At 44.3% G+C, this 144,179-nt stretch overlaps 2 protein-coding genes across 2 annotated transcripts in view; both read right to left on the reverse strand.

Moving 5' to 3' along the window:
- Positions 1-19,801: 19,801 nt before the first annotated feature.
- Positions 19,802-103,850, reverse strand: ASS1 (argininosuccinate synthase 1). The gene is made up of 15 exons (XM_027869614.1): positions 103,727-103,850; positions 92,832-92,941; positions 86,822-86,890; positions 85,999-86,187; positions 75,229-75,285; positions 72,651-72,725; positions 64,036-64,106; positions 63,601-63,631; positions 55,801-55,891; positions 51,649-51,733; positions 49,410-49,474; positions 36,252-36,383; positions 29,419-29,575; positions 22,432-22,497; positions 19,802-20,089 (listed from the first exon to the last, which is right to left on the reverse strand). Exons 1-15 carry the CDS (start codon positions 103,797-103,799, stop codon positions 20,044-20,046), a joined length of 1,317 nt encoding a protein of 438 aa, XP_027725415.1. The 5' UTR covers positions 103,800-103,850; the 3' UTR covers positions 19,802-20,043.
- An 8,284-nt stretch (positions 103,851-112,134) lies between these two features.
- The window catches only part of HMCN2 (hemicentin 2), a 177,385-nt gene continuing 145,340 nt past the window's right edge, over positions 112,135-144,179 (reverse strand). Inside the window, exons 83-99 of the mRNA XM_027869654.1 lie at positions 141,591-141,804; positions 141,203-141,337; positions 140,201-140,391; positions 138,324-138,405; positions 137,186-137,455; positions 135,264-135,413; positions 128,941-129,078; positions 128,656-128,777; positions 127,352-127,589; positions 125,666-125,728; positions 124,839-124,961; positions 122,601-122,735; positions 121,827-121,955; positions 118,870-119,190; positions 115,796-115,915; positions 114,658-114,784; positions 112,135-113,567 (exon numbers count right to left, since the gene is read on the reverse strand). Of these exons, the coding sequence (XP_027725455.1) occupies positions 113,204-113,567; positions 114,658-114,784; positions 115,796-115,915; positions 118,870-119,190; positions 121,827-121,955; positions 122,601-122,735; positions 124,839-124,961; positions 125,666-125,728; positions 127,352-127,589; positions 128,656-128,777; positions 128,941-129,078; positions 135,264-135,413; positions 137,186-137,455; positions 138,324-138,405; positions 140,201-140,391; positions 141,203-141,337; positions 141,591-141,804 (2,922 nt within the window). The 3' untranslated portion in view covers positions 112,135-113,203. The remainder of the gene's footprint in view (positions 113,568-114,657; positions 114,785-115,795; positions 115,916-118,869; positions 119,191-121,826; positions 121,956-122,600; positions 122,736-124,838; positions 124,962-125,665; positions 125,729-127,351; positions 127,590-128,655; positions 128,778-128,940; positions 129,079-135,263; positions 135,414-137,185; positions 137,456-138,323; positions 138,406-140,200; positions 140,392-141,202; positions 141,338-141,590; positions 141,805-144,179) is intronic.

Below are 144,179 nucleotides of genomic sequence, written 5' to 3' on the forward strand. Positions count from 1 at the left end.
CAAGGAGGAAAAAGCTAGGCAAAGACTGGTGAATACTTGGGGAAGTAGATTTACTATTTTTTCACCAGCAAGCATTTTTAAAAATTAAAAGCAAATCAGTATTTTTGTTTATTATTTATTGTTACCCTCATTGCCTATACATTCTTTTATTTTAATTATTGATATCTTTTGTTTTTATGTTGCCTTTACTTTTGAAGATATCTCTCCCCCTCCCCCTCCCCAGAAAGCTATTCTTTGTTAAAAAAAAAAAGAAAAGAAAAGAATAAGAAAGAGGAAAAAACAGTTCAACAAAATCAACACAGCATTGAATCTGACAATATATTCATTATTCCCTACCCACAGTCTCCCAGTGCTGCAGAGAAGGTAGGGAGGTACATTTTTTCACCTCTTCTCCAGATCCAAACCTAGTTATGACAGTTACTCAGTATTTCCTTTTTTTTAAACACTTTTTCCATTTATGGGAGAAGTAGATCTCAAGTGATTCAGAAAAAGGATGTGTAGAACCAATGGTCTAATTCCCTGAAGGGGATATTGACCCAAGAGCAATGGGAAATTCTTGAGAATGATATCTGAAAGTCACAAATGTAAGTGATTCTAGTGATGAGGATAACCAGAGACTCATTTGACTGCATAGGGAATTTAACACTCACCAACCCCCTCGAATTTTTAAAAGATATATATCAATAGAAGATGGAAGCAAGGGTAAGTAAATGAGTATGAATACAAAAGAATAGTATAGTCTTACAAGAAAAGTGATAGGAGCACTAAAGTTAAAGCCCAGAAAAAGCTGAGGTCAGTGAGGAATGCTGGGCAGCTAGATAGCATAATAGATAGAGCACTGAGCTTAGAATCAGAAAGACTCATCATCATGAGTTCAAATCCAGCCTCACATACTTACTAGCTGTGCAACCCTGAGCAAGTCTCTTAATCCTCTTTGCCTCAGTTTCATCATCTGTAAAATGGGCTAGAGAAAGAAATGGCAAACGACTTCAGTATCTTTGCCAAGAAAACCCCCAAATGGGTCATGAAAAGTTGCACATGACTGAAAAACAACTGAACAACAGTGGGGAATGCTAAGAGCAACAAAAAGTCATTTGTTTTTTAAAGCTTGGTTGAGGGTAAGGAGGATCAATGAAGAGACAGGACTTCTTTCAGTGAATGGAATGGCAATAATTGGCAATGTAGAAACAACTTTTTATTTGTTTTCTATACCAAGAAGAATGACTTTCATATTGGGTTAGGACAAAAAAAAAGGTAACAAGTTGAAACTAAAGATAAAAGAAGAGAGCTTTCAATGAGTTCATCATCAGACTCTGGTACTGACAGATTGGCAGATATAATCACTAAATCAGTGATGATAATATTTGGAAGACTGTGCAGAAAAGAAGAGGTAACATAGGACCAGAGGACGAGAAATGACTTGTTATTTTTTTAAAGGAGAGGGAAGGGGAAGAATGGAATCTGAAAACTATCAACCAGTGAACTTTACTCCTAATCTGGGCAAAATTCAGAGATACTCCCTTAAAGGGATGGTTTGAGAGAATTTAGAAAGGGAGTAGTGATAACTAAAAGATACCTCATGGTTCCATTAAGAATAGATTATTAATCTCTCTTCCTTTTTTTGACAGGGTTAGCACAATGGCAGATCAAATGAATGCTGCATACTTACAAAGTATATAGTTTCTTGTGCTAACTTCATGGACAAGATGGAGAGAAGAGGCTAGATAACAGTACAGTTAAGTAGATTGGAAACTGAAAGACTCAAAGAATAATTATTAGTGGGTCAATATAAATTCAGAAGGAGGTTTTGAGTGTAGCATTCCAGGGATCTGTTCTTTGACCTGTGCTGTTCAACACTTTTATTAGTGACCTGGATGAAGCTTAGAAAACACACTTGTCAAATATGCTGATGACATGGATCTGGGAGGATTAATGTATTAGATGACAGAATAAGCATCCAAAAAGACCTCAGCAGACTAGAATGATGAACCAGATAGAATAAGATGCACTTTCATAACATGAAGGTATACCCTTTAGTGGGAAAACTAAACTTTACAAAGTGAAGGATGGGGAAGAACAGCTGGACCATGTTTATAGGGATAATATCTATGGGTTTTATTGAATTAGAAATTTAGTTTGAGTCAATGGTGTGACATGACAGCCCCCAAAAAGTGACAGTATCTTATGCTTCATTAAAAGAATCATAGTATCCTGAAGAGGCATGGTAGTCCGACTGTACTCTGCCCTGAGGGAGCATGTATGAAATAATATGTTGAGCTCTGGGTGACACATTTAGGGAAGGACATGGACATGCTGGAGAGAATCTAGAAGGCGATGATTGGGATGGTGAAAGGACTGAAGAATATGCTACAAGAGGTTAAAAAACTGGGGATATTTAGACTGGGAAAGAGAAGACTCATGTGGGAATAGCTGTAATCAAGTATTTGAAGGACTTTTAGGTGACAGAACAATTAGACTTGCTATCTTTGGCTCCAAAGGACAAATAAGGAGCAACAGGTGGACATTGCCAAGAGGCAGATATAGGTTTAAAGCAAGAGGAAACTTCTGAACCATTAGAGTTCAGACTGTCTTCAGATGTAATGGGTTCTTCACTGCATCACAGGCTAGATGACCATTGGTTAGGTGGGTTAGGGGAGAGTCTAATTCAGGTCCATATTGGGCTAAGTGACCTCTAAGATTCCTTCCAGCTCTGAGATTGTATGAAATGTCTGTTGAATGAATGATTACTGTAAACAGTGTGGCTTGCACAGAAAATAGCAGGAAATAATTTCCCATGAGTCTCCACTGTCTTCAGAACACTCAGGGTCACCACCCTCTGATACTGCAGTGTGCTTTGGCTCGAGTGACCGCTTCTAACAGCAGCTTCTGTGCCTCAGCTGGGGCATCTCACAGAGGGAGGTAGTGAGAGGCTGAGCCTGGAAGGGTGACAGCTATGGCCCATGTCCAAACAAGCCAAATTGAATAGGCTATAAATAGACACAGCATGTGCTAGTTTGGGGAGGGAAGGTCAGGGAAGGGTAGAGGGGGAATCCTGCTGTTTTCTCTTAAGCCTGTCTTTCAGAGGTTCCTGGGAGGCACAGGACAAGGCCAAGGTTGGGCTTTCCAGGGTAAGCTGTACAACTCCCCCCAAATCCTGGTCTACTACGGAAAGCTTCCAAAGACATTCCTTCAATTTCTTTTTCTTCTGCTATTGCTAAAGCTAACATTTCCAGTACCATATTGAACAACAGTGGTGATAATGGACATCCTTGTTTCACCCCCGATCTTACTGGAAATGCTTCCAGCTTATCCCCATTACATATGATGCTTGCTGAAGGTTTTAGGTAGATGCTACTTATTATTTTAAGGAGACTCCTCTTGTTCCTATGCTTTCTAGTGTTTTTTAATGAGAATGGGTGTCCAAAGGCATTCCTTATGCTTTTTCCCACCACCTCTATGAAAGCGCCCAAACCCATACTTTCAATCTCAGGCAAAAGGTCAGTTACCCTCTGGGGCTACCCAGTGTTAAGCAGCTTTTGTAAGAACTATTCTCTATATACTAGGACAAGCTCAATTATGTATCACTAGCATAAAGTTCTTTATACTCTTCAAAGCTCTTTTGATTAGTCATTGAGAGGCAGCTATGGTATAAGGGACAGAGCTCTAGACCTGGAGTCAGGAAGACCTGAGTTCCAATACCACTTCACATCATATGTACTAGTTGTGTGACCCTGGGCAAGCCACTTAACCTTACTGGCCCTCAGTTTCCTAATGTGTAAAATGAAGGGATTAGACTAACTGATCTTTCCTTTCTAGTGCTAAATCTATAATCACAATATCTTATGATCAAAAGATCTACCTGTGTGATTTTGGGGAAGTCACTTGAATTCCTCATCTGAAAAATGAGGGAATTGGATATGACTTCTGAGTTCCTTCAGAAGAATTCTCTGATCCTTCAATTCCCACAACAAAGCAGAGTTAGAACCAGTCTTATTGCCCCATTTTCACCTATGAGCAAACTGAGTCCCCAGAGGCTAAGTGACTTGCCCGGGGTCACACAATGAGTCAACAGAACCAGAACGAACCAGTTTCTCCTTTTATTATGGTATACTGCCTTCCTCACTACTCTTACAAATCTGTATTATTCACTTAACTTTCAGTGACCTCATCTGAAAATTGAGGTAATAATACTTGAACTACCTGTCTTGCAGAGTTATTTAAGGGGAACACTTTGCAAATTGCAAAGGGCTAGATAAATATGAGTCATTGTTAATGTCAGCATTTCAAGGCTCCATGATTTTGTCAATTTAGTTACTCAGCCACAGACATACCTGAAACCTCTCAAGGACTCAGTAGTCTTTGAGAATTGCCAAGGCCAAAAAAAAATCTGCACTTGGCTAAGCTGGCAATCAGACAACCAATGTACAGCTGATCAGAAAGCCTGTGCTGTTATTGCTAACAGTAATAGAAAGACAGGGTGGCAGAGAGTATAGCAAGTAGGCCTTGGAGTCAGTGAGACCTGGGTCCAAACCCCACCTCTGACATGTGAAGTCTGTGGGATTCTAGGCAAGTCACTTAACCTTTAAGTGCCCCAGGCAACTCTCTAAGATGCTAAGTTGCTGAATTATTGCTGATCTCTCTTAGTAGAGAGAATTTCCTTATCGGAAATTCTCTACACCAATGAAATCAAAAGTCCAGGCCTAAATTATCTCTCCACCCCAACCAAGGAAGAACGTCTGCTGTGGTTACTGGAATTAGGGAGAATGAGCAAAGAAAGACCTAGCTTCTCTAACCCCATCTCCAGTTCAAGGCATTATCTGCAGCAACTGAGGCTAGAGGACAATTCAAGGTGAGCACCAGAGGAGAACAGCTGTCTCATCTAAGGAATACTTAGCAAAAAGCCACTTAACAGTGGTGGGTGGCAACCCTTTGCTGGTGAGCAAGAAGATACTGATGCATTGTCCAGCATGTGCTGGACAGAGGGACAGGCTAGTGGGTGAATCTGCAAGCTAGTGCATTGTGGAATTTGGTAGCAAGGCAAGATTAAAGTAATAGTTGTGACTTTAGAGGTTCAACAAACAACTCATCAGTAGAACCTGGGATCGCCATCGAGGACCCCAGGTCATGGGGGAGGGAGGACTTGAGAACAACAGCCAGAAGCAGGATGAGGGCCAATTCAGGGTTACAGTCAGGTCAGATACAGGGCTTGGGTCTAAGACCAAAGTCAAAAGGGAAAGAGCCAGGGAAGGCAAGGCAATATGGTTGAGTGGGAAGAGCACTGGATTGGAAGTCGCTGGGCCAGGGTCCTAATAAAAGCTCTGCTATTAACTGTGTGACCTTAAGTAAGTGGCTTCATCTCTGTTGGCTACTCTGTCAAAAGACAGGTTTGAGCAAGGTGATTGCTAAGGTTCCTCTCCTTTCTAAATTTCTATGATTCTATTTACCTAAACCAGGCTTCCAATCTAGGGAGAAAGACAGAGAGGGGCAGTGCAGTGTCTGACACATAGTGGGTGCTTAAAGTATGTTTACTGGGTTGAATAGGAAATCTAGGTAGCAATAGGATGGTCTGTACAGTGCCACCATAGACAAGCCAAGGTTGAACTCACAAAGATATACTGGGCTTCTGCCTAATTTTCAGAAGAGTCTTGAACAATGGCTCAGTGTCTCTTGATGAGCAAGGAGGAGCCAGAGAGCTACAACTAGATGTCTGACCTTAGCTATGAGCAGAGTAAGCCCAACACCTAGACATTCATTTCACTTCTGAGGGCTAGCTGGTGGGCACATAACTTATTCTGTAAAGATTTCTTGAGCTTCTTCTACTGTTTTCAGTAAATAGGAGGTGGGGGAAGATTTAAAGGGGAAGAAACAGTACAGGTCTTTAAGACCTGACAGTCTAATTGAAAAGACATGACATCCTTCATAGAATTGTGGCATCATGGGATATCAGACCTGGAAGTGGCCTTGGATCTCAACTAGCCCAAGCCCTTATTTTACCCATCGGGAAATAGATGAGGGTCAGAAATGGTCTTGCCTGTGTCATGCAGAAAAAGTTAAAAAACAATATAAAACGTGTCCCAAGTCAGCACATGATTCTACCTCTATAATATCCTGTCGCCTCTCTTTCTGAAATATGTATTCTATCTGTCTTCTGCTCTCCATTCTCATTGCTACCGCCCTCTACAATCTCAGAATCACAGGTTTTCAGAGCTAGAAGAAGCCTCAGGGATGTGTCCATTTCTTCTGGTAGTGTGCCTGACCTCTCTTTCCAATTCCTATTTGCTCTCACCTTGAAGATGTCCAATGAGGAAGGAATGGTAGCCCATCCCACTTTGGGACAGTTCTAGTTATTAGAAAGTTTTTGGTTTTGTTTTTCCTGACATCAAGCATTGATTTGCTTCTTTGTAACTTTTGTCCTCTGGGGCCAAGTAGAACTCACCTTATTCCTCTTCCAGGTGACAACCCTTCCCATGACTCGTTCAGTCTCTTCAGACTTCAGAGGTTCCCAAAGTGGGTGATACTGCCCCCTGGGGGGCACTAGAACAATCTGGGGGGGTGGTATTAGTCTTGGGTGCAATTGGAGAGCATTAAATAAAAAAAAGGGGTTGGTGGAAGAATAAGGAAAGAAGAGAAGAGAAGAAAATTTTGAAAAACCATTTGTACATGTTTCATCTGTTGTATAAGAGAGTTAAAGTTGTAGTGATCACATTATTTTCCAAATAAACACACAAAATGCAAGTTATAACTGATTAGTGCTCAAGTCCACTAGCAGGTCTTAACAAGCAAGTGTTGGCAGGTGAGCATGTCTCATACTGTCAGGAAGTCCAGCAGACATAGGCAGGAAAATGTGTGTGTAATGACTTGTTTATAATATGATACTATACAATTACATGACACAATATTGCATCATTGAAATTTCAATGTAAGAAAACCCCATAAATTTGTAATAAATTATTAAATTTAAGCTGCATCATTTAAAAAAATTTATATATTTTCTTGAAATGACATAGATTTTTTTAAAAAACCATTAAAGGGTTAAAGAAAGTAGATTTCCAGGGGGACATTGAGGACTTTTTTTTGAAAGGGGACAGGAGGCCAAATAAACTTGGAAATCTCCGATCTAGTTCGTATTGTCTCTCTCTCATATCATATCCTCTCTCTCTGACTCTTGCGATGGCCTCCTATCTGTTCTCCTGGATGCTGGTCTATCTTACCTTAGCAGAATGTAAGCTCTTTGTGGTCATGTCAGGTGAAATGTAAGGTCTTTGTACTTTGTTTTTATCTTGGTCTCTCCAGCTCCTTCCACAATACCTGGCACATAGTAGGCACTTAACAAATGCTTGTTGAATTGGTCTTATCTCTCTGTTAGCTATCCTTTTCACAGCGGTCAAAAGAGCCTTCCTATTATAACACTCTTAACACTATTGTCCTGTAAATAAAGTACTAATTCCTTAGCCTGGAATTTATGAACTTTCACAATCTAGCTTCAACCTACTTTTACAGCTTTATTTCACATTTCTCCTTTTCGCACATTCCGTGTTCCAGTCAAATTGGTTTACTTGCCTCTCATCAATCTGATTCTGTATTCTCCTACCTCTGTGCATTTGCCTTGGGTATTCTCCATTTATGGAGCACATCCCCTCATCTCTACCTGTTAAATTAGTCTTCCTTGAAGGACTTTTCCTTCCTCTTTCATGAAGTCTTCCCTAATATTCCAGATAAAAGTGATCTCCGATTTCTTAGATCAGTTCATTTGAATCTGAATTGTTCTTATCACTTTTTCCTTTCTATCACACTTATTTGTGGACATGTTGTCTTCCCTTTATTTGATTGTAAGTTCATTGAGGGCAGGATCTGTGGGAGGTTTTTTCATTGTGGTACCCTTAGTATTGAACACAGGATTCAATGAGCATAAATGTTTGTTGAATTGAACTGAATTGAGTATCCTAAGTGCCAAATGATAATTCAAGAGAAGCATGGATCAGGGTAGGGGTTGTAAGAATGGAGCAGAGAAAAAGGATGTGAAGACATTGAGAAGGTAAAAGGGAGAATTGTGAAATCAGGATATCAGAGCTGGAAGGATCCTTAGATATCAACTAATTCAACCCCTCATTTTATACTTTGGGGAGAAACAGATGAGGGCCAGAAAAGGACTTGGTGACTATTTTGGGTATGAGAAGACCAGGAAGGAGGAATCCTAGATGTTTCAGATATTTTAAACTTTCTTCCTTTCCCTGTGAGAACTTATCTCTGGAGCACCTTAATTAATCTGAATCTCAGTGATACCACACATTAGGAAGCAAGGCTCTACTTTCTAACCAGAATAATGGGGACTTTGGCTTTTAACCTCAGTAATAGTGTCATTTATCCTTCTTGCTGTCCTAGGCCTGAATGCATTTAGCCAAGGATTCACTTTTCCCTGTACTGATTTTTTTTTAATAGGCTCAGCCCAATTTCTCAGATGTTGGGGGTCTTTGATCCATCACATAGCTAGATCCACCCTGGTCCATGTGGGAAGAAATCTTAGGAGTGGTTGTGGAGGGCATCCCACAATGATGATTCTTTCGAATATGCCTTCCCCCATTCTCTTCACCCATGTCATTTCCCCTGGCAATTGGAGATTGGAGAAAGGGGAGCCAGGAAGGGCTCTGATTACAGGAGGTCCCTAACCTTACCTGCCTCTTTTTCCCTATCAGGGAGGGGGCCTGTGGGTGGGGTGAGTTACACAAAGCACTAGGTCACTGACCACTGCTATTGAGTGACCAGATGTGGGGAGGGGGGAGCCCGGCTCCTGTGTAGATCTCTTGTCTTCCTGTCTGGGGTAGAGCTCTGACCGTCTCTTTCCTCCAGGGCATCCTTTTGTCCCCATCTTCTATATCGGCTGTTCTGTGACTCCAACTCAGAGAAATAAGGCCAGGCTGTTCCCCTGCTCCCACAACCCCCCTCCCCCCAGCCTCCTCTCTTCCCAACAATATGTCCCAGGGATAGATATAATGCATCCTTTCAAGCCTCCGCAGGCTGGGCTTTGGGAACCTCCTGGGAAGAAGGCAGAAGGATCCCTGTGAAATGTTCAAACAAAGCCACCTTGTTACAGGGCGCTCAGAGAAAATGATACCCAGCTAGTTGGCAAGGCATTTCTACCAAAGGAGCCTCAGCAAGCAAGAAGGAGTCTGATCTCTGTAACACAGGGGGGCCAAGAATGGACTGGGGGAGGGGGCTAAAGCCTGGGAATAGGGAGAGAGGTTTATTTGGGGGTTCAAGATTACCGAGGCAGTAGGGCCAAAAGGTGATGCTGAGTTTCTTAGGAGTGATAGCTATTTCTTTGCCTGGCTCTATTCAACTAATTAATCAGTCAACAAGTATTCATTAGGAATGTACTTGGTGCTGTCGAGATATAAAAGCAAAATCTCTCTGTCCTTGAGGATCTTACAGTCTTAGGCAAGACCTAAGAATAAGAAGCATCTTGACAAAGATGACAAAAGATAGGAATAGTAATGTTGGAGTCACTGTGAGAAGACAAGCACATTACTAATGTACTGTTGGTGGAGCTGGGAAATTGGTCCAGCTGTTCTGGAAAAGAATTTGGAATTATGTGAGAAAAGTCACTAAACTGTTCCTACCCTTTGACCCAATGACCCACTACTGGGCCTATACCCCAATGAGGTCAAAGAAAGAAAGAAAGAAAGTCACTATCTATACAAAAATATTAATAGTAGCACTTTTTGTGATAGCCAAAAAAAAACCCACCAAAAAAAACCCAATCAGAAACAAAGTGAGTGCCAGTCGACTAGGGGATGGCTAAATAAATTGTGGCTTATGAATGTCTTATTACACCATACTAAATTATACATAGAAACCCTTCAGAGAAATATGGGAAGATTTATATGAATTGATGCAAAATGAAGTAAGTAGAATCTGGAGCTCAATATATGTGATGACTACAATAATATGAAATAAAATAAGACTAAAAAGCAATACAACTCTGATTAATAGTAATGACCAATCCTGCTCCTGAAAAACATAATAAAATAACCTCATTCACCTTAGTGGAGAGACAAGGAACTAAGGATAGAAAGTACTGCATATACTTTCAGACACAGTTGCTGGGCAAGTTAACTGACTATTTATTTTGGTTGTAAGGGAGGATTCAGTAAAAGGGGACATTGAAAATGAATGTGTTAAAAGACAGAAGGCATCAATACAACTTTTTAAAAAAGGAGCAACTAGAAAATAATAGACAGTATGTAATTAAGTGTGAGATTGAGAGTTTCAGACTCTAAGTACTCTAGAATTCAGGGAAGGGAAGTCACACTGGGGTAGGGTAATCAGAGGAGACTTCTTGTTTGTTTTTTTTATAATATTTTATTTTTCCTAATTACATATAAAGACAAATATTAACATTCATTTAAAAATTTTGAGTTTTAAATTCTCTCCCTCCATTCCTCTCCTCTCCCCTCCCCAAGACAGCAAGCAATTTGATATAGGTTATAAATGTGCAATCAAGCAAAACTTATTTCCATATTAGTCGTGTTGTGAAAGAAAACACAGACCAAAAAAAAAAAAACCATGAAAAAAATAAAGTGAAAAACAGTATGCTTTGATCTACATTCAGACTCCATTAGTTCTTTCTCTGAAAGTGGATAGCATTTTTCATCATAAGTCCTTTGGAATTGTCTTAGATCTTTGTATTGCTAAAAATAGCTAAGTCACTCACAGTGGATCATCGTACAATGTTCCTGTTACTGTGTACAATGTTCTCCTCATTCTGCTCACTTCATTTCGCATCAGTTCATGTAAGTCTTTCCAAGTTTTTCTGAAAATATAAGGGAGACTTCTTATAGCAAGTGAGACATATTGGTCCTTGAAGGATGGAAATGATTTGGATTGGGGAAGTGGAGGTGGGCTCATTCCCTAGTCTTATTGCATTTAACATTTTTATCAATGATATGGATGAAGATAAAAAGTATATTTATTACCTAATGACAGGAAGGTAGGAGGGATAAGTTAATATATTGGGTGACAGATGGACACAAAAAGATCTAGTCAAACTGGAAAGACAAACAAAAAAGATAAAATCAAACAATGGTAAATGCAAAATACTACACCTGGGTTAAAAAAAATCCACCACACAAGTATGTAGCATACTGCAAGATCAATGTAAACCAATGTGTGATGTGGTACTTGATGGCATTTTATGATGACTTAATAGAAATATAAAGGAGGAGATAAGCCCTTCTGCTCTGGGCTGACCAGAAGTCATGAAGTATGTTCACTACTGGGAGGGAAGTGATGGTCCAGTTGTACTCTGCCATAGACAGACCCCATCTGAAATGTTGTGTTTGGTTCTAGATGTCATATTTTGGAAGGGACATTAATAAGTTGGAAATTGTCTAAAGGAGGGAAACCAGAAAGGTAGAGGGTCTTGAGATTGTCTTGTGAAAATGGTTTAAATGACTTAGATGCAACTGATCTGTCTTTAGGTATTTGCGGGGCTGTTGTATGGAGAAGAGAACAGACTTGTCCTACTTGACCTCTTGAGGATAGGACTAGAAAAAATGAGTGGAAGTTACAGACAGGAAATTTTGGTTTCATGTGAGGAAAAACTTCTTAACTAATAATAACAATTAGCATTTATATAGCACTTACTGTGTGCCAGATACCGCACTAAGTATTTCACAAATATTATCTCATTTGATCTTCACAATGACCCAGGGAGGTAGGTGCTATTATTATCCCTCTTTCATAAATGAGGAAACTGAGGCAAACAGAGGCTATGACTTGTGCAAGGCCACACAGCTAGTATGTGTCTGAAGCTAGATTTGAACTCTGGTCTTCCTGACTCCAGGCCTAGAGTTCTAACCATTGTACCACCTAGCTACCACATAACTCTCTGGGAGTGGAATGGACCTCCTTGGAGGTAGTGGGCTCCCCCTCACAGCAGATCTTCAAGAATTAGTAGGACTTGAACTACTGGCTATATTGTAGAGGAGATTCTTGTCTGTGTAGGGTCGTTTGAGGTCCCTTCTTCTCCCTTTGGGATTATGTGATTTATGTGGCTTGCTTGATATTGCTTATATGTATAAGCAATTCAGAGAAATATGGGAAGACTTACATGAACTGATGCAAAGCTGGAGCACAATACATGTAATGACTACAATAACATAAAATAAAACAAGACTAAACAGCAATTAAACTCTGATTAATTATAATGATCAAGCTCGCTTCTGGAAAACAAATAATGAAATGCACTTTACTTTTCTTAGTATAGAGATGGAACAATGTGGGTATGGATTTGAGATTATGTGACTTATGTGGTTTCAAACAGAACTAAGACCAACTGGTAGAAGATATATAGAGGGGAATTTCACCTCAACGTAAAGAACTTTCTAGTAACCTAAATTGCCCAATAGTAACGTAGCCACCTTGAGAGGTAGTGAGCTCTTTGTCACTGGAAGGGTCCAAGCAGAAACTGGATGATCAATTATTCTGGAGAGAGTTTTTATTATATAACTTCAAAGGTTGCTTCTGAGTATGGGATTCTATGATTCTGTGTATTACCCAAATAGTCAATGTTCATACCTGCCTGCCGCCTCTCATCTATAGTGTCTCCAAGCTGATGAGTCTTCCCAAATCTCCAGAGTGCCATGTTGCCTTCTCATCTATCATAACAAGTGAAGAACTCAGTTTTCAGGCCTGCTTCTCATCAGAGAAAGAGGAACTGTATTATAGCTCTTTGTATCTACAGGTACCTCACACCTTTGAAGCTGCATCAGTCCTGGGGGGCATTCAGAGGTGGAGGAGAGGCTGAACTTGTAGCCAGTGACATCTCTCTTCATGAATGGGGACCTGGCACAGCAGGGAAGATCCTTAGGGACCTGCGCCCGTGAAGGTAAATGTCATTAGAAGCCAGAGATTGTCTATGTGTGTGTTATAAATAAATAATAAGCCGGGGGGCGGTGAGAGATAAACAGCCATGGGGTTAAATCCACAGAGCTATCAATCCATCAAGAGTTTGGGGTGATATCATAAACCACAGGTCGGCATTCAAGTCACCTTGTGCCCCAGGATAGAAATTTCGCCTGTTACACAGTTTCATCATCGTGAGTTGTTTATTGGGCAGGGTCTCTCTTCCTTGTCCCCTGCTCACTTTAATATGAAGGCTAAATATTATCATTGTTGTTGTTGTTCAGTTATTCTCAGTCGTGACCAACTCTTAATGATTTGGGGTTTTCTTTGGCAAAGATACTGGAGTGGTTTTCCATTTCCTTCTGTAGCTCATTTTCCAGACGAGAAAACTGAGGGCAACAAGGTTGAGTGACTTGCCCGGGGTCACACAGCTAGTAAATGTCTGGGGCCAGATTTGAATTCAAGAAGATGAGTCTTTCTGACTCCAGGCCCCACATTCTATCTACTGTACCACCTAGCTTCCTGAAATATTATCATTAATTACCAATAATAAGTATCTCCCAGATGTGGCTCATGTCTCATACCACAAAATAATAGGTCCCTAAAACATAGAATTTTAGGACATGGACAACAGAATGCCAGGACTGGAAGGGCTCTTAGAACCTAGAGGCCAGAGCTGAAAGAGACCTTAGAAAATAGCACATTGGAAAGGGTAGGGATTTTGGAGGTCCATCCTACCCATTTTACATAGGAACAAACAGGTCCAGGAAAGTAAAGTGACTTGCTCAGGGTCATACACTTATTCATTGATAGAGGCAAGACTAGGGCTTAGATTGTCTGACTTTCAGTCCACTGTCTTTCATTACTCCCAATTATGTCGTCTCCAAATCACCCGTCCCCGCTCCCTGGGACACTGGGCCGATACTAATTGCTCTCTAAGGGAATGGTTTCTTTCCATCCCAGCTCTGGTCTTGCCAGGGTGTGTTAGGCCCTTGCTGGGGACAGGACTTGGAAAATGAAGTCTGCCTTGGCTGGTGTGAAATGGAGCTACTGTGGCTTTAAAAAGCATCTCAGCAGTCCCCTGCCTGGCCAAGCAGAGCTGCCAGGGCGAGCCCGAAGGAGGACACCTGCAGAGCTCCTGTACAGCTGGGGAAGATTAGCCTTTTCCACTAGAGAGCACCCATTACCATGTTCCAATATGCTATCACTTCCGCTAGGAGAGCCCACAGATGAGATATCGATTGAGGTGACCCCAGGTGAGCCCTTCCCCCTTGCCTGAGATGTGTGCAGATCAGCCTGGCCGCCAGCTCTCCTGCCCCAGGCCAAAGCCAACAGGATGAGAGCTGGCTCTTGCCCATGCTGGCCCTCTACTCCCCTCCCCCAACATGGGCCCTCCAGACTGCCTTAGGCAAGAGCTGCTGTGCTCCAGTGCTACCCAAAGTCCCTGACCAGAAAAGAGGGGACATCAAAGATGACTAGTGTCTCTAGTGCCTTCCTACTGGTCAAGCCTGAATGGGCGGTCAGTATCCTGGGTGCCTGCAGATGGGCAAACATGCTTTTTGAGTGCACTACTCATCCCACCTCCTGCCCCAATCAGGGAGAATCAATCATCTCTCAATCAATCCACATCCTGCTTCCTCCTTCAAAACCTTGCTGAGGTGCCCCCACTTTTCCCTACAACCTTACCTAAAAGACGTCCCCATTCATTCCCTCGCATGTTAGCATATGTGTTTTAATGTGGCTATCCTATCTCCCTTTTGAACTCTGGAGTTCTCAGAAGGCAGAGATTTTGAGTTCTACTTTATCTGTATCCTTTGCAGATCCCACAGTAATTTCTTGGTGCACAGTGTTGGCCTATAGAAATCATTATATTACTCATCCTTCCAGGCCCAAGTCAATTCCTGCTTCCTCTGTGAAGTTTTTCTTAACCACACAAGTCCTCAGTGATCCTATCACACTTTCTTTCCATAAAACTCACTGGACATTTAGCATGTGTAGTCTCATTGTAAGTTAGCTTAATACGTGTCTTGTCTCCTCCAACTAGACTGGGAGCTCCTTGAAGGTAGGGATATCTTTTATCTTCTCACAGTGCCTAGGGTGGACAATAAATGTTGATGAATTCAGGACACCTGGCCTAAGTCAACTACATCTTTAGGGATTAAAAGAACTAGTGGATCTGATTTCTGAGCTACTGTTAATGATATCTGAAATATTTAGGAAGACTGAGAAAGGTCCTGCAGGACCAGAGAAAGGGAAATATTGTTTATCATTCCCTCTTCCAAGGCTTTGGGCACCTTTTCTGCAACTTAGAGTCTTAGAGAGTTGTCTAGAGCACTGAGATTGTAAGGAACTTCCCAGGGTCACACAGCCATGAGATGTTAGAGGCATGACTTGAACCCTAGTCTCCCTGGCTTCAAGGTCAACTTTCTATCCACTACCATAGTGCCGTCTAAGATGAAATACGTGAGGGATAAATGTGAAATCTTACCCTTGGGTTCATAAGTTCCACTTTACAAGTACAATATGAGGAGGCATAATTGAAAAGCATTTTAAAATACCTGGAAGTTTTAGCGGACTTTAAGCTCAAAATGAATTGAGTGCTATATGGTGGCCACAGAAGTTAATACCACTGTGGGCTGCAATTAAAAGAAGCATTGTTTCCAGGATTAAGGAGGGAATTGTTTCAACCCTTGGTCAGACTATGTCTGAAGCATTGGGCTCAGTTCTGGGCACCAGGGTTTAGGAAGGACATTGCTAAACTGGAGAGTATCCAGAAGAGGGCAACCAAGGTGGTGAAGGGCTTCAAGTCTATAGCATATGAATGGTTGAAGGAACTGGAGATGCTTAGCTTGAGAAGAGAAGCATGAGGGACGGAAATGGGAACCTGATAGCTGTCTTCAAGTATTTGATAGGTTGCCATGTAGAAGAGGGATTACATCTGTTCTGTTTGTCCTGAAAGGAACCAAAGACAATGGTGAAAAGATGCTAATTTAAGCTTGCTGGAAGTAGAAACTTTCTCACCATGAAATGTATCCAGAAGTGAAATAGGATGCCTGGGAAAGATATCACTTCCCACACATTGGAAGTCTCCAAGTGAGGCCTGGATGATCACCTGTTGGGTAATCCTACTTAATATTAACAGCTGGCATTTACGTAGCACTTTGTAAAGCACTTTACAAATATTATCTCATTTGATCCTCACAACAACCCTGGGAGGTAGTTGCTGTTATTACTCCCATTTTACAAATAAGGAAACTGCGTCAGACAGTTTAAATGACTTGCCCAAGGCCACACAGCTAGTAAGTGTCTGAGGCTGGATTTGAACTCATCTTCCTGAGTCTAGATCCAATGTTCCCTCTGCTGTGTGACCTACCTAACTATTTTTTTTGGAGGGGGTAAAGGTTTGACTAACTGATTACTGAGGTTTCTTCTAACTCTGAAATACTGTGCTTCACTGACTGCTTGGGTCTTCATTTTGACTTCTCTGATTTGGCCCCAGTTCATAAGGAGATGCAGTGTCGGGGAGATGAGGTTGGTTTTCAGGACAACATCCTGATGACACAATCAGAGCGTCTCTGAGTTGGAAAGCATCTTGGCAGTCATCTAGTCCACCCAACTTCCAAACAGGAATCCTCAGTACAACATTCCAATAAACAGTCATTCAGCCTCTGCTCCCACTAATGGAAAATCCACAATTTTCTGAGGCAGCCCAACCCACTTTTGGATGGCTCTAATTGTTAGGAAGTTGTTTTTTACCCTGCCATCCTGACAAAATCTACTTCTCCATAACTTCCACAGATAGCTTCTACTTCTGCTCTTTGGGACCGTCTCCCTTTCAATGGCTATCTCCCCCTGCATCCTCCCCCAGCCACATGATGTCAACTACCTTGGGCCTCTCTTTGAGAGCATTCCCCTACAGGAAGCCTGATCTACTTGGAAAGACTCATTTCTCATCCAGAAGGAAAGACCTCCAGACCTTTCTCCTATGAGCTGCCCTGGGAAGTTCTGGGTACTATGTTCACTTCTGGAGGTCTCCCTTTAAAAGTGACTTTCATGGACTAGGGGGCTGGAGAGGGTCCCCAAGATGATGCCATGGGTGGCATTAGTTGAAGGATCTAGGGATGTTTTGTTTGGATAAAAGACTGAGGGAGACATATGATAGGGAGTATACTTGTTCTAGGTGGCTGCTAAGGTCAGAGTTAGTATCATTGGGGTCAAGTTACAGGGAGGCAGATTTCAGCTTCATATTAAAAAAAAAAGCCCAACTAGAGTCATAATGCAAATAGAAAAGGTTGCAGTGTTTGGTAGTGAGCTCCTTAACAGGGATACCTCAGGCAGGGGTTCTTAATCTTGTGTCACAGACCCCTCCAGCAATCTGGTTAAGCCCATGGACCCCTTCTTAGAATAATACATAAAATAAATGCATAAAATGGTTAAATGCATAAAATAAAGCACATAGAATCACAAAGAAAATCAGTTATAACAAAATAGTTTCCTAAAATTAGAAAAAAACCCAAATTCATGTACCCCAAATTAAGAATCCTTGCCAGAGATTAGAATAGATGATCTCAAAGGTCCCTTTCAGTTCCAAGATTCTTTCATTTTGTATTTGAAATTTATCCAGCCTGTGTCCTACCCCAGTTAATGAACAATTTTATATGCTTCATATCTATTTCTAGGGTCCCAGAATTTCTTGCCTCTGAAAATATAGCTCCTGGAAAGTCCCAAGAATTTTCCTAACCCTCTGCCTGGAAGTAATACAATCCAGGACCCCACTACCCAGGTTCCCTACTCTGATCTTAATGCAATTGCCTTCTTCTTGGTTCCCAAAAAGTGACAGATTGAAGAAATCTGGTCTGATAGGTCTCCTCCATAGCTCAGGAGATAGGCCTCCAGATTCCTGTTGTGGAAAACAGGCTAGGGGCAAAAACAATGTTATATCTTTGAGTCAGATGGCAGTAGAGCCCAGACTAGAACCCAGGAGTCCAGGCACCCAGTTTCTTGCCACAAATCCTAGATCATACTCCTGTATCCCAGGAGGGGAGAAATAACATGTCATTTTCACAGCTGTAAAGTTAGAGCCTCCTTATTCTCCTACTTTGAAAGGAAATTGGATTCATTGGCAGCTTTTGATTCCTGCCTAAGTAATATGTGTGTACTTGAAGTATAGAGAGGATTGAATAGGAGACCCCAAACATAAGCTAATTAAAGTGCTTTGAAGATCAGAAGTGATTCGCAAGCCCCTGGTGCATTCCCCTATAACCTGTAATAATACAATGTACTCATAGGCCCTAGTTTTCATATTCTAGACATGACAGCCACTTCATGAGGCCACATGCTAATTCCTAAGAATGGTGGCCTCTGTCCCACAAATACAGCAGCATAGAAGAGGCTGCAGACGTTAGGGCAAACCAGCAAGGCCAGGACCCAGCATGGTCATAAACCAGGCATCCTTCCCCTAGCAAATGCAACAGAATTAGTTCCCACTCCTTTTGTGCTCCGGGGGGGACAGATTTATGCAAGACATTTAATTGATCAATCAACTACTCATTGAATATAGTAGTTAAACTATACCTAGGTTCTAGGGAAGATGACAATTGAGCACAAATGACATTCTTTTTTTTCACAAATGACATTCTTTTCATGCTAATAATATTTATATTATTTATATAATATATAATATTGTATTATATATAAAAATATAGTATAAAGTACTCTAAATACATTATCTCATCTGAGCTTTACAATCACCTTGTCCTGTAGGTGTTACTGTCTCCATTGTACAGATGAGGAAACTGAGGCTCAGAGATTGAGTTGCCCAGGGTCACCATAGCAATCATCTGAGGAGGGATTTGAACTCAGATCTTCATAGCCCTAAGTTTAGCCCTCTCTCCACTCCACCACACTGTCTCAAAGAATTAGATGACCTAGAAATCATCCAGAAGTCATCCAACCCAAACCTAAGCAGGAATCCCCAAGTGTCTTTGAACAGCTCCAAGGATATGGCTCCCACTGCAACCCAAGGTGATTCATTTCTTTTTGGGATACATTTTTCTTATCTCAAGGGGAAATCTACAGTGTTTTAGTTCCCATCCATTGTTGTTATTATTCATGGTTGCTTTCAGCCTGGTATAGTGAAAAATGTGTTGGTTTGGGAGTCTGAAGAGCTGGGGTCGAATGATAACTGTCACTGATTTCCTGTTTAACCTTGGGTAATCACATTCACTCTCTAGGCCTCAATTTCTTCATGTGTTAACTTGAAAGGTTTAATTAGATGATTGTGCTAAGAGTCCTTTTGGCTCAAAATTCTATTTTCCTTGGGCAGGAAGGCACCTTATAATCCTATGAAGTGAAAATAAAGGGCTATTTTCTGATTACCACAGTGAATAATAAACTTCAGGAGTCCCTATCACAAGACGTATCCTAGGCAAGAATTAGAAATGAATCCCTCAAGAGATGGGTAATATTTCTGCTCCTAGTTCACAGGATTTCTGTGGGGATCTAATAAGATCACACATGTCTAGTGCTTTGTGAACCTTAAAGCACTATATAAATGTTATTCTTATTTCTGAAGAGGACAGACACATGTCTACTAAGAGAAACTAGGACTGACCTAACCTTTGCTTCTGATGGCCAGTAGGACAGCCCTCTCTACTTGCCTAGAGAGCTGGTTCTTCAAGGCCTCAGTTGGCAGCAGAATCCTGGGTTGATGGGACCCCAAGTCAAAGTCATGAAAGCCAAGCCAGTATTATCTGTCAGGCTGGGGAGAGTCCATGTGAAATTTTGAACTCTTTCTCTCCCATTGATAGAAGGCACCTTCTTTGGCAAAAGGGTGGCCTTCAGAAGTAAGAAAAGCTTGATTGGCTAATTACGAACATACAAACACTATTCCAGGAAATAAAGAAACTCTATCCATGGTAGTCTTTTATTATTATTATGGTTGTATTTTTTACTCTATCCTCCCCCACCCCTCCTTGTAGACCACTTCTGTCTGCTACAGGAACATGACACAAAGCCTGGCTGAGCTACAGCCCAGGACAGTGAGCAATAATCACAAAATGCCAGGACATTCAGTGGCATTACTTGGGGAAATCAGCAGCGACTCTGAGAGCTGCTTCACATTAATGATGGCTGTTTAGTCTATTTGGCGGTGACCTTGCTCTGCAGACGATGGTATTCCTTTAGCCTGTAAACCAGATTAAAAACAAAAAGAGGTAAATTGACAGTAATAACACATATTCAGTTCAATTAATTCAGGTGGAGCTGGGGGCAGCTGTTTGTTAAGATGTAGGTGAAGTTGTCTTTTTTTTCCCCCCTCCTCCTGTGCCCTCCCTCCTCCCTCCCCCTCGATAATGTAATTAATTTATCTTTGGGAGAAAACAGTTCATGTTATTGTTCAGTACAAAGCAGTTAACTGGCAATGGAAAATGAAGAGGCCATTATGAAAATGTCTTGCTCGATGCAATTTAAAAGGGCTTATCAGGCCCTTATAAAAACACACAATTAAGGGGACAGTGAGGGGGAGGTTGGGAGGGAAGAATGCTCCCAGGGTCAGCATGGCAATTCTAGGCTCAATATAGCTCCTGGTTCAAACGGACCAAAGGAACTCTAACTGTCTGTGGTCAGTCCGGGAAAGGATGAGCAAAACAAGGCAGAGGGATGTGTGGAGAGCGAATACAATATAATAATACATTGTTTATGGGCACGGACTGGGTGGGGAGCATTGTGGTTCTTCTTCCCCACTTCAGAATCTGTGAGAAGATATGCAGGCATCTTTTCCTACCTTAGAAACAGCCCCGACCCAACTGTCCCTTCTGCTTTAAGTTCTCTCTTCATATTGTGAAGGGGGTGGTGGATGGGAGGTTGAGGGAGTGGTACAGCAAAAAGGGTTCTGTCCTGGAAGTCAGGAGACTCAGGCCCATTGTAAGAGGACTAGTCCTAGAGTGTGAAGATCTGGGTTCAAATCCCACCTCTGATAACCTGCTAGCTGTGTGACCTTCACCAAGTTGTTTATTCTTCTTGGGTGCCTCAGTTTCCTCATCTGCAAATCAAGATGGCATCTGAGGTCCCAATCCAGAAATTGAGGATTCTAGAATTCTATGATCCTGAGATACATAGCCAAGTTTGGAGATTCTCATCATCAGTTTGGCCATGAAAGGCTGAATTTTTCAGCCACAAACTCATAGAGGTTGTGATGGGTATTAGTGGAGAGAGTCACCGCTTAGGGGAAAAAAATCATAGTTCTCTGACCTATGGATAGCTTCTAGACATGATCATAAAAGTTGGATCAGACCCTGTGATTTCACTGATCTAGGGCAGAAGTGTTAAAGCTCAAGGCCCAGGTGAAGCCTGAATCTGATTAAAATGTAATTGGGAAATGTTTAACAAGACAAAGAAAAATGCAATACAACATAAATAATGTTTATTTGTGGTTTTCTAAGTCAACATGTGGCCTGCATGGGTCCATTTCTATTTGATTTTGTCACTATTGGCCTAGAGAACTGCCAATGAGGAAGCTCCATTTACCAATGCAGACTGGCACAAGCTTCTAGTCTTAAAGTTGCCTGGGATATTGAGAAGTGATATGCTCAGACACGCAGCCAATAAGTGTCAAAAGGTAGGAGGACCCGAACCCAGGACTTCCTGACTCTAGAACCAGCTCTCATTTGGTTGTCTTGTAGTGGGACAACTTTCTGTAGGCCTATCTGCTTTCCCAACCACACTATCAGCTCCCCTTGGGCAGGAAGCAGGCCCCCTCTTCCTCTCTGTCACCCACACGGCCTCACACAGAGCAGCAAGACCATCAATGCTCACTGATTGATCACCTTCAGATGCTTCTCCATGACGCTGCTCCTCAGAGCTACCGAGCGCAGGGGAAAAGTGGTGTAAAATAAACATATTCAATGGTCTTCTTCATCTCTCTCCTGCCCACCTTGGGGAAAAGTGTTCATAGGCCCCAAGGAGCTGAGTCATGTTAAAACCAACAGCCCATTTTTGTTGTTCAGTGGTTTCAATCGTATCTGACTCTTTGTGACCCCACTGGGGGTTTTCTTGGCAAAGATACTGGGGTGGTTTGCCATTTCCTTCTCCAGTTCATTTTACAGATGAGGAGACTGAGGCAGAGTTAAGTGAGTTGCCCAGGGTCACACAGCCAATAAGTATCTGAGGCGGATTTGAACTCAGGAAGATGAGTCTTCCTGACTTCAGGCCTGGTACTCTGTCCACTATGCCACCTAGTTGCCCCATATCTCTCTACAACTTCCTACTCCCTCCAACCCCCAAGTGCTGAAGACACTGATGAATTCATAGAAGGTGCTCAGTGAATCTCTGCTGTTGAGAGATGGATGGAAGGGAAGACTCTTCTAAGGACTGATCTTGAGTGAGGGCAGAGGCCCATTTTCCCTCCTGATTTTGTAGGGATTGGTGATCAGAGCCTAATGGTCTGGGCTACGGAGAGATGTGGACCAGCCCCCCAGGAGGCCCCAAGCTCTGCTCCCTCCTGGGCTGGGACTGGCCTAAACTACTCACCTGAGGGAGTTGATGTTGATGAAGCCAGTGGCATCGGCTGGCTCATAGTCTCCCTGCACATTCATGCTACAAGAGAAAAGAAGAGAGGAGTGGTGGGGGGGATCAGAACATTAAACATCCACATCACCCCCCAGGCTCAGCCCCAGACTGTGCAGTCCAGGATCCTATCTCTGATGGAAGTTTTGTTGTAGTTCAGTCTTTTTTCAGTTGTGTCTGACTCTTTGTGACCCCATTGGGAGTTTTCTTGGCAGAGATATTGGAGTGGTTTGCCATTTCCTTCTCCAGCTCATTTTACAGATGAGGAAATTGTGACAAACAGGGTTAAGTGACTTGTTCAGGGTCACACAGATAGTAAGTATCTGATGGAGGTAGTTGATGATAACACAATCATTTTCCATTTTGTCAGACTCACTGGTCAGACATGTGTCCCAACAAGCAATCAATCAAAAATATTTATTAAACAGTTATTATGTGCTATCTCTTAGGAATTCAAAGGAAAAAAAAAACCCAGTCCCTGCTCTGGTGAGCCAGATAACATATACATAAATATTAACAGCTGACATTTATACAGTGCCTTAAGGTTTGCAAAGCACCTTATACTTTTCTCATCTAATTCTCACAACAACCCTAGGAGGTGCTATTATTATCCCTATTGTACAGATGAGGAAACTGAGGCTAGAACAGGTTAAGTGACTTGACCAGGGATGCCAACTAGTAAGTATCTGAGGTAGAATTTGAACTCATGTTTTCTTGACTCCAAGTCTACTACTCTATCCACGATGGCATTTAACTGTCTAGATCACATCCAAGGTACAAACAAATAACAACAATAATAGCTAGAATTTATATGATGTTTTAACATTTATAAAGCACTTTGTATATATTATTTTTTGGGGGGGGCAAGGCAATGGGGTTAAGTGACTTGCCCAGAGTCACACAGCTAGCAAGTGTTATGTGTCTGAGGCCGGATTTGAACTCAGGTCCTCCTGACTCCAGGGCCGGGGCTCTATCCACTGTGCCACCTAGCTGCCCCCTTTGTATATATTATTTCATTTTATCTCCACAACCCTGTGAGGTGGGTACTCTTATTACACCCATTTTACAGACAAGGAAACTGAGTCCAGGAACTGTCTGAGGCTAGATTTGAACTCAGGTCTTACTGACTCCAGGTCCCATGTTCTGTCTACCATGCCACCTAGCTGACCACAATCAGAAAGTACAATCTTCCCTCACGACTAGCTCTAGAAGTTGCTATCATCCAGGGAAGTAGTTAAACTTGCTTGAAACTATTTTCACTGACATTGTACAGACTCTGTCTCTGGAGGCAATAGTTTTCATAAATTGAATCCCAATTATATAAAGGGAACGATGTGGTATAATTAGAAGAAGCCCTAGAAGTCAGGATTCCCAGGTTTTGTCACTAATTTGCCGTATGACCTTGGGGAAATGAGATAATATATACATAAGCATTCTGAAAACTACAAAGTGCTCTACAAATTTAAGGATTAATTATTGAATACGATGGCCTTGGTCCTTTGTTTGTCCTAAAACTCTCTCTTCAAATTTCAAGTGTGTGTATGTGTGTATATGTGTGTGTCCATGTGCTTGTGCGTGTGCATGTGCGCGCGCGCGTGTGTGTGTGTGTGTGTGTGTGTGTATGTGTTTTGGGGGCTGGGGAAAAGCAAATAATTCTCTTTTATGGGATTAGGTGAACAATGTGCCCTCACTTGCTCCATTTTTCATGATTTTGTTATTTCTGTCTTTCCAGGAAGAAAGCGGACTAAGGTTGTTTTTATACAATCATCCCTCATTTTCACCTCTTTGATTCATAGATGTCCTTTGGAAGGAAAGAAACAAGCATTTATTAAGTACCTACAATGGGCCAGGTACTGGGCTAAGCGCTTTACAAATATTATCTCATTTGATCCTCACAGGAAATCTGAGAGGCAGGTGCTATTATCCCCATTTTACAGCTGAGGAAATTGAGGCAAACAGAGGTTAAGTGACTTGCTATTAAGTGTCTGAGGCCACATTTGAACTTAGGTCTTGTAGGCTCAGTGCTCTATCCACTGTGCCACCAGCTACCTCCTAGGTGCTTTGTTGGCCTTCCTCCAAGTTGGAGGCATTCCAGATGTGTAAGAAGCCTGTGTCTCAAGGCTAGAGGGCCCTTTACAGTGCCTTGCACATAGTAAGTACTTAATAAATGCTTTATTTTTATCTAGGGGGAGTAGTGGAAGGCGCCTAACTCCTTTTCTTCTCTTGTGTTTACTTACATATACCTACCCTTCATCCCTCTTAGACTGTAAGCTTCTTGAAGGCAAGGGGATTATGTTGTCATGTTAGTCCATACTTTGCATATTCTTTTTTAGAACAGACCTATCATTCCAGAGATGTAGGGAGCTCCTTCCTCTCTCAATGCAGATTGATCCCTTTTCCTGTAACTTACAGTCTTAAAAGGGCAGCTAGGTAGAGCAAGTCACTTAACCCCATTTGCCTCCACAAACAAAACAAAAGAAAAAAAAGAACATACAGTCTTGAAAAAAAAGAACATACAGTCTTAAAAAAAAAAGAGTTATCAATTCTTTCTTTGGAAAGACAGAGTCAAGAGAAGGAAAGAAAATGAGCAGCCACATTCCTCACACCTCCCAATTATTTCCCTTCCCCTTTGCCCTGTCCTCCTTCCCTCCCATCTCCCACCATAGTTACTATCTCTAGAAGCCTCTTTCCCAGGCTCTCAGGCTGTGCTGTTTACTTGACTTATGGTGAAGTAATTATATAGGGTGGTTTTTGTTTATTTGGTCTCTGAATCAATCTGGACCTCTCTGCTTCCCCTCAACTTTCATTCTGCTTCCTGGGCCACTCCAAACCCCAGCTACAGACCTCTCGCCTGCTTTGCCCTTTGGCCTCACTTTCATATCTAATATGGTTTGGGGACACAGCATCTTCCCCATTCTCTATAAAACCATTTTCTAGTCCAGCCACTCCTTAACTACTCCCTTCCTTCCTCTCTCCTCATTCCACCATCATTCTGTGCCTCCCCTTTCCTCACCTCCACCCGTTAAATGCCAATAGATAGGTCTCTATGGAGCAATCTCCCCATCTGGAGGAAAATGGTTTCCTCAGTTATAAAAAAACAGCTCCGTCTATGTGGCTTGCGCAGGCTCATATAATGGCAGTCTCAGATTTGAACCCAAGCCCTGTCTCCGAAGCCACTGTTCTTGCCTCTATGTGATGTCTGCTTCAGGGTCTCTGGAGGTCCTTTGTAACTTTTGTGACCATGACTGGATGTGCGTGTGTGTATGTATGTATTAGGGACTAGGGAAAAGCAAATAATTCTCCTTTCTGGGATTAGATATTGAAACTATCACTGGAACATCACTGTGACCATCACTTACATTGCTCTCTGACCTCTTAATAGTAATGATAAATGTCATTAGTCTCATAAATCTTCTTTGATTATGCTTCTGCCTTTGGCACCAATATATCTTCTTCGTCCACTTATGGATTGTAGGCTACAGGACACAGAGCTGACTTCTGGTACCTATGCTCTAAAGCTCAGTGGGAACCAAGTGAAGGTTTAAGAAGAAGCTAGGACTTAAGATGACTTGTATGAAGTGATGTGAAACAGAGCAAGAAGAGTCGAGAGAAGGATTTGCACAACCACCAAAACAGTAAAAAGGAAAACAATATTGAGAGACTTCAGAACTGCAATCAACACACTGACCTGAGGTGGTGGACTATGGGTGCAGAATGAGGCATACATTTTTAAACATAACATCTTGATTTGCTTTGCTTTGCTTTGCTTGACTGCACTCATTTGTTTCAAGAGAGGATTCCCTTTGTGGTGGTGATAAGGAGGGAGTCACTGACAGGTGGCTTGGGGCAGTGGTTTAAAGAAGGTTGACTCTCTTTGGTTGTTGTTGCCCATTTATTTAGTATCTATATGAATCTAATAAAAGGCTTTGCTTACTCATTAAAAAAGAGAAGAGACTTTGTCCCATATTCCTTTGCATTCCCCGTGGCAGCCAGCACAAAAGAGGCACTCAACACATCATAGGATTTAGAGCTGCAAAGACCCTTGGAGATCACACAACTCAAAACCCTCACTTTAAAGACCAGGAAACTGAGGCCCAGAGCAGTAATGTGACTTGTCCAAAGTCACACAGGGGCTAAGAAGCAAAGCCGGAATTTGAAAGTCTGGCCCTCTGATGCCCAATCCAGTGCATCCATCCAATCAGTTGCCAACTCTTGCCCTTTCTCCCTCCACATCTCTTGTTTCCTCTCCCTTCTCTCTAAAAACACAGACACCACTTTAGAGAGGCTCTCATAACCTCTTGGCTAGATGACTGTGACTGCTTCCTCTCTGGTCCTCCTGCCCCTAGGCTCTCCCCACTCCAGTTCATTCTCCATGCTGCAGCCCAGGTAATGTTCCTTAAGCTCAGATCTGACCACGTGGCTCCCCTACTCAGCTTCCTAGTGCCTCCAGGATAAAAACAGAAACTTCTCCATTTATCTTTTAAAGCTCTCCACAACCTGAGTCCAACTGACTTTACTAGCCTAACTGGGCATCACAGCTGGGTCCTGATTAGTGCAAATAATGAAATCCTCTGAAGTCGTCACATGTGTTTGAATTTCACTATTAGAAGTTGTAATTATGTAAAATATAGTCATTGGCTCCAGTCCAGTGGAAATATGTGGTATGAATTTGAATGATGAGACCACTTCAGGGAATTCACTATTTCCACTAATAGAGACTTAGCTGTACTCCCCTATCTTTGTCCTGTATGACCCAGTCAAACTGACTTTCTCTCTCTACTTATCAGGTGTTACATACATACATACATACCTGTTTTCTCTCTCATTAGAATGTAAGCTTCTTGCAAGTAGGGATTGTTTCATTCTTCATAGTTTTATCTATAGCACCTAATACAATGTCTGGCATGTAGGAAGTGCTTAATAAATGTTTACTGTTTGACTAATTGACTCTCCACTACTCCAAGCTTCTATCTGTTGGGAGAATAAATGAATGGCCTTTCCTCCATCACTTTCTCAGACCTATTATTTGGAATAGGGAATATTCGATATTCGACATTCCCACCTTGCCCGAGCATGGTGGCTTTAACCTGCTCTTTGGCCTTAAACACTGACTCTCTAGCACTGACCGCCCTATTTCAGGGCGTACCACAGACCAGAGCCTAGACAGAGGCAGGCCTTCAGTTCCCCTCCTCTCCCCATAATTCCTCACATGTATATCCTCAGAACATTTTTTGCCTCTTGGCATTCTCCTTCTTTCTCTCTCTTATAAGTTAATACCAGACAATTTAATAAAACCAGACCCCAAACAGGCCCCTCCTTGATCACCGCTGCCAGGCCCTCCCCCCCAAAGACTGGCTAAATCCAGGTAAATGAGTCACCTAACATGGCCAAAGAGTTCTAACAGCTCATTTCTCAGGAACTGAAAACCTCTTTGAAAAATTGGGGCGGAGGAGGGGGGGAAGAGTGAGGGAGAGAAAGAGTTTACAATGATTTTTTTTTTTACCTCCCCTGACGGTCTACAGAAAACCTCTGCGCTTTTATTTTTGCTCACTCGAGTGGTTCTGACCTGCTCTATAATTACGTTACTTTCTACCCACTGTGCTGCGGCATTTCGAGCCTCCACTACCTCTGGCGGCTTCCTCGCTGGTCCCTGTGACGCTGTCACTCAACGGCTTTCAAATCAGCGATGTAGAAATCAGAAAGAAAAGGAAAATGGTCGGAGACACAGTGAGAATAAATGCTCCTGCTTTTCTCTCTTTTTTTTTCCCTCCCTTCCCTTTTTACCTTATTCATTTAATCTCCCTGAGTGAGAATGCGAGGCATAATGAAGGGTTGGACAGATTATTAGAAGCTGTTGATTTAGAGGGGGAGGGAAGAAAAAGCCAGAAAGAGAAAGAGAGAAGATAATTTGACATTTACCCTCACTGATCTAAACTGATTCAGTTATATTTATGGCTTATAAAGTGTTTAGAAAGATTGGGGGGGGGGAACCCAACACAGCAAAGAAAAGGGAAAGAAAAAAAATATTGACTGCAAAACAAAACTCGTGCTTTAATTCCCAACTCGCCTTTGAGGAGGCAATAGCTCTGAGTTAAACCAGGGCTCCAGCCGTAGCCCAAACCTGACTTAGCCAGCAGGAATGGGCTGTGTATAAGTCCTTAGGCAAGCCTGGAGGGGGATCTTGGAGCTTCAAGATGCAGAGAAGAGACGAGTGTGGGGTTAAAATTTTCTTCCATATTTATATGTTTGCATATGTACAGCATAAAAGGTTCAACATGGGATGGCTTCCTTTGCCTCTTATCAATCCCAAGCAAAGAAGCTTGAAGATTGTTGTTTAACAGATGGGGATGTCTATTATATCTGGGGGCTCCAACCTTAGCCCTCTCCTCCAAGGTCAGACCTCTGGGTCAGTCCCCAGGAATGGGTGAGATTGGGGGCAGCAATCTCCTGTAGGGGAGAGTTTAGCTCCTCTAACTGTGTAAGGGCCTTTCCTAACAATGTTCAAAGATTTTATTGGGTTCTATCTCTACTACCCAGTCCCTTGTGGGCTTTTGCAAAGTAAGGGGCTTCAGAAAATGAGTGAATCTTCCTACTTCAAGATGGGGGGAAAAGTGATTCCAATATGAAGAGATACAAAAGAAGTAGGGAAAAATTTAAGCCCAGAGGGAGATGGACCACAATGGAGAAACCAAGGTAAAAGCCTCCAGTTAAAGGAACAAAGACTACAATGGATTTCGCAGTCACTCAGAGAACAGTCAATCAGGAGAGGAAATGGAGCTGAGATTCTTGGTGATTGGATGTTACCTTGAACTTGAATCCTGGCAGCCTAAGGATTGGAGGTGAGTATATCATGAAGGAGTGAGCCTTCTTTTGTTCAGAAAGCAGAGGATGGGGAAGAGGAGGGGTAGGGCAGGGATCAAAACGGAGGTTACCCATCTGCCCACTACTTACCTCACCAGCTCTTCGTTGTACAGTGATTGGGGAGATTCTCGGCCAAGGATGTAGACCTGGCCCTTGAAGACAGACACCTGGACTTTGCCCTCAACCCCTTCCTGGGACTTGGCAATGCAGTGTCGGATATACTCACACTCTGGACTGTGCCAGAAACCTGGAAGGGGTGAGATGAAGGGGTATACCACTCAGCTTTGGTCAGGATACTATATTCCCTGAGCCCCACATTCATCCTCCCAGCTCTGTCCAAGGGGAAGGCCTGGATGGTCCCCCAGCTCAAGAGATAGAACCTACCAGGATTTTCCATGCATTTTCTGCAAGGAATTGTCACTTTAATGAGTCTCATTCCCCTCCAAATGGTAGAGACTAGATGTTGGCCTTAATATCCGTTCTTACCATCTCTTCTCTACTCATAGACATCTGATGGAGATGGGCGGGGAATGGTATGGGGAAAGGGAAAAGGGACAGAGCAAAGCTGATATATGAAAAAGTACTAAAGTAAAACAACTGCAAAACATTATACCCATGTTATAGATTGCCCTGAATCTCCATAATTAGTGCTAGTTTGTGGTAATACCTGTTTCCACTGATTATTCAACACCTTTTTGTCAAACATCCATGGTAGGTTCAGCCCTGTGCTGGGTACTGTGGAAGAGACTGAAAATATGGTCTTCTATTGCTATGTTAAGGACCTCCCCTTCTGAATGAGGAGAGATCACTTCCATGCAGCCACCAAGGAAAGGACAATTAAGTGCCAGGCTGGGTTACTGGCTTAGGAAAGACTAGGAGTCAGGGAGGAAACCAGAGAAATGGAGATGGGCTGAACTAGCCTGAGGAGGATTCCAAGAAAGGTAGGGCATGAGTTAGAGAAGAAGGGGCCTGGAGGGCATTCTAGATGGGAGGAACAGTACAAAGAAATAAATACCAGAGACTAGAACAAGCACAGAGTATACAGGGGACAGTGAGAAATCACAGAATCGTGATTCTGGAAGGGCATGTCAGAAGTCAGGTGGTTTAATCTCTAACCGGAGAAGGAACGCCTACAACATCCCTGACAGCCTCTGCTTTAAAGCCCTCCAGGGAAGGAGAACTCAATAATAATAATAAAAACAACAACTTTTATATAGCACTTACTAGGTACCAGGCACTGTGCTAAATGCTTTACAATCACCTCATTTGAGTCTCACAATAATTCTGGAAGGTAGATGCTATTATTATCCTCATTTTACAGATGAGGAAACTGAGGCAAACAAAGGTTAAGTGACTTGCCCAGGGTCACACAGCCAGTAAGCATCTGAGGCTGGATTTGAACTCAGGTCTTCCTAACTCCAGGCCTGGCTCTCTAGCCACCAAGCCACCTTGCTGCCCACTGACTACTTAGTCAGTCTATCTTCCATATTTGTGCAGCTCTAATTAAATTCTTTTTTGTTGTTGTTGTTGAGCTGAAATTGACTTTTTTGGGACTTCATCCCATTGGTCCTAGTTCAACCTTTTGGGGCTAAGGAAAGCATATCTACCTGAAGACCAGCCTGCAGAAGGTTTGGAAAGGCCAATGATGACAACTAACAGGGTCTAGGGGGCAGTCAGAGGGCCTTAAATGTCAGGAGTTTGGATTGATGTGGCAGGCTGGAGTGCCAGAGATATCAGTTTATGATACTGACAGCCTCACTGACTTTACTTGCATAAGGAAACCCTGGGTTCAAATCTCTGACTGTCATTAATTATGGGACCTTGGACCAATGGCTTCACTTCTAGGCCCCAAATTCCTCATCTGTCAAATGCGAGGCAGTTCTCGATCTGTCATCTTATTAACCTTGCCTCCTGCAGAGGCTTCTCTCTACTTCAACACTTTCCTGTTAGTAATAGTGGGAGAAGAGCAAAGGGGAGAAGGAGAGAGAAAAGAAGTAAGTAAACAACAGGAAAGAAGGAAGAGGGGAAAAGGGAAGGAGATGAGGAGATAAATGAAGAGAATGCAGGACAGGAGAAGAGAAAATTCCAGCCTGAGTGAAGAACCAGCTTTGGCTCTTTTCTCAGAGAACCATTCATTTCAGGAGAAAGCCCTGGCCCTCATTCTAAGCCCCAGGAGTCCTCAGTGCTGAACAAGAGCTTAGGGGCCAGGGAGCTGACCTAGGGCCTTTATCAGAGCAGGAGATCAGGCTCCATATGGCCCAGCAGCCTCTCAGGTGGGCTCTCCTTCCTCACTCCTTTATAAAGTAACCTTACTCTGGCAAGGCCATCTCCACTTTCTTCCTGCGTCTCTCAGCAGGCTTCTTGGAGAGATGTGACAGGCACATCTGTCTGTCTGAGCTCCCATTATCTTCAGGGCCTCCGTCTGTGCTGTGGGGTTCCCCTCTACGATCCCCCATCTAAGGGGTGATTTCATTCCTACTCCCCTGAATAGAATTTCTCAAAGTGATAAGTTTCAGTTTAGTTTGCAGTCACACAAGTGACTTGAGCAGAGGTGGGGTTGGGGGGACCTGAGCAGCAAAATCGGGGGGCACAAAAACCCTATTCCAGTGGCTTTTCTCTGCTGACCCTGATGAGTTGTTCTGGGGAAATCACAAGATTTACACTTTTATTACACTTCTCTTACAACAATAATAAGATTTACACTCCAATAGTACTTCCCTTCCTGTGAGGTAGGAAGGGTAGGTTGAATGGGAGGCCATGCCCAAGCCAGCACCCTGACTTTCACTGAATTTTGGGAGCAGGTGCCTGGAAATTAGGGGCTGAGAAGGCTCATAGAATCACAGAATGATAGGACACAGAATATGGGCCTTAGAAATCATCTAGTCCTGGGGTCCACAGGACAAATCTGACCTGCTGCCTGTTTTTGCACAGCCCATGAGCTAAGAATAGTTTTTACATTTTAAACTATAACTTTATTTACAATATGAGGTTAATGCAACTCGATTTTAAACTGTAAGAACCATTCCTAGCTTGGGGCCATACAAAACTAGGCAGCAGGCAGGATTTGGCTTGGGGGCCATAGCTTGCCTACCCCCAATTTAGCCTAATACACATTTTATGGATGTGGAAACCTGTTGTCCCAGAAAAATAAAGCGACTTGACCAGAATCGAGGTTTTGGAATTTCCATTCAGATTCTCTTCCCATCACTCCACATTGACTCTATAGGAGTAGGCAAATAAGTCAGACCCCACTGGCCCACCCACTCAAAAACACCCAAGACAGAGGGCCAGGGCTACACTGGAGGGGACTCCTGGCCTTCCTGGGAGCAGGCCTTTAACCAAATAAAGATAATTAGCCCATTAAGTTCCCTGACCTAGAAGAAAGGCAGAGAGATGAACACAGGAGATAGAGGGGCAAGGAGAAAGAGACTCTTCAAGTGTCTGCAGTGGGCACCGGCCTCATGTTTATCTCTCCGATCTTTCCCAAGCAGGTGTCATCCTAAAGCCCAGCTGGGAAGAGAGAAGCTAAGAGGGGTTGCTAGGGTAGAAAGAGCAGGTTGGGGGGGATGGGAGGAAATTGGACATTGGATTACTCAGAGAAGGCTAGCGAATCTAGAAGGACATGGTCAACTAAACAGGCTACAATTGTTGAAATTATTTGCATTGTTTTCCATCTTAAAGTTTGTTTAGACTGAGTCATAGCTACAGAGGTACCCTAGCACCGATGAACACAGACAAGTCTCCTCTCCCAAGTGAATAACAGAAACATTTTATCACTCAGCTGAATTTCAGCTTTTTGAGGGGAGCTGACTCCCCATCCCTTGGTCACTTCTCTTATCAAAGTCTAGAAGTGATGAAGCAGAGGAAAGGAAACCACTTCCTTGGTTGGGGGCTGCTGCATGAGAGGGGAGGCTTGGTGGATCCCAATACAATAAGCCCATCAGTGACCAATCCTTCTATAAACAGGGTAGACAAGTGTAGACAGAGCTAGTGGACTAGTCCTGGGGCCTGAGCCTACGGAACTGGGGAGCAGGGAGGACTTGTTTAATTTTTTGCTAAGCAGAATCTCAGTTTCCCCATTTGTAAAATGAGGGTCCTCCTATGATGAATGTCATGAATGGCAGGATAAGATGTTTGAACTCGTAGAAATAAGAATGACTCAAAACCCAGAACCATGGAATGTTAGAGCTTTGGAAGACAGCATAGTGTACCAGGAAGAACACTAGATTTGGCTTCAGAACAACTGAGTTTAAAGCCCGGTTCGGACACTAACTGTATGGACTGGGATAATTCACCCATCTCTCTAGGCTTCTGTTTTCTTATCTGCAAAACGAAAGGGTGAAACCATTCATTTTAAGGTCTCTTTCAATTCAAAAGCCTACATATAGAGTCTTAGAGACGCTAGTTATCTGTGACCTTAGATTTGAGAGCTGGACAGAACCTTAGAGGTTCTAGTCCGACCTTCTTTTTTTTTTCTTACAGATGAGGAAACTGAGGCCTGGAGATAAAATTACTTCCTCAAGGTCAGTGAGTCAGAGCCAGAACTAGGGCTAGGTTTCCTGATGCCTTGTTCTTTCTATTACCTTCATGAAGCTCTCTCTGATTACCAAGCATCTGTTGTTATTCTACAGAGTAAAGACTGTTTGCTTCACTCCCCAGCTTCAAGAAGACAGGGAGAAGACCCCAGACACTGGGGATACTGGGGTCCAGCTGGAGCTGCCACTCAGATTTAAACGAGCCTCCTCTAACTCACTGTTCCCAAATTTAAAAAAACCCACTGAATGATTTCCCCTCCTAACTTCTCAGATGGAAGGAGGTTGGGAGGGGGAGATCAGAGAGGGAAGGAAGTCAGAAGGATCCACGCCTACCTCCTTCGAAACTCTTTCAGCAGCTTCTCAAACTCCAGGTGCTCCCGCCCCCAATTCCTGCTCCCTACTCCCCACCAATTGCCTTAATGACGCTCCCACTTTGTAACCAAAATCCACCTTTCAACATTTAAATCCCATGGAGCAAACTAGGTTGGTGGGAGACAATGGCATTTAAACACCTGGCCCATACCTGGGAGGAGGGGGGGCCGAGGCAGGAGAGTGCTTGGCTTCAAAGCTGCCTTCAAACAATGAGGAGAAAATAAACCCAACTAGCAATCTCTAATCCCCTTAAACTCTAAGACAAGTTACAATGGTTATGTGGTTTTAAAAGAAAACAAAAATGGGGAGAAAGAAGAGATGCTGGAAACAAGCTCTCTCTCTTTCTATTGATTATACCTTGGTTGTGACAAGGAAAGGCTTTCTGCAGCCCTAAAAACATCAGCAGTGTCCTCCCACTGACCCTCCTTTCTGGTCTAGGACTCAGTTCCTGCCTCCCTGAGATACCAAAGGGTGGTTTGGATAATATTGGCTTCCCAGCTTAGGGATGTACCCACACATCCTGGATCACAGAACTGGAGAATATCAGGGTCGGAGGAGACTTTAGTTTCCATCTAATCCAGTCCCTGCATTTTACTGGTGAGGAAACTGAGGCAAACAGAAGGGAAATGAGGTCACACTAAAGTTAATTTGCTTCTGTAATGTACTTTGGAACCTTTACCCATGAACTTTTCTAAACCTTTTGGAACCAAGTTTCGATTGAACTCCATTTTTTCTTTTGCCCAGAAGCATGATGTAATGGAAAGTGCTCAACACTATGGGTCAGGAGACTTGAGTTCAAATACACCTGTGTGAGCTTGGGAGGGTTCCATACCCTATCTGAGACTGTTTCTCCTCTATAAGATGAGAAGGGAAATATTATCTTTAAGGTCCTTCCCAGCCCTAATATTTTATGGCTGATGGTCTACCATTCTATGTTCTAAAATCTCCCCCAGATCTAATATTATGTGTTCTAAAGGTTCCTTTTAGTTATGATAATCATGGTTCTAATGCTCAGTCTCTTGGGATACAAATTTCTTTTTTTTTCCATTCTGACCTTGCTTGCTTATTATTCACATTGGGAAAGATTATAGAAGTATTAAGCCATCCCATCCATTTTGTATTTCCTACAGAGGAGCAGGAGCTGAGCTGTGCACAGGAGGCAGAGAAATCCATAGAGTTATAGAAAGTTGCTAGTATTTCTGAATCTTGATATAATTCAATTCAGGATTCACATATGCATCTTGGGGCACAATTTCTATATGTTTATTCCTTAGTGAATGGGGGGATGCCATTTTGTTTTGTTTTTTTCAGACTAACTCATAGGTTTCAAGCTCCTCAAACACTTTCTTCCCACTCAGTTTTAATATTCTAGGCGCTGGGGAAGGGCAGAGACCAAGCTCCCTCCCCTCTGTCTCCCACTCTTTCCAAGATACCTTACTCTCTCCCATATCCCACCTACCCAACCTTTCCAACTCCAATTTGATAAGAATCAATGTTCTTGAAACCACATGGAGGCTCTAGAAGCATGAGCTGCCCCAACTTTGAGCAGGGATATGAATGCCAAATTGGAAAACCTTACCCCAACCTGATATCTAAAGGAATCAGTGGTGCTCTCCTCCCGGCTTTGCCTTGCCTGAAACCTAATTCCAAGAATTCTAGATCTGCATCTCAGGTATCATTCCATCCCACCCATTGATTTAAAGAGGAAAACTGAGGCCCAAAGAAGAAACGTGTCTTACCCAAAATGACTCAACAAATTAGCGACAAACCTGAGGCTTGAACCCAGGTCTTTCTACTGAACTAAACTGCCACCTCTATTTCTAAACATTCCAAAATGGCCACAGCTCTCAACCAAGAATCCTCATCTCCCCCTACACAGCGCACACACCTTGAAAAGGTGGTCAGGTGTGAGGGGGCTAGGAGGAGGCAGGAGGGTAGACCCCTGTGAGGAAGGTCACCATTTTGTTTGAATGAAGTCCAAAGTGGGGAGAGAATGGAGGAGGGAAGCATACGTACCATTGTACACCAATTCGGAGAATTTCAAGCCTAGGCCCTGTTTGATTTTACGCACTTCTCGATCCATGGTGAAAGCCTCAATGTCTAAATGAGCATGGTAGAGGATCGTTCCTGCTGGGGTCTCGTAGATACCTAGCCATTTTTCCAGGCAGGGGGAAAAAGAGAAAAAAGACACAAACGCATGAAACCCAAACTGTCAGCAAATGACAAAAAAAATAATGACTTCTCTGACAAGAGAAACGCCAGTCGGACCCATTCACTCCCAGCTTGTTGCAAAATGCATCTGTCATTATACTCATGCTGGGGCCAAGACAGTCCACTCCGCACCTTGTGGAGAAAATGTCTAGATTTTCCTCTTTGAAGGGGCTCTCTGACGATACTAAATGACAGGGTTTTGGAGCAGCCCCCCTTTACTCCCCCCAAAGCGTGCCCACTGGTCTACAGCTGAAAACCTGTAATTAAATGAGTGATGGTAGAGCATGGGCCCATGGATACAGGGCCCCAAATATCCCTTCCTCCCCTCTGCCAGTGAAAAGGAGACGGGGACGGGCAGGAGAAAATACATAGACATAAATGCACATAATGTGCATGTTGTTGTTCAGTCGTTTCAGTCATGTTGGACTTAGTGACCTTATTTGGAGTTTTCATACTGGAGTGGTTTGCCATTTCCTTCTCCAGCTCATTTATAGGCAAACAGGGTTAAGTGACTTGCCCAGGGTCACACAGCTAGTACATGTCTGAGCCTAGATTTGAACTCATGAAGATGAGTCTTCCTGATTCCAAGACCAGTGTACTATTCACTGAACCACCTGGCTGCCTTTCAATGCATATACACATACATACAGATACATACATATACATATACATTTTATATATATATATATATATATGTATAATGTGTGTATGTGTATCTATGTCTATCTATATACACATTAACCCATGGGTTGATGGGTGGCATAGTGGATAGAATACTGCATGTGAGTTCAAATCTTGTCCCAAACATTTATAAGCTGTGTGATCCTGAGCAAGTCACTTAACCTTTCTCAGCCTCAGTCTCCACACCTATAAAATGGGGATAAGAACTGTCTCTTCCTCACAGGGTTGTGTAAGGATCAAATGAAATAACATATGCAAAGTGCTTTACAAACTTTAAAGCATTATAAAAACGTCAGCTATTACGATGAGGAGGGAAGGACATGAACTCAATCCCGGCTTCTGTTAAAGCTAACACACCCCCGTTTCCCTCCTCAGCTCTTCTTCGAATCACAAAATGTAAGAACTAGAATGGACCCTTAAAGGTCATCATGTCTGATTCCATTTACAGATGAGAAAACTGAGGCCCAGAGAAGGGACTTGCTCAATTATCACAGAGTCAGGCTACTGCTCCTTCTACCTCACAACACTGCCTCTTGTGGCTTTTGTCCAAAAGTAATAAAATTCTGATGGAGGTATAGTAGTGTATGTGACAATACCTTGAAAAGTAGGAGACAGTACAACCTTGAGAAAAGATGATGTTGTTATGTTAACAATAATAACAACACCAACAATAATAGTAGCATTTATATAGCACTGGGCTAATGTTCTAAGATTACGGGCAAGTCACTCTCCTTCTTAGGGCCTCTGTTTTGTGATCTATAAAACGGAAATAATTTTTTTTTACCTACCTCAGAATTTCTGTCAGAAGCAAATAGAAGAATGGATTTTAGGGAAAAAGCACTCCCCTACAAAGTATAAAAAACTATAAACTACAAAGTACTGCTATTATTGTATTTTTAAAACCTTGATACATCTGATAGTATGAACTCTACTAACAGATTTTGTTGACCAATTAAGTGACAATTTTTGACTGCTGGGAAGGAAATCTCATGATAATGACCAAGTATGATGAATTGTAACTGCAATGGCTTAAAAATTGATATGAATATGGCATAAACTCATTTGAAAACTATGGATGTCATCTGAGAACTGGGTTTGAATCCTACTTCTGATATTTACTAGCTGTGTGACCATAGGCAAGTCATTTAACCCTTCTAAACCTCAGTTACCTAATCTATAAAATGGGGATAATAATATCTCTAATAGCTACTTCACAAGGTTTTTATGAGAATCAAACTCATTAATGTATATAAAATGCTTTGCCCAACCCTAAAGGACTATATAAATATCAGCTATTGTAAATAATAGCAATAATAGTATATTATTATTACTACATAGCATGTATAATAATAGTCTATTTAAAGTATATAATAAGTGCACAAGACTCAGACTTTTCCAATTCTTCAGGGAAAATGCCTATCCCACGGAGGTCTGGGCTGAATTTCTGGACTCTGCCAACCTATACTAGCTATATGAATTATAGCATCACAGATCTGGAAGAGACCTTAGATATCAATATTTCAACCCTTCATGTTACAGATGAGGAAACTGAGGCCCAGAAAGGGGAAATAATTCAAGGTGATCAAGTTAATACCAAAACTGGGACTAGAACCCAGATCTCTTGACTCTGAGTTCAGGGCTTTTTCTGCTATAACTGTGATATCTCTTCTCCTTGCTGTCAGAGCTATGGACCAACCCTAGCAACTGAGAAGTTCCAAACCCAGGATGCTGAGTTCTCAGGCCTAACCTCAGGACTCATAGCCACGAAGAGAAAAACCATAAACTCCCATCTGAAATCTTCAACTTTTTATTTTCCTCCTGTTGCTAAAGATTCTCAGGCCATGTCCACACATTCATCCAATGGGCCAGAAAGGTCAGGGTAGGGGCAAGATCAACCCTGTTTCCTAAGTGGGGAAAAGGGAGGCACAGAGAAAAGAAATTTCTTGCCCAGGTTTGCCAACAGCTGGAGGTAGGAGACTGGCAGAGGCCTCAAGGCTAGTACTCATAGAAGGAACCTTCACCCATCAGAGGGACTATGGCCAGTGGGCAGTATTGGGATAGGAGAAGGCTGGCAGCTGCGTCCCCAGAAGTGGATGCCTGCTGCACCCTTTCCTAGTAGCAGGGCATTTGAGGGAAAATTCAAAGGGGGAGGAAAGTCAGCTACAAAACACATCAACACAATTAATATTCTTACTCCTTTCCTTAGAAGGTGTTAAAGTTAATTGTGACTGATCAAAAAGCTTGTTTTTGGAGCTGCTGCTTCTGTATGTGTGTGTGTGCGTGTGTGCATGCGTGCACACATTAAAAAAAAAAAAAGATCTCCCCTCTGTTCTCCACAGGGGGTAGGCTGCAGATGATTTCTCTGTGTTTCTTCTGGGGAAAAAAATAAATTTAAAAAAAATCCATGACAGAAACCTGATGCTAAGAGACTATAGATTTGGGGCTTTTGACAGTCAGCGTATGAGCCACTGCGCAAAAGGAAGAAGGAGATGACAGCTGAACCTCTGGTGTCGCCGTGGAGGAGACAACAGACATCTTCAAAGTGACATTCAAAGCGTCTCCAAGTGTCTATTTTCATCTCTCCGTGTTTACAGGAAAAAGACAGGGGTGTCAGCATTTGTGACTAGAGGGCCTTCAATCACACCATAATTACTGTGGAGGAGGGGAGCTGAGGGGAGGGGAGGAGGAGAGTGGACTGGGAAAGAGTGGGGATACAGACAGCTGTTTCTGCTTAAAATGTCCTCATTTGTAACTGCTACTGCCAGTTTAGCGCCAATTGAGCAATTTCCTTGTATTGACTAGGATCTGTCCATTCAATTGGAGGTTGGTAGTTTGGGCTTCCATGCCAGCACCAGGAGCTCCCACTTCCACCCCGCCATCCTGTGGTGGCCTGGAGCTACGGTAAAACAAAATCCAAACGCTGGTTCTAGTGGGGGAGGATGAGTTTTCTGGAGGAGAAATATACCCCTTTTGTATCTCCCCTATCCCCACTTGAGCAGCCAGGCAGAACATGGAAGCATGGCCAGCAGCGATGGAGGGATGAGAAAGAGAGGCAGGAGTGTGGCTCTGTGGGCAGGGCAGAGTGAGATGGGGGCCTGGAGCAGCAGCGGCAGAAGGGTCCTCGTGGGAAGTGGGGAGAATGAATTAGGGTCCTGGATTCTCACTGGGATCCAATTCTAGGGGATTTCTCTGGCTGAATGAAGGCCAAGTCTAGGCCCCTCGGACATATTCTTTGCTTTTTAGCCCTCCTCTATGTCCCCCACTTTGATTCAAGCAACCCCAGTCACAAGAGCCACAGAAGAATCTAAGACTCAAAGGGTAACACAGGCTGAAGAAAGCTGTAAGTGTAAATGTATGTGAGTGTGTGTGTGTGTGTGTGTGTGTGATTGTTCCGGGAGGAATCAGCACCGCTTTATGGTAAAGGGAGAGTGAGAGATGGGGAAGGAGCCTCTGAGTCAGAGGAATGAAGAAGGAATCAAAAGAGGGAGCTGGAAATCCCAGGCCAGCTAGTGCCAAGTGGGAGAAGAAGGAGCAGGAGAAGAGAGAACGGCAGGGAAGGGGGAACTGGAAAAAGAGAAGGATTTCAAAGAGAAAGAGAGGGAGGTGGAAGGAAGAAGGAAAGAAAGCAAGGCAAGCAGAAGCAGGAGAGAACACTCTCCCCCATCTCTTCTTTTCCCCCCACTGATTTCATTTACTCCACTTAATTAGCCCCCCTCCAGAGTTAAAAAGATAATTTGATAATGAGGATGTGAAAAGACACAATATTCAGGAAAGCAACTCCATTTGCAACCTTCTGCGCCCCTGCCGGCCCAGCTGAGTGAGCCCTGAGCTCACTGTCACCAGCAGCCCCACAGTCAGGGGTACCCCCAGCAACCCACTGACCCCACTCTGAACCTTCAGACAAGAAAAAGCCCAGCCTCTGAGACCACTAGTTCCCCAAGCAGAGCCTGGGACAAGCCCACTGGCCAGCCCCTCCCTCCTGCCTCCCTGACATTAGTCTTTAATGAATTTTCAATTACAAGCCTTGTAAAATCAATACAAATGAATTTTTTTTCCATGTTAGGTTCTGGACAATAGCTTCATCCAGACATTGCCCTCAGTGTAACTGACGATTAACCAGTTTCTCTCATTACCTTACACTTAATAAAAGCCTCTTCACGGCCGGCATCAGGCACAGCCACATTAATTTATGATCTTTCTAGTTCATCAGCTAATCAGCTAGCTAGCTAGCTTGGAAGGAACTAGGCTGGCAGAGAGAGGTTTGGTTTTGTTTTTTTTAAAGGTGAAACTAGCCCCAAACCAATTCTTAACTCTCCAACCTTTCTTTTCTATAGCCACAGCCTCAGCTATTTCTCAGTCCAGGAAATGATAGGGCCAATATACAACCCTGTTCCATAGTATGTTAGAACTGTGGAAGGTCCCTCAGAGACCATTCATCTAGTCTAATTACAGAGGAGGAAACTGAGGCTCACAGGCAGGAAGGAGTTTGGCTAAAGTTATACAAATGAATTAGTAGTTAGCGACCTTGCTTTCCATTTTCAAAATGCCAGCCCAAATTCCATGCTTCCAGGGCAACCTTCCCTTCAAAGGAAAGGTAAGACCTTGTTTGGGAAACATGTCCCCTTGGCCCTGGACACTCAGTCTAATAACCTGACCTAGAGGGGAGAGATGGTCCCCACAGATGGGGGGGGGAGTTGGCAACCTAACCTGCCTGTTTCTCCTTCTCTGCTATTGTGGATACTTTCAAGCTGTCCACTTCAGAAAGTGTAGAGAAACTTCAGCTGCCCCACACACTATCCTAAGTCTCTGGCCTCTTCCTTTACTGACATGTTTGCAAATTGACCATCCCATTTCTTCTCTGGGGTGCTATTGGGGGTAAGAGATAGTACAGACTTAGGAATGGGTGGTTGTTGGCCATGAGCAACCCATCTGCTACAAAGGACAGGTCTAGACAAAGGGACATTTAATCAGATGTTAATGTGGGTAAAACAAGGGCAAAAAAGGATAAAAGGGAACAGCTAATTAGTCATATTGTTAGCCAGCTACAAAATTAGACAGGAATTTCCCCAGAGATTTTAAATTAGATTGTTTTTCATGGATGGTGGAGTCTATGGGAAAAAAAAAAGAAAGCTAACCCTACAAGCCAAAAGAAAAATAAGCTGTCTCCTCAGTTTCTCCTCCCTTTTGCTCACTGCATCCCTTCTCATATGTACAGAACCAACAGTAACCTCCAAGGCTTCCAATTACTTTCATAGAAGTAAAATTGGAACTGAAAGGACCATAGAGATAATCTAGACCAGGGGTTCTTAACCTGGGATCCATGAACTTAAAAAAATTATTTGATAACTGTATTTCAATATAATTGGTTTCAATTGTTATTGAGTCGTTTCAGGCCTGTCCAACTCTCCATGAGAGTACTTGGGGTGAGTAAAGATACTGGAGTGGTTTGACACTTTCTTCTCCAACTTATTTTACAGATGAGGAAACTGAGGCAAATAGGGGTAAATGACTTGCCCAGAGTCATCCAGCAAGTAAGTGTCTGAGGTCACATTTGAACTCAGATCCTCCTGACTCCAGAGCCAACGCTTTGTCCACTACACCACTTAGCTGCCCCGTTAGTTTCAATATAGTTGGTTTAAATAACATTATTCTGAGAAGGGCTCCATAGGCTTCATGAGATTGCCAAAAGGCTCCATCATGCAAAAAAGGTGAAGCATCCCTGATTTAAACCTGCTCGTTTTATAAATAAGGAGCTAACACCCTCAGTGTGAGGAGGGGAGGTGATTTCCTGTGCAAGATCACATGGTGAGTTAGGGGTAGAGCCACAACCAGGACCCAGATTTTCTAGTCTCTAATCTTGAGCTCTTTTCTCTCAGGATCAATTACAAGTTGGGCATACCATGCCCTTTATGAATCTGCAAGCCTTCTTTATGAAGACTCCCTTTTCTTCTCTTCCCAAGCCAAAGCTAACAAATGCTGGACAAGGGCAGCTAGGTGGCGCAGTGGATAGAGCACCGGCCCTGGATTCAGGAGGACCTGAGTTCAAATCCGGCCTCAGACACATGACATTTACTAGCTGTGTGACCCTGGGCAAGTCACTTAACCCCATTGCCTAGCCAAAAAAAACAACAAAACAACAAAACAAACGCTGGACAAGACTTACACTGCCTCATGCCAAATTGTAGCTGATTCTTGGGTGATACACAGAAATTGTTTCACGAAACATACAGTTTGTACACAAAGACATGTATGTGGCATTGGTCTGGGTATATGTATGGACGGTATCATTTAGCTTATTCTCAGACCCAGGTTCCACCAGTCATACACATAAATATAGTAAAGGCAATTGGGGCTGACAGGAATTAAAAGTCCTTCAGCAGTGTAGAAACAACAGAGCTTAGACCTTAGTGGGCAAAAATAATTACTTAAAATAGGAAGCTACCAGATGATGGGCTGAGTTGAGTTGATGGCTTCTCATCAACAGTGACCTCCCTAGCATCAGTTTTATGCTGGCGTCCCAGGATCTCTGTCTCTGATTCTGTCTCTCCACTGTATGTCCTACTCTTTCCCCTCTGACCCCAACCAAATAAGGGTCTGCTTCATGCCACTTGTCCTAGAGGCAAAAATCCTAGTTATACCTCTGAGTGCATGCATTTTCAGGCTATTTGATTAGCAGTAGGGATGAGATATACTGAGCCTTCCACATTCTCGTCCAGCTACTGAAGTCTACAAGACCTGGGTTTGAATCCCTCCTAAAGCACTTACTAGCTTTATGACATGGGCAAGTTATATAACTTTCCTCTGCCTCAGTTTCCTCATCTGCGAAATGGGGATAATAATGGCACCGAGCCTCACAGGGCTGTCGTGAAGAGCAAAAGAGATGATGTATGTAATGCATTTTGCAAAGTGCTATACAAATGGTAGCTATTTCCCCCATGAGCAACAGCACACATTCTGGGTAGGATTGAGCTTGTGATTGGGATGGAAGGCTCAGTCTGTAGGGGTTCACCTGGGACCAAGGTTAGTAGCTCAGTCTGGGGCCTTGATCCAACATTTGATTCAAAGCCATTCAACAATTAATTGATTAAGTGTTTACTAGGTACAAGAATATCAGCCATGGATACAAATAGATGTCATTGATTTGAACTGAATCGAATGCTGGGCAATTCTTGTTGGCCTTCTACGGTACTAGCCTTCATAGCTGGCTGAGAAGCAGCTGTCTCAGGCTGATGAACTCAATGGCTGGAGAAGAGTACTGATGAGGTCAAGATTGAAAGTTCCTACCATAGCTCTTATTATCCTATAATCATATATTATATTATATACAACCATGTACAATATAATTAAATTATTATTATCTTATTATAAGATGGGGGAAAGGAGAGATGCAAAGTATACACTAAGCATGTGGTTCTCAAATATTTGGTCTCAGAACCCCTTTAACCTTCTTAAAATTATTGAGGACCCCCTTTCAAAGAGCTTTAGTTTATTTGTGTTACATTTATTGACATTTACTGTTATTAGAAATTAAAATATCTCAGTATTATTATGAAAATGGTTTTGATCTTGAAGACCCTCTAAAAGGATCTTGGGGACTCCTAGGGCAGTTAGGTGGCACAGTGGATAGAGCACCAGGCCTAGGGTCAGGAAGACAAGTTCAAATATGACCTGAGACACTTACTAGCTGTGTGACCCCGGGCAAGTCACTTAACCCTGTTTGCCTCAGTTTTCTCATAGGTAAAATGAGCTGGAGAAGGAAAAGGCAAGCCACTTGAGTATCTCTGCCAAGAAAACCCAAAGGTCACAAAGAGTCAGAATATTTTGAGACCTACTGCTTGAGAAAAATTTTAGGCATGGAGAGGTATCTGCTGAAACTGAGGAGGCAGAGAGGGACTGATATAGAAGTCAGGATGGTCTGCTTAGGGCACTCCATCCCAATGAGACCTCTCAGAAGGAACCTAACACCCTTGCTAATGCTATTCCTCTCTCCATTAGACACAATATTATCTCCTTGATTCTCGCCACCTACTATTATCCCCATGCATCATTGCAGCTCAAATAAGCAACCCTGCTAATGATGAGCAGGGTTTAAAATTTTTTTTTTAATTTTTCACCCTAATAGTGCCCAGGTTCTAGGCTCTTGAAGCCTGCTGGTTCTATTGGAGGAGGAAGGGATGGGGAGGAAGGGAGAAGGCACTACTTTCCCAGTGCCGATTCCTGTATCCTTCTCTCAATTTTGAATAAATCCTAAGGGTCAGGGTCAAGTATCAACTAGATGATCTCTGAGGTCCCTAGCAACTCTCAGTACATAAGGTGAGTAGGAAGACCCAAGTTCGTGCCTTGGCTTAGACATTAAGTTGCTGTGTGACCTAGGATGGGATGCTTAACCTTCTATAAAAGCCTCAGTTTTCTCTACCTATAAAATGGGGCTAACAGTCCCTGCCTGGCCAATCCCACAAGGTTTGTTTTGAGGAGCTGAAAGAATGGTGGGGAAATCACAGAATCATTTGCATGTCATCTCCCCATCTAGACTGTGAGCTTCTTGGGAGCAGGGATTGTCTTTTACTCGTCTTATAGACCTAGTTCTAAGCCCAATGCCTCGCATACAGTCAGTGCTTAATAAATGTTTACTGAATAACTGACTGAAAGTGATCTGAAATTCATTCTGAACCACCCACGGCAGTGTCATAGCAACCAATTGTTGGGATACTGCACCAGGACTCCAGAGGCAGAGGAAGGTGGGGTGTGATCAAATCAAATGACATAGCATACGTCAAGTGTTGGGTAAACCTGAAAGCACTATCTCTCAGGCTAGCTATTCTTGGCTGGGTTGCTTCTGCCTGCCTGTCAGAAGGAAGTAGCCCCTGAAAGCTCAGCAAAGGGGTGGGGAGGCCCAGAGACTCGAGGGAGCAGCTTCTCTCTGTTCTCCATGGCAGGAGTGGGATAACGCCAGGTCTCATAGTGTTCTAAGCCCTTCCCAAACAACCCCACCTCCAGCCGCATTTTCTATATTTACAGCCCTGATATGAACAATGCCTTTAACTCAGACAATTGGCATCTGAAGTTTTCAGAGCCAATGTCACCAATATCCCTCCTCTGGAGCCCAATGAGGACAGAGAACACCCAATTGAAGATAAGCTCCCTGAGGGCAGGGATTACTTTGTCTTTGTAACCCCAGGAACTTGCACAGTGCTTAACACATAGTGGATATTTAATAAACACTAGTTGAATAAATAAATGAAGATAGGCCTAAAGACCATGACATGTGAGGATATTTTTGAAGGTATGTGAAGCCCAGTGAAGACTTGGAGGGACAGGATGGTGGTCTTCAGATGCCAAAGGACTGAAAATGGATTGGGTTTCTTCTGCTTGGCTCCAAAGAGAACTAGGAACAATGGGCAGAAGTTGCAGAGAGCACATTTAGGCTTAATATAAGAAAAAATATCCTAAAAGAATGGCCCAGGAGTCAAATGGGCTGCCTTGGGAAGTGGTGCATCCTCTTTTCCTGCAGGTCTTCAAGCAAAGGTCGGGTAATCATTGGACAGAGATATTGTAGGGAGGTTCCTATTCAAGTCTAGCTGGACTAAGGGGCCACTGAATTCCTCTTTAGCTTTGAGATTTTATGATTCTGTGATTCATCTTCCTCTCACATATCCTTGGAGCTTAGGAAAGGCAGCCACAATCTCTGCATGGGAAAGGACAGTGGGTGGGTGCTGTCGTTTCCTCAAGCTGAGCAGAGGGAGCCAGAAGTACGATTACCCCCCAGACATTTTGCTTAGACCCTAATTTCAACTCTATATATTTTGCCATCCTCATCCTCAGACATGGAGGCTCTTAGATGCAGAGGGCTGGCAGGGGAAGGGTATACTGATGGGCAGGAGTCTCTGCTAGGAACATGTTCCTTTTCAGGAAGACTCAAAGATGGCACAGAATCTCAGCATCCTAGAATCTTAGATCTGGAAAGGAACTCAATGATCCTTTTACAAATGGGGAAACTGAGGCCCAGAAAGGTTAAGTAATTTGCCCAAGACCACACAATGAATGGATGCAGGATAAAAATGTAAGAGGTTTAGGAAGGGTTTAGATAAATACACAGATGACAGAATCATAATGAAATTCACTAAGAGGTGCTAGGGGAGATATCACTAATTCATGGTTCCCTACATATTATCCCTCCATGCCTTCATCAGAAACAGACCTAACTAGCGAGGCCATGGAGCTGACCCAAGGAGGCAATTATGAGAAGGCAAGATGTAGAGACAAGTTTTTTCTGTCCCTGGGAAACACTGCTCCCCATAGCTCTGTGTTTCTCTAAGAGCAACCCCTGGTCCCCCTTCGCCCTCCCCACAAGGCAGCTCCATACAAACTGACAGCGCCAACCCCTGGTCCTATTAGTATTCGAGACTCTCAAAAAGGGCTGTGAATTAGCCATCTGAATGAAACCTTTAATGACCAAGAAATCGCCCCTTTCTGTTTTTTCATGGAGACATGAAAGGGGCCTGCTCGCTCCCGCCCCCAAATGGGAGTCGGGCCCCTGAGAAAACAGAGGAGAGGCTGACCACACAGGCTCCGACCCTCTAGCTAGAACACCTGGCTCCACCCTGTCATAACCTTAGAGCTCTGTGAGAACACAGTCTAAGCAAGGCCTATGTGAAAAACCGTGGCTTTGGCCAAGGGAGTTGGGCTGCTCACTACCCAGTCTAGTGAGGGAAGTCCTGTTCCAAAGCTGTACTACCTTAGGCCTGGGTCACTCGAATCATTTGAATGATGGCCAGTCTAGCATTCTGGTCAGTAATCCTGCATCCCTAAATTGCTGCTACCATAAACATGCTTCCCTATGGCCTCTGGGATAAAATACCAATTCCTTTTTTTACTATTTAAAACTCTTCACCATCTGGTTCCACTATATGGTCCTAGGCCTATCGTACATGACTCCCCATTGTTTGCTCTGTGTTCTAGCAGGGTCTCCTTGCTGGTATCTGACCATGTCATGCCATCTATGGCTCCCTTGCCTTTGTTCAGGTGGCCCTTTGTTCCTGGGGTGCTCTCTTTCCTTTTCACCTCCAGCTCCTGGAACCTCTAGACAGGTTTAGCTCAAGTGTCACCTCCTAAGGGAAGCATCCTCTATTTTCCCCAGTTGTTAGTTTTCCCTGTCTTTGCAAAATTATTTTGCATGTTTATTTATTTGTTAATTCATTCATTTATCTATTCATTCATTCATTTATTTACATGCAAGCGGTTTCCCTCCAATAGAGGGTAAACCCTTTTAGGCCAGAGACTACTTTTTTTCTCTAGTTCTGCCCAGCTGCTGGCCTTCTAGACTTCTCCCATTGGCTGATTTAAAGACCTTTAGCATGATGTCAGCCAGTTGAGAATGGCTACCACTCCCTGGCATCATCATCATTATCATCATCATCATCATCATCGTCATCATCATCATCATCATCATCATCACCACCACCATCACCACCATCATCACCACTCAAACATATAGTGACTGCTTTAAGTTTTGCAAAGTGCTTTACATAATACGATCAAATTTGAGTCTCATGATAACCCTGTGGCCCACATTCTACTATGAACCCCATTTTAGAGATAAGAAAACTGAGGCTCAGAAAAGTTGGGACCTGCACTGATATAAGAGTGTGTAGGGATTCTTATCAAGATTCTCTTATCAATCTGACTGTGATCAGATTGTTTGGTCCTCCCTGACCTAGTAGTGACACATAACCATGGCTACAATTTTCTGGTTATCATTCATAATAATGTGAGAGGCATTACAATGAAGTACATAGAGACAGTAGGGCTTGAAGGCATGAAGACAGAGGTTTGAGCCCTGCCTCTGACATGTACTTGCAGTGTAAGCCTCAGCAAGTCACTGAACTCAACACTTTAGACAACTTTCTAAGACTATAAAATTAGAGAGAAGGTACCAGCCTGCATTGGTAGAGGGCATTTTCTCACTTGGGAGTTTCCTATCCCATTGAAATCAGAGGTCCAGTCCTTATCCCTATTCACAATAATAATAACCTACCTCTCAAAAAAATCACAAAGAACCTCAGTTTTAGCACAATGGGCCTCCTGAGAGGCCCATTTCCAGGGTTTTATAGCAGATTTTCTATGCTGCAGTGTCCCAATTTCCTCCATCCCATGGGATAAGATAGGCCACTATCTTCCCTTTGAACATCTGGGCTCTGTGTGCTGTGTCATAGTACAGGGGCCTCTAGGAAGCTGAAGCCACCCAGAGCATGCCCTTTGAAGGCATTCTGGAGGCAAGCTTACCTCTGGACTTCATCCCAATGAAGCGGTTCTCCACAATGTCAATTCGGCCAACCCCATGTTTACCCCTGTTGGGGAAGAAGCGGGGGGAAGAGGTCAGGGATTGGATGGGCAGGCTCCCCATGAAAGAGAGTAATCCCAGCTTTCAGAAAGGAGCAGGGGAACCTAACCATGCTTCTCAAATCCATCAGTGTTTTGGGATGTTCTTGCCTTCCTTGGCCCCAGTAACCTCAGGGTCAGTTGGGACTTGTGGTGCCAGGCTGAATTATTCTGTCAGGGCACATGAATGAAGGAAGGAAAACACATTTGTTAAGTACTTATTACATGCATACTACGTGATTTTCATGAAGAAGATTACTGGTACCCATTCCTGCCCTTTGCTCCTTCTCTTGGAAATGCAGACTGATAAAATAAAGTTATTGAATCATGGAGTTGGAAAAAAATCTCAAGTTTAATCTAAGCAAAATCCTTCCTTTTCCAAGTGAGGAAACTGAGGCACAGAGAGGGGAGGGAAATAATATCATAGAATTACAGAATCACAGAATTGGAAGAGATCACAGAGATTATCTAGTCCAACTCATACCTAAATTATATCATCCTCTTCAACAACCCCTACAAGAGATTCCTTTGGAAGATCTCCTCTGATGGAGGACTTACTACCTCCTGTGGTATCCCATTCTCTTTTGGGTAGCTCTAATGGGTAAGAAGGTTGTATTTACCTGTAATTTTCATCTATTGGTAAGAATAACATCAACTGACATCTACATATTAAAGTTTATAAAGCACTTTACTGACACTATCCCATTTGAGCCTTACAGCAACTATGAAATATATTCTTCAAGTCTCCGAGCTGTGCCCTCTGAGTAGGTGAAGAAAAAGTCTTGCTAAAGACCACACTGTAATAGCAGCAAATGTGGGACCAGGACCCAGGTCAAAGGGCTCTTTTCACTAACTACAATGTCTTGCCAGGACTGAGGAAAATAATGCACATGAGGCCTAGCACGCCCGCCCTTTCATCCGTCCACCAGTCTTTCCTCAGAGGACGGTGATATGAGGACCCAAGACACAGAGAGAGAACTTGGATGGTATCATCATATGTAAGGGCTGTTGTCTCTGGGATACTAGTTTCATACTCAATTGGTAGTTGCTTAAGAAATGTTTGTTGAGTCTATCCAATTGAACTGATTGGCTCTGCCCAAGATTTGGTAATTTGGTAGTTCCAACCCACTTCCCCAGAAGACCTCAGGGTGCTGTTAAGCTGGAGAGGTGTTGTGGTAATAGCCTCAGAGTGGGAATCATTACAGAGTCCCTGGATTTGCATAAATCACCCTTGGCCCTGGGAATATGCCTGGTACTTGATCTTGGAGTAGAGAAAATACTCTGCAGGGTACATGCAGCCTAGGCTGATCTAACCTCTAGCCAAGTCACCTCTGCATGTGGTCCTTTGCCCAGAACATCCTATTTAAACCATACCTCCCCACCATCCACCCACTTGATGGTAGTTCCTTTAGCTGTATCAGAAGTTCTGATCAATGAAGGGCAAACTCCCATCTCTAGTTATCATCCCTGGGGTTCAGAACCAATCAGGGCAGGGAGTATGGAAGGCAGCTTTGACTATTTAAGGCCACCTAGAGATTGCTAACTTTCATCTGAGTATATCTTTCAAAAAAGCCAATACCAGCAAAATGAGCATGCATATTCTCCATTGTGTCAGAGGACAAGAGCCCTATCAATATAGTATTAAGACAAGGGGTAATATTGGGGACTGTCAAACTGATGCCAGCAGTACCTCCATGGATTAGGAGCATTGTCAAGTGTCCCCTCACCTTTCTAAAAGGGGAATACAAGGGAAGGGATTTTACTGCTCTGTGCAGGACAGTAGAATGAAGCTGTGTGGGGGTATATAGAATGGACAGTTTAGCCTTGAGTTCTAGTCTTGGGCTTGGTGAGTAACACTTTGATTATTCCCCTTAATAATAGTGAGTATTCCCCTTAATAAAAGGATTTGTTCTGTAAAACTTGGACTCAGTCAAAAGGCCACACTTGAGGACCTAGAGGGCCACATGTGGCCTTGAGGCTGCAGATTCCCCACTCCTGATCTAAACTTTCCTTCATAAGAGTTTCTCATTCACTCACCAGGGGCCCAAAGGGATGGAATGTGTTTCTTGAGATCTCTTGAGAATGAGAGGAAAGAAAGGAACATGATTTGGGGAGAAGCAAAAGGTCAGCTAGCAGCACTTACGCAATTTCATTCAGGTAGAGAAAGAGCTCCAGGGATGTATGGTGGGATGTGCCATCTTTGACATTGGTCACCTGCACGGGAACACCTGGGGGAGTAAAAGGTGCAGATGGTAAAGAGCTGGGGCGGCCAAGAAGGAAGCAGAGAGAACAGGCAAAGGGGGCAGGCCATCCGACCTAGCCACAATGTCCTTCTCCTGGTCATCAGCAACGCCTTAAATGGATGTGACAGATATGGACTCCAAATAACTTCTTAAAAAGCCATGTGCAGGTTGTGGCCGCTGGGGGAAAAGAGGGGCTGGAAAGCCCCTGGAATGAAAGAGAAAATGTAATAAAAACTCTCCACCCCCCCCTCCCATTCTTTTTTTCCCTTTTGCATTTAGGGGCTGTGAAATTGCAACCAGGCCCTGAACTAATTGAATTTCACGCTCCACCATTGTCTTACCACGGAGCACCTTCTGTCCCACCAGTTAGTGGGGGGCTGGACCGCTGCGGAGGTACGGCCCAGCACACACACACACACACACACACACACACACACACACAGCCCCCTGCAACGTCTGTTGGACCAATGATCTGATCCCCTCCCCCTGCCCACACCCCACACAGGGTTCCAGTTATCAGCCTGATGGGCATGGAATGGCTCCCCCACTGGCCAATGGTAGGGCAGGACTGGCTGGAATAGCAGGGTCTCCCATGAATTAATTATAATGGCCTCTAAAAAGTGAAGGGAGCTAGGAGGGAGGGAGGGAGGGAAGACAGGCAGTGGGGGTGGTAGCAGCAGAGGGATGGGGGTGTGTGGAGAGGGGCAGTGGAGGGGGGGTGTGGGTGGGTGGGTTAGGGGTTGACTTTGAATAGAAAAGGGGCATTTTCTCGAGCAGTGTGAAGTGAGCAATAAATGTATTAGGAGGCTAACAAGAGGGCTGTAGCTGTGACAAAGAAAAGCCGTTCAAAGTTGGAGCCTAATCTCCCTTCCATCTGCCCGTCTCATTACCATGTAGCAAGCTATCAGTTGCCAATCAGGCCTCAATAGCCTTCTTTGGAGTCTTTATTACTGAGGCGCCTGCTAGCGTGGCGACACTGAAGGGTCTGTCAGCATCGCCATTCTTAACCCCCATTTCCAGGGGTTTTATAACTCGGTTGTAAATTGCTATTAAATGTAAGTCTGGCCAATAATGAACCTTAAGCCCTCCTCACCGCACCCCCGCCTCCCTCCATCCCCTTTCTCTGCCTCTCCTTTTCTATTATCATCCTTAGCCAGGGCATTGGATGGGGTCCACCCGGTGGAGAAGAGACATTGTTGGGGCTGCTGTTGGAGAAAGCAGCTTATCCTTTAAAATAGTTAATAATTAGATTAAAACTTCAAATAAATTAACTAGGGGATGAATGGGGAATAGCAGAGGGAGGGGCTTTTTTTTCCCCTTTATTTTTTTTCCAGACGCTCCCAAAGTCATTAAAATGGATTGAGTCTCCTCTCTCCTCTCTCTCTCTCTGTCTCTCTCTCTCTCTCTCTCCCCTATCTGGAGTCCACGCTGTAAGACACACTGCCAAATTGTCATACTTGTAGCTGAAACCCTCTCCAGTCCTGGGCCCAGGACTTTTTTCTCTTGCTCTTTTAGGTTGCCCAACTTCTTAGTAAAAATGCTGTGATCTTGGGTCTCTCCAGCATGTTAAGTCATGTAGATGCTTCCCTGGATCATAAAGATCCATTTTAAGCTAAGGATTTGATCAATGGAGCTAGCCCCCTATACTGGGCATCTCAATATAAGGGAGAAAACAGCAGAGACAAAGAAAGATGAAGCTTGGGGTAGAGAAAGGGGTGCTAGATTTGGAGTCAGGAAGCGTGGGTCCACATCTCAGTTCTCCAGCTTTGTGGGACATTGAACAAGTCATTTCCTTCTCTGGGCCTCATTCTCCTCATCTGTAAAGTGAGAGTGTTGGAATAAGTGACTTCTAACATCCCTTTCAGCTCTAAATCTAGGAGTTTATGACCTAGGTGAGAATCAGGCCTCAAAGCAACTGATTGTGAGACCTAGAACGTGCAGCCTGAGGTCAAGGAACAGGGTCAAGTCCATTTTTAGAAGCCTGAAGGAGAAAATTCAGGCCCATCTCTTCCTGCTGACCTTCCACTTGTCCTGGGACCAGAGCACAGAGCCACTATCAAATTTAGGACTGGAGAAAAAAAGAATCCTGGCTCCACACTGGTCAAGGTTTAAGTGATTAACGAGGTTAACAATGGCCAAGTCCCCTAGGCCCCAGAATCACCTATGATTAAAGGGTTGAAAGCAGGTGAAGGGGGTGAAGGTGGACTTAGATGCCCAAATCTCTACTACCTCTGAAGGGACACTTCAGGCCAAAGTCTGAACCAACAATCCCTGACTCTGGAAGAAGATGTAAAGGAGAAGCTAACATGGGAAAGGGACTATTACCCCAAAGAAGGATCCCTTCCCACTTCTCCTCAGAGGATTATAAGATCATAGGCCGAGAACTGGAAAGTCCACTAGAGTTTCTTTAGTCTAATTCCTTCATTTCACAGATGAGGAAACTGAGTCTTAGAGAGAGGAATGTGTGACTTGTCCAAGATTACACAGGTGGTTAAGTAGTAGAACCAGGATTTCAAGTCACATCTTCTGACTTGAAATAATCATTAATAGCTAACATTTGTAAAGTGTTTTAGGTTGCAAATCATTTTACATATTATTGGCACTATTTTCACTGTGCCATGCTACCCTATCCCTCCTCACCCTAACCAGAAAAGGACCGATGGTCTTGAGATTCCAGTGAACTGGAGGCCAGAGCAAGAACTGCCTTCATCAACTCCTTCCTAGATTACTACATCATTATTCTTCCCAGCTTTAGATTTTTCCTGCTCCAATCCAAAACACAGTCTTAAGCATAGGGTCATAGATGCCCAGGCAGAAGGGGCCTTAAAGGCTTGTTAGTCTAACCCTCTCATTTTCATTTTCATTTTTTTTATTTTTTGCTTTTTTTTTGGTGAGGCAATCGGGGTTAAGTGACTTGCCCAGGGTCACACAGCTAGTAAGTGTCAAGTGTCTGAGGCCGAATTTGAACTCAGGTCCTCCTGACTCCAAGGCTGGAGCTCTATCCACTGGGCCATTAAGCTGCCCCCCTTTCATTTTTACAGATGAGGAAACTGAGGTTAAATGATTTGTCCATGGTCACATAGCTAGTGTCAGAAATAGGATTTAATTCCAGGTCTTCTTTGGTCAAATCTCTCCCATACTCAAAAACTTTCAAGGATTTTCTACTGTCCAATAGAGAAGGAATAGGTTGGGGCTTAGCATTCAAAGCCATTTATAATTTGGCCCTAGCCTACCCTCTGACCTTCTCTCTTAGTGAAGGAAGACCTATATTCCAGCCAAAGTGGATATTTATGTGCCCTCAAATCTGCCATTAAAATTCCCACCTCTGAGCCTTTGCTCAAGAAAGTTCCCTGGCCTTTCTCTCTCCTCTCTATTAATTTAAGTCCCACTTACTTTCAGCAGGTACCACTCAAGCACCACTTTCCCTAAGTCAGTAATGCCTCTCTCCTCCAAACTCCTGCAGTGCTTACCCTCTATATTATTCTTTGGGCCCTTATCACATACTACCTGTTTCACACTTAGCCTTTTACATTTTTGTTCTCTCCCTCCTCAAGGGCAGGGACTGTGTCTCTTATGGCTCTGCACCCCCAACATCTAGCACAAATGTGAGCTCACACACCAGTTGTTTTTGGGATAATGCCTGCCTATAGCAGCTCTCAAATCATTTGTGTTGCCGAGATTCAGCTTGCATGTCAGGAATGAAGAAGCATTTGTTGACTGACTAAAGAGGGAACTGGTCCTTTAAAATTATGCCATACTAATTAATGAAGACTGGTTAGAGGCCTAACCATGAAGAATTCAGTTTGGTTTTGGCTCGGGGGAAGCAGCTGAGGAAATTGCTTCTCTCCTTTATAACATATATGACTTCAAATGTCAAGTGAAGCAGACATGGGGAAAAACAGTTATCGGTAAAAGACCTCTCCTGAACTGTGACTTTCAGAAAGCCAGGGGAGAGAAGAAGCAATGTTTTCCTCAGGAATGGTAAAGGGGAAGGCAGTTGATTTGAATGTATCCAGCTTGAAGGGTTTGTAGAGTCAAAGTTGGAGACATACCTTTCTTGAACTGAATCTCTAAGACATCTGGGCTGTCGGGAGCCTTTGCAGGGTCCTGGGTCTTCGTGTAGAGGCCAGGAGGGGCTTGGTTCTAAGGACAGAAGAGAAATACAGCTGATGGACAAAGGTCCCAGAGCTACCTGGCACTTTCCAGGCTCAGAACATACCCTGCTCCCCTTCCCTCCCTTCCCTCTTTTGGCCCTAAAGTTAGCCTCCGGGACAAGAAGACCCTCAAGTCAGACCACAGGCAGCAAGTACACAGTTCCATTCTTCCCCCAAGTCCACTCTGGCTGGCACTGACCAACAGGCCCTGTGGGCCCACACCATCACCGTACAGTGCATCACCACTTTCTCGGGGCCTGAGAACAATGGACTAAAGAAATCAGACAATTTTTCCCCTCAACTTGATCTCATCTTCTTCTTTGACGCCCCCACAGCTGGAGATGGAATAGCTGTGGAAGAGCAAGTCAGGCAGGAAAAAAGTGGGACTTGGAAGGAGTGAGGCATGTACATACTTTCCAGAAGAGAGGGACAGGCATATGTGTGTGCACACACAAACACATACACTCACTCTCTCTCTCTCTCTCTTTCTCTCTCTCTCTCTTTCTTCTTTCTCTCTTTCTTCTCTGTCTCTTTCTTCTCTTTTTTCTCTCTCTCTTTCTGTCTCTTTCTCTCTGTCTCTGTCTCTCCCCCTCATTTTCTCTCTTCTCCTCTCCTTTCTCTCTCCTTCCTTTTTCTCTTCTCTCTATTATCCCTCTCCTCCCTCCACTTTGGCCTAGAATTGGGGTTTATTCTGCACTGACCGAAAAGCTAATGACTAAGCATGACCCCAGCAGGTGCTCCAACAAGCTGTACTCTTCCGCAGTGTCTCTGAGGTTAATGCTCACAGGGGGAAAAGGGAGGAACAAAAGAAAAACCCATTTGAAAACACATCAACCTTTATGTATATTTTTTCCAGACTTGTAGAAAAGAGGCCTCTCATCTCCCTTAAGCGCCGGCTGCAGCGGCAGTGACGGCCTGTTACAAGCACACTCTTGTAATTAGCTCATGCCTAAAGATGCCCTCGCTCCAAGTGACTGCCAGACGTGGAGGCCAGGGGCAGAATCTTTAAGACTGAGGCCACTTGGCAAGTTGGGGCGGTAGAAGGAGTGTGCAGCACTGAGGGAACAGTTAGACTGATTTTTCAACATTTTCCATCCTTGCTCTTTCAGTATGCTCCCTGACAAAGGCTCTTTGCCTGTTTCTTGTGGGTTCAGATCTTGTACGTTAGCTTTGTAGTTTTGTAATTTAGGGTAGGATCATAGATTTAAAGCTGGAAGGGACCTTAGTTTAACCTTTTATTTTTAAAAATGAAGAGATGGAGGCTCAGAGAAGGAAGGGCCTCCAAACCTAGAGTCGGTAAAAAATCTGGATTGTCCTCCTTACAGTATAATGGAAAGAAAAAGCCTTGGACCCAGAATCAGGATACCTGGGCTTCCATCTCAGTTCAGCTGTCTTTGCTAATCCGCTGTGTGTCCCTGGCCAAGCCAGTTAGTTCCCTTCTCTTGGTTTCAGTCTCCTCATATGTAAAACAAGAGATCGGATCACAGAATTACAGACTTAGAGCTGGGAGAGATCATCTAGGCTAAGCCCCTCATTTTACATGGGAAGAATTAGAGACCCTCAAAAGGTTACATGACTTGTCTGAAGTCATACAAATGGCAGAGCCAAGATTTGAAACCAGTTTATTTGACTCCAAATCCAACAATCTGGAATCTCTGAAGTGTCTTGTAGTTCTAACATACTATGAATCTCTATTAAGCAGTACTCCCCCCCCCCCATAATACCACTATTAATAATAATCCCTTTGGGACTCCTTCAAAGCACATTTCCATCCTTAATTTTTTTTTTTTTTTTTGGTCCTTGAAAAAGATCTGATGTTATCAAGGCATAGATTATTTTCTCCCGATTACAGATGAGGATATTCAGGCACAAAAATTAATGAAATGACTAAAATCACTCAGTTTAGTGGAAAAGCTAAACTTGAATCTGGGTCTCCTGACTTGCAACCCAGTGCTCTGTCCATTCTACCACACAATTGTCCATGGACTGCTCTTTCCATAAGCATCACAAGATTGAGGTGATTTGGAGGCCACCAACAAATGGTGCCTGGACAGAGTGTTTTCTGTTAACTGCTAATGTTTGAGTCCTTGGATTCTCCATAAGAACCTTACCCCAATGTTCTCCAGGGCACTGAACTCTACAGAGCTGAGCAAGGAAATAGGGTGAGGCCAATGACCACTAATGGAGACCCCTCCACTCCACAGACTCCCTTTCTCTTTCCCTGAGTTCTAATGCTAGAGCAGGGTATAGGAGAAAGAGTAATGGATTCAGTCAGAGAACAAATCCTGGCTCTTACTATTTATTGCCTATGTGATCTTCAGCAAGTCTCTTTACCTTTGAGCCTCAGTTTCCTCATATGTAAAATGAGGGGATTGGGCTAGCTGACCTTCCCAGCTCTAAATCTATGAGCATAAATTGCCTCTCTCTACATTTCTGTTTTACTGAGGGCGTATCCCAAGGTATCTACAAAGGAGAGAAGCCAAGAAAATGGATTTGGCTTTCGCAACATTCCTTCTTCCCCACCCCTCACTGGTTTCCCATGCAGCGGACAGCCTCATAGCCCTCACTGACATAGTAGGTGAGAGTTTGGTGGTGATGATAATGGGGGCCAGAGAGAGGCCATGAGAAAGAAAGGGAAGCTACACAATAAGAATTGTAGTACTGGCGCAGCTAGGTGGCACAGTGGATAGAGCACCGGCCCTGGAGTCAGGAGGACCTGAGTTCAAATCAGGCCTCAGACACTTGACACTTACTAGCGGTGTGACCCTGGGCAAGTCACTTAACCCCATTACCTAGCCAAAAAAAAAAAAAAGAATCGTAGTATTTAGGGTAGTTGGGGACCATAGAGATCATGTTGCCCAATCCCTTTGATGTCCAGAGAGGCTAAATTACTTGTCCAAAGCCATGTAGGTAGTAAAGAACAAAGCCAGGATTCCATACCCAAAGTTCCTCCCATCACAACCAGGCCAAGACAAGGCATCTCTGTGCCCTAGGCATAGTCTAAAAAGTGTAGCCCCTGTGTGTCCACTGGAAGCATTAAGCCTTTCCCATATAACCCATACAATCTGGCATCACAAAATAATTCCTCTTGGGTTAAGGAGAGGGGCAGTGGCTAGCCCCGTCACAAAGCCACGTTGAGGAGCATTCCTCATCAGGCTCCCTCTGCATTTGCATCCTAGGTGACTACCCACCTTGCCTGTCCCTAAGCCCAGCAATGGCAAAGACCAACCAGGAAGCTAGTTTCTTATGAGGCCACCTGCAAACTCTCAGTAGGAATGAGGGAGCAGTGGAGGGTCCCGATGACCTTTTCATGGAGGGTGGGGTGCTGCCTAGGCCATTCCCTGTGCTCACATTCATTATTCTCAGGAAACAAGAACAGTGAGTAGCAGCCCACCTTCCACGGGGGCTGCTGAAGGCAGCCAGCAGTTCCCCCTTCCCACCCCCAAAACGGGTAGCTCCTTGGAGCTACAGCAACACAATTTTAGCCTGATCTGCCACAGCTTTCGGTCCATCCTCCTCCCTCCCTTTAACCAGCACATCCCCAAACACTCCATCCTGTGCACACACAAACTGTGTGACCCGTAGATTTCAATTTTGCATGCCCTGGTCTCCCTGATCATACTTATTAACTCAGCAGAGAAAATGTTCAAGATAATAAAAAACTTTGCATGCAAAAGGAGAAAGGAGGGGGGCTCAGGGCTACAGATAAGAGGGAAGATACCGAGGATTACAAACTCTTTACTAAACATTGGAAGCCGGCATCAGGCAGCTTCCAATTTCCTAGCCTGAGTCGGAAAGCCCCTATTAAATAAAATAACTAAATAGGAATAAAATGCCATTTGCCTTGAGTTCTGCCACAGTCGTTTGCGTACGTGCGTGTGTGTGTGTGCGTGTGTGTGTGTGTGTGTGTGTGTGTGTGAGAGTGAGGATGTTTTGGTCTCTTTTACTCTCTTTTCTAAAAGCCCAGTTCAAATGACAAATAGTTTGTTGCAGGGTATCAATGCCATCTATTTATTCATCCTGGTAGGGGGGAAAGTCCTGCAATGTCATCTTTTTTTGGGGGGGGTGAAGGGAAGAAAGTGGAAAAAAAGAGAGAAGAGAGAGAGAGAAAGAAAGCACGAAACAGGCCAAGAGAAGAAGAAATTGGAAGCAAATGGCCCGTGAAGTAAACCATGATGTAGGGCTATGATCGATGTTGCAAATGGTTTATTCATCCATCAGATATTGTTGTGCCCGGGGACTGAATGAACTCTTTCAGTGTGTGCCATATGAAGTTAAGGCAAGTAAATTTCTATCTTTCTCCGCATTAGATGCCTCATTGCTCTTCAATCAGCCCTCACAGAGGCAGAAAATGGCTCAACCATCTGCCTTCAAATCCTCCCTTTGGCAGATCTCAGGGCTTTTGGGGGGTGGGGGGAATAGAGAGCAGTTACCCCTCAGCTTCTTTTCCATAAGCCCCTCTTTGGTGGCCAGCTTAGCAAGGGATGCTGGGGTCCCCCAAAGAGAAGAGGCCCTGGGCCATGGGGCCCCCACCAATGCCTTTCTCCAGGCCGCCACAAAGGCAGAATGCTGTCAGAAGCCAGGAAAGGCTGTGTGTATAAGGGCCTATGGAGGGCCCACTTTCCTCCAACACAGCCAGGGAACCAGGGTTTGCTAGCATTACCGTCTCAGGGACTACAGCGCCTTCCCAGAATACTGGGTCACTCTCAGCCTGGCCTCTCGTACTTTCATATTCACCCCCTTGTTCCCCTGTACTAGGTGGGGGTACTGCCACCCAGGCATAAGCAATAGAACTCACACATCTCCTGGGGGGGAGGGGTCCTAAGCAAAGTCACAGATGTGCCTTGTCCTGATCCACACCTAATCCCCTCCTGCTGCCCTCCCCAGGCAGTATCTTCCTGATACTTCTCAGCAAGAAATGCCCATAGGGATGGGATAGGAGATATTCCTGTTTTCACCAGGATTCCCCAGATTGGATTTATTGTCTACCCCCAAGGGGAAAGGGGAGTTACCTTGCAGAGGCCTCTCATCCAGCCCTCCAAGAGAGAATTACAGAATGTTAGAACTGAAAGAGAGGGGCCAATTCCCCTACTTTACATATAGGGAAACTGAGGCTGAGAGAGACTGTGGTGGGATTTGGGAGTTTGAGGACCTGGATTCAAACCCTAGTTGTTATTCTCTGTGTGACCTTAGGTAAGTCACTTTAACTACCCTAGGTCTCAGTTTCCTCATCTATTAAAAGGAAGAGATTGGATTAGATCAACTCTCAAGTCCCTTCTCTCTCTCTAAATCCCTCTCTTTTCCTGTAGCCTGCGCCAAAGGTAAGGGAGGGATGAGGAGAGTAAGGGCTCACAGTCAAGGGCTCAGAACTTATCTGCAAATGTAGCCCCTCTTTTTTTCTCAGGGACAAATCCCCCCTCAATTACCTAGACCTATCTGGGTCTGTCTCCATAGATTATTACCAAATTATAACAATTCTGTGCTGCAGTTTCCCTTTCTTCCCTCTCTCCTCTCCTCTCCCCGTGTTTCCCTTCTCCACTCACACTTTGGCGGGCCTACACCCCTCTGGCCTCCCTGCCTTCCCCTTGACTGACTAAACAATTAGCGGTGGCCTGCCTAAGTGTCGTGGGGCCAACAGAGCATGAACTGGAAATACTCAGGCCAGCAGGCAGCAGTACCATGCAGCCTGATTAGGCTCCAGGGAGCGTGGGCTCAGCACTAATGAGTGACACACCTCGATTCCAGAGTGGGAGGCAGGGATGGGAATGGGGGTGGGGAAGGAGGTCAGGGCATCAACAAGGGGCTGCTCAGGGGAACTGCCCACAAAGCGGCCACATGAAAAGAGCTATGGGAACACATGGAGAAGGTTCACAAGGGAATGTCTATATGGAGGGTGAGGGATATATCCCATTTCCACAGATTAGACCTGAAAGGCTTTATCTCAGCATCCACCCATTGTGCAGAATCTCTGTACTGAGGCCAGTTGGCAGAATGTTCCCCATGGGTGGGAAAGCCTGGTCCTAAAAACATTTCCCTCCTTGAAGCGTCCCAACTTTGCTTCCCAACCCTCTTGCCCTCATCCAAGTGCTCCTGGGAGTAGCTGGTGATATAGTGGATTAGAAGCCCGGGCCTGGAGTCAAGAAGCCCTCAGTCAAAATCTGGCCTCAGGTGCTCACCAGCGGTATGACCCTGGGCAAGTCATTTAACCTCTGTTTTCCACAGTTTTCTTAACTATAAAATAGGGATAATAATAGCACCTACCTCCTAAGGTTGTGGTGAGGATCAAATGAGATACTATTTGTAAAAGTACTTAGCATAGTACTTGGCACATCATAGGTGCTATGTAAATGCTTATTTTCTTCCTTTCTCTTCCCCTCCTGCCATGACTTCCAGGTCTGCCCCATTCTTGGGACAGGAAGTGGTGCAGATACCATCAAGCAGGCCAGATGTTACTTGGGAAAGAACTGTTCACTACCCTAAAGGTCAAGTGAATTCAGTCTAGTTGATGCCTATACCACCAGCCTTGGGTCAAGCCCCCATAACCCTTTGGGAAGCACTATCAAAAACCAGCTAGGTGGCACAGTGGATAGAGTGCCAGGCCTGGAGTCAGGAATAATCATCTTTCTGAGTTCAAATCTGGCCTCAGACACTTACTAGCTGTGTGACCCTGTGCAAGTCATTTAACCCTGCATGCTTCAGTTTCATCATCTGTAAAATGAGCTCAAGAAGGAAATTGGGTATCTCTGCCAAGAAAATCCCAAGTAGGGTCATGAAGAGTCAGACATGACTGAAACAACTGAACAATAAAAAACCACAAACCACCTTCAAAGTCCAGAAACCTGGCCAGGGCAAACTCCCAGAGTGCTGGGCCTATGCCCCACTGGCCTTCTTTAGACTTTCAGTCCTGGTGGCCTTCCTGGCAGCTGTTCCCAGATGCTTCTTTCAACAACCCCTCTCCCAAAAAGCCTGAGGTGTCATGCACAGCAGGGAAATACAGACACCCTTGGCCAGAAGGTGCCAGAGGAGGGCCTGAGGACAAAGGAAGCTTCTATTCCCATGATAAATCTATCTCCTTCCCACCCTAAGTCCTACACACACCCGCCCCCAACATTGGGGCAGGGAGAATGGGGGGGTGGGGAAAGGGCAGACAAAAAGAGAAACACCCCGGGCAGAGAAATCCTCAGCTTCAAACAGGGCTGAGTGAGCAGAGAGATCCCAGGCTGAGAGCTCGGAAGAGAGGGCAGCGGGCCATCCGCTTGGTGTTGGAAGAAGACTCAGATAAATGAGCCCAAGGCGCTACCCCCCAACACCTCCCCCGCTGGCCCCTCATACAATCACTCCAGACCTGCCCTGAAAGCTGGTGGGCCCAGGACTCCCCCACTCCCCACAAGTGTCTCATCTGTCTAATTGCCTCTTTATTGTCTCACGATGACATTTTCTCCTTCTGTGTTGCCCTGAAATAATTCCTTCCCCTATTCATCCCAGCAGCAATTAGAAAAAAAGAGAGAGAGAGAAGGAGACCTTCAAACCCATCCCAGAGAGGGGGAGATGGGGAGGGGCGAGGAACACAGGCAGGGCCTGGCCCCAGCCCCACACCCGGCCCCCTGTGAAATTTCAAATTAGGCTACAAATACATCACAGCATCGGCCTGGAGAGCGGCCCCCAAAGACGGACAGCGCAAAGGAAATGATAAATTACCTTGGGGTTCTCCAGAATTCCGGCCTCATAGCTGCAGGAGAAGGAGGAGACAAAACCAGAGAGAAGAAAGTCACAAGGGAGGGAACATTTTCTCCAAGAAATCAGAAGAAAGGGGCCCAATCTGCCCCTCTTCCCTTGAGCAGAGCTCCCATTTTGGTGATAGTTGCCAGCCTAGCTTGGGACATCATTTGGTTCTGCCATAGCCTGGCTCTAATTGGCCCTAGGACTAGGAAATGAGCTAGCAGGTATCTCTAGGCAGGACAGGATGAGAAATCTGAGGTTTCTACCAAAGTTGGGAGATGGTTATACTCAGTGCATATCCTGCTCTGGGGATGCCTTTGACCTGTCCCCTCCCAATGGAAGATGTCCCTTGACTATGGAACCTTAAGACTAGATTTCCAAATCATCCTTCTCCATAAGGGCCTTTCCTCCTACCTGATGTGCATAAGGTTCTCATCCATGCTCCATGGGGTCTTGGGGGTGACTGGAACTGGGATTCCATGTTGCTGTGGAAAGAAACACAAGACCCAAACGTGACTACTTGATGAAACCAGGGTGGCAATATCCCAATATCACCAGTTCTCATATATCCAAGTCAACAGGCGGCACATATATGCAAGTCAACAGGCACCCCTAGACCAACTATATAAGTCTCTAAGTCAGAAGACTGACCTACACCTGCCCTACATAAGGACAAGAAGCACATAAGATCAGGGCTACACTTCTCCTGGCTCTCTCTCTTGGTATGCCACTAGAAGTGTGTTCTTACCAAGATGATACATTGGAGATGTTGCAGAGGGGTTTCCCACATTGGGTGGAAGACTCCATGGCTAGTGGAAAGAGGGGATCTGCAGTCAGGAGGCCTTCATCGGAAGATGTTGGCTAACTACCTGGCCGACCCAACACAAGTCTTTTCCCCAGTCTTAGACCTCAGTTTTCCAAAATGTAAAATTTGAACTTGGACTTGATGATATCTAAGGTCCTTCCCAGCTCTAAGCTTTTGGGATTCTCCATTCTCCATGTGGACTGAAAGGCCATTAAGAGAAGAGAAGCATAAGGGATGCAGATGAAGAATAAGAGCTGGTATTGAGATAGTTCCTTAAGGTTTATAAAGTGCTTTATACTACCCTGGGAGGTAAGCACTGTAAGTGTTAGAGGCAGGATTTGAACTTGAGTCCTCCAGATTCTAGGCCCAGCACCCACTGTGCCACCTAGCTGCTAAAAGGGACTGACTGGGGAAGGAAGATACCATGAAAGGTTTGGAAAGAGGAGGTTTCAAAGATCTTCCTCCCTGAAATACTCAAGCAGAGAGTCTGAAGCCCAAAACAGGATCAGTGGGAAAATATCAATCATCTCTCCAGTTGGCTTTGCTACTCTTAGACATTTTTTTCCCATCCCCTAATACTACTGGAATCAGTGATAGCATCTGCTCTTCACCAACATTTCAGTACAATGGAAGTTTCGGCGGGGGGGCATTGTTTTCCCTTTACCTTTTTATCCCCAGTGCCTTGGACATGGGCACTGGTCTAGACATCTGATTTCACTGGTATAGAGGACTCACAGTGTGGACACTCCTTCTACCTTGCACAAAAAGGATGCTTAATAACTGCTTGTTGAATTAGACTGCTTAATTTAACCAATCATCTCCACTGCCTCCTTAGTCATGCATAGCCCACTCTGGTCCTTTTTCTATGTCCTTTCTCACCCTGAATCAACAAATATAGACCTGAGCAGTGAAAAGGGCACTTGATTATGAGTCAGGAAACCTGCAAAGTGAATTTACTGTCAAGGTAATTCAATCCAACAAGGCTAGAAACTGAGCAAGGTACATGCCAAAGCAGCATAGAGTCTGAGCAGGAAGGAACCTCAGAGATCCATCCCCCTGTTCAAACTCTACCTGAGCAGTAGCAACCCCTTTAACAGCACCCTGAAGAAGGCATCATCATTTAGCCTCTGCTCGGAGCCTTCCTGTAATTTCTGTCCATTCATTACTCCTGGGGCCACTCCCTGCCCTCGGGGACTGAGCAGAACAAGACTAATTCTTCTCTGGGATAGGTCTTCAACCACATGAAGACACCCACCACTCCTCCCAGAAGTCTTATCCTTGGGTCTCAATCTCATCCTCTGTAAAGTGACATAGACAGATGATTTCTATGGCTCCTTCCAAGCTTTTTATGACTCTTATTCTAAGGTCATGGTTGAACTTAGTTATTTAATCACACTACAAGTTGTGACATCATGACATGACAGGATGGACTCAGGGGCCCTGAGTGAATGGGAAAAATAGATACATCTTGAGTACTGGGCAAGCCCCAAAGTAGAGAAGGAAAACATGACCCATGCCTTCCCAAACTCCCCTTGGCTGCCTCAATGGCCTCAAACTTGGCTAAAAAAAACCTCTGGTTTGATTATGAAGCTATTTGGAAGAGGTCAATTACTATTATTAATCATTATAACTAATAGCACTAGAGGATCATACATCTAGAGATGGAAAATACCTCAGGGATCTTCTAGCCCAATCCTCTCATTTTACAGATGAAGAAGCTGAGGCCCAGGGAACTTAAAGTGACTTACCCAAAGCCACACAGTTAGTAAGCATCATAGGAGGGATTTGACCCCAGGCTTCCCAACTCCAGGTCAGTATTCTTCCTACTGTATCACATTGGTTTACCAAAAATATTCTTCAAAACAACTCTCTGTACATTATGTCACATGAGTATAATTATCCCCATTTTACAGATAGGGAAACTGGGGTTCAGAGAAGGGAAGTGACTTACAGAGTTAGAAGGGGATCTTAAAGCCATCTAGCCCAATCCCTTCATTTTATAGATAAGGAAACTGAGTCCTAGAGAGGTTAAGTGACTTGTCCAAGGTCACACAGGCAGCAGAGCTGCAACCTGAACCAAGGTTCCCTGACTCCAATGTTCTTTTCCTTATATCATCCTGTCAGATTCAGGTGCCAGTCTATGAAAAACTGGACCGTCCTTGGTTTGCTTTAAGCCAGGTCTCCAGAAAGAACTATTTTTAATTTTTTTCAAATTATAATGTACAATGAGTAGAAGAAGTACCACCATCAAGTCTGAGAGTTATTTTTGCCTGAGAACCTAGTGAGTATAGGATGAAATTTGGGGGATGGACAGGAGATGAGCCAGAGCCAAATGGGATAGCTGTGGCAGCTCTTTTCCTTCACAGAATGTTAGAGAAGGAACTGTGGAATGTTAAGGACCTTAGATTTCATTTATTCTGATCCACTCATGGGGAAACTGAGGCTCAGAGAGGGAAAATGATTTGCCCAAGGCCACACAGAGATTTAGTGGACAAGGACTGGAATGTAGGCTTCTTGACTCTGAATCAGTCTTCTTTCCACTGGGCAAAGCTACTGCCCAAGACAGCCCTAAGTCCATTGTCAATTAGAATGCTCCTGAAGCAACAGCTTTATCCCCTTCATCCCTTCACCCCCAAGTCGTCCTACAAACCTGCTGACCTCCCCTTTTGACTCAACCTCAATTTCTGAAATGAACTTCCTTTATGCTCCCACTCAAAGGTTTCCATAAAAGTCACATCCACACTTTCACTGATCCTCAAACATGCCCACACAAGTATAGACACATTCTCTCTCCTTTTCCCTCCCTCTCCTCCATCTCTCCTTTATCTTTCTCTCTTTCTCTTTTTTCTTCTCCTTCTCTCTCCTCTTCTGTCTCTCCGCTTTGGTTCTTTCTTCTGTCTCTCTCTCTCTCTTCCTCTCTTTCTCTCTCCCTCCCACTCCTTCTCTGTCTCTTTCTGTCTCTCAGCCCCTGGGTCAGGAAGCTTCTGCCGGGGCTTGACAGAGAGGACCCTGTTCACACTCTGGCAGCCACACCACGCTTGCCTGCTCGCTCCATTAGCTTTCAAGAGCTGGTTAGCCAATTAATGCTCCCCTTTGTTTATCCTGAATGGGCTGTAATCATGAGCACAGGGTGAGCCCGGAGGTAATGCTCTCTGCTCTCGGCTTGCTCCACTCCCCTCCTCTCCCCTCCCCTCCCCCACTAGGAGCAGCCTCATTTACTCCTTCCTAAACTTTTCTCTCCACACACCCTCCCCTCCCAAATCACCCAGATGGCTCAAAGTCCTTTGCAAAGATTGGATGTGAACCTATTTATATGCAAAACATTTGCTAAAATATAATAAGAATGATGACTGATAGCACTTTAAAGTTTACAAAGTGCTTTACATATAATATCTCATCGGAGTTTCACAACAACTCTTTGAAGTAGGAGATACCAATGCTATAGTAGCCCATCTGACAGATGAAGAAAATGAGAATCAGAAGAGTTAAGTGTTTTGCCTATGATCATAAAAGCTAGCAAGTCTTAGAGCTGGGATCTGATCCCAAGTCTTCCAGACAAATTCCAACACTCTGGAGTTGCATGTGCACTGGTCAGTCAGTCGATAAGTATTTATTAAGTTCCTACTATGTTCCAGGCACTATGCTATGCCACTTAACCTTTAGATGGGTATATGCATATAGCATTCTACAGATGTGTTTTAAGCATCTTGTTTTTGCAGAACATATTTGAGTGGTCTCACTATATCAAGACTCATACTAGATATGAGACAAGAGATGAGGCTGATCGAGAGATAAACAAGAAGTTACACATCCAAATAAGCCTCCTTCTCATTCAAGCTGTTCCCTGGGGAGGCCAAACATTTATTCATGCTGGGACTGTACATGGAAATGCTTTGGGGAATTAGACGTGCTAACCGGAATCATAGAATGTTGGAGTTATAGAAGGGCCCTTGCTGTCCATCAAGTCCAAGCACTATGACCCAGCCTCCATCACTCAACACTTCCCCACACTTGGCTCCAAATTGCTTTGGGTTGTTTCCCAAAATCAAGTTCACCCTTAAAAGGGCAGAGATTTCTCATCACTGAGAATATTCAGAAGAACAGGCTGCAGGCCCTGGAGACAACACCCTGAGAGACTGTTCGGAGAGATAGCAGCCTCCTTGAAACAGAGTGTGACATAAGTGTGTTGGAGGACCTGGTTTTGAATACTAGCTCTAATATTTACTAGCTATGTGACCCTGGGCAACCTCCTTGGGTCATATTTCTTCATCTGTAAAATAAGGAGATTAGTCTAGATAGTTTTTGAGTTTTAGTTTTTGAGTTTTCTTAGAAGTTCTAAATCTATGATCCTATGGGAATTATTTTGAAGAGGAGAAAGCGATACTCCTTTGTATATCTAATGATATAGTCACACTTTAGACATTACATGGAGTAGTACTGTACCCAGAATCCATCACTTCAAGAATCTGATGTGGGTACCAACTCTATACACAAAGACCTCAATACCTTCATGCCTTAGGAAATCATCTTAATGAATTGCTAAGGCTAAAAATATTCATCATTTTGTGGCCCATGTGGTGATGAGCCTTTCTGAACCTAGCTGGGATTTTTTCATGATCAACATAAAGCAAACCATCCCTTTACTCAGAACCTTTGCAACTTGGAAGGAGCTGCTGGAGAAACAGCCTTCAAGAGCCCAGGGGTCACCTCCACACTCATATTAAATGAGGACTACGAAGGAGGCTACTAAAGATACATCATTTCAATACAACCTATGAAATGGCTACACATAGGGAAACTGAGGTTCAAAGAAGGTAAATGGCTTGCCAAGAGCTTACAGCTTGTTACAGGTAGAGCCAGGACTCAAAACTCAGATCTTCTAAGTCCTATTCAATAGGGTACCATGCTGGGTGTATACAACCGTGACAAGTTGTCATCATTCACTCTTCTCTTCTCAAACCTAAGGAAATTTGTACTTATGGAACTAGAGGAAATTTTAAAAGTTTTTTTTTTGGTTTGTTTTTTGCTAGGCAATGGGGTTAAGTGACTTGCCCAAGGTCATACAGCTAGCAGCAAGTGTCTGAGGTGGGATTTGAACTTAGGTCCTCCTGACTCCAGGGCCGGTCCTCTATCCACTGCACCACCTAGCTGCCCCAAATTCTTTTTTTTGTTTGTTTGTTTTTAGATTTTGAAAAGATTAGAGAATTCACTTAAAAAAAGAACATACAGCAGAGTAGAAATACAGTTGGCTTTTAAATATTTCTTACGTACATATTCCTTCCCTTCATACATAGTACTATCTGATTAAACTGGCTGCCTTACTGCACCTCCCACATGATGCTCCATCTCTCATCTCTGGACTTTTGAACTGACTTTAACTCCTGCCTGGAATGCACTCACTCTTCCCTTCCATCTCTTAGACTTCTTAGTCTTCTTCAAGGTTCAGTTTCAAGTGCCTCCTTTTACACAAAGCCTTTCCTGATCCCCACAGCTTTTAGTACTATCCTTCCCAAACTACCTTCTATCTATTTTGTATGAAATTACATATGTTCTCCCCACATAGACTGTAGTTCTTTGAAGGCAAGAATTATTTCATTTTTGTGTTTGTATTCCCAGTGTTCAGTACAACCCCTGACACACAGTTAAGTACTCAATAAATGTTAGTTGATTGGTTGATGCAAGCTATACAGGCAAACAAGGGTAAAGAGTGTATCAGTTGGAATACACTACTTGGCAGTGCACCTGCCCCTTGAGAAGCACAGGTCGAAGAATATTTTCTACCACTGTCCCTAGCTGGCAGATTGCTATTTAGCCTGGGAGAGTGAGCATTTTAAAGGTTATTTTAAAATAAAGAAGATCCCTCTCTTCTGAAGAACTCAAGAATGTCCCTTTCTTCTTTGCAGAGGCAGCACTGGGATAAAACACTGCATATGATGTCAGACCTAGCTGGTGTGTTGGTTTTCTCTTTTTTATTCTTTGTTATAAAGGATAGCTCTCTTAGAAGGGGAGAGGGAAGTAGTTCACATTTTGGGAAATCCAGGAGATGAATTTCAAAACAAAAGAGAGCAATAAATTTTTTAAGTGCTGCAGAAATTGAGACGTTGTTTCTTACAAGCTAATATCTCCAAATCTCTCCTTCCTACTTCTTCCTGGACCAGAGGTCTCCGGTACTGGGCACAAAAGGAGGTTAGAGCAAAATGTCTGCATCAACATTGAAACACAAAATGTTTCAGTGTAAAAAGGAGGAAGGAAGCAGGGACTTGTTTTGGCAGGTTCCAAGGGAGTGAATAGAATAAAATGAAAATACTAAACACTAAGACCAAAATTGTTCTCCCCTCTAATCCACAGTTCTATAATTCCCTCCACTCCCCTGTCCAAATGAAATCTGGGCAATAAGGCAAGAGAATTAGAATTGTAGTTGTTTTCTAACTACCTTAAATTTTTTTTGAGTCATTTTGTTTTGTTTTTTAGATTTAGAGACAGTAGCAAAGATATATACTTATACATATATAAATGTATAAGTGTTTTTCCCCCTGGGAAGTAGATGATGGATTTTTGGATAGAGGAAGCAAATGTTCTGTTTTGTTTTGTTTTACAAGTCTCAAATATCACCTTTGGACTTTGGTTATTTATGAGCCCTGAAAGATGAGAATTTTAAAAGCCCCATTGATTTTCTTCCTTGCTGATGTCTATTGCATGCTGAGCACTGGGTCTGGAAAATGAGTCTATGCTGGTCAATTTCACTGGTGGCTTCTTGGACTCTAGTTTCCAACCCTCCAGGAAATGCTGAATCACTCCCTATGATTTCCCTTTGGGCTCAGTTATTACTCTCCGCTTCTCTATTTGGTGAGAGAGATTGTGGTTCTCCTGATGAATGCCTCCATTTCCTCATTTTAAAATGGCATTTAGGAAAAATACTAAGGTAAACTCCTTGCCGCAGAGAGTTCTCTTTCCTCTGCAAACCTGAGGAGGAAAGACAGCTCTTCTCAGATTGGTCTCCATTGAGAGAATCAGAAATGTTTGAGGCTTAAAGGAAAAAAAAAACTTGGACAGACCCAAGCCCTCCCTTTACATGGGACCTGGGGGTGTCCAGTCTGTTTTTCTTAAAGAAAGGCACATGGTTCCTTTTCTGTATCCCTGAGAAGCCAGGGGGAAATACACACACATACACACACACACACACACACACACAAAACCTGGGCTCTCTTAATAACTCTGCTATTTGACAGTTTGTTTGGCAACATATGGGATTGCTCTTGTAAACTCCCCTCTTAATGATAAAACAACAGATGGTGGAGACGATCCTTCGCACACGGCTCTCCAGGTCTTAATGGGATGCTGCCGGCAGGGCGGTGGCAGCAGCTCCACGCAGAGCATCCCCTCCGACTCAGCACCTTGGCTGCAGGAATATTTCACAGCCTGGGTTGCTGACTGCTATTTAAAAACTGAAGCAATTTTCTGGTCTATGCACCGTGTAGCTTTTTTTCCTCTCTGATTGATTGAAGCTGTTTGTCAAGCACTGCCATCAAGTCGCTAAAAAGAAAGGTACCCTGGAGAGCGGCTAAGGATCCTGATGCAAAACTTCTAATATGTTTTATTGCAACTTGTACTTCAAAAGGGAAGGACGACAAAGGCACAGTGTTTTTTGCCTTTGTCTGATGTCGCCCCTTTGAGCCACTACCTGTTCCCTTGGAAAAAGCGGCTGACAATTAAATTCTAGGTAATTACGGCCCTTTGCAGAAAGCACTCTCACCCCCCAAGCTCCCCCCCACCCCCCTCCCACCCCCAACGACACTGCTGAGATGGCACACACAGTGCTGAGCCTTCATTCCCCCAGGAACAAGAGAAAGATTAGGAAGAGCACCCTTTTGGCTTTCTGCAACAAGGCCTGCTGAGACGTGGGAAACAGACAAAGGGCCAGAGCCCGTTCAGAGTACATCTGTGGAGCTGGCCCAGTGGGAGAGCTGCCACATGACAGGGGGTGGGGGTGGGGGGTGAGTCTGATCCCCCAACTCATGGGAATCAAGAGGCTGCGGACTCTGAGGCCCTCGAAGGGGAATGATGGCTCTTAGCAGGATCCAAAGCAACATCCCCCCCCCATTCTTCCTCTGATTCAGATGGGGAAGCCACCTGGAGGTGGCTATTTAGGGAAGGCTGTTATTTAAGGGAGTACAAGGGACTGGGAGCAGAAGGAAGGTCAAGGCCAAGAGCCAAAGCGCCATACCTTGGCATACTCCATCAGGTCATTGCGTCCTTTGAACCTATTGTAGAATTCAGGCATCCTCCAGGGAGCTATGACCTGGAAGAAAGATGGGAATCAGACTCCAGTGATGGGAGAAAACAGGAGCTAGATCAGGAGACCTACCAGTGTCTGCCAGTATTGCCCTGATACCCTAGATGGCGGGACAAGGGATCTAATCAAGGGCTTAGACCAGCAGTTGTAGGCTCTGGGTCCCACAGGGGTTAGGAAGAGTGGGAATGGGGAACACCACCCCAGGGAAGCTACCACTCCTGACAGCCATGTTTGTGTATGGGTTTGTTTTACTGGGGCATTGGAGTTACTGGGCAGCTGGACCAGCACTGTCATTGCTCCAGGACAAAGCCTACTACGCTCAAAGGAGGGCTCAGTTAGGCCCTCTTCACTCATAAATCTCCTGAAAGGCAAAAGCTCTCAATATCAAGAAAGTTGGCTTGTGAAAGTTGACATCCACGCACCCCACAAACCCTGACAGAATCTCTTTCTAGGAGATACTCCAGAGATGGAGACCTCGCTATCTCATGGGGTGTGAAACCCAGGTCCACTTTTGAATAGTACTGAGCATTTGGAAGTTGGTCCTTACAATTCACCACAAGCTGCCCCTCTGCAACTTTCTTCTGCCCTTTGCTCCTAATACTGCCCTCTGGGGCCAAGCAGAATAGGTCTGATTCCTTTGCACATGATACCCTTTCCAATACCAGAAAGAAGCCCATCATTTTTCCCCTCAACCTTCTCTTCTCCAGACTAAACACTCCCAGCTCCTATAACTGAACCCCACATCATGATCTTGTACCTCCTCCCCAAGTCCTCTGGACCCCTTCAAGTTAGTAAACATTCTTAGAATGTGGTGCTCTAGGTGTGGTCTGATCAGGGTGGAGGCTGCCAGGGCTGTCTCTTCCTTCATTCTAGATTGACTTCCCATAAAGTAGCCTTGAATCTCATCCACTTCTCTGGCTTCCATGACACACTACAGACTCATTTTGAAGTTGCATCTACCAACCCTTCCCCACCTTGAATCTTTTTCACATGAAATGCTACATGTCCCCCCAGCCTTGATTTTTGAAGTTAATTTTGGAACCCAAGTGTCGAAATATACATTATAGAGAATATGTGTATGCATTATATATATTACATATAAATATACAGGTATAGAAATATGCAATATACCCCTATTAGATTGCATCTTATTTGAGTTAGCCCATCATTCTAGGGAACTGAGATCCTTATGGATCTTGACTCTATCATCCAAAGTGTTAACTATCCCTCCTAGCCTGGTGCCATCTGTAAACATCTGTAAATGTAAGTATTTCATCTATGCTTTCTTTCAAGTCACTGACAAAAAGATTAAACATTTAACAAGGACAAGAAGGCATTAGAGTGGGATTGAGACAGAAAGGATCCCTCCATCCACTATTATATACCTACCCACCCCAGAGGCCCTGTGCTAATAATAATAGGTAATAATAACTAGCATTTAGATAGTGCTTTAAGGTTTGCAAAGCACTTTATCAATATTACCTCACTGATCCTCACAACAGCCCTGGGAAGTGGAGCTATTATTATCTCCATATTGCAGATAAGGAAATTGAAGCCAGGGATAGAGTGAGTGGAGCATTTTATGGGGGAGCTGAGGGTCGAGTGGGTTTATCATGGACCTAAGATCTTTGAAAGAAAAGTTGGGAGACTGAGAAGTAGCCCAGTTCATTTTTTATCCCTGGAGCAAACAGAAAAATACACTCCCCTTGCCTCTCTGCTCAGTCACCTCTGACCTCCAGAAAGGCTAGAAGCATTGATGCCATGAGACATTGGTGCTTCCTCACTCATCTCTTCCTTGGTTGGCAGTCAGTATTAGCAATGGAAGTTGGTGTCACTGCAGAGGTTTGGGGGTACCTCCACAGGAAAGGGATTGGAGGAGAAAGTCTATACAACCCTCCCATCATCTTCACCACTGTCATTAGGACAGATGACATAAGCCAAGTAGTTTTTAAAGAGAACAGAGGACTAGCATCTCAACCATCCCCAACTCCAGTGGAAGAACAGACTCACTTGCCTGGAAGAGATGGTGATGCGAAGATGGGCTCCTGCCAGTTACAGGGGTAATTTTGTGACACAGGCTGAGTGTCACAAAATCTATGCCCATTTTAATTTATTTTATTTTTCAGTTCTGGAAATTCCCAGTCAGGAAACACCTTCCCCACCAAGGCTGAGCAGCAAATGTTTTGCAACTTAGAGTATTTGAGGACTTAAAGTGAACACTGAGGAGTTAAGTGACTTGCCCCCGGTCATATGGACAGAAGTGGGACATGAACCTCATTACTGACTCTGAGGCTAGCAGCTCCCTAGCCACTAAAGCACACGGGATCTCTATGCCTACAATGATAATAACAAGGGCAAATATTTATACAGAAACTTAAGTTTGACAAGGCATCCTACACCCATTAAGATAACTACTGCTAGTGAGGTCTCCCAGGATCCACATGCTCTGCCTTTCAGGACCCTCAATACCACCAACATCCCAAAGGGTCTTGGGTAGCAGATGACTCACCTTAATCTGAGGGGCCAAGGAGTAGCAGGTGAGCTCAAACCGGACCTGGTCATTGCCCTGAAACACAAAGAAAAGCAGCAATCAGGAGTGAGTCAAAAGACCTCTGAGCAAGACATGATGGGGTGGGTGAGAAGAAGGGGACAGTGTGCCAATCTAATTCAACCCCACCTTTCCCTTCTAGGGCTTAAGGCTTCATGTCTTAGGGATCCCAGCTCAGATCCAAGACATAGCATCCTCCTGGAGTCCTAACCCTAGTTAGCACAAGAGTACCACCCCTGTGGACCTGGGATGCTCCCTTGGGTTACAATTATTTCCTGCTCATCCCTTCAGGCCCAGAGATGCTCATGGCCAGCAGAAAGTACAAAAGAGATCAAGAATCAGTAAGTCCTGGTCCTTTGTTAGTTCTGCTTACTGATGCAGTATATGTGAATCTTTAAAATTCATAAAGGATCAAAGCTGGGAGGGACCTTAGCAGGCAGAATACTAGAGCTGAACAAGGACAACTAGCTCTTAACATATAGAACACAGAATGGCAGAGCTGGAAAGGACCTTGGAACAAAGAACCTTAGGCCTGGCAGGGATCTCAGATCACATCATTTACCTTCTCTGGCTCTTCAGTTTGTTTACCTACAAAATGGCGGGGTGGGGATGTCAGATGGTCTTTGGGGACGCTTTCTGCTCTAATATTCTATGATATCACGAATCTGTGCTCCTTGGACTTCAGATAATTTCACCAGACACATGGTGGTAGGAAGGCAGTGTGCTATGATGGCAAGAATATCCAACAGAATCAGAAGACCTACGTTTGATTCTTGACTCTGCCTTCAACTCACTGGGTGACCTTGTGCAAGTCCCTTAACCTCTCTCAGTCTCAGTTTTCTCATCTGTAAAATGAGAAGGTTGGACTAGATGATCTCTAAGGTTCCCATTCCAAGTCCCATGACCCTATGAATGTCAGAACTGGAAGGGTCCTTATCCAGCGTCCTCACTTTATAGATGATGAATCTGAGGCCCAGAGATGGGAATGACTTGTCCAATGTCACGTAAAGAATTAATGCCAAGAGTGGAGAATAGAACCCAGGTCTCCTGCGTATGGTTCAGGAACTCTTTCTACCACACCACACCATCCTTTGGCTGCTGAGCTTCAAGGAGCATCCTTGATGCTCAAAACTGTATCCCCTAAAACATCTTTTGGGGTTCTACACCAGGGAGGTCCTGAAGGGAAGGAAGTGTTTCTTCTTTTCTTGTGCAACTACTCCAGGCACCAAAGAGAAAATGGTTGCCTGGTTCCTGACCATCCCCCTCCCTCTTTTACTATCACCTCCCTCTCCAAACAGCTACCTCCCTGTAGGGAGACATATGTGCTGTGGAAATAACAGAGAGGCCTTCCACCTACTGTGAAAACTGCACGGAGCGCAGCAAGGCTTCAGCAGGAATAACATGTTATTTTCTAGGTGTTGTGTCAGGTGGCTCGGTAATACAGGTTTGAGCCTCACTACCGCACTGTGCCGCAAGGCCACATTGGTACAGGCCAGGTCAGATCCAGTCCCCAAATTGCCCTGGCTGGGAGACCCTGAGCGGGTTGAAAACTGAACCCGTGGCTAAAAGGGGATGGGGGGAAGAGAAGCATGTGCCCCCTCTGCTCATTTAGGGGCTCAGCCTGAGAAGCAGCACCGTCTACACCTGCCGAGCTGGTGAGGGGAGGAAGGAGGCCCTCGGCTCTTCCTTGCCTCTCCCACTGTGTGGAATTTCAGGTCCATTTGATCCAGGCCATCCCACCATGGTGGCTTTCTGAGCCGTCTCTTCCCCAGAGACCAACCGTCTGCCCCTTCCAGGCAGGCTGGCCTCTTCACTGTACCCGACCCTCTCCATGTTCATTCACTCATTTGTTCCCTTCCTCTTGAGGGCTCCCGAGACCTGACCTATGCTTCCTGTTTCTTGTTCAGCCCAGGGCTAGGTGAAGAGGGGGCTAAAAGAGAAGACACAGGAAATGACCTCAAAGAACTCATCAATCCATCATCATCCAATCACCAAGCGTTTTTAAGTGCTCCCTGTGTGCCAGGCTTTGTGCTAGGCACCGGGATGCAAAGATGCAAACGGAGCAGGGCTTGCCCTTGGGCAGACGGCATCTATCTGGGGAAATGCCACATACATAAATCCAAACTAACCTTGGGGAAGGAGGGCATAAGCAGCAGAGGGGATCAGGTAAAGGCGGATGTAGAAGGTGTCCCCTGACATCTCTGCTCCCTCTAACTGAGGTGTCTTCCTTTCCATCTAATTCCCTACCATGTTTTCAAGAGCCAGCTTAGCCTCCATGAAGCCTTTTCCAATGGAGAAAGCCCTCCAGTCTTTAGACCAGAGTGAGATATCTTCACTCTGAATTAGGGCATTTGTAATCTGACCACACACAACAAGTGTCTGTTCACTGATGGTTTAATGTGTGTAGAGAGAGGCTGTTTGGTGTAGTTTAGAAAACAATAACAACAACAACAACATTGGACTTGGAAACAAGTTCAAATCCTGATTCTTTCCTATATTAGGCATATGATCATGTGCATTACTTTATCTCTCCTCATTTGTAAAATGGGACTAATGACACATAATACCTACTGAATAAGAGGAAGGGGCAGTTAGGGGCACAATGGATAGAACATTGTGCCTGGAGTCAGGAAGACTCATCTTCCTAAGTATAAACCCAGTCTCTGTGTCACCGTGGGCAAGTCCTTTAACCCTATTTGTCTCAGTTTCCTCAACTATAAAATGAGATGGAGAGGAAAATGTCAAACCACTCCAGTGTCTCTGCCAAGAAAATCCCAAATGAGGTCACAGAGAGTCAGATGTGACTAAAAATGACTGAACAACAACAACATATGAAGAAAGCACTTTGTAAACTTTAAAGCACTCTATAAATGTGAGTAAGGAACAGTGAGGTAGGAGTGGATACAGGGTTGGACGTGGCATCAGAAAGACCTGCATTCAAGTCTTGCATCTGATACATTCTGGGTATATGACCAAAAGCAAATCATTTAACCTCTCAGGGCCTCCAGACATCTCCCTAAGACTGCAAGTTACAGATCTGTTGATAAGTACCAGTGGAAAAAGTTACCAAACAAGGAGTTCCCTGTGAAAACAGAAACATAGGTCCAGACCAATAAAATATGTCATTATTATATTATCTCTTTGGCATGGGGCTACATCTTTCACTCTCCTAGGCTTCCCCAAAGCATGTAAGGACAGGCAGCTCACTATAGACCTGTTAACCTGATTTGATTTGGTGAAAGATATCCAAGCTCATCTAGCTCAACTGCCTCATTTTTACAGATTGGGAAACTGAGACTCAGAGAGAAGTGCCCAAGGCTACAATCCAATCCAAGGGTGGGTCAAACTTCTTATAGTCCTTGACATTTGAATGACCAACAAACTTCAACAGATTGGCGTACAACCTAGGCTATAAAAACCCAGATGAAAATCAGAAGATCCAGAAAAAGCTGGGAAAATCTGCAGGGTACAAAATCTTTTGGGAGGTCATTTTCCAAAAAACTAGGGAAAAAAAGAAAAAATTCCCCTCATGAGTCTTTTCACTATTTTTCTGAGCCCTCTCACCTTTAAATACATTAAACATAATCCCTTTTGCCAAGGTGAGCTTTTGGAACACAGACTCATAATGCAACATTCCAACTTTAGCTCTGTAAAAGACACTAAGAAATTATCCTGGGGAAATTTCCATTTTCCCCAAAATTTCCATTGTCCTGCTAGGAAATAATTTTTCCCATGGAACTAAAACTCCTAGAAGGTTTCCATCTCAACGTTAGACAGACACAGAGGCTGGCTTGATTCCAGTAAGGTTCTGTTCAAGGCCGATAGCAGGATGTTCTGCTGCCTCTGTGAGGCCATTGATCTATTTCTAAGCCAGTGTACTCTTGGAGAAATCAAACATGTTTTTCCAGTACAAAATCCTTCCTAGGGGAATGAGATAATGTCTTCCTTCAGCTTAATCTCAGTCTTCACCCATAAGGCCCAAAATCTCTGGAATGCCTCCCCCAAATATGGCAAATTACACACCTGTATGGATATTCCCATGAGGGCCTACCCACATGTTGACACATGTGTAGGTGCGTGTAAAGCCGGTGGGAGAGTATGAAAGATGCTCATTTCCCTCAAAGGCCTTGGCAGTCCATCTGCTCCTGGGACAACAGTGATACAGATGGTGCCCATTTAAGCAGCTCCTGCTGCTGCTGCCGCAGCCAGAGGCTCAGGAGCCGCTGGGCTCAGATTTCCAATTCCTCCCCCTCTGCTTCAGGGCTAAGGGGGTATATGACGGGTGGGGGGCCATCAGGAGAGCAGTAGGAAGTATAGAATGTCAGGGCTAGAAGGGATCTTCGAACACAGAATGTTAGAACAGAGAACATGGACTGTTCGTGCTGAATGGGACCTTTGAACAGGGGATGTTAGAAGACAGAATGTTTGTGCTAGAAAGGACCTGAGAACAGAGAGTGGAGGACATTCGTTCTTGGAGGGAGCTTTGGACATAGAGCACAGAGTGTCAGAGCAGGAAGAGGCCTTTGAACACAGAACGTTAGAACAGAGAATAGAATGATAGTGTTGAACATAGAACACATTGAACACAGAATATCATAGAACACAGAATGTGCTGGGAGAACCTTTAGAAAAAAGAACTCTCCCAGACAAGTGTGGCAAAAGGACCTAGAAGGACTCCACTAGCAGGTGGAAAATAACTTCCTCCTTCTCCACCTGAACGGGGACTGAGGAATCCTTAGGATGTGGCAAATTGAGACGATCATTCTGGATCCTATGACCCCATAAGGTCCCCAACACCCACAAGGCTATGGGAACCAGGCATCTGGGATATCAGGGAGACAAAAGGTATAGGGAAGAAACAGGAGTGGTACTTGAAAAGAGAACCCGTGTGTGTGTGTGTGTGTGTGTGTGTGTGTGTGTGTGTGTGTGTGTATTTTTACTAACCTGATGATTTCAGGGATGCTCCCACTAATGAATCTTCTCTACCAGTGCAAGTAGGTGACATATTGGTAATATAGAATCTTTATTTCCCGAGGCACTGAGAAGTTATACTAGGGCCATACAACCAATGTGTGTCAGAGGGGAGCCTTGAACACAGCACTTTCTGACTCTGAGGCCAGCTCCCTATCTACCACATCCCATTGCTTCTCATATAAACAATGAGGCACCAAAGGCCTAGAAGACAGGAGCTATTCATTCTCAGAGCACCTCCCCTTGACGCTTGATCAGAAGCCATCAGAGGTCCAGCATTCAAGGGAACCAATGCAGAAGCTAAGAAAGACCCGATGCCCTCACAGACCTGTTTCTAACCAGCTTATTCCTTTATCTATACAGCCTATTACCAAGGGGAAAAACTCTAGAAATGAGGGTAAAGAGACTTGGATTCTAACCCCAGCTAGGTCCCTAAAAATAAGGATAGAGCCTGGACCTGGGATTTCATAGCTATAATCTTCTCCTAGTAAGGAAACTCCCGCTTGCCAATGAAGCTCAGCACCACGTCTGTAATTTATGAGGAAGGATAGAAATAAGTATTTATATAGAAGCCCACTTTGTGCTAGCCACTGTACTAAGCACTTCACAACTGTCTCATCTGATACTCAAAATAACCCTGGGATGTGCTATTATAGGTGATATTATAAATCCATTTTACAGTTGAAGAAATTGAGGCAAACAGAGGTTAAATGACTTGCCCAGGGTCACACAATTATGTGTCTGAAGTCACATTTGAACTCAGAACTTCCTGATTCCAGGTCCACTGCACCACCTAGCTGCCTCTATAAGACCCATAGGTCTTTCAGTAGTTTGCCCAGGGCCCCACAGCCAAAACATGTCAAAGGTAGGAATTAAACTGAGATCTTCCTAACTTTAGGGCCTGCTTTCTACCCACTAGGCCACAGTACCTCATGATAAAGCTTACATGTGTTTAGTACTTTAAGGTTTACAAAGTAGCTTTCATTTATTATCTCATTTAATCCTCATTATACTATAATAGGTCTCATTATTCCCATTTGATAGATAAGGAAACTGAGGCTCAGAGAGCTGTGTGACCCAGGGCAAGTCATTTAACCTCTCAGCCTCAATTTCACAACTCTTTCTCCCTAGCCAACCATAAAATGAAGGGAATGGATTAGATGACCTCTACTGTCCCTTCTAGGATTAGAATCTATGAGCCTATTACTTGACTAAGGTTACCCATATAAAGCAAGGCTTCCAACCCAGGTTGGAAATATACATACATACACATATACATTTATATGTATGTATGTATGTATGTATGTATGTATGTATATGTGTGTATATATATACACACATGCATATATGTGTGTGTATATACGCATATATACATACACATATATGTGTGTGTGTGTGTGTGTGTATATATATATATATACACATACACACACACACACACACACACACACACACACACACACACATACATATAAAAGCTCTCTTTCCGGTACACCACTTACTGTGACCTTGAACAAATTACTTCACATCTTTGGGCCTCCCATTTCCTCATCGGTCAAATGAGGAGAGCAATGCCTGCTTGGCCTACCACACAGGGTGGTAATGAGGATTCGTTGGAATGATGTATGAGAAAGGCCAAAAAGTACTTTGAAAGCTTCATTGTGCCTAGCTAGTGCTGGGGATTATTCTCGAGCAAACGCCAAATTGAGCATTGGGTATAATGTCACTAACTTTCAGGAAACCTTACTTCCTAACCCTTACTGGCCTGGAAGCCTCAGGCTGCCAGTCCCTGTCTCTGTCCCTGCTGTCGCACAGAAGTCGGTTTTACCAGGGGGTCTCCTTCCCTTCTCCCAAGAGATGGGGTTCTGAAAGCTTCAGGGCTCTGCCTTCCACTTCACCCTAACCTGCCGTGAAATTTTACAGAATTTCAGAATGTTAGAACTGGAAAGAATCTTCACCATCACCTAGGCCAAGTGTTCTTCACCTTATTTGCATCCCAGGCCCTCTTGGCAATCTGGGGAACATGCAGACCCCAGCCCTTCTCAGAATAATGTGTGATGTCTACACTCATAATCAAAAGAAATGCTCAATTTCAGCTAGAGGTTAGTGGAAAATAAAAGCTTTTCCCTAACCCACATTCTCAAATCCTGTGAAATCTATACCTGGTCCCACAGGAGGACCCCAGGTTAAGAACCCCCCGATCTAGTCCAATCATTTTATGAATGAGAAAACTGAGGCTCAGGGAGATTAACTGACTTGCTCGGTTACATAGTGGCTAAGTGTTCTGGCTCGAACAAAAATCCAGGGGTCCTGACTGTAACGTCAGCGCCCATCAGGCCGGACTACGCTATCTCATCCTCGGTGCTCACTTCTTGGCTGGCGCGCCTTCTACTTATCTCTTGCTTTGTTTCTCATCATCTCTATCCCTCCTGGGAGACAAGCCTCTGCTGATCATCCTGGGGCACACCTTCCACAGGGTGGATTATCTCCTGCTAGGGCTCTCCATCTCCCATGGGCAAGGTGGGAAGGAGCATCCCCAGACCTCACTGCCAGGAAGAAGCCTGTCATTCAGACTTGTCCTATTAGATCCCAGAGCCAGAAAGGACTTCAAATGCCACCTAGCCCAACATCCTTCCTCTTCAGACGATGGAACTGAGGCCCAGACAGGGTAAGCTGCTTTCAAGGTCTTGTAAAAAGTAAGCATCAGAGATTGGATTTAAACCCAGGTCCTTTGACTCGGGATCGAGGCCTCTTTCCACTGTATCAAGCTGCCTTGAAAATGCACCAAAACAGCACCTTTCTGGGTTTTAAAGGACACTACAGAAGTAGCATCATAGAAAAGTGGAAAAAGGTCCCTGGATTTGGAGTCAGAGGACCTGGATTCAAATCCTACCTGTCACTCACTATTTGTATGACCTTGGGCAAATGATTTTGTGTTTCTGAGTCTCAGTTTTCTCATCCATAAAATGAGAGGGTTCAATGAACTCTAGGTAATTAGCTCTTCCAGCTTTTAAGCTATGACCCTATGATTGTTGAGTCTAGGGAGCTACAGCTCGGTGACACATAGGAGCAGAGAGTTCTGTGTCTCTGGCTGCCTATCCTAAGGTGTCCTCCCTTACAGAATTCAGTTTTCTTGGACCACACAATCCCCAGGGCCAAGGTGCTCAGAAGGGCTTTAAACGTAAGTCTCTGGTTCCCTCTAGTGTCCAAATAGAGGACACATGGCTGCTATGGTCTATATACATAGAAGTCTCAAATCAACCTGAATTTCATGTGTTAAAACAAACATAATCTCTCTACCACCAGGCCTCACCCTGGCTGGAATTTGTTACTATGGGAATCTGCCTGAAGGGGCTAGTTTCTCACACAGAAAATACTGAACATTCATCTCCATGCAAAGAACTAGTTCTGTCTGTCTGTCTGTCTGTCTGTCTGTCTCTCTCTCTCACACACACACACACACACACACACACACACCTGTAGATTACGTTGGTGCTGAAAGATAGGAACACTAATGCATTGTTAATGGAGTTAGCATGTGGTTCAATCATTCTGGAAATATCCAGACCCTTTGACACAGAGATTCCTTTGCTAGTCATCTACCCCAAGGAGTCAGGGACAAAAATAAAGGTCGCATATACACCAAAATATTCATAGCAACACTTTTGTGGTAGCAAAATACTAAAAATAGTAATTCTTCTATTAAAGAAGGAATGGCTAAGCAAGTTGTGGTATGTGAATATAATGGGATACTATTGTGCTTGGTGCATGGCACATTAGTAAGCAATTACTAAATCTTTGTTGATTGAGTAATTATAGCACAGTAGAAAATGATGAATGTGAAGAATTCATATAAGCAAGGAAAAATCGACATTAACTGATACAGAGTGAAGTAAGCAGAACAAGGAAAATACTATATAACTACTATGACAACGTAAATAGAAACAAGACGATAACCCCTGAAACTGAAAGCTGTATAACCATAATGTCCACATTTGTCCTCAAAGAAGAGATGAGAAAATGGACCTTCCTTCCTTCTTCATAGAAGTGAGGGGCTATGGGTGTGGAAAATTGCATACACTGTCAGATTCAATTGATATCCTGGTAAGTTTTGATGGATTATTTTTTTCCCTCCCTCTTTAATTCATTGTCTCAAAGAATTCCTCTCTGGGTCAGGGAGGCAGAGGTTTATGTTTGAAAATGAAGGTGATATAAAGGCAAAAGATAAAAAAATTGTTTAATTTCATGTTGAGAATTATCTTCTTCAACATTTCTGAAAGATGTCATGAAAGTCTCTGTCTGAACACCTCTAGAGCTTACTGCCTCTGGAAACATCTGTAGTTATTAAAAAAAAATGTCATGTTAAGCCAAGAACCTCCTTCCCACTGCTTCCTGTCCCTGGTCCTGGTTCTGCTTCCTGGGGACAAGCCAAACAAGCTTAATCCCTCTTCCACGTGATAGCCCTTCAGGTGTCTGATGCCAACATCTCTAGACTAGCTGCTCTCAGTTCTCTCAGTCATTCCTCCCATGACATGGTTTTCCAGGTCAGATGGATAACCTTGAAATCACACTCCAATGTGGCATGTTCCTCTCTAATACACAGAAGGATAAATATTGCAACACAACATCTGTGTACAATGGACATAGGTGTCCCTTTGGTGGCCCACTCAGACTCCTCAGTGGCCTGACCACCCCTTTTCAAAGCAACTTGGTTTCCCACAATTCTCACAACTTTCACAATCAATTCTCCTCAGCTATGGCATGTGCATACAGTGAGCCAGGGCCTATGTCCCACCACCATCCGAGCCACCAAGAGCAGAGCAAACCAGGAAGGATCGGAAAAGGGTGCAGAACAGGGGGGAACAGACATTTTATAGAATTACAGATTCAGAGAACTGTAGAGCTGAAAGACCAAGTCATGTCTCACACAGACTTAATATTCTCTCTCCCACTCCCCACCTCCAGGACAGGACTCTGCCCAGATCAAGTGTACTAAGTCATTGATTGTTGCCTTGAGAGCATCTTAGAAATCAGCCATCAAAACCCCTCTCACTTTACATATGAGGAAACTGAGGCCCAGAATGGCAGAAGGAACTGGCCCAAGGTCACATGGCTCTTCAGTGGTAGAACTTGGATTAGAAACTAGGTGTTTTGACTTAGTCCAGCTCCTTCCACAACAGTGGTGTTAAGTTCAAATAGAAACCAATCCCTGTGGGCCACATACTGACTTAGAAAACCACAAATTAACATTATCTATGCTGTATTGTATTTTTTAAATTTTTTATTAAAGATTTCCCAATTACATTTTAATCTGGTTCCACTTCCCTTGGGGTTTTGTGGGTCACTGGGGTGCCTGTGTCTCTGGGTACCCTACACCATCACCATTTGCCTCACCACAGGCATTCGCAGGTGTTCTGTCTCAATGTGGGTCTGCCAAATTTCATTTCTCTGACTACATTCCTAAGCCATAGAGAAAGAGTTTGGGGCATATTTGTCATAACGGATCATATTCACATGCTATCTGTAAGACCTCACTCAGCCTCTCTTGGCCTCTCTTGAGGTTTCTCATCTGTAAATTAGGGAGGGGGATGAGATGACTTTCCAGATCCCTTCCTTCTCTTTAGCTATGAAATTCTCTGGTCTTCTTGTTAAGGATTGTAATTGTCAGGTACCTTTCCTTAGAGACTTATCTGCATCTTTGCCACCTACAAAGCTCCCCCACACCCTCATCCCATTCAAATTGCACTGACAATTCTTTACCTTTCCTGTAGCTCCATGGGACACGTACTTAGCCCCTTCCCGGCGGGCAATTTCCACCTGTTTTCGAGCAATGCAAGGTCTGGCAAGGGAGGTGCCCAGGAGGTAACGATCTTCATACAGGGAGCTGGACTGGACAGCTGGCCAGATGAACTCCTCCACAAATTCCTTACTGACATCCTCAATGAAAACCTAAGGGGTGAAAGGAGCAAAAGCTCATTGGAGGACATCTGGGCCTGGTCTGAAAGTCTTGCCTTAAAGAAGATGGGCACAGAGATACAAGCCAGAACAAAGGCCTAGAGGCAGAGTTGAACATTCTCTGCCTAGAAGGCTAGGGAAATTCCCACAGTGCCTGGAGGCTTTGATTCCAGGGACTAGCACCATCTTTTGAGATGTCACAGGGGCAGGAGAGTAAGGCTTTTCCTCTCCAAAGGGTCCCACATTGTTTCGCTCTCACCCCAACTTCCTCCCAGTGAGGATAACCCCTTTCCCTCTGTTGCTTATCTTCCTAAGCAAGATGGCAGAAGGGGGCAAAGAACAAAAAAGATCCCAAACTAGCTGGAAGGGTTGAGTCTCTCTGTTTCCCAGCTCGGGGCATAAATTTAAACTCTGGGCCCCCAAGCCAAAATTTCAGAAAAGTCCCGGGGCCTTCAACTTATTGCCAAGAGAAGTTACCTATGTCTATACCAAGCATGGGCTGGGGTTTAGTTCATAACCAGCAGCCAAAGTCTGTAACTTGTCTGCTGCCTCCTGTGCGCAGCCCCTCTTCGTGCCCACCCTCTACCACCACCCCTTGCCCAGTTTCCACTTCCTATTCGATCACTACCTTTTTAGCTCCAAGTTTCAGTGCCTTCTTCCTGGCCTCTTCAAAGTCCTCCTTCTGTCCAATGTTGGCCTGAAAAACAGAAGAGCAAAGAGATCTCATGAATTTAGGGGCACTCCAAAGTGGGAAAGAATGACTCTCACTTCAGAAAGAGCTACTCCTTTGCCTAACCTTCCTAGCAAGGAAGGAAGAATCTCTTACGCTAATAGGGTACCCATTCCTTTCAATGCCCTTACATATCCTTTTCCTCATTTTGGTCCTTACAATATCTACCAGGGCGAGCAGACATTATTATTCCAATATGCCAGTTGAGGAAATTATATTTGCCCAGGTCTCTACCAAGAGGCAGTATTCCTTAATGGGTAGGGTACTAGACCTGGCATCAGGAAGGCCTGAATTTGAATCATTTACTAGCCTCAGACCCATACTAGTACGACCTAGGCAAGTCCCTTAACCAATCTGGACCTCAGTTTCCTCATTTGTCAAGTGAGAGGGTCAGAATTGCTGACCTCTAAACCCTTCCAGCTCTGGGTCTATGATCCTATGACCCAGATAAGTATGTATACAATCATTTGGGGAGGAGAGACAGAGAGAGAGAGAGAGAGACAGAGAGAGAGAGACAGAGAGAGAGAGAGAGAGAACACTAATTACTGTAGGGATCACCCAAGCTGGGTCTTGAAGGAAGCCAGGATGCTAAGGAGTACAGCTGGAGAGAAGACTGGGCTGCCTCCAGAGGAAGTGAATTTCCCCCTTCACCAGAAGAAGTCTTCAAGTAGAGGATGAGTGACTGGTCCAGAATGTTATAATGGGGATTCTCTCTGTGGAAGGGTTAGACTAGTTTGCTGAATTCTGGGATTCTGAGGGCATTTCAGGCATGGGATACGGCCTTGTGAAGAACACGAATGCAGGATTTGGAGGGCCAGGTTTGGGGAAATGACAGGAAGGCCAGTTTGAATGGAAAGTGGAGCAAAGGAGAGAGAAGTTGGTGGCTGGGAATCCAATGAGGAAAAGCTATTGCATGTTCTAGGTGATGCCACAAGGGTAGAGGGACGTGGACAGATGTGAGTGATATGGTGGGGATAGAATCTACAAACTCAGAACTGATTTGTATGAGGCGAGGGAAGAGGGAAACACTGAGCAAATCTCCAAAGTTGTAAACCTGGATTTGTGGAAGTCGAGTGGTGCCTTTAAAAAAAGAGAGAGGATAAGAAGCAAAGTAAGTCAGATGGGGGAGAGAGGAAAAAGAAGATGAGTTCTGTTTCAGACATGTTAAATTTGGGATGCCTACAGGACTTCCAGTTGGGGATGGGTGTTGGGGATATAGGACTGGGGCTCAGGAGACAGACTACAGCTAGGTCTAGAGATCTGGGAGCCATCTGCTTAGAGCTGAGAGCTGATGAGGTTCCCAACGGAGAGGGAATAGAAAAAAGATGGCCTAGGATAGAGCCTTGGAGGACACACACTCTCTTTGCCCCCATCACATTTTACCTTCTATGGCACTTACTGTATGCATAATCCTTTCTAGAAAAAAATAACTATTAATAGCTAGTATTTTGCTTTAAGATTTTGCAAATATCTCATTTGATCCTCACAACATCCCTGGGGGGTAGATGTTATTATTATTTGCATTTTTCAGATGAGGAAACTAAGGCAGGCTGGTTAAATGGTAAGCTCTTTGAAGGCAAGAATGAAGTCATTTTTTCATCATTGTACCCTGAGCACCAAAAACAGTGCCTTGCATGCAGTAGATACTTGGTAAATACTTGATAAATTAAGCGGAATTTAATTCTGCACACAGTAGGTACTAAAATATCTGTTGAATTGGGACAGCTAGGTGGCACAGTGGATGGAGCACTGGCCCTGAAGTCAGGAGGACCTGAGTTCAAATCTGGCCTCAGACCAAATGCTTGACACTTACTAGCTGTGTGACCCTGGGCAAGTCACTTAACCCCAATTGCCTAAAAATTTTTTAAAAAATGTAAATTGTAAAATATCTGTTGAATGAATGAATGTAAACTTATAGACTCCTTGTTTCATTCACTGTATTTGTATGGCCAGTGTAGGGTGCCTGGTACACAGTAGGCACTTAAATGGTTTTTGACTGATTTTTTATTTTATCCACACTCCCTCCCCCACCAAAGACCTAGCTTTAGCCCACTGTACATAAGTGCTTAATAAATACTCCAATCACATATGATTGTAAGTTCCTTAAGGGCAGAGACAATGTCTTATTTATCTCTATATTTGCCCCCATTGCGCTCTGCATAGAGCAGGTGATTAAAAAATTTCACTGAATAGGAAACATACTGTGTTTCAGCTCTATTGGGGTTTTCTTCCGGAGCAAACATATAAAGAATGGTTTTTAATCTATGTTGCAGTTTCTTCTAATAGATTGTAAGTTTCAATGGGGTAGGGTTGTATTTTTTTTATCTTTAGGTCTCTATATTTAGCACATAGTACGTACTTAAATGCCTGCTAAATTGAACCAAATTCAATTCCATTGGACAGCCCACAGAAATAAAATGACTTGCCCACATAACCAGTTGATATACTAAAACTCAGATATGGTTCCTGGTACTACATAGCTGATAGATGTCTTAGGATAGAGCCATAACTAAGCCACGGATACTAAGGCTTTGTCCCAGGGCGCTGCATTTAGGAATTTCCTAATTTAAAGGGCACTGACAGCAGTTAGAGTCTTTCAGTCATGTAGAAATAGTTTAACACCTAAATAGGAAGAATAATTAATTAAAATAGGAAACTACCAGATGGGGATGAGGGTGGGCTGAGCTTCTTACTGTACTTCTCTCCCCCCTCCATATAGCCGCCTCCCTAGCAACAAGAGCCAATGTCCAGGAGAAGAAGGTTAGAGAAAGTAAACTCATACCATCAAGGTGTACAAATAGAAGTCTATAGAAAACAAGGAAGAAAGAGTGAGAAGAGCAAGTAACACTTGGCTTTCACTCTCATCTGAAACGGGTCAAAGGGAGGAAAGATACACACAGATACACAGAACTAGCTAGAAAGATACATTTCACTCAACAGAACAGGAGAGAAAGGGGAGAAACGCGAAAGCAGAATAAGAGAGAGGATGGATTAAAGGAGGGAGTAGTCCTAAATAAAACAAATTCTAACTAAAGATGTAAAAAAATATTTATAGCAGACCTTTTAAGAGTAGCAAAGAACTGAAAGCAGAAGGGGTTCCCATCCATTATGGAATTGCTGAACAAGTTGATGGAATATTATTGAGGTGCAAGAAATGATAAAGGGATGATGGTTTCAGAGAGACCTGGATAGATTTCTAAGAACTGATACAGAGTGAAATGGGCAGAACCAGGTGAACAATTTATACAATTATGACAATATTGTACAGACAAACAATTCTGAAAGACTCAGGAATTATGATCGGTGTAATAACCAACCCACAATTCTAGAGGACTTTTGATGAAACATGGTACCCACCTCCAAGAAGTGAAAGACTCAGAGAACAAAATGAGACTTTTTTTTTGGACATAGCCAAAATAGGATATGTATATATATATTTTTTGCTTTACTATACATGCTTGTAACAGGGTATTTCTTTCTTTCCCATTGGGGAAGGGGATGGTGTGGAAGGCAGGGAGAGAAAGTTGATTTTGTCTCCCCTATTCTCTCACCTCCCACTCAGACCTGGGTATTCACACACCCTCCCCCTAAATAGGGGCACTTTTGTGCTGTTTGGCCCAAGAGCGATATGTGTGCCTTGCCTGCCTCGAGCACAGTTATTCCTCTTAATGGCTCTGCCCAGTGTTGTGGTGCTCTTATCAATGGGGTAACAAGCAAGGACATTTCTGTACTGTTACACATCAGCACTTGAGACTAATTTGGGGTAGGTCTGTCTGAATTGAAGGCTTTGTAAAGGACTGCTATTTTGTTGGACTTAAGTCACTGGAATCACTCTGAGTTAATAAAATACCGGGTCTTTAGGAGCCTACTTTAATGATCAGCTAGGCCCTGCTTGTACTTAACATGTAGATTATCTCTAAACCACCATTTGCCCTCTAGTAAGTAAAAATTCCCAGAAAATTGTATTTGCTCACTTCTTTTGCTGAGCTAAACCATCTTCCATAGACAGTGCAATGATAGACTTGTCAGGAAGCCTTGGCTTGCTAACCCCCTGATCATACGGCCTCTGGAATTGTGGTTTGTCATTACACTGATCAGAGTTCCTAAGTTTTTTATTCCAACCAAGGGTGCTCCTTCCCTAGATCCTGACCTCTTGCTGCCTGGATTCTTGGCCCAGTCTCACTGACTGGATCCTCAGAGTGGTTTCCTGAATGTCTGCACCCCAACCTTCTAGCCAGGGTTCCTGCTCCCCACACGTCTACAAACCACAGTACTTGCCTGCCCCTCCCTGCCTTGACTGCTCTTACTCAACTTAATCTCTGATCTATCTTATGTATGGAACTTGCCAGCTCCCCCTCCATTAGGCTGAGCCCTCAGTCCTGGCTATAGAATCACAGAAAGTGAATATCTGGAAGGGACCTTACAGCAACAAATCTCAGAAATGACGTGACATTGGGAAGGCACCTTAGGAAGCATTTACTCCAGCCTTTCTCATTTTACAAATGAGGAAACTAAGACCTAGAGATTCAATGATCCAATCACGATCACACGAGGGATTAAATGGCAGAGCACGAATTTTAAATCTGGTTCTCTAATTCCAAATTCAGCGGTTTTTTTTTTCCCTTCTAGGCCACTAGTTAGCTCAAGTCCAATGACCACTGAGGTCTAACTTGACAATTATTAGCTCAGTCCCTGTCTGAACCATAAGAAATTCTAACTATGTAGCATCTCAATTAAGGGGTTTTATTGTGGTAGTTGTTGTTCAGTCATTTCAGTTGTGTCTGACTCTCTGTGACCCCATTTTGGGGTTTTCTTGGCAAAGATGCTGGGGTGGTTTGCCATTTCCTTCTTCAGCTCATTTTTACAGATGGGGAAACTGAGGCAAACAGGGTAAAGTGACTTGCCCAGGGTCACGCAGCTAATAAGTGTCTGTGGCTGGATTTGAATTCATGAAGATGAGTCTTCCTGATTCCAAGCCCTCCATCCGCTATACCACCTAGCGGCCCCTTTTGTTGTGGTTAAAATCCTGTTTTATCACATAGTAACAACACAATGTTCTTGTGGATAAGTTGAAAGCTGAACACCAACTGTTCTCCACTGCAGCTTTTGGCTAGTTTTAAGCGAAATTGAGAGTCATGTCATTTCTATATCAGTAGATACAAACAGACCCTGGCAGAGACAAGGACTCCAAGGATGGGGCATAGGACTGGGTAGAGATATGGTCCAGGGTGAGCAGTCCTTCCTGAGTCTTGGTTTTCCATCTACAAAATAAGGTTTTGGACTAGATGGTTTCTTAGGTCCCTTTAGAGTGACATTCTCTGTCCTAAGGTTCCCCTTCCAGCTCTGACATTCTGTCCCAAGACCCCCCTTCCAGCTCTGACATTCTGTCCCAAGACCCCCTTCCAGCTCTGACATTCTCTGTCCTAAGGCCCCCCTCCCAGCTCTCACATTCTCTGTCTTAAGATCCTTCTAAGCTCTGACATTCCACATGCTAAGGGCCTTTCTGGTTCTGACATTCTATGTTTCATATATTAAAGTTCTGTAAAACTCAGATATTCTAGATGCAGGATCCTTGAAGACATAACAGCCCCAGGCCATGCTTGATATTTTCTCTGAATCTCCAGCTACTGACAGCTAGAAAAGGAAACATTTTAAAGATGAAAGTGAGGAAATGAAAAAATACAGTGATTTGCCTAGAGTCATTAGGCTAAAGGCAGAGTCTGAGCCCCTTATCAGTCTTCTCCCTCACCCCTCCACCCCTACTCCATCCAAACAGGATTTGGCCTAACCAAGACAAGGCAAAACTTTGATATAGACACAAAGAGAGACAGACAAACTGATGTTGGCAGGCAGACAGGTTAACAAGGATACAGCTGTCACAGGCAAATAGACAGCTAGAGAGGCTCACCAGGTAGGCAATAACATCATAGCCTTGCTCCTTCAGCCACACCAGGATACAGGATGTGTCCAGGCCTCCACTGTAGGCAAGAACCACGGTGCCTTTGCTTGACATCTTATCTAAAGAAATCCGGGGAGAGTTAGTGACACTCTGGAGAAGGCAGTGAGACAGGCCTCCTTTGTCTTTGTTCCCCAACTAAGGGCCCAGTATAGCGCCTGGCACACAGCAGGCACTTAATAAATGCTTGCTGATTGTTTGCTCAACTCTTCCTATAAAGCCAACAACCACTCAGCCTCCTCAGACCAGTATGGCCCTCCCAAGGCCCAGAAAAATGTGCCCATGAGCTGAAGGCAGGCTTCCCAGAGACACAGGGACCCAGAGAATCTTCCCACCCAGGCCTCCCCACCTGCTGCTTAAACCAACAAATGAGCTGTCCTGACTCCAACTCCCCCTCCCCACCCCAATCCCTCCTCCTGTCCTGGGAGGCTGTGATTGGCTCTAGTCCTTGAGATCCCCAAGGGATTTTATCTCACAGGCTGAGGCCCTGGGGGCGGAGAAGGTCATTGTCCAGGCAGAGGACAGAACAGTCAAATGTAATCAGTACCAGTTAAACAGTTTTACCTCCCTAGGACCAGGTGATGGGGCAAGGGGGAGGGTGTGTGAGAGAGGAAAGAATGGAATGGAGGGGGAAGGTTTAGCACAGTATTTGGCACATAGCAATTACTTAATAAATGATCTATTATCTAATGACATCTATCTACCTCTACCTATCTACCTATCAACCTATCTATCTATCTACTGGGGCAATTGCAAGGTGATGCAATGGATAGAGCACCAGGCCTAGAAGCAGGAAGACCTGAGTTCAAATCCAGCTTCAGAAACTTCCTAGCTGTGCAACCCTGGGCAAGTCACTTAACCCTGATTCCCTCACCAAAAAGCAAAAAAAAAAAAAAAAAAGTAAATGCAAAGAGTCTTGAAGTGGGAATCAGGAGACCTTGGTTCTAGTCCAGGATCTGTGACCTCGGCAAGTGTTTTTACCTCTCTGAACCTGGGTACCCACATCTGTAAAATGGGGATAACAATCTGTATTCTGATTATTTCACAGGGTTTGAGGATCAAAAGAGATAGTTTATGTGAAAGCACTTGATAAACCATGTATGCTCGTAATATGCATATATTGGATGTTCAACTTTGAAAATAATGGTTTGGAAGTCAAAATAACAGGTGGGGGGCAGCTAAGTGGCGCAGTGGATAGAGCACCAGCCCTGAAGTCAGGAGGACCTGAGTTCAAATCCGGCCTCAGACCAAACATTTGACACGTACTAGCTGTGTGACTTTGGGCAAGTCACTTAACCCTGATTGCCTCACCAAAAAAAATAAATAAATAAATAACAGGTGGGATTCAGAAAGACAGGATCACCTGACAGGCAGGTCTGACAGTTTTAGTAAGAGTACTTACAGATAGGGAGCTTAAACTTCAGGTCCATAATCAATCAGTCTATCAACAAACATTTATAAGGCACTTACAATGTGCCATGCACTGTGCTAAGCAAATACGAGAGATCGGATCTTTTTCAGAAACAACTTTTAATAGCTTTTGTCTTCAGATCACTGATACAAGAGTTCATAAACATAACAAAAAATATGTCCTATGTGATGTATCAGGCAACTGCTAAAGAAAGCATATGTAACAGTCTATAATGCCCATCACTGATCATCTCACCCCTTGTCTTTGAAGATGATGTGACTGAGGGTACAGAGACAGAGGAGACAGAGGGGAGCGCTGGCCATGACCAACATGTGATCAACAGCACTGCTTCCAATCTGATGTACAGTATGGGATCATACCAGCCGGCAGAGGAAGCCAACCATGAAGTCTAGTGGCCTGTGTGACTCAGCCCCAGCCCTCATCCAAAGTCCCAAACACAGTCGCAGCGGGTGGTTTACATAGCAACTACAGCTGGGCAACTGGACTGACAAGGAGGATGCTGGGAGCAATCTCAGAGGCTAAAACAAGTCCTAAAAGCCCAAAGCCAATGCTCTTTCTGCTACAGAAGAGTGGGTGAGGATTGAGAAAGCATTACAAACTGGGTCCAACTGAGGTATTTTCTAGACTCTGAGGCATTTTCTAGCTCCAAAAACCTGTGAAGAGTATCTTCTTGGGGGTGGAAAATACAGTGAAATTCCAAGAGCACAGGATTTGGAACTGGAGGACCTGTGTTCAAATCCCAACTTTGCTCCTCACTATTTGTGAAGCTTTGAGTCAATTGCTTCACTTCTTTTGGCCTCAGGAAACATTGCTAAGTGATACACGGTCCTTCCCGGCTCTAAATTTTACCAGGGCTTAGAGACACTGGTATCCCAGCTCAGGAATTTCTCTCCTTATGGTTGAGTGAACCCAGCGCCGCAGAGACAGAAGCAGGTCAGGTGTGACTGCAAGGGTGAGTGTGGGTAGGGGCATCTGACCTGCTCCTAGGGTCTGTCTCACCCTAATCCGCTTTGAGCAATATGTGACTAGGCAGCAAATCAAAGACTAGCAGAGTCAGAAGAGGCCCTGCTCCCTCCAGGGCAGCATCTCATGCACGCACAGACTATGTTTATATAACCTGTTAAGGTTCACTAAGCACTTTCCTTACCACCACGCCATGAAATAGTGCCAGTGTTATTGTCCCCATTTTATGGATTAAGAAACTGAGGCTCAGAGAGGGTGGAAATGACTTGTTAGATGTAGGTAGATATAGATAGGATACAGAGACAGATATAGGTAGATAGACAGCTACTAAGTGTTGGAAACAGGATTTGAAGTTCAACACTCTTTCCATTAAGCCAATTTCAGGGCCTGTCACACCCAGATTTGAAAGATGGGCAATGGGGGCACAGTGGATAGAGCACCAGCCCTGAAGTCAGGAGGACCTGAGTTCAAATCCAGCCTCAGACCAAACACTTGACACTTACTAGCTGTGTGACCCTGGGCACATCACTTAACCCCAATTGCCTAAAAAAAAATTTTAAATTAAATTTAAATAAAAATTTAAATTAAATTTTTAAAAAAAGAGAGAGAAAGAAAGATGGGCAATGGAGACACAAGGGCTGAAGGTAAGGGACTTGGTACAAGGTAAAATCAATGAATAGGGCTTTGGTCTATAAGAAGACATTGAGTATAACCAGAGGAAAGATTAGGGAGGGAGATTTGTAATTGCAAAATCCAGGGGGTCCATGGCGGATCACCTTGCCTGCACAGAGGGTTTTATAGTTATCAACACATTTCCACAAGCAGGACAAGGATTATAATGTCCATTTTGCAAATGAGGAAACTCAGACTTCGAAAGTCATTTGAGCAGGGTCAAGCTAAGTAAGTTTTTTGGCAGAACCAGGACTAGAACCTTGCAAGGTCTTGGTTCTTAGGACAATGTCCTTTTTGCCACACCATGGAGCCTAAAGACTCACTGAACTGTTTTTACTGGCTGTGCCCCATGCCTGGAATTCTCTCCTTCCTTATCTCTACCTCCTTGCTTTCCTGGCTTTCTTCAAGTCTCAGCTAAAATCCCACCCTCTGCAAGGAGCCTTTTCTAGCTCTTAATCTTAGTGCCTTCCCTCCAAGATGATCCCCAAACTGTTCCATATGTATCTTGTTTGAACATGGTTGTTTGCATGTTATCTCCTGCATTAGACTACAGCTCCTTGACATCAGGGACTCCAGTTTGTGCCTTTCTTTGTATTTCCGGTGTTTAGGGCAGTGCCTGGCACATAATAAGTACTAAATTAAGGCCTATTGACTGACTGACAAACTATACAGTTGATAAAACCACTAGGATTTCCAGACTAAACGGCTTTCCTTCACAGAATTGTCTTTAACCCTGTAAGGAGCGGTGTGGTACAATGGAAAGGATGATGGAGTCAGAGGAACCCAGTTTTGATCCCTAGCTCTACCTCTGACTACCATGTGATGTTGGGCAAGTCTTTGACCCGTTTCCTCATCTGAAAAATAAGAGGATTGGATTTGATAACTTCTAAGGTCCCTTTTGGCTCAAAATCTGATTCTGTTTATTTTATCTTTGATGTTCTGTGTGCATATATTTGTATATACATGTGCATTTGTAGGTACAGGTATATTTACATGCTTACATGTACCCACATATGTACATGTCTATGTGTATATAGATTTATTGTAGTTGTTTTCAGTTGTGGCTGACTCTTCATGATCCCATTTGGGGTTTCCTTGGCAAAAATATTGGAGTGGTTTTACCATTTCCTTCTCCAGCTCATTTTAGAAGTGAGGAAACTGAAGCAAACAGGGTTAAGTGACTCATCCAGGGTCATACTGCTGGTAAGTGTCTGAGGTCAGATTTGAACTCCGTCTTTCTGACTCCAATCCAGGCCTTCTGTCCAGTGCATCACCTAGCTGCCTGTATAGATTTGTTCATGTATATTTTTTCACAGTTTATAAATTAAGTGCTTGGGGAGCACATAAGTCACCTAGTTTGATTTTACAGATGAGGAAACTGAGGTTCAGAAAAGGGAAGTGACTTGCCCACAATCATGTAAGTAGTAGATTGGTATTTGAGCCCAACTCTTCTGATTTTCAATCCTGAGCACTCCCTCTCCACTGAAGATCTCTGTGTTATGTATGCTGAAGGAAGGCAGAGCTAACAAGCTAGAAAACCAGTGGAGTAGTAATCTGAGAAAGTGATGCAAATACCTTGTGGATTGCATCACAGTAGCTTTAACAGTGTCCCAGGGCTGACTGTTCAGAAAAGGAGACTGGCTCCTGACATTTGCATTTCCAAGGCAGGTTTCTGCCTGCTTGGCATCCACTAATCTATGCTCTCTCCTCCCCATCCATCCCTAGCAGCAGCTAAACCAAGCTTCCTGGGAGGGCTAGGGATAGAAGAACATCAAATTGCCTGCTAAGGAGATCTAGGTGATGCGAGCAGGGGAAAGGACATACTCTCTAGGTCTCAAAGGCAAAAAGTCCAAACATGGCTGCAAAGGAATTGCCAGGCAATTCCTAACATTCCTAACAAAATTCTAACATTCAACAGACTTTTGGTAAGCACCTACTATGTGGATACTGAGACAAAAACAAAATAACGGCCTCAGATCAAACACTTGACACGTACTACCTGTGTGACCTTGGGCAAGTCACTTAACCCCCATTGCCTCACTAAAAAAAATAAATAAATAAAAAATAATAACAATTAGTTAGCACTTATATGTTAATACATTAGAACCCCACAGCAACCCTGTGCAGTAGGTGCTATTACTATCCCCCTTTTACAAATGAGGAAACTGAGGCCCAGAGAGGTTAAGTGACTTGCCCAGAGTCATATAGCTAGGGAAAGTCTAAGGAGCAATTTGAAGTCAGGTCTTTCTTCACTCTATCCCATTGCGCCACTTAGCTGCCTGCCTTCAAGGAGCTTCCATTCTAAATATAAGCATAACATAGATGCATACATAAATAATATAAACATATGATAGATCCTAAATATGTAATAGATATAATACTACATATTAGATAATACCATACAGTGGTATAGTATATAAAATAGACACATACATGTATAATATAGAAATACACACACAAATATATAGAAAAGGCCTCCCTTTGGTTTCTGTTCTTTTCTCCACTAGCTTTGACCTAGGTAAACTCAAGTTTTCCACATTCTCTGTATCCAAAGGCAAGGGGCATGTGTCTAGAGAACTTGGGGGGAGAGAGTCAAAGGGCTGATCAACATGTAAAACTTTACTCTGGTGGGAAAAGGAGCAACATAGGCTTTGGTCTCTGGAAAGTCTTATCTGAGCTACTACCTCTTTGCAGAGCCGTAACTAGCGATTTCTGTGCCTGGGACAAGCAGATGAAACAAATCCTAGTGGAAGCAAGGCTGGCCTGGAGAAGAGCTCCAGTCTAGGTAGGGCTACCAGAGGGAGGAAGCATATACCATCTGGTAGCTTCCAATTTCAGTTATTCTTACTAAGTGCTTTTTTGTTTTTTCTAAGCTGCTAAAGTACCACACAAGCTATTAGCACTCTCTACATTTAGTGCCCTGGGGCAAAGCCAAAGTCATCCCCAGCCTAGCTGTGGCTCTGCCTCAATTATCCTGGTGGAGGGTGCTCTACCCTTAACAAAACTGGTTTAGCTTTGATCTGAGTCCATAGAGAAGGCTAGATCTGCCAGGCTAAGGGCATCATGCCAGTGAACTGGAATCATGCCTACTAACCCCTGGCAGAGGCTCTAGGTACCTGCCTGATACTCAGCCTCAACACAGGTAGAGAGCTATTTTGGGGTAGTAGCTGATATACTGGCAACAACCAGGTCATCTATCTTAGCTGAAACCAGGCCGACGAACTCCATCCCAGGCTGCTCACCATCGAACCATTCAGACAGGCTACTCTGGATAGAGGGCAAAGCACACAGACCCAGATCAGCAAGGAAAGCTAGTGATACCTGCAGCCGGTAATCTTCGAGTGTTTCCTAACAGTTATATAGATTTACAGAGCACTTTACATATATTATCTTACTTAATCTTAAAACAACCTTGTGAGTTAGTTGCTATTATTACCCTCATTTTATACATAAGGTAACTCCAACAGTATGCTTAGTGACGGGCACATAGTAGGCCCAAAGGTCATGCAGTTCCTAAGTATCCAAGGTAGGATTTGAACTATTTGAACTCAGGTCCTTCTTTTGTCACAATCATCATCCCACTCACTGGGCAAACAGCCTGAAGGCCAGTGGATCTGGGCTTCCCACAACCACAGAAGGACTAACCATACTAGATACGGCCCTCCCCCGGCCCTTGGACACATGTCCCATTGCCCAAAGTATCTGTGAGTGCCACAACGTTGCCAAGTGGTGGACTGAGGGTTTCCATTGCATTTTCAGGAAGAGTTATAGGTGGGGGTGAGGGGAAGCAGCCCACCTTGCAGCAGCAGGAAGCATACCAATATGTTCCAATGCCCTCTAGTGAGATACTGCCAGGGTAGGTGGCAACATCCCAGCACCTAGGCTGGGCCATCCTGCCAGCTGAAGTGCTTAAGCCAGCCCGAGAGGAAGCTGACATGCTTTCAAAGCTCTAAGCAGGTCAGGGTGGTTGGAGAATCACAGAATCATACATTAGAGCCAGAAGGGACCTAAAGGTCACCTAGTCCACACCCCACCCTGTTTTACAGATTAGGCTATGTGGGCCTAGAAGTTAAATGACTTGCCCAAGGTCATATGGGTGCTAAGTGACAGAGGCAAGTTTTGAACCCAGATCCTCTGAGTCCACTGTACCATGCTGCCCCAGGGGGAAAAACTTAGAAAGCCCAATTTAGAGAGTACAGCAGTGTAGAAACAACAGGGCCTAATTAGTAAGAACAACTAGTTAAAATAGAAAGCTACCAGAGAATGGGTACAGGGGGTGGGGAACCTGAGGCCTGGAGGCCACATGTGGCCCTCTAGGTCCTCAAGTGTGGCCCTCTCACTGAATCCAAACTTCACAGAACAAATCCCCTTAATTAAAGGATTTGTCTCTAACACTTGGACTCAGTCAGCCTTGAGGACCTAGAGGGCCATGTTTGGCCTTGAGCACAAAGGTTCCCCATCCCTGGGTTAGGTGAACTCCTCATCTATTCTACCCTGGTCCTTCCCTCTCTGCTAAGGGCAAGTTTCCTGAAGCTAGAGGTCACAGAAATTCCTTGTCTGTATTAAGGGCCCTGGGTACAAAATTTTTTTGCTAGTTTAAAATTCTACAGTGAGTTTGAGCCATGCCACCAAGCAGTTACCTGACTTTGGGCCAATTACTTTTCCTCAAGTCTCAATTTCCTCATTTGTAAAATGGGACTATGAATCCCTGCTCTAATATCTATCTCCTAGGGTTGTTGCAAGGGCTAAAAGAGACAATGTATACTACAAAGGAGATGCAGTGTTGGCATTAGCACTTCCTAATTTTACTTAGGTTATCCCAATCTCTCTCGGGGACCCTGAATGTTTCCCATTCTCTCCCCTCAGCAGAGTCCCCTTTTTCTCCAGCCAGAGCAAGAAGACTTAAATTACCATAGCTACTCACCACAAGTTTCCCCGTCTTGGCCTTGATCTTGTATTAGAAAATGTATATGGTTACGGAGTAAGGTAGGAGAGGAAGTAGCTGAGTTGGGTGAGGTTTAGGAATCAGGAGGAGCCATGGACGCAGTTTTTAAAATTTTAACTTAAAAATTTTTAATTAGCAATTAATTTTTTTTTAATTAACAGATCACGATTCACTGTTATCAGGTAAAAAGGATTGTTTTCAGGGAAGAGAGTCAGATTCTGGACTCTCCAGATGAGGGCCGACTTCTTAGGTGATTTTGCTCTTACTCTTCTTTCACTCCAGAGTTAGGGTGGTAGAAACTTGGGAGACCCAAAGTGGGTCCCACCCATGACAGATTGTAAAAAAAAAAAAAAAAAAAAAAAAAAAAGCCACTTCCTTGTCAACTTCTGCAAGAGCCCAAGGGAGAATATTTCCCAGAAGCAGGAAACAATAAAAACTAGTGTTTACATAGAACTTGAAATTCTACAAACTGCTTCCCATAAACTATCTCATTTGAATCTCACAACAACCCTGTGAGGTAAGTGCTATTATTATCCCATTTTGTAGATGAGGAAACTGAGGCTAACAGAGCTTAAGAGACTTGCCTAGGATCACTCAGCTAATACATGTCAGAGGCTGCTTTTGAATCTCCGTCAGCAAAGTGGCACAGTGGAAAGAGAGGTGGACTTGGTGTCTGAAAGATCTGATTTCAAATATCCCCTCAGACATTTACTAGCTGTGTGACCCTGGGCAAGCCACCTAGGCTCTCTCAGCCTCAGTTTTCTGATTTGTAAAATGGGAGGATAATAATAGCACCTACCTCACAGGTTTGTTTCTGAGGATCAAATGACATAACATACGCTTTGCAAGTCTTAAAGAGCAATATAAATTATTATTATCAGTATTAGCACCAGATCAGGTACTTACTGTAGGTTGACATGCTGCTTCAAAATAGGAAGGTCAACCTCATACTCTTCCCGAACTCTCATAACTCCCTCATCCTCCTTGCTTATCTCATGCACCCATTTCACAGATGGATAACTGAAGGGGCAGGGAGCAGTTGTAGAATCGAGGCCCAGCCCAGCCCACTTCCCTTAGATGAACAGGCACCCCAGAGCTTCCTTTGACACACAGTTGGACCTGGGGATGGGAGAGGTGTTTCCTCTCTTTCACAATGTCCTCCACCTCCATCTCCAAAAATTTGTCCTGAGGGGCCAAAGACAACAGAAAGTCTGCCCAGAAAATCCCCATGGGGTGGGGACCTTTCCTTCTTTCTTGGGTAACTCCCATATCCTTCTCTAGTTTTCTTGTGCCAGCTTCTTTGGGAAGCAGTAAAAGAGGGAGAAAAGTCAAATTTTCCAAGCAGCAAGCAGAGCAGCTGGGGATTGGAGGAGGGAAGCTATCTATCCAGCTTCGAGGAAGCTAAGTCTCCCAGGGGTGGGGAACCTGTGGCCTGGAGGCTGCCGGTTCCCCACCCCTTGGGCCTAGCCCATTCCTAGGCCAGGCAGGGCTGCTCTGTACAGACTCAGGGGCCTGACCCAGACCCCCAGGGCTCAGCAGGAAGTAAGCTGGATGGTTCCCTGGCAGGTTCAGCCAGAAAAGGAGGAGGAGGAAAAACGGAGTTCAGGGAAAAATCTGTTTTGGGCTTTGGCAGAGCTCGGGGTCCAGGGCTTTACCAATTCAGGCTCCTTCTTTCTTTAAGGACTCAGGGCACCTGGCCCCTTTCAGAGCACCCTAAGAGCTATGTGGGCAGGGACTAAATTCACCGCAGCCCCTAGACCCCTTGCACTCAACTCATCGCTGTAATCCAGGAGCAAGCGGGGCCAGAAATAGCATTTTAAGGGCTTTCAGGGATTTTACCTCCTTTTGCCTCATCCTGAAGGACTAAGGACTTCACAGCTCTGCCTCCCCTATGCCTAGCCCATTAGTTTCCTTCATCTGAGACCGAATTCTCATTGTTCTCAAAGAGCCGGCTCTTGTCTCTCCTCAGTTATCCCTGACTCCTCTCTTCTCCTTGCTCCATTCTCTACCTCATCTCTGTTTCCCAGCTTACTATTTGTGTGACCTTGGGAAAGCCCGTCAACCTAAATGGGTCTCAGTTTCCTTATCTGTTAAACGGGAATAGTAAGTAATATTTTACAGGGCTATTGCGAGGAGAGAACTTTGCAAACTTTAGCCATGTGGGCTAGTATTAACGTCCTGATCTCAACTTCTCTGGCATATATTTTTTCAAGAATATGACCTGTGATTTCCGGGGCATAGGAAGCATCTGGTAAGTATCTCTCTCTACTACGGCAAGTCCGCACCTAATCTTCAAGAGTCGTCTGCGAGCACTTGCCCAGGGTCAAATTGTCAAGCTGTGTCAAAGGCATGACTAGAACCCTGGTCTTTATTAATCCAAGGCCAGCACTCTCCAGCCCCTACGCCACGCCTCCAGTCTCCTGAAACATACGTAGCACCTGCTGAACAATGTTCGATGAATATAAATTTTGTTTATCTTTTCTCCCTCTCTGAACCGATCTCCCTATCTCGCTGCTCTTCTCCTTTCCCACTCCCTGCTCTCTCTTAGGTTGTTTCTTTTTCTCTACGTCTAACCCTACAGTGTCCTCCTCCCGGGGCCCAGCCCGGCTGGGTAGCTGTGTCCCGGGGTGCAGGAGACATGGGCAAAAGCTGGGTAGCTGCTCCCACCAGCTCCAGCAGGTGCCTGCCTAGGGACCTAGGGGCAGCCTGGTGGCGCAGCGAGGCGGTCCGCAGACCTGAGAGAGGACTGAGCCGGACTCATTTCCCCAAGCAAGCTTACAGGAGGCGTCGTAACATCAGCACAAAACCCTGTACCGCGCCAGGTGCCCTCCTTACCGGTGCTTGGTGAGGCTGGAGGAGTCCGACCTGCTGCAGAGACAAGGAGGCTGGAATCGTTCCCTGCGCTCATCTCTGGCGCTATAAGAGCGACAGACTCCCCCCGCCCCTTCCAACTCCCCGCCACCCACCGGAAAGTGGCCTGGCCGGAGGAGGGGGTAGGGAGGCGGTGCCCGACGTAGAAGCGGCGCACACCTCAGGCCCCGCCCCTACCCATTCATTCACAGCTTTCCCCACCTCGGCTCTCCTTGGATGCTTAACGTTCGTACGCGCTGGGCACCGCGACCCCTCGGGGCCGCCACGCCCTCCTCGCCTCCGGGGACCAGTTCCTGCTCAGCTCCCAGCTTCCCTCTCGTCGGCCAGGCAAGTTGGGAGGGGTGAATCCAACTGCGATCAGTCTGAAAGGCGCCCCATAAAAACAAACTGGGTTCTAACGAATAGCCCCGAGGGCGCGGGGCAGGAGGCGGAGGGCACTGACCCAAGCACACCCCTGTACCACATTTGCCAGACTAAAAGGCTTATGGTAACAGCCTCCTAACTGGTTTCCCTGCTTCCATTTTCTCCGCCATCAGAGAATCCATCCGACAGCCAGCAACTTAATTAATATTCCAAACGCACAAACCTGATTCCTCAAGACTTTGCTCAAAAATCTTCCGTGATCTCCATCGCTTACAAATAAAACTAACTACTTTATTATGCGGCGTATAAAGCCCTCTACCATCCGGTTCCAATTTAGCTTTCCACGTTTATTTCCCATTACGCCCCCTTCAGGCTCTCTACCCCATGGCGCAGGCGGGCTATTCATCACTGTTTCCTGACTACATTTGCTTTTACCCACCTAACAGCGTCCCATAACAGGGTCTCGTTTCATCCAAGCTGTTTAAAGCTTTCCTTCTTTTGGTACCTTACTCAGGGGCCGCCACCTCCACGAAGCTTTCCCTGATTTGATTTCCTCCTTCCTTGAATCTCTCATACCACTGTTTCCCTTCTCCATTTCGTTTCTGAGCTTTAGGATAGATCTTCCTTTCGTCCTACCCTTCCCTTTGTACTTTTGTTGTTCAGTCGTGTCCCCCGATTCATAAGCCCATTTGGAGTTTTCTTGGCAAAGATATTGAAGTGATTTGCCATTTCTTCTCCAACTCATTTTACAGATGAGGAAACTGAGGCAAACAGGGTTAAGTGACTTGCCCAGGGTCACACAGCTAGTTTCTGAGGCTTGATTTGAAATTATTGAGATGAGTCTTTCTGACTCCAGGCCAGGCACTCTATCCATTGCAACACTTAGCTGCCCCTCCCTACACTTTAGTACACTGGCTTTTTGAACTGCCCAGTCCAAAAACATTCATCACTCAATGGCCAATCTGTTGCTTTTGAGTCCCCTTGGCCCTCCTTGGTCCTTGAATGTTTCCAGGCTCTGCTCTGGAAAACTTTCCTTGCTTGGTAGGAGCTGTCCAAGTTTGTGCTCCATTAGCATGGCCTTTGAGAATCCAAGGTTACCTCCACACCAAGAAATGGCATTAGAGGAGCCTCTAGGTTGTATTAGTTATTTGTGTACCTGCCACAGCTCTGCCCTTGATCCTCTGAACTTCTTCAGTCAATAAGCATTTAATAAGTAATTACTATGCATCTAGCACCCATGCTAAGCCCTAGATATACAAAGAAAGGCAAAAACAGTCTCTGCCCTCAAGGTGTTTACATTGTAATGTCCTCTTATGTCTTATATCTTTTTTCATCCTTGTATCCGGTGTTTTTATAGCACAGTGCATGGAAGGCATCAAATACCTTCTTGCTGAATTAAACGAGAAGGATGCCATCCTAAGATAGATCAAGGGCAGGGAAAGAAGAAAGGCCAGTTACCTCCAGATTAGCAGCCCCTCCCCCAACATTACTTTGTCAGTAAGTGATTCCATCATTTTTGTGCTACCTCCAAGGGTGAAGACAGCAACCTCATCTACCCTTTTTTATTTCGTCCACAGCAGAACTACCCAATGTGCTGGGCACCTTCCTTTAGGTCATCCAATATTCCGTGGGTACCAGTGTAGCACTTGGTTTTCCATCTGTTATCCTTTGCTCCCCCTACATGACCCACCAGCCTCCTTTTCCAATCATACATTTCTTAGATCATATCTTTTACACCACTCCTTTTACTATACAAATTAACTGACATAAAAGTGCTGCCGTCATGCAAGTAATTTTCATGGTAATTTTAAAAAATCTGTTTGCAAAGCACTTGGAAATATATCAAAGTACTTCCCAAGGTGGTTAAGTCTCATTACTCAGATGTCAGACCAGCCTAACTATTCTATTCCTGACTTTTCAGATCAGCACCACTTTTTTTGGGTAAGGAGAGGAAGAAGCCTTTCTCCAACAACATAAAAATCTTTCCTAGGAGGTCTCGAACTAGATAGGGCACTGGCCTTGGCATCAGGAGGACCTAAGTTCAAATCCCACCTCAGATACTTGATACTTACTAACTGTGTGACCCTGGGCAAGTCACTTAACCCTAACTGTCTCAAAAAAAAAATCTTTCCCAGGAAGCCCATGAGCTCCTTCTTACTTTTACCAGCTCCTTGCAAGGTGCATTGTCTGCTGGGCAGCTCATATGCCAACTGTAAAGAAGACCCAGGTATTCTGCCTCAACATCTCCATCAGAGCAAAAGGTACAGGCCCCAATAGACTTATTAGGGCACTAATGGAGCTTTTAGGAAAACAGGTATTTCCTACCCAGCCTTCCTAGCCAAATTCACTGGTACTACAACCCTAAGCAAAAAATTCTAGAAGCTAGAATCAGAGAATGTTAGAACTGGAAGGGCCATTTGAAACCATCTAGTTCACCCCCTCACTTTCCTTATAGGAAGTCCTATTCCACTCCATGTCGTAATTGTTGTCTATGTCTAGAAGTTACTTTTTATGAACTTACCTGAGCACCTCTGTCTCCTCTGGCTTCCTCCACCTCCCTCAGCCCCACCCTCCAGGTAAACTTTGTCTTTACTTGCTCTGTAACTACAGAGATTGGCAAAAAGTAGGTGCTTTATAGATGGTTGTTGAACTTAGTTGCCCAAGGTCATAGTTAAGCCTAGAGCAACTGGGTGTCCTGGGCCAGTTCAGTGTTCTCTTGACATCACAGTGTTTTCAGATATCGTACCAAGAGCTTGCTGCTGGGAGGTGGGGGGTAGAATGGGAATGGGTGGAAAAGGTTTGAAGGATTTGAGGTCTAAGAATATGGAGTAGAATTCCAATGCTGCCTCTTCACTACCTGTGTGACTTGTCTAGAATTCACTTAACTTTTCTGTGTCTCAATTTCTTTATTGTGAAATGGGGCTGTTGGGCTCTAAATTTTCTTCTAGCTTTAAATTTATGGTCCTGGGGCCTGGCTGGTTGGATTTAGATGGCTGGGGGTGGGGGGGGCGGGGAGAGGGGAACCTAGAAAAAATACCTACCTCGTTTGATTCTCAAAACAACCCAGTGCAGAAGATAGAGGAGGGATTGTAAACCCCATTTCTTTTATACATAGAGAAAATGAAGGCCAGAGAGATAAAGGTGAATTGCCAAAGGTCCCATAGCTTGTTAGGAGTAAAGTTGGTATTAAAATTTTGGATTCCCAACTCCTGGGCTGGTGTCCTGCCCACTATGCCCATTCTCTCCCAATCTTTCCCCCACTCCATCTCCAATTTACTTCTCTAGAATGCTGATATACCAGCAACCACAAGCCAGGGTCCTTTTTTTCCAGTGTGGGATTAAAAATGAAATCAGTCATGTTTTGAGCAGTTGAAAGTCTCTCCTCTTATATTTGTATTTCTGCAGCAGGAAAATTCCCCCAGGCCCTTACTTCACCCACTGACTGGAAAAATGTAAGAAGAGTCTATAAAACCCTAGGAGTAAGTTTGCTTCCTCTCATGGAGAACAAAGTGCAGGAAACTTTTCTGGGAACCACCTTTCTCAGTGGAAGCCTCATAAAAACTAATTTAGCCTCTATTTAACTCCAGAAGCTGGGAGAAAACAGAGGAGAAAACAGAGTCATCTAGAGGTAAAGGGATTTGCCCCAGATCACACAGTAAATGGGCAAAGCATGACATCAAGTTTCCTGCTTCCAGAAATATGCTCTTTCCATTACATAAATGGATAGAAGTGGGCTGCACCCATAAAATGGAAGAGGTAAATGCTAAAAGGTATCATAGACAATGAATTAACATTAGTACCAAACATCCATGCACTAAATGGCATAGCATCCAAATTCTTAAAGGAAAAGTTTGATGAATTACAGAAGGAAATAGATAGTAAAATTATAAGAGTGGGGAACTTCAATTTATCCACTCTCAGACCTAGATAAATCTATCCATAAAACAAACAAAAAAGAAATTGAAGAGATAAATGTAATTATAGAAAAGTTAGCTATGATAAGAATATTCAATAGAAATAGAAAGGAGTATGCCTATTCTAAGCTGTGTGGGGCACCTTTACCCAAAATGACCATGCATAAAAACCTCACAAATAAATGCAGAAAAGCAGAGATATTAATTATATCTTTTTCTGACCATGATATGTTAAAAATTACATTCAGTAAAGGGCCTTTGAATCATAAACTAAAAATTAATTGGAAACTAAATAATTTAATCCTCAAGAATGGGTCAAAGAGTAAATCATTGAAACAATCACTGATTTCATTAAAAATAATGACAACAATGAGCCAACATACCAAAATTTGTGGGATACAGCCAAATCAGCACTTAGGGGAAAATCTGTATCTCTAAATTCTTGCATCAATAAAAGGAAGAGTAGATCAACAAATTAGGCACACAACTAAAAAATAATCTAGGGAAAAAATGGATAGAAGCAGGCTGATTGACAATAGAAAGGGGGTAAAACCAGAATCAAGCTGAACCATTGGTGCTTTTGGAGTTTACAGGCTTTGGGAAGGTTAGCTTTGCTGATCTCATCAGAGAGGGGAGGGCCTGAACCCATTGCTTAGCATTGGGAAACAGCTCAGACTGACATACAGAGATAGGGCCTTGGCCAAGTGACCCCATGATATTCAAATCGAAGTCCAGTGCTTTCTAGAGAAGAATCAACAAAGAGCTAAGAACTCCCCCAGACTGCTGGGGACCTATGGCACCCATCCATGGAGGGCCTTGCAGGGAAACAAAGAATGTCACAGAATCACAAAGTTAGAGGGTGGCAGGGAACTTGGTGGCCATTCAGTCTAACTGCCTAATTTTACAGATGAGGGAATTGAGGCCCAGAGACTTTCTAAGTCGTAATGAGTTACTGTGACTAGAACACAGCTAGTAAGTATATGAGCTATGATTTGAACCCAAGCTTCTGAGCAGGAAAAGATCTTGTTGACTTTAATCCAACCCTTTCCTTTTATGACTGGGGCAATCAAAGCCCAGAGAGGAGAAGTGATTAGTCTAAATTTGCATAGTGTCAGAGACACTATGTTAGGACTAGAAGTCAGGCTTCCTACTTCCCATTCTACCACTCTTTCCGATAAACCAGGATGTTTTTACACATTATGCCATGATCTTGATAGAGGGGAAGGGACTTGATTTGGAAGATTGAGAGGAGGCCTAGAAAAACCACATTATTCTACATTCATGATCTCTTTTGATTCTCATGACAATGCTGCAAGGTAGACATTCTCATTCTCATTTTACAGACAGAAAAATATGCTGTAAACCAGTTGGTTCCAGGGAAGCTTTTGTCCTTTACGTTCTGTGCTTATGGTAAGATCAGGGATCCCACCCTCTAACCCGCCCTCACCAAAACCCAGACATTTCACAAGCAGCCAAAGTGCTGGCAACTACCAGGAGACAGCTTTCTGTAGGGCCCAGGCTTCCATTTTTGCTCCAGTCGCTGGACTTGGACATACCCATCTCCACCCAGAACATGAAGTCCCCTTGTTGGGTTTCATGGAAATAGCTAAATCCGAGTTGCTTAATGAGTGACCACAGGGGTGTTTTCATCCCCAATCCTGCCTGCAAAACACTGAGGTCACAGTGTGCCAAGGCTGAAAGACAGAGGAGAGGGGCGGGATAAAGACTTGAGCCAATGACTGTGGCCTCACAGGGCAGAGTCAGGAATAACAAGTGGAAGTCGTGTGGGTTGGAGACTCTACATAAGCAAAACCTGCTTAATGAGATAGAATGATCATCCCACCATTTATTGGGACATTATAAGGGGATTCTCCATCAGTTACAGGCTGAACTCTCAGGTCCGTTCATAGGGATCATGTACTTTAAGTTGAAAGAGATCTCACAATTTAACCCACTTATTTTACAGATAAGTGACTGAGGTCCAGTGAAATTAAGGGACTTTGCCCAAAGCCAAACAGGTAGGGGTAGAGATAGGATTTGTACCTAGATTCTCTGACTCCAGATCCAGTACTCTCCTGGCCATGCTACCTCTCCTACTCTGAAATATTGCTCCAGGAGACAGAAAATCAAACCACCACCAAATGTCACATGCTCAAACCCCTCTCTGGATTTGACTCTCTCTCACTATCCATCTCAGACCAATCTCTCTGTCCCTTTCTCTTTTGTCTGACTACAAGCTCTTAGCACAGTGTCTAACACATAATAGGCACTTAATAAATGTGTATTGATTGATTGACCTCCAGTGGAAAGAGTACTGGCTCTGCAGTCAGAAGAGCTGGGTTCAAATCCTACCACTGATACTTACTATGTGGCCTTGGACAAGTCACCTAACCTTTTTTAGGCCTCAGTTTCCTCATCTTTAAAATGAGAAGAGTGGACTAGATGGGATCTGAGTTCCCCTTCCAACTCCAAATCTATGACTGTATGACCCTGTAATTCACAACTTTCCAGTCTACTCTCCTCCTGCCTGGCATGTGAGGACAAAGGGGGACAGTGAAAAGCATACTGACTCTATGACCTTGGAAAAGTCCTTTCCAGTTCTGAATGGATGTATGGTGCCAGAATCCTTTCTGAGCATCTATTCGTCCTCTGCCCAGGGAACAGAGGGAAGAGACTTCATTGTCTTACCTGCTACCCTCTCAAGGCAGGCAACAGGGTCTTGCATGCTGCTTTGATCAAAGTGTGCAGGAATGACCTGGTGTTACCAACTCCAGGGCCTTACTCAGTCTCCCTCTGTAGGCTGAGAATTTTTTTGGCTCCAAAAAGATTTAGTTGTGGTAGTAAATGGGGTGCCTCAGAGCTCTGGCCCTGGGTCACTTATATTGCACAAAGAGCTACATTCAGCTCTATATAACCTTGTCTCTCCACCAGGACTCGAATTACCTAGGCAAAACGGTAGGCAGAATAGGCAGTAATGACAGCTAATACTCAGAGCTAGCATTTATATAACACTTCAAGGTTTACAAAGTGCTTTACAAATATTATCTCACACAACCCCGGGAGGTGAGTGCTATTATTTTCCCCATTTTATAGGTGAGGATACTAAGGCAGATAGAAGTTAAGTGACTTGCCCAGGGTCACACAGGTAGGAAGTGTCTGAGGCAGCACTCACGTCTTCCTCACTCCAGGTCCAGTGCTCCATTCATTGTGCCACAATAGTTGTCAGTAGTCCACAAAGTAGGACATGGGTTGGGGGAGGAGGCAGTGAAGGTTTCTTCTCTTCCTCCATTCTATTCTCAAAATACCTCTTTCAACTGACTTAAGTACAAATTTTACTTCATCCTCATACCCTGAAATCCTACCAAATGAGCTGAACTTGGATTAACAACCTCACACAGACTCAGATACCCCCATGAAGGTCAGGTCTGTTAGGCAGTCATACTTTAGGGTAGATTGGTTCAATCAGATTGCTTACTTTCTGGAAAAGATGGGGGGCAGGAGAGATACAGTGGAGATGCATCTACGCTCCTCCAAGGCCTTAAACTCAGACTCAAAGCCTAAAGGCTGAGCACTATATGCTCTTATGACCTGCCCAAATCTAGCAAAAAGACACACGTTCCCCTTCCTCTGGAGATCCCTGAGTCTTTGCTTTGTGGCTGGCTAAAGACAAGGATACTGTTGGGGGCAGAGGAATGTCAAGATGATGAGGCCAAGCAGACTTTACCTCATGTCAGACCACAGCCTAAAGTGAAGATGGAAGGGTCGGAGGGGAGAAGTGGTCTCTTATGTGTCCCTCATCCTTTTAGATATGTTTCATCCCGTTTCATCGGACCGGCTCCTAGCAATCACCCTATTTCCTCTCTCAGAATCTGTCCTCCCTTCAGGGAGCCTGGAAACCTGAAAAACTAATAAGAATCATGAAAATTTAGTTTGAAGCAATGGGGAGGAGGAGGGCAGGGTGGTGCAGATCAGAAGAACAACAGGAAGAAACAATTATGATAGATCTATGTTCATTTCCTTCCCACAAATCTTTTTATCTGCTTAAGAAAAAGCAGGAATAAATAAGTAAATAAGGAAACTAGGTTTGTCAGTAACATATCTTTTATTTAATTTTATTCATTTAAGATGGTACACAATGCTGCCAGATGTGGCTAGATAAAAACATCTGGCTGGTAAGTAATCAAGCCTCTTTGGATGTAGGCCAGGCCTGCCCCCCTCTCTTGGGTCTTCCTTGTACCATGGTTACTTTACACTAAGCCTGGGTCTCCCCCATGGCCCAGAAGACCTTGGGCCGCTGTACAAAGTATTTGACTTCTCTGTGGGTGGACATGAATGCTCCTGAGACCTGAGGAGCCAGTCCCTGAGTGCTGGTCTATTTGCTGAGTTGAGCCAAAATTCTTCTTGCTTCCAGCTCTAAAGACTTTGGCATCTCTGTGTTTGGTTCCTATCCCCTTTGCTCACATTCTCTGTCCATACCCCAGAGGGTCAAGGCCACAGATGTAGATTTTGTTTGCTGAAGGGCTTCACGTGTGGGATTGACGCACAGAGCCAGATAGAGCCCCTTTTGCAAGAGCAGCTAATATTGGTGAGAGACAGCAGAACCTCTCCTGGTTTCAAGGACCCTAGGGTCAGCAGAGGTGGGGCCCAGGAGACTCCAAGGTCTGCTTCTCCCACCCCTTACCAAGCACAACTGTACAAAGGCATCCTCACTCATAGCTAAGAAAGTCAATACTCCTCTTCACTGTGAAAACTGAGGGCTCAGAATCTCCCCAATCTGTCCCGTGGGGTCACCTTCAGCCATCTGAGTTGACTGGAACTAACGGCCATAGGATTTGGTCACATAATCTGATTGGGGGAGGGGATGATGGGAGGATCCAGGCAGAATGAGTTTCATGGAAGGGACGAAGGTGGGAGGCTAGACAAGCCCAGCTGCCCCGTTACCAGGGAATTCATTGGTATTCTGAATGCAGAATGGGAGAAGCCATACTCTGCACCAAGCCCAGGATTTGGGGCACAACTGATCATGGAATGAACACATTCAGAACACTTAGCACAGTGCCTGGCACATAGTAGGTGCTTAATAAATGTTTACTGATTGATTGAATGGAAGGCCAAGAAGGGCTGGGGTAGTTGGAACCCCAGGGTTCCTCGCTCTAGGAAGCCCTCAGTAGGGATAGGGTGAGACTGAGATGAGAATGACAAATATGTTCTGGTACCGGAGCACTCGATGTTCACCATAGGTTACTGCTTGCACCTTCAGGCGGTAGATACCAGCAACAGTGAGTGGGCGGCGAGTGTAGATGGTGCCCTGCCCACCCTGAGGTTCTCGCAAGGCAAAGGGGCTGCTGGGGTCGGGCTCAAGCACTGTCAGGACTGTCCGGTTGGGCAAGATGCCCCCATCAGAGAAGGCCGTTAGGCGGACAACATCATGATCAGCTCGGATGCCAAAGGGGAGAGTGAGAAGCTTATACTGCAAAGTGAAGGGGCCCCTTGAGCTGCAGTCGAGGGCACAGCGACGGAAGCACATCCTGCAGAACAGACAGACAGAGATGAACAATCATGGTGTTCTGTTGTAATTAGAAAAGTCCTTTAGTCCTGGGGAGGGAGAGGAAGCCCCTGAGCTGGGGCCAATGCTAGTGTCCAAGGTCAGAGGGCACCTAGGATGGTGAGGGAGCTAGAGATAACTCTTTACAAAGATAAGTTAAAGGGATGGGGATGTTTAGACTGGAAAAGAGAAGTCTCTGGGGAGAGACAAGAGAATTGACTTTCAGTATTTGAAATGGCCAACCTATGGAAGAGGAATTAGACTTAGTCTGGTCTTAGAGGGCAGAACCAAAATCAATGGGAGCACTGCTCTGTTGGGTTTTCATATTTAAAAGTTTCCACTGTGTGTGTGTGTGTGTGTGTGTGTAGTACCAAAAATATTTTTCTCTGGATCTGACCTGTGATTTCACAGGGAGGTGAACTTCCTCCCTCCCTACATGCCCAATACAGATTAGCCACCACTCTATAATTCTGAGTCTATATTGTCTACAGACTACGGAGTCTACAGCTCTAGTTGTGTGTGGCACGCTAAGTTTAAATAACTTCCCTAGAGTCACAATCATGGTATGTGGGAGCATAGTAATTCAGAGCTAGAAGGGACTTTGGAGGCCACTTAGTCCAATCCTCTCATTTTACAGAAAAGGAAACTGAGGCCCAGAGAAGTTAAGTAACTTGCTCAAGGTCACACAGCTAGTAAATATCAGACGTGGAATTTGAACTTAAGTCTTCATGACTCCAAGTCCAGCACTCTTATCTACTGTGCTATGCTGGTGAATAATTAGCGAACCAAAAGAGAAATGGGTTGTGTCTAGAGGTTAGTGGGCTTCCCATCCCCGGAGGTGTTCATCATGGAGCAGGCTGGATGATTTGTCAAGGATGTTGTAGGGAAGGTTCCTATTCAGGTGGAGAGGATGGACCTTGGAAGTCCCTTCCAACTCTAAGATAATGTGGTCCTGGACCTTGACTACTAGGCCCTGGCCAACTCACCCCCAAGCCAGCCAGCCCTTCAGTGTCGTCCCTGTTCTGAAAGTAGGTGATATATTGGGGTGGATCAGCTCTCTGTCTGTCTCTTACCCAGGACTGGAGCCCCTCCGGTACATAGCGGGGCATGGCGTGTCCACACACTGATAACTACCCCGGGTGTTGAAACACATCTGGCTGGAGCCACACTTGATGCCTTCCTCCACACACTCGTTGATGTCTGGAGGAGAGAAAAGAATCCAAAGATGGAGGAGGAGGGGTATAGAGTAAAGAAGAGAAGATTGGGATAGGGAGAAGAGAGGTAGGAAGGAAAGGGAGATGGAGACCGGTAGAGATGAGAGGAGATAAAGAAGGAAAAAGGAGGGAGATAGGGAGAAGGAAGAGAGAAGAGAGAAGAGAAGAGAGGAGGTAAGAGAGAATGCTAGTAGATAGGCAAGTAGAAGAGAGAGAGGAGGAGGAAAAAATGAGAAATTTCCGAGAATCCCCCATGAGGTGGAGGATCTGAGCCCTCAGTCTCAGGACCTGACCTCCAACAGCTCCTCTACTCTGCCATCTGGACCTCAGCCATGCCCTGGAAACCCAGGTTCCCCAAAGCAGCCAAGTCAGTTCAATTCAGCTGTGCCTGCTATGACTGTGCCCAGACCTCCAAAACTCTGTTCTTGGTTTATTTCGAGGAGATGGGAGGAAGCTGGGCCCATTGTTCTTGGTCTTGCGATGGAGGAAACAGGCTTCTGAAGGGGAAGGTAAAATCCTTGGGCAGGTGGGGGCAGGAGAGGCCAGCCCTGTGCTTCAGGCCTGCATCCACTCCATCAGCTGCCCCCTGTTGCAGGCCTACTGCATCCTTCTCTACTCTGTTTCTCCAATGTCCCCAGCCAGTAGTGACAGTGAGATAGCCAGTATAAGCTAGTGGTGATGCAGAGAGAAGGGTGGAGCACAAGAAGGATCTCATCCCTGGTGGGAAACTGGATTTCAGCTCAAAAGTATCCAAGATGTTTATAACTACTTAGGAAACATGGCCTTATGTTAGAATAAAAGCTCCGGTTTTCAAAGCTCTTTCACAACTTTGATCTTATTTGATCACCATGAAATAGGTAGTGTAGGAATAATTATCTCTGTTTTACTGATGGGGAAACTGAGGCCCAGGGAGATGAAGGGACTTTGTCAAGCTAGCAGCAGAACTGGGACTAGAACCCAGGTCTCCTTTGGGGTCCTGTCTCTTCAGGGCTCTTACCCTGGCAGTTCTTCCCACTGGAGAGTAGGCGGTACCCAGCTGGGCAAAGGCACTGGTAGCTGCCCTCAGTGTTGCGGCAGGCATGTTGGCACAGGGTCCTCACCTGGCACTCATCAAGGTCTGGGGAAGGCCCCAGGATGGGTGGGAGGGAAAGAAAGAGAGCTGAGTCAGAAATGGTCCAAGTGGAAGCATGCCCCAGCATTAGGGAACAGGGAAATAACCTGCCTTGGGCTAGGAGTTGGGTGGTCATTGTATCTACCCACCCTGCTCCACCCCCAGCCTTCCCAAGCCACCTGGGGCTTAAGCAAGGAACAGTTCTTGATCCAATCCAACAGCCCAGGGAGAGGGCTGGGAGGTAATTGATCTCTTCTTTGACAGTTTCCCTCTTGTCACTGAGACAGATAATTTGGGGACAAACCTCAAATAATCTGGGGGAGCGGGAAGGGTGCAGCCTGGGTTCCATTCTGCTTTGACAACCATGGTTCACTCTCCGCTCTAACCAAACTCTTTCTGTTTTCACTATCCTCTGGCCCATGCCAGATACATTCCAACATCACAGTTTTTTTGCTCACATTATTCTTGCTAGACTAGAGTGCTGTTGTTGTTCAGTCACTTTTGTTATGTCCGACTCTTCGTGACCCAATTTGAGGGTTTTTTTGGCAAAGACACTGCAGTGATTTGCCATTTCCTTCTCCAGATCATTTTATAGGTGGGGAAACAGACAAACAGGGTTAAGTGACTTGCCCAGGGTCACACAGCCAGTAAGTGTCTGAGGCTGGATTTAAACTCAGGGAGATGAGTCTTCCTGACTCCAAATCTGGCACTCTATCCGTTGCACCATCTAGCTGCCCTAGAGTATCTTCCCTCTATCCAAAGCCTACCCATTATTCAAGTTCAAACTGAGATGGTCATTGACCGGGGGTACAAGAAGTTTGTCAAGGGGTGTGAAGAATATTTGATAAAGGGGTATATTATCCTACTGAAATAAATTAATCTCTTTATTGCTTAGGTGCATCTACATGGTCAACTCTAGAAATAATTTTCTTTTAAATTGAATGTATGCAGGAGAGTTTACTAAAAGCCAAGACATACAAAATGTTTTGGAACCCTGTCAAAGACTAGGAGATGTGAAAATTACTTTGGAGGTGGGGAGGGGAGAGTACTAACAACTGTAATTGTTAGTTACCCTGTTCAGTTCCTTCATATTGTTATTGTTGTTGACTCTTCCTGACTCCATTTGGGGTCTTCTTGGCAAAGATACTGGAGTGGTTTACCATTTCCTTCTCCAGCTCATTTTACAGATGAGGAAACTGAGGCAAACAGGATTAAGTGACTTGTCCAGGGTCACACAGCCAGTAAATGTCTAAGACCAGCTTTGAACCCAAAGATAAGTCTTCCTCTCTCCAGGCCTGGTACTCTATCCACTGCACCACCGAGTTGCTCTTCATATTATAGATAAGGAAACTGAGGCTCAGAGAGGTAAAGCAACTTTACCCATGGTTACATAAATAGTATTCAACAGGGGCTTTGGAGTACAAATCCACAAAGCTACACTCTTCCCCACAAGTCCTCCTCCACGAAGACATCCCAGGCCCCAGTGAATTCTCATATCTTGAAAATTCTACAGCACTTATTATATAATCCATTCAAGTCAATACTAAATTAGCTGTTATCTGGCATATTCCTACAGCACAGGTCTGACCAAGGCATTCTCCAGCTCGAGAAGTTCCAAGAGGCTCCCTATTACTAAAATATAAACTCCTCTGTTGTACGTTTCCAACTCGTCACAACCTGACTTCCATCTATCTTTCTAATCTGATTTCACCTTCTTTCTACATTTTAGACAATCAGGGCTACTTCCTGTTCCCTGTCTAGAACATCTCCTGACCCAGCACCTTTGCAGAAGCCTGCTCCCATGCCTGGAATGCCCTCTGTCTCTCCTCATTTTCTCTTGGAATTCCTAACTCTCTTTAAAATTCAGTTCAAGAGATATCTCCTAAATGAGGATTTTTCTGATTAGTGCTAGTGCTCGCCTGTCCCCACCTTCAAAATTAGATTCATGGATTTGGAACTGGAAGGGACCTTAGAGGTCATGGGGTCCAGTTCCTTGATTTTACTGAGTCCTGGAGAAGTTAAATGATTTGCCAAAGTCACACAGGTAGAAAGTGGCAGAACCAGGATTGTGTGTCTGCATAATATTGTGGATGTATATTTTAAAATACACTTCTTTTTAGCTTTCTAGATATATTAAGAAATACTATTTCTCCAGCCTAAATAAATAAACCTCTTTTCAGACTTTTCTCTTTAGGAAAATGGGAAGAACAAAATGTAAGGTCTTCTTTTGAAATAGAGCTAAGGTGATAAATAACCTAACTTAACTGTGGCCTAGATAAGACCAACCTAAAGTGATTAGATTCAGGACTTCTTATTGTTTAGTCTTGTTTCAGTCGGGTCCAACTCTTCATGATTCCATTTGGGGTTTTCCTGGCAAAGATACTAGAGTGGTCTGCCATTTCTTTCTCTAGTTCATTTTACAGGTGAGGAAACTGAGGTAAACAGAGTTAAGTGACTTGCCCAGGGTCATACAGCTAGTAAGTGTCTGAGGCCAGATTTGAACTCAGGAAGATGAGTCTTCCTGACCCTAGGCCCAGCACTCTATCCACTGTGCCATCTAACTCCCCTAAAAATATTCAAGGTTAAGATATTTATTTCAGAAAGGAGCTCTTTTCAGTCCTTAAGGGGAATGGTTCAGAAGGAACTGAGTGGTAACTGAAGCAACATCACTGAATTTTAATCTACGCTATATTTGAATATATTATGATTCTTTTCTTATTCAAAATCCCCATAAATGTTACCTCCAATTGTCTTGGAATAGAGCCAATTTAGATATCTCTTCTGCAAATTAAAAATTGCTTGAACATGTATTAACACTAAATTCAATAAAATTGTTTCTGGGGGACTTGAAACTAAACTGATGTGCCTAAATTGCCAAATTCCTGAGTTGGGCCCTGAGTTCTGCAGCTTGGTGGGGCCCCATGGGAGGGCCAGCAGATCAGTCCCAGGCTCTGCCTTACCAGTGCAGGCTCCATTCCTCCTGATAAAGCCTGGTGGACACCAGGTCCTACCAATGGAGCTCAGGGGACTTCCAATGGGCCGGAAAGAGATCCAGGCATGGTAAGAGCCACCGTGAGCTCGGGCTCGGGGCCGCAGCCAGACTGGGAAGGACCCCTGGTGACTGACCGTGGTAACATTGCCTTCCATCTTTTCCGGTCTGGCACAGGCCTTGCCATCCTGGAGTAATGCCTGACCTGGTGGGCACAAGCAGCGATAGCTGCCCTGGAGGTTTTGGCATTGATAAGCACAGACTCTAGGCAGCTGCAAGCACTCGTTAATATCTGGGGGGGGGACAAAAAGAAAAAGATTGAGAGAGGAGAGTGGGTATCATTGAGCATTTCAAGCTTTCAGAGGGAACATTTCTTTTATTCTAACATTAAACTCTCTCCACAATCTGGTCCCATAGGCACACAGTATTCTAGAGTTGGAAGGGAACTTAGAGATCCCTCTCGGCCAGGTTTATCATTTTGCAGATGAGGAAACTGAGGCCCAAGAGGTTTGCTCAAGGACACACAGGTGGGAAGTAAAGGAGCTGGGAATCAAACTCTGGTCTTTTGATTCCAAATCTGGTGCTCCTACCACTAAGCCATGCTATCTCCCCAAGTGATTTTTCCAACTGTATCTCTCCGTGGTTTCTCTACACAAACCCCTATGGTCCAGCCAGGATGGATTGCTTGATACTTCTCCAACCCACACCTTGTAATTGTCCTCCTCCAAGTCTTTGCACACGCTGTTCCCCTTCCCTAGAATGCCTTCCTTCGCCTCTGTCTATCCAAGCTCTACCCATCGACAAGTCCCAACTCCAGCCCCGTCTCCTCAAAGCCTTTCCATATTGTGGCTCTGTGCCACAATGATCTCTTCCTTCCCGGGGTTCTTGCAACTTTGATAAATCTGTACTCCTCATACCATACCTGGGCTTATGTGGTTCATAGGCTCATCATAAGCTCATTGATTTAGAGTTTAAAGGTACTTTAGAGGCCAATGAGTCCAACCTCCTCATTTGTAAAATGAGGAAATTGAACCTGAGATGAGGTAAGTGACTTGCCCAGGGTAACATAGCTAGGAAGTATCTGAGGGAGGATCTGAACCCTGATCTGCCTAATTCCAAGTCTAGCACTCTGTCTACTCCTCCATATTTCATTTGTAAATTGCCTTTGTCCTCCACCCCCCACAACACCTAACAGAGAGTTTTGTAGACAGCAGGTGCCTACTAAGTGTTTTTTGTTGGATTTGGAGGCTAAAAGGGACTTTAGAGATCTAATAGGACTCCTTCATTGGAACAATGAGAAAGCAAAGACCACAAAGCAAATTGGTGATTGGGTAGAGAGGACAAATACAACAACATCCGATGGATAGGTATAGAGCACAATGCTAGGCACAGGGCCCAAGGCTCCTGACTCTTAGGCTAGTGCCCTTTATGGTGCCCCATATTGCCTTGGGTTGAATGACCAATTCATTTCAGTGCATTTTTAGATGCATAGAGGAATCAAACAGCTTTCCTAAAATTTCTCAGTGAGGCAGTGATGGGACTGAATTTTTCACCTAGCTTTCCACCCAGATGTCTAAGGTGGTCAGTCACTCAGCTTGGCCATGAGGAGAGAGGATCTCACAGCACCAAATCCATGGCAGGTCTGGCCTTGAATCTAAATCACCCAGGAGCAGGCAGAAGAGGAGCTGTTCTGTATTAGCTGGTTTGTGTCTGTCTGGGCACGTACTGTCTCTCCTATAACCTCTCCTCTCCCTCCTACACAGACTTTTTGGGAGTCTTGTCAGCCAAGCTGAGCTCCCAGGGCAATGTCTAGCCCTGGCTGACAGTACTGACACTATCATGTCTCTAAGTTGTTTGACCTTAGCTCATAGGTAGGGTTATTCTCTAAGCAGCTGTAGCAAGGCTCAGGGACCTAGAGGCTCCATCCTGGACTGCATACAAATATTATAAAGCAAGGAAGCCCAGAGGGTGGCAGCTTGAGTGACAGTAGCATCACAAAGGAGGCCAGATGAGAACAGGTCCAAAACATTGGGCCTCACCTGCCTGGGAAGGTGATGAATAAGCAAGGACACAATTGTCAGGAAGAATATGAATGGGGTAAACATGGACTTGTTCCCCAAATTCTTAAATACTAAGATGGGGGGGCCCTATTGGTGCCTGGGTGAGGCAAGTTTGGAGACACAAGGGAAATTCAACTTTCCAGTGTTAAGAGTGGACTGTGGAATTTGCTACCCCAGGAGATGACACAGGCAGGAAATAGGAACAGATGCCCAAAGGGTTTGCATTTGTAAATGGCAGAGCTATGAGCAACTCCTACAAGAAACCTGCAACCTAACCTTGAAGGCTGACAACAGGGAGGACAACTTTGCCTTCCCAGAATTCATCTTTTGGAGTCACTGCTGGCAGCAAAACACTAGGGCAGATGGGCTGTGGGTTTGACTCAGAATAGCAATTCCTGAGCTCCACTTCTGAATGGTTCCCACCTTAGCTAAACCCTCTAAACTTGCATTAGGGCTGTACTGCTGAAGATCAGTCACTTCACATGTTGAGGACTAATCTTTCATTAGATTCAACTCTGCTTAGGAAGCACCAAGGGCACAGGAGAGCAGGCGAGGATAAAAGCCTTGCAGACAACTCCTATTAACTTCCTCCTTTCTCTTTCTCTGGGACGTAAATACTACCCAAGAATATCTCATGTCTTTCTGGCAGTCTTCTTGTTTTGCAGTGATTTAAGCCAATTTCCAAATTTTCACTAGGGTGATGGGGGAGGATGAGTTCTTAGTGATGCCCCTGCCTCAGCTCTGCCCCATGCCATGTGAGAGTACTACTGATGGCATAAAGAAACATCGAGCACCGGTTGATGCACTGTGTGTGCTGGGCACTGAGGACACCAGAATATAGAGGACCATTCATAAAGCTCTCCATTACCCAAGCAGGGACGACCAAGCCCCTGGCTTCTGTATCCTGGAGGGCAGGCACAGCGATGCCCCCCTAGAGTGTTCTCACAGATTTGGTTGTAGCGACATTCGTCAATGTGCTCTAGACATTCATCAACATCTGGGGAAAGGAAGGGATGGGTGTCAGAGCTGAGGTCCCTTGCCCTCTCCTCCCTTCCCTCACCACTGACATTCCTTTCCTCCCTTCATCAGTCCATTCTCTAGTCAGTTCTGGGATTCCATCTCCTCTCTTGCTTTGATATCAGGTGGCTGCAATGTCCAAGAGTCTAGAACTCTGGGTCACCTCTAGGCATAGAATTACAAAGCCACAGAATGTCAGAGCTGAAAGAGCTCTTAATATGATAAACGTCAGAGCTGGAAGAGCTCTTAACATGATAAGTGTCCGAGCTGGAAGAGGACCTGAGAACAAAGAATATTTGAACATGAGATGACCTTAGAGCTCATCTAGCTCAATTCCCTCATTTTAAAAATGGGGAAAATGAGGCACAGCAATGGGAAATGATTTGCTTAAGGTTATAAAGCAAGTTAGTGATGAATATGGGACTAGAATCCAGGTCTCCCGATTAAATCTAGAGCTCTTTCCATTGGACAACCCTGGAAGACTGTAAAAAATGTGTTTCTGTGGATGCCCAAGGTAAAAATTATGTTTTAAGATCCCCTAAGAATTGGTGTCTTGGTTTGAAATTGGGTTGCAAAGGGGGAGTGGGGACGATCTTATCCCAATTTCCCATCAGGAGCCCATCACCTTCACAGCCTGTTCCATCAGCTGTTGCCTGGAAGCCCACCTTGCAGTGGGGGAGGCACTGGTAGGAACCGAGGAGGTTCACACAGCGCTGCCCATCGTGACACACAGAGGTATCCCATGCACATTCATCTACATCTGCAGGTTTGCCAAAAGTGAAGGCAGAGGGAAGAAAAGAGGTTAGAAGGGAAAAGGAAACCAATCTGTTTTATCATAGTCAATCTTTCCTGACATCAGAGATAGTCTCCTGGCATCTCCCCCTTTCCTTAGTGGCCCAGCATGGATCTATCATCTAGAAAGTGCATCTAACCCTTCTTGAACCTATTTCTATCTTCCGTCTGTGCTACCTTTTGAGGTAGTAAGCTCCCCAAATTTATTCTCCATTAATGTTAAGACATTCTTTTACTAAAACTACCTTCTTCAAGCTCTAAGAAGAGCTTCCTAAATCCTACTTTCTGGGATTGAGCAAACACCTCCATTTTCACTCTGCTCTGGATCTGCTCATGGATCCAGAACTCCATGACAGGGTGGATTGATAGTCATGCAAGCTGGGGGAGTGCAAGGTTCATGGTAGCAGATGAGGAATAGACAGCAGACAATCAGAGCAAGTCCCTAAAGTTCAAGACAGGAAGTGGGAAACAGAAGCAGAGAGTCTTTCCTGGTCCCCCAACCACAAGTGTTGTCCGTTACAAATTTATTGTTGTTCAGTCATTCAGTCATATCTGATTCTTCATGACCCAAGGGTACATAGCTTGCAATGCTTTCCGTGGGGTTTTCTTGGCAAAGATACTGCTGTGGTTTGCCATTTCTTCGTCCAGTGGATTAAGGCAAACAAAGATTAAGTGACTTGCCAAGGGTCATACAGCTAGTAAGCTTCTGAGGCCAGATTGGAACTCAGGTCTTCCTGATTCCAGGTACAGTGCTCTATCCACTGAACCATCTGCCTCATTTATTCATATATATATACACATATATATATATACATATACATACACACACACATTCACACACATATGTATGTATATATATACATATATCTCTCCACACAATGTATATATCTATACACACATACATGCACATATATATACATACACATATATACTTATGTATGCATTTATATACACACATATATTTACTTATATATGCATATATTACACACACATATATATACACACACACACATTGATACTTATTGTCTTTCCATTACAAGGCAAGCTTCTTTCTATTAAGGATTTCATTCATTGTTTTTATATCCCTAGTACCTAGCAAAGGAGTAGGTGCTTAATAAATGTTTGTTAATCGACTGACTGTTGACTGACAGGTAAGAGAAGGAATTCGAGTTAGGAGTGTCAGGACCATGGACAGTGCCATGGTCCACATCTTAGGGTTTTTATCCCCTACCAACCAATGCTACTATGATTGAGTACACTCCTTACTTCATCAGATGTCTCTGGAAGTCAATAAAACTTTTCACAATTAGGGTCAGCTCTGATCCCCTTGAGGTTAAGCTAGTGCCCTCATTCATCCAGAAATCTTTGATATTAGTGTCTAAATGTATAGATGGATCCTCTGGTATGATTTGGGGCTCAAAGAAATCTATAAATCTGAAGACTGCTATGGGTTGGACTCTAAAGAAAGACTTCATATTCTTTTGTGTTATCTAACTCATGGTGGGTGGGCGACATCCCCCAAAGAAGGAACTGAAGCCCTGATTCACTTCCTTTATTAGGTTTTCATGATTTTATAGGTTTTAATCATTATCCTTTCTCAGCTTTAGCAGAATGATGAGGCCTAATTTTTTACTGCCACACCTGTCATTCTCAATTTCCTAATCAGTGCCAGGCTCTGGTTCTTCCCCAGATCCTCTTATGTCACTCGTCACTGGAGAGGATTCTCTTTTATTACTATTCCTGGGTTCCTTTGGAACCTCCCTTTGCTTCCAAAGGCAATGGGGGTGGTAGAGTCTTCCATTAGGAAAGATAGTAATGATGTCATATTTGGATAATAACAGATGCCAAAAGGAATAAAGTGATTGGCAGAGAAAGTAGTAAAGGCCTACAGGTGAGAGCAAATGACCCAAAGAAATTCTATCTGATAACCCAGAACCCTGCACTAGAGATCACATTCCTGGGCATCTGCCCCATGCATAGGTCCTTAGGCCACATAACCATAGCAATATTAGGGCAGTGAACTGGATCACCTGGGATATGTACCAAACATGCCCTTAGTAAGGCCCCTCACCTCTGCAGTTCCTGTTGTCCCAGGCCAACGCATACCCATCAGGACAGGAGCAAGAAAAACGGCCCAGGAAATTATGGCAGGTGTGGGAACAGGGACTCTTGGTACTGGAACATTCATCTTTATCTGGGAAGGAGGAATGTTAATATGAGATGACCCCTGCTGCCTGGGGGTCTCAGAGTGCTGAAAAGGCAGCATAGAATCACAAAGTTTTAGAGTTAGAAGAGTCTTTGGAGATCATCTTGTCCAAGCTTTTCATTGTACAAATGGAAAACTGAGGTCCAGAGAAGGAAATGTGACTTAAAGTTAATAGATCAGCCTAGAAAGGACCTCAGAGATCATGTAGTCCATGAATCTCACTCATTTTTACAGATGAGGAAACCGAGCCTTGGAGCAGTGAAGGGACTTGTTTGAAATCAAAAGGGCAGTAACTATCAAAGAGGGTACTTTGACTCAGGGCCTCTGATTCCAGAGCTAATTCTTTTAACTGTACCATGCCAAGATCACATAGCTAATAAGCAGCATGGCTACAGTTCATATTCCAAATCCAATGCTCTTTCCATTAGACCATGATGGATCAGGTGCATGAGACAATCGGATATCCTAAAGTCCAGGCTCCCTCCTCTATCAGACATGTTTCTCCTTCTTTTAGCTCAGACCTTATCCTATCTGTTCACCTTGATACATCTGGCTCAAGTATAGCTGCATAGGCATGTCCCAGGCACTACCTCCAAGCCCCAGGAGAATTGAGGGGCCCTGCCTAACTCTACTTAGTTAGAAGTCCCTACTTAAAGTGAGGAAGAAGGATGAATGGGGAGAAAGAAACTTACCAGTACAAAAGGCCTGTAGGGAATCCAGCACAAAGCCCTCAGGGCAACCAGCTTCATTCTCCTCTGCAAGGCAAATGGAGATCCTTCCCTTTTCAGCATCCAACCTCTCATTCAAGTCCCACCATCACCACCACCACCCCCAAGTCCAAGCACCAATCTGGAGTGTTAGAATGGCCTCTTTCCTGCTTCCTCCTCTTCCTCTAACCTACCCACTCCACACTGCCAGTCATCTTTCCCTAATATGATTTTGATCACCACCTTCTTACTCAAAAAACATCTAGGATAAAGACCACATTCCTCAGCTGGCATTACAGTCTGGGCCCAATCCAAATCTCACACCTTCTGTCCCACTGATCCCTTGCTAATAACTTCTGGCTCTATCCTAACTGGCCTCCTCACTGTCACCTCAACACACCTTCACACCTTGTTCTCTCCATACATTTGTTTATGTATGTTGCCCAACTGAAATGCCTTATGCTCTTTACCTCAATTATTATTTGAAAACTCTACTTTTTGTGTTCTGAGATTAATAAACACCAAATAAAATGCACATTTCTATGTATGAAATAGAATGGGAAAAGAAGATTTTACATAAAACTGCAAATCTCTACTATGTATAGCTTGCTTTTCCTTTTAAGTATATAACAAATTTAACATGTAACTTTCAAAACTGTTGTGCTCATCTGTGCTTCTTTCTGGTCTTCCTCCTCTTCTATTCTTTGCATTTTAAAAAATGCCTCATGACCCTCTTTTCCTTTGTTTTCTTATTTTTTTTTTAACAATCTCATTGATACTGCCTTGACCTTCCCTTCTAATTGAAAAAAGAAAAGGAAAAAACAAAACCCTTGTGAAAATACTTAAGCAAAACCAATTCCCACATTGGCTGTGTCTAAAAATATATATCTCATTCTGCACTCAGTTATTCATAGATTACAGAATTATACCTCTAGAGCTGGAAGGGAACTCAGAGCTACCTTAGTCCACTTTTTGTTTTACAGATGAGGAAACTGAGGCCCAGGGAGGTTAAGTGACAAGAGCTAAACAAGAGGTGTGGGATCTGAACCTGGGTCTTTTTCCTATAGAACCAATACTTCTCCCCCATTCAACTCTAATCTGTCTTTCAAAATTCAGCTCAAATTCCAGCTCCTCATTTCTTTACCAAACCTAAATCTCCAACATTTTTCCCACTGCTCCCTACTCGTAACCCCCTGTTCCACTCTGACTAGTCTCCTCATTGTCCCCTTACACACCTGCATGGTCTCCCATCTCTGTATATTTGCTTATGTATTTTCCCCACCTCCTCTTCCCTACCCTCCCCCTTCCCTTTATTTATCCAAATCTTGCCCCTCCTTTAATGCCCAGCTCAGATTCCATGTCTTCCTTCATTGACCACTCTAGTTCACAATTATTTCCTTTTTCCCTGAATTCATGCAGCATTTATAGTCCATATCACATAGTCTAACCCCTAATGACATGCAATCTCATATCATTCTATATAATTAGTTCACAGGCTGAGCTTTGTTTCCCCAACTAGACTATGAGTTCCTTGAGAGTCAGGATCATGTTCTGTGTATGCCCTAGTACTTTATCCAGTGGGTGATTTTGGAAGCATTTAGAAAATCAGACCAAGAAAAGACAGTAGTATAGGAGAAGGTGGGGAAGGGGTGTATCCCTGTACTTTCTCACCTGCTTGCAGAGCTGTGGTAAGCTGGAATTGGAGAGCCTCTGCCCCAGGGTCAAAGGCTGAACTGACCTCTGTGGCATGAAGGTGCTGGACCAGCTGGGGCTGTGGACCCAGGGCAGAGTCATACTGGATTGTGTGGTTGCAGTGGAAGTGAGTAGGGGTTCCATCCTTCAAGAAGGTCTGTGTGGAGCCCACATACAGCTGACCAGGCCCTATCTGCACATAGCGTTCATGGAAATCCTAGAGCAAGAAAGCAGGGGAAGGAGAGAGGAGGAGAAGGGAGGAGAGTCAGGATTGGGCCCAGGCCTTCCAGGACCTTAAATGGGCCTCCTACTCTAGGAATTAGAAGAACAGGGAGACTGTTCTAGACTTGGATTCTAGTTTCATGTCTTCCACTAACTCACTGGGGCTGAGGGACTTTGGGCAAATCAGTGAACCTCGAGGGATAGTAGTTTCCCCATCTTTAAACTAAAGAAATTAGGTTAAATCATTTCTGAGGTCTTTGCCAGCCCTAATTTACAACTCACTTTGATACCGCACTTCATGGTTTAAAGGGTACTTTCCTGAAAACAATATTCTGTGGAGTTTTTTCTTTAAAAAAAAAAACAACAACTATTTTCAGTTCCAAATTCTCTTCTTCCCTCCACACCTCCCCCCCCACTGAGAAGGCAAGAAGTATGATACTCGTTATGCACATGAAGTCATGCAAAACATATTTTCACATTAGCCATATTGCAAAAAACAAAACAAGAAAAATAAAGTGAAAAAACAGGCTTCAAACATGCAGGTTTTTTAAAGCTCCTCTTTATAGATATAACAGGGGCTTCTGATGGCTCCTTCCCATCTTGGAAGTACTAACGAGGCAAAGAGATGAGCGAGACACCAGGGAAAGAAAGGGAAACTGTATAGAGGCATATAAACCCTTAGGGCTGGACTTGAACTCAGAGTTTCTGACTCTTAAGTCCAACTATCTTTCCATAATCCTAAACTGCCCCAATGGACCCATTGTTTCATATTGAATGAGCTTTGGGAAAATCTAAATTCTCAGGTGACACCCTTGGTCACATGAACCATAACCTTAGCATGAACACTACTGGGAACCCAGAGAATATCACATTCAGTTTCCTTAAGGTACCACAAATATCTGATGATGCTATTAAGTGCTTTGCATATAGTAGGCACTTAATAAGTATTTTCTGAATGAGAAATATAAAGGCTGTAGGGAATAACCCTTCTTTCCTACCAGTTCCATTCTCCCAAGGGTTTCTGGATCTCAGGGGAGGGAACAAGAGTTGACATTCCTCACCTGCACTTGCAGTTGGGTTGTGGGCAACACCTCAGGGATAAAGCCATTGACAACCATATCAAGGAGGAGCAGGCCATCTCTGTCCAAACCTCGGGCCACCTGGGTCAGGTAGAGCAGTTCCCCTGCAATGTCCAACCACCCACAACATGAGTCATCAAGGAGAGAGAGAGAGAGAGGTTGGACAAAGGGAGGCCGTGACCATACACCTAATGGCCCCCAAACCAACTCAACTTTGGGTGCTGCCCTCCCTCTTTGCCACCATCAAACCAGGCAGCCTCTACTGACCTGTAGCAAACTCCACCTGGGACTCCTGCCTGAAATTACCCCTGGTCAGAGAATAGCCATTCAGGGCCTCCCCACTCTGCCCTGCCAGGACCCAATAGATGGGGGCAATGGCAACCACAAGAATTCTCATCAACGGTCCTGGGGAGAGAAAAGGAAGAGATCAACTGGGTTAGGGTCCTGCTGCAGAAGACAAGGTACAACCTATCACCACCACATAGTATTATCTTCTTGGGAGTACATGTCTTAGGGCAGCAAGATGGCACAGTGGATAGAGTGCCAAGCCTGAGGTCAGGAAGATTCCTTTTCCTGCCTCAGACACTCACTAGCCGTGTGACCCTGGGCAAAATTAACCCAGTTCGCCTCAGTTTCCTCATCTATAAAATGAGATGGAGAAGGAAATAACAAACCCCTCCAGCATCCTTGCCAAGAAAACCCCAAATGGAGTCTTGAAGAGTTGAACATGACAGAACCAATTAAACAACAGCAAATATATGTTTTATTTCCCAAATTAGATTCATTCATTCATTCATTCAACAAGCATTTACTGAACCCTGACTATATTGTTAAGCTTTGTGCCAGGTATTGGAAAGGAGGCTAAAATGAACAATGCCTTCTTAGGGCAGCCCATCACATGTCAGTCTCATAATCCAAAGGTCCTGAGTGTGTGCCCCAGAGAGGATGCAACTTTTTAGAGAGGCAGTGTGGGGAAGTGGGAAGAGCACTAGATTTGGGGTCAGAATACCTGGCCACGAATCTTCTCTCTGCCACTCACTACCTGTGTGACCTCACTCTCTGGGCTTTGGTTTCCTCATCTGTAAAATGAGGAAGTTGGAATAGTTGACATAGGTTTCCTCCTCCTCTGGTTCTAATTCTATGATCCTTATTCTATGAGTAAGATACAGTACTAGTCCTCCAGGAGTTGAGAAGGGACTCTCTCTCTCTCTCTCATCTCTCATCTCTCTGTCTTTCTCTGTCTCACACACACCCACACCAAAGCAGAGTGACAAGAAAGGCACAAAGTGCTTTTCTGAAAAAGGAAATCACAACCACCTTGCAGGGTAGGAGGAGAAGCAATCAGGGAAGGCTTTATGAAAGACGTGACAGCTAAAAGTAGGTAGGATTTCAACAGGTAATTGCCTCTTCCCCTTTCTCTCCAATCAGACAGCCACCACCCTAGTTCAGGTCCTCATTGACTCTCACTTGGACTATTGCAATAGTCTCTCAGTTGGTCTGCCTGACGCCGGCCTCCCCTCTTTTCCAGCCCATTCTCACACTGCAGCCAAAGTGATTTTCCTTAAGCGCGGGGATGAGCGCATCGCTCTCCTTTTTAATACATTCCAGTGGTTCCCTATCTCCCCTCGGATCAGATATAAACTCCTCCATTGGGCATTTAAAGCCCTTCCCAACTTGGCCTCAACTTACCTTTTCAACCTAACTATTATCACTGCTGTTGTTGCTGCTACTGTTATTCTTCCTCCTACTAGCTAGCATTACGTAGCACTCTAAAGTTTGCAAAGTGCTTTATATATGCAACATATTATCTCATTTACTTCACTCCCTTTTCACAAACTCTATACACGCAGTCAAACTAGTTTTATTATTGTTCTTAATGCATACGCTCTGCTTCCCATCTCTGGGTCTTTGCACTGGCTGTGCTCCTTGCCTAGATTATACCCCCTTTTCACCTCTACTCTTAGAATCCCTAATTTTCTTCAAAACTCAGCTCAGTTAACTGCTTTCTACATGAAGTAGCTAGAGCTGCCCCCCTCAGCATGACTGTGTATGCATTTAGTATATGCTTGTATGCATATGTGTTATCTTGCCTGACAGAATGCAAGCTCCCTGATGGCAGAAACCATTTTACTTTTGTTTTTGTATTCCCAGTACCTCAAACCAACTACAGGTATGTGTTGTTGTTCAGGCATATCTGACTCTTTGTGACCCCATTTGAGGTTTTCTTGGCAAAGATACAGGAGTGGTTTGTCATTTCCTTTTCCAACTTATTTTAAAGACAACGAAACTGAGGTAAACAGGGTTAAGTGACTTGCCCAGGGTCCCACACCTAGTAAGTGTCTGAGGAAAGATTTGAACTCGGGAAGATGATTCCTGACTCCAGGCCCAGCATTCTATCCACTGTATTACCTAGCTACCTGACAGGCATGTGTTTAATAAATGCTTGTGTGTTTAATAAATGCTTGTGTGTTTAATAAATGCTTGTTTAATTGATTAATTGCTGGGAAGATATAAGAGTGGAGGAAGGGCGTTTCAAGAATAGGAAATAGCTCGAATGAAGACACAGGGGCAGGACATCAGAGGGAATGTCCAGGGTATGGCAAGTAGCCCAGTTTGACATGAAGGGAGCTATTCTGAGATGAAGCTGGACAGGTAGATTAGGGCCAGCTTGTGGAGAGCTTTGAAGGTCATGGGCTTTGTTGTGCAGACAGGGGGTTTTTGAAGAGGGGAATCACATGATCAGAGGTGTGCTTTAGGAAGATTAAATCTGACAAAGTGTGAATATGGCTAAATGAGGAGAGACTGCATGTGGGGAAACCAGTTAGGAAACTATTAAAATTGTCCAAGCGAGAAGTAACGAGGGCCTGATCTAAGGCAGTGGCAGCGTCAGTGGTGAACAGAGTATGGAGATGATAGATATTACAGAATCTTAAGGGCAGGGATATTGCCTCACATTCTTCGTGCCTAATAATGACTCATGTTTATATAGTGCTTTGAGGTGAACAAAGGGCTTTTACTCATAACAACCCAGAGTATTAAGCATTACAAGTATCATACTTCCATTTTACAGATGAGGAAACTGAGACTTAGAAAGGTTAAATGATTTCTCCAAGGTCACAAAACTAGTAAAGGTCAGAGCTGAGACTTGAATCCAGGTCCCAGGCTTGAAGTCCAAAGTTCTTTCAACTACACCACATTGCAAAACACATAGAAACTACTCAGTGAATGCTGGTTAGTTTAATAACCTTGTTCTGAGCTGAGCCTGCATTTCTGCTCCCTATCTCATCTAGGTCTTAAAACTCTATTTTCCCAGGGTTGATCAGGTCTGGTGAATTAACTGCATTTACCTGATCCAAGAAGGCTCAGATTTATAAGCCAGAATCGGCCACTTTATTGATTTGCAATGTGAAATTTAATTCGATTCAATAAGCTTTTATTAGGCACCTACTATGTGCCAGGCACTGTGTTGGAGATACAAAGACAGGATTGCCTGAACCCTCTCATCCTCCAAGTCCTGGTGTCAGTATCTGTTCTAGAGAATGGCTGCTGGAACCAGTGGCTACTGGGCCAATTCACTTCAATTCTAAGTAGCAAACATTTATTAAGTCCCTACTAAAAGCAAAGGACTGTTGTAGGTATGGGGAATCGAAGACAAAATGAAAAATAGTCCTTGACCTCGAGAAACTTATAGTCTACTGGGGGGAAATACGGAATTGTGATCATTCTCACATTTGACTTTCTCCTCCCAACTCAGCCCCCTCCTCTAGACTTAAGTGAAACAAGGGAAGAACAAGATCTCTAAGTTATGGACCTCAAAGAATTGCCCCTTCTCATCAATGGGCTTACAAGTCAAATAGAAATTCAGGAGAGATACGTGGGAATGGTCCCATGCCTCCTAGTGACCTTATTTGTTCTCCAAGGAAACTATTCAAGGACTTTGCTGAGTCAGCAGTTCAGCATTCCTCACCTGGCCCTCCTGATGGGCTAACCAGTTGAGATGGAGAAGTTTAGCAGGTCATCCACAAGCCGAGTGGAGATCCAAATGACCTTGGGGCCAAAGTATAATGATCCTCCAACCATTAACACAAGGCAACCCTGAATAAACTGGTTTTAAAGAAGCTGCCCCAGCAGGAGTTGAGTCAGCTCCCAGTAGGGGCTGTACCGCCTCCTTTTAGTGCTGACTTAGCATCCGACAGCCCCGCTAGAGCCACCAAGAAGGCACCTGAGAAGGCCAAGCCACTGAGATACCATTAGAAAAGGATCTGTCAAGGTTTCTCTAGGGTTGGCACAGCATCTGGTATGTAGTAATCACTTAATAAATGTTTCCTTTTCCTTTTCATCAGAAACTCTCCCCTAACCCCCCAAATCCCCCCAAAATCCCCAGAAAACATGGTTCAAAAGTGTCATTGAATTGGTGATGCCCTTCTGTGTCTTTGAGTGAGTTGAATGTCCATCTACTCCATCTGTTATAAACCAGTCTGGGCTCTTCTACAGAGCTTAGCTATCTTTAGAGGGCTTTATTGACTAGTCTGGGGGCAGCCAGGTGGCACAGTGAATAGTACATTGGCTATGGAGCCAGGAGAACCTGAGTTCAAATCCAGCCTCAAACAATGACTAGCTGTGTGACCCTGGGCAAGTCACTTAACCCTGTTTGTCTCAGTTTCCTCATCTGTAAAATGAGCTGGAGAAGGAAAAGGCAAACCACTCCAGTATCTTTGCCAAGAAAACCCCACGTGGAATCACAAAAAATTGAATACAACTGAAAAACAACTGAACTTAACTGATCAAATAGTTCATACAACTTTATTCTTCATTTTTCCCCGTGGAGTCTCTGCCCAGAAACACTGTCATTCTCACTGCCGCTGTTCCTTTTTAAGTGCTTGGTAATCCCCAGGCAGGGATTACAAATTCTGGTGCTGATCTACAAATTTCCACCTCAAATGAGAGGAACAAATTGGGGACGAATAGTTTGGAAGATGCCTCACTGCCTAGGGATAGCACAAATGATTTCATATACTGAGAATCCTGGTCTGATCCTCAGTCTAATTTGGTTTTGTTTTTCTAAAGACTAAGTCATTTATTAGTGTGACACCTCGCCATCAGACAACTGACTTAGTTAGTCATTTAAGGTTCATAAAGTGCTTTCCTGACGAGCCTATGAGATAAGTAGTGGCAAAGTGGAGAGACTTGCAATCAGGAAGGCCTCAGTTTAAAATCTGCCTCTGACACTTACTAGTTGTGTGATCACTATTTGCAATAACCTTCTGCTTAGTGTTCCTGCTGCAAGTCTCTCCGCACTCAGCTGTCAAAGGGATCTTCCTAAAGTACATGTCTGACCATGCCATCCCCTACCCAACAAATGCCACCAGCTCCTTATCACCTCCAGGATCCAATAGAGAATCCTCTGTCTGACATTCAAAGCCTCCCATGACTTGCCCCCCACCAACTTTCCAGTCTTCTTACACCCTACACCCCACCACATGCTCCGTGATCCAGTGAAACTGACTTCCTTTTGTTCCTCAGCTCTGGACATTCTCTATGGCCGTCCCTCAGGCCTGGAATGCTCTCCCTCCTCTTCTCTGCCTCCCTCCTTCCCTGGCCTCCTTCAAGTCCCAGCCAAGATTCTACCTTCTATAGGAAGCCTTTCCCAATCCCCCTTAATTCTAGTGCCTTCCCTCTGAGATTATCTCCATTTCTTTATCCTATATGTAGCTTGTTTGTACATATTTGTACAATAAGCTATAAAACTATAAGCTTCTTGAGGGCAGGGACTGTTTTGTTTTGTTTTGTTTTTGGCTAGGCAATGGGGTTAAGTGACTTGCCCAGGGTCACACAGCTAGTGAGTGTTATGTGTCTGAGGACAGATTTGAACTCAGGTCCTCCTGACTCCAGGGCCGGTGCTCTACCCACTGCATCACACAGCTGCCCCAGGGACTGTTTTTTACCTTTCTTTGTTTCTTCAGTGCTCAGCACAGTGTCTGGCACACAGTAGGCACTTAAGAAATGTTGACTGACTGACTGACTGACCACTGGCAATTTACTTCACCTCTCAGCCTCAGATTCCTCATCTATAAAATGGGGATATCATTATCACTTACCTCAGGACCAAATGAAATAAAGCAGTGTGTGTGTGTGTGTGTGTGTGTGTGTGTGTGTGTGTGCGTGTGCATATGTGAGATAGATATATATCTCACATGCACACCCATATTTATATTTTAGACACATATTATGAACATACATATATATATATACACACACACATCTATATGTCTATTATTATTATTTCCATTTATAGAAGAGGAACCCAAGGCTCAGAGTAACATGACTTGCCCAAGGTAACACAGCTAATGAACAGCAGAGTCAGGGATTTTCAAATGCAGGGCTTCTGACTCTAACTCCCATTTTTCCCTCTGTAACTTAGACCTGAAATTTGACTTTACTGGAATTAGGGTGATTACTTTAGATTAAAGCAGGGGTCCTAAGACACTGCAGAGCATCTTTCTTGGTGGACTGTACCAGCTGTTGGAGGTGGGGTTATGGGTAGTCTTGTATCAGGTTTGTGTTTGATGTCATGGAAAGACCCAACTTACCCATGCCTGGGGGGATGTTGGTGATGCTGCTCTGGACTGTGGTGGCTCCATTGTTGGCTTCCTGCAGGACACTGGTATTGAGAGAGGCCACACCAAATTCCTGGCCATTGATTACACCAACCATGCTGCCCCGGCTCCCCCATGGCTCTCCTAGGAACAAAGGGAAGATAGGACACAGTGTGGTGGAGTGGAACAAAGTCCAGGTAAGGGGAATCTGGAGAACTAAGTCCTGATTTTGCCCCCAGCCAGCTGGGTGATGGCCTTGGGCAAGGGACTCCCCCTCCTGAGCCTTTGTCTGTAAGATACAGCTCCTTCCAGTTCTAATGCTCTGTGGAAACTGCAATGCCTTGGAAGAAGCAAATAAAATGCCATTGCTTTGTAGACATGAGAGGTACTCTATAAACCAAGAAGCCCAATGCCCACATGGCCAAGCTTCCTCTACTCTCTATCCCTGTCGAGCAACAAGCTAGAGAAGCGCTATCAGCAGGCCATGGACATGCCTGGCGCTTGGTCTGATTGAATTGTCAGACCACCTGCCAGACTGTCTGGAAGCACAGGCTTCGTTCCTCCTAGTTAATCAAATGTACATTGTGGGCACAAGGGAGTACTTCCTCTGGCAAGTGGGCCAGCTGTCTAAAACCAGGCATATGGCATGCCAGGGGACAAGATGCAGAAGCTATCCTGCCTCTCCACTTACCGGATCTAGGGGGAAATTAGCAACCAATTGCCTATGATGCATTCAAAACAAAACAAAATAAAACAAAACACAGAATATTAAACCACCACCCTCTCCCCACAATTTCAAATCAAAAGGCTGAAAGTGATGGCATCTTAGAGAGGCTAAAGTTGAACTTTAATGAGATTTATTCCCATCCTGGAAAGTCCCTTGATGACACACTCTACTGGAAAGGGAAAGGGCAAGGGCAAGGAAAGAAGATAGTTAAGGGAAATGCATGTTCAATGATCTTCATTAGAAGGAAACAGGAACTAAGGAACTAGCACATGCCAGGGTGACCCTTCAGGAGGGGGCTGGACAGTGCTGATGAGGCACCAAGTTTATTTCTACTCATTACTTATTAATACATATTAAGCAACCAAGTATCTTGGGTTTTAGTACCAACGGAGGTAAGTGCTAAGTAAACATTTAGCCACTCCACAACCAAAGTCATGTCAGAGAACATGAGCAGACCACTCCCTGTTAGGGAAAAGGGCCAAAGAAGATGGTATAGATCAGGGGTGGGGAATGGGCAGCCTCAAAGCCACATATGGTCTTCTAGGTCCTTTGGGTGCAGGCTTTTGACCGAGTCCAAGTTTTACAGAACAAATCCTTTTATTAAGCGGATTTGTTCTGTGAAGTTTGGATTCAGCCAAAGGGGCCCACTTGAGGACCTAGAGGGCCACATGTGGCCTTCAGGCCACAGTGGCATAGACAAAGGGCAGGGCTGTTTGGAGGGGAGGGAAGAGGGAAAGTGTCACCCAAAAAGGATAACACCAGCCAGCTGTGAAATCAGAGGCTAGACTACATGAGTGCTATGGTCAATGTGGAGAGCTGGGTGTGGAGTTAGGAAGACCTGGGTTCGGATCTCAACTCTGATACTAACTAGGTGTGTGAGCCTGAGCAAATCACTAAACTTCTGAATCTCAGTTTCCTCATCTGTTAAATGATGGGGCTGCAAACTCAATGACATCTAACATTCCTTCCATCCCTAAATCAATGATCCTATGATTTAGTATTATAAGTTCTAACTATTGAACTTGTTGCCTTGGCAGGAAATTTATAAGAATTCTTGACTAAGTCTGGGAGGGGAACAAAAAATGCACAAGTGTATTTAGGGAGAAAAAAGCTCCTTTAGTGAAGCAAGACATGGGAGAGCTGAGATCCTGCCCCCCTCCCCCCAGAGAGCTCTAGGGGAATCTGGTACCTTTCACAGCCACAAATGCCTGGGCAGTGGCAGTGCCCAGGAGGTTATGAGCAACACACTCATATTCCCCCATATCCTCCATCTCCACGCCCTTGAGTTGCAGGCTGCCGTTGGGTAGGGTCTGGAGCCGTTGGCTGACCTGGATGGGACGTCCGGCTTGGGTCCACTCCAGCGTGGGGGCCGGCTCTCCTGCCGCCTGGCACAGCAAAACTACAGTCCCACCAGCTCTCACCACCACATCCTGGGGCTCCACTACAAATATGGGGGCACCTGAGGATCAGCAAACATTCATTAAGCACCTACTATGTGCCAAAAGATTATGCCAGGCACCAGGGATGCAAAAACAAAAATGAAGCAGTCCCTGCCCTCAAGGAGCTTCCCTTCTATGTCAGATAATAGCACATTCACATATAAGTACAAAGTGTATTGTTGTGTGTATGGTGGGGGGTGGGGTGGGCTGGGACCTCTACTTTTCACCATGACCTCAACTCTTGATTCCATTTAGGGAAAACAATCAAATAGGCCCTCAACCTGGGGCCTGATATGAAGTGGCTATCAAGGAAACTGGCTGTTTGAACTAAAGCAAGTCACTTCTCCTCTCCTGGGTTTCCTTATCTGTAAAATGGGAATGAATTGGAACAGAGAACTGCTAAGAGTCCTTTCAGTTCTAACATTCCATTATCTCAGACCTGGGTTTGAATCCTGTCTCAGACACTTACTAGCTGTGTGACTGTGGGCAAGTCACTTAATTTCTCCACTTTCTCATCTGTAAAACTGAGGAGTTTGGACCCATTGGTCTCAGAGGACAGTTCTAGCTCTAAATCTATGATCCTATAAACCTCTTGTTCCCAGTCCTAGATATTTCACTAATAAATGTTCCCAAACCTCAAACATTTACTCCCTACTTCCCTGGGCCTCCAGGAAATCTTGAACAACTTCAACTAAGCAACATCAATAAGTCCTGCCATGTATGTTCAAGACCTCTCTCCACCTTGGGTTCTCAGCTTATCACTGGGTATGCACCAAATGTATCCGGCCAACCTCTTCCCCATAAACCCAGCACTGCCTCACTCATGTCAGCCTGCTGGTGGGGGGAGGCAGACCAGGGGTCAGAAAGGCAAGACAGGACCAGACTCACTCCGCAGGATGAGGGTTACCACTTTCTCTACCACACCCACTTCATTCTCTGCCAGGCAATGGTAACGCCCAGCATCTTCCATCTGAGAAGAGAGAGAGAGAGAGAGAGAGAGAGAGAGAGAGAGGGAGGGAGAGAGAGAGAAGCACTTAGTACAGAGGAACAGGAGTCTCAAGACCAGTCTGTCCCAGACACAACGATCTGAATGGAGGGGTTATGGCCTAAGTCTATAAAATCATCAGGGGCTTAGATAGGTTAAACAGAGACTCACACCCCAAATAAGGGGACATCCAAGGCATGTCATGCGTAAAGAGCTGGCCTTGGAGTCAGGGAGACCTGGGTTCCAGCCCCACTTCTGACCTATACTGGTTGTGTGACCCTGGGCAAGGGACAACCTCTCAGGCCCCTAGGCAACTCTTGAAGACCTTAAGTAGCAGAGAAGGTACCAATCTGCACTGCTTTGGGATAGGGAGTTTTCCTAACCTGGGAATACCTTATATCATTTAAATTACAGGTCCAGGGGCAGCGAGGTGGCACAGTGGATAGAGCACCGGCCCTGGATTCAGGAGAACCTGAGTTCAAATCAGGCCTCAAACATGTAACACTTACTAGCTGTGTGACCCTGGGCAAGTCACTTAACCCCATTGCCCAATCAAAAACGATGAATAGATAGATAGATAGATAGATAGATAGATGAATGAATGAATGAATAAATAAATAAATAACAGGTCCAGTCCTGATCCATATCCCCAACTCTCAGATATTGGAGCTAGGGGAGGAGGCCCTATTGGGAGTTCAAAAGGGATCCACTTAAGACAAATCAACTAAGTCAATAAGCATTTATTAAGCACCTAGTATTTGCCAACCATTGTTCTAAACACTGGAAAACTCCCAATCTACCCAGCAGGGATCTAAGTTCTCATTCCCTTAAGAAAGGACACAGACTTAAAATATGAGGAGATATGGATTTATATAAAGAGTGCTGAGCTTCTAAGTCAAAAGACTTGGGTTCAGATCCCAGCTCTGTTACTACCTATATGAATTTAGGCAAATCATTTAAACTTGCTGGGCCTCAGTTTCCTTATATGTGAAAATGGAGGAGAGAAGTTGGACTTGAGGATGTATAATATTCCTTCCAGTTTTAAGTCATATGATCCAAAGGAAAAAAAATCTCTGAATGATAAGATCAAAGTGTGATAAAACTAAAGGTGTCTAGAGCTATCACCTGCAAGCATTGAGGGTGAGGCAATAAAGCAGAATCACAGCTTTCTCCAAAACAACCTTTAGTGCCCTCAGTAGGAGACAGACTCCTGAATCACAGAATTTAGAACTGGGAAGGACTTCAGAGATTATCTAATCCAACTTCTTTATTTTACAGATAAGGAAACTGAAACCAAGAGAGGGTAAAGTGATTTGTTTATGCTGAGCAAGATTTTTTATTTTGTCTTTTATAATTTTCTTCTATCCCATGTCGAGATATAAATTCTTTCCCTATCTGTAATTATCTAAACTTTCATTCTCTTCTAATTTAACAATTTTTTATCATGACTTTTTATATTTAGATAATTTACATTTACATTTCGAACCCCATATGTACAAAATGGCAGAGCTAAATTTGAACCCAAGGCCTCTGACTCCAAATCTAGTCCCTTTTTCCTTTATACTACAACGTAGTAGAGAGACTTTTGAGAGGGCTCCCAGGGTTTTTTTTCCATATGTCTTTATGCCAATATTATATCAGAAGACCTCTTTTGTAACATAGGAACACATCTGGGATACTATCCCAGACCATCTCCTCCACCTCCCAGACTTAATAGGAGAGCTTCAGGATGTCCCTGGGTCTACCCTCCCCTAACCTGAGCCCAGTGGCTGGGCCTTACCACCGTCCTGTGGATGACTAAGGAACCATTGTGCAGCTGGTGCCTATGGTAGTTGCTGAGCACTGGTAGGCCATCTTTGATCCAGCGGATGACAGGTGCTGGGTCACCCCGTGCAGCACAATCCAATTGGGCACTGTCACCCAAAAGTTCTACCAGGTGGGAGGAGGCCTCACCTTGTAGGGCTGGTGCCTCTGTAGAGGGATGATGATCAGAGGAGGGGATTGAAGGGAACTTGGCTAGGAAAGAGGTATCATGTCTGGCTCAGGGTCCCCCTCTTCCTTCATCAAGCTGAAACCCATCAGCAGGGATGGGAGCAACAGATAATATTCCATAGTTGGAATACTCCTCCCCCAAAGCTCCCTACCCCCTACTCCACACTACCAAAAGGTTTTCAGTGGGAGATGTACATGCAATAATGTTCTAGGCTTCACCAGCCCTTATCTCTGAAGGATCTCAAAGCAACTCCATTAATCAGTCAGTCAACAAACGTGTATTAAGTACCTACTATGTGCCAGGCACTGTGCTAAGTGCTGTGTATACAAGGACCGGAAATGGAAGAAACCTTATTCTCAAGCTTTTTACATTTTGTTGAGGAAGACAGAAACACTTGACACATTTCCTCATGGTTTCCTGAGACCTGGGGAGGCTGCTGGCCCAAGAACCATCTAATATATTGAAAGGGAATTCTGATGGGATCCCATTAGTCCTGGTCCTTTAAAATCATCATCACCACTTCGCCCCTTGCAAATACGTCCTAACTCATTTGCTGTGACTAAGTCACATTTTAGTGCCTCTGCAAAATCCAAAATGTCAATATATGTGGTATCACACTTCTTATGGAGCTATGGGGACAAGGGCAGCCTGGGACACAGTAAAGACATCTCAGGAAGCTGTACTGACTTATCTTAAGGCTACTTGGGCCTCTCTATCTTCCACCAGAAGCCCATCAGCCAATTGGTCTTATAGATGGTACGAAGGCAAGGCCAGATCATTGGGTACTACCTTTCACGTAGACAAAACTGATGGCCTGGACTTTGCCCACGATGTTTTCTGCCCAGCAGGCATAGGTGCCGCTGTCTTCCCTGGTGACAGCTGCCCGCTGAAGCGTGCTGCCCCCATCCTGTTCCAACACGCCCTCTGTGGAGGGAGAGATGGCAAGACGAAGCCAGGAACCACCCGTCCATTTCCTTTTCAGTGTCCTCACCTCGTTAAGCCCGCAGCGCTCAGTCATGTTACTTAGCTATTTTTCCCATTGCCCGCTTCTTTATTCTCTATCTTCTCTGCCTTAGCGAGCTGTCCCTCAGGACTGGCCCCCTTGTCTGACATTCATTGCTCCTCCCTACCTAGTTCCCCTGAGCCCACCTCCCCCCCCACCCAGGTAGGCCCAGACCTGTGACCAGCTTGTTGTTGACCATCCAGCTGATGTGGGGAGCGGGGCTTCCACGGGCAGTGCAGCGCAGCCACAGTTTCTCCCCTTGGTTGAGGCTCAGATCTCCAGGCAGTGTGGTGAAGGTGGGTAGGGACAGGATAGAAAGATGCACTCGGCGACTGGTACTGCCCGCAGCATTCTCTGCAGTACAGGTGTATGTCCCTGCATCCCGCTGCTACAGGAGAAGAGGAAAACATCAGTCATTTCTGGAATGGCGGGCATTCCCCAGCTCCCACCCCCCAAGCAGGGAATGACCTAGGGTGATGATCATAGACTCAAGATGAATAATTGTACTTTAAAGGGCTTCAGAATTCAATTCAGTTCAACAAACATTTATTAAGTACCTACTATGTGCCAGGCACTGTACTACAGAGACAAAAAAGAACTGGTCCTTGCCCTCAAGGAGTTTACATTCTACTGGGAAGCAACTGTACTATCTACCAACTGCTAGTGGCCTCCCTCCCTAATTACCTTGCACTTATTTGTATCTGAACCAAGATATAGGTGTTGTCTGCCCCCAACAGAATGTAAGCTCCTTGAGGGTAGGGATTGTTTCTTTCTCATTTTTTTTGTCTTTGTATTCCTAGCACATTATAAGCCATGTGTGTTTGTTAACAGACTGATAGACCTAATTAATACAAAATAGGCCCAAAGTGATTTCAAGTGAGGGCAGAGTCAAGATGGCAAAAAAAAAAAAAGACAGGAACTCACCTGAACTCTCCCCAAAACCCCCTGGAACAACTTTAAATAATGCCCCAAAACAAATTCTGGAGCAGTAGAACCCACAAAAGAAGGGGGTAAAATAATTTTCCAGCCCAAGACAACTTATAAGGTCAGCAGAAAAGGTCTTGTTGCACCAGGGTAAGAGTGGAACACAGTCCGGTGCAGGCCATGCCAGCACTGACTAGGCCAGTAAACCAGCAGGGGGCCTTGGGAAGCAACTGAATCAGCAGCAGCAGCAGCAGCTGCTGCAGCTGCCTCTGGAGCTCTCAGCCATAGCCAGTAAGGGGGTTAAACAACTGGTCAGAAGGAGATGACAGGGATCTCTTTGCTAGTACTGGCACAGGACTCTGCTGCTTTGCCCATGCTCAGATCCAAGTCACAGTCCTGGGTGGCAGTCCTAGGGTGAGGAGGAGTGGTAGGACACCACAGTCTGCAACTGCAGTGGAGCAGGGACCCTCATCACAGCTCCACGGCAGAAAAGAATGCTTGTGATTGCTCACAGACCAGAGCACAGGCCAGGAGAGTAGTAAACACCTCTCCTTAGATCATGCCACCTTGGAAAAACTGAAAACTTACAGGTCCCTAGAAGTATCTCTGAAAACAGCTGCACAAAACCCCTGAAGCTTGGGATAGTGCGCCCTCCACCCTAGAGGCAGAGCTCCACTTTAGCAAAAAGTTAAAAGTCAAGAAATAGACTGGGAAAAGGAGCAAACAGAAAAAAATTCTTACTATGGAAAGTTACTATGCTGACAAGGAAGATCAAAACATATGCTCAGAAGACAACAAAGTCAAAGCTCCTCCATCCAAAGCCTCCAAGAAAAATATGAATTGGTCTCAGGCCATGGAAGAGTTCAAAGTAATTTCAAGAAGAAGAGGGTGCTAATAACTGGCAGCCTAGGCACTGCCTTTGCCCCTTCTAGCCTAGCCCTAATCTCAAGTGGTTTATACTTTATCAGGGAAGAAGGAAACTCTTGGCATGTTTGCTCTTGGTTTCCTATGACCTGGAGAGGCTGTTGGCCTGAAACCCATCTAATATGCTGAAAACTAAGTCTGTATAAAAACAGGAAAAGAAAAGAGAACTAAGTGTAATGGGGTCCCATGAGTCCTGGTCCTTTAAAACTATGACCACCCCCCTGGTTCTTGCAAATAAGCCCCAATGCATGTGCTATGAGTAAATCGCCGGGGAATAAATTCTTCTTTTAAAGAGGAAGAAACTAAGCTTCATATTTGGCTAAAGTCACACAATCAGTAAGTGGTGGAGTTAGGACTTGGAAGTTAGGTCTCACAATCACAGAATTTCAGAGTTTGAAGGGATATTAGAGGCCAGGTAGCCCAACTCTCATCTAGGCAAGAATCCTCCTCTAGTATCCCCAATCAAGGTCATCCAGTCTCTACTGGAAGATTAAGAGTGGTGGCGAAGTCCTCATTTCCCTAGGCATCCCATTCCACTTTCGGATACCTTGAATTGTTAGAACATTTTCCCATTTATCAAACTAAAATCTACCCCTCTGCAACTCACTGCTTTTACTCCTACCACAGCCTGCTTCCCAGAACCAAGAACATGTCAAAACCCTTTTCTACTTTATAGTCCTTCCTTCAAATATTCCAAGATAGCTATAATATCCCACCTAAGTCCTTTTCTCTGGTGCCTTAATTCATCTTAATATTTTAATATTTCATATCTTTCAAGCTGGCTATCTCCCAGTTGTTAGCACTCTCTCCCTCTTGAAATTACTTTTGCTGCCTTCCAAATCACAATCACCTTCATTTCAGTCCATTAACATCCTTTCTGAAAGGTAATACCCACAACTGGACATAAAACACTCT

This window comes from Vombatus ursinus, unplaced genomic scaffold (assembly GCF_900497805.2).
Source record: "Vombatus ursinus unplaced genomic scaffold, bare-nosed wombat genome assembly UNPS02014793.1, whole genome shotgun sequence".
NCBI classification, from domain to species: domain Eukaryota; kingdom Metazoa; phylum Chordata; class Mammalia; order Diprotodontia; family Vombatidae; genus Vombatus; species Vombatus ursinus.

Bases quoted from the DNA above. Each gene is read 5' to 3' on its own strand.
- ASS1 (XM_027869614.1), bottom strand. From the start codon at position 103,799: ATGAGCGCAGGGAACGATTCCAGCCTCCTTGTCTCTGCAGCAGGTCGG. The intron at 51,734-55,800 runs GTATGTCTCCAA...TTACTCCCCCAG, and splicing joins AGAGATTCAGTTCAAGAAAG to GTGTTCCCGTGCAGGTGACC. The intron at 36,384-49,409 runs GTAAGCTTGCCT...AAAAATGGCTAG, and splicing joins CATTGGGATGAAGTCCAGAG to GTATCTACGAGACCCCAGCA.